Below are 144,179 nucleotides of genomic sequence, written 5' to 3'. Positions count from 1 at the left end.
TCAGGCTCGTCAGTTCTTGCAGGATGTCTCCGTTGGGCTGTTGCTGGGTGTCCTCTTCTGTCTGCACAGAGACTGAAGTCTTCAGCTGGGGTTCAGCTTCGGTCTGCACAGAGACCTCCATCATCCATCGGGGAGTGGGGGGTTCCTCTTCAGTCTGCACGGAGACTGAGGTCTTCATCTGGATCTCTTCGGTAGCCTGAACGCTGATTTTGATTGCAGTCTTGGTGCTTCTAGTCTTCCCTGCCATTTCTGATGGACAGGGGAAGAGGTGCTGATGGACGGCCGGGGGGGGGGGCAGAAAAAGGAAGGGAGGTATACTGCTGGACAGGGGAAGCAGGGATGGACAGGGGAAGAGGTGCTGATGGACAGGGGGGAAAAAAAGGAAGGGAGGCCTACTGCTGGACAGGGGGAGCAGAAAAGAGGTGATGATGGACAGGGGGGAGGTAAAACAAAGGGAGAAGGGCTGCTGCTGGATAAGGGGAGCAGTGAAGGGGTGGTGGTGGACACAGGCGGGGTAAAAGGAAGGGAGAATGGACAGGGGGAGCAGGCAAGGGGTGGTGGTATACAGCCAAGGAAAAAGAAAGACAGAAAGAAAGACAGAAATACAGAAAGCGGCTAAGGAGAGAGAGAGAGAAAGAAATAAAGACAGACACACACACATATATTCTAGCACCCGTTAATGTAACGGGCTATAAGACTAGTATTCTATAAAATCACTCTGATAGTTGTATTAAGACAGCACTTCAGGGTAAATATATCCAACTGATTACAATGAAGAGACACATTTCAAAACGGCCCATAGCGTGTTTTACTGTGCCATCATTCATTCTCTGATTCAGGCATGCAAATGGGTCATGAAAAGTAGCCCACTGATCAATGCTCCAACATCCTACAGAAAATAGTAATCGCTCCATTTTTTAAAATGGCACGATATCTGTCCCATTAACCCCCTACCCCACCCCACCGATGATGGCCCTCCCTGATGACCTCCCGATGAACCAGCACCGATATCCCCGTGCCAGCAAAAATCAGCTGGAGGGATGACCAATCCCTTCTGCCATGGCAACCTCCCTCCTCCTGCATGAGAGAAAATTGGCAGAAGGGATGCCTATTCCCTCCTGCCAATGGAGGCCCTCCACACAAATGAAAAATGGCAGGAGGAATGCCCTCTCCCTCCTACCAACAGAGGTGCCCCCTGAACCATCCCCTATCTTCCCCCCCTAAAAAGGCAGGAGGAATGCCCACTCCCTCCTGCCACCAGATGCCCCCCCCCCCCCGAATCTCCTCCTACCCCCCAAACCTCCCAGTACCTTTGTGAGAAGTTGATAGCAGGAGGCTGCTTAGTCCCTCCTGCTCCAAGGCCCGCCAGTCCAACATGGCAGACCTTCCCCTCCCTGGTGCATCATGTGACCAGACCCCACCCAATCTCTGCCCCAGACCCCACCCCCATAATAGTACTAATTGTAATACCATTTTTTCCATTCATTTTTCATATATACATACAATATGATCTTATTAACAACAGATAATGGTTAACCACAAAATCAAACTAAACAAAGCACACTGTATGTTTCTCAACATTCATTCCTACCAGAACACCTGGCCTTGGTCACACATGCAGAACACAGATAACCCCTATGCAAATACGGGATCACAAACTTAAAGTACTAATATATAAAAATGATACCCTAAGATGCAAGACTCTGCATACAATGCAACACCACAGAAACTGTGACACGTGTCCCCTTATACAATGCAAAATATGAATACAGTAGATGTAAATTTGAAAAAACTGATACATAACACTACTTTACAAATTAACAAATAGAAATAAAACAAATAAAGAGAAATAAGAAAATACCATTTCACTGGACTAATCCATTTTTCAATTAGCTTTCAGAGGCCAAATCTTTTTTCAGGAAAGTACAGTACCGTATTTTCACGTAGATAACGCACCCCTGGAGATAGGACAGCTGCCCTGTTTGCTTTCCCCCAACATCGGCCCTGGAGCCAAGACCAATTTTGGTGGAAGACCACCTGTGGCCTCCCGGTTTCGACGCCTATGGTACATTGTATTAAACATAAATTTCAGTCATTTGTGCAATAAAGATCTAAAGGTGCCCAGGTTTTGCGAAAATGAGACTACGAATTATTTTTAATGACTAAGATTTCTTCATATTTTCTAATTGTACATAAATGATTCCACCACGCTGAGAAATTAAGTTGTGATTTATCTTCCCAATAATAAACTATTAAGTGATAGCCAATGCTATCATTATATTAAAAAGTTTAGTAAGCTCATCAGAGATCAGAATAGTATTAAAAATAGTCCAAGGCTGCCGGAGGCAAAACAGGTGTCTTTAGGAGCAGAGTTTGGGTGGAGCATGCACAATTTATGCATGTGGAGCAACATTTTTAAGGCGCAGGGAACAGACACATTCAAGATAAGATTTATGGCTTTCTCACGCTATTTTACAAAAGGCTCTGCCAAATGTAGACCTTCATGTGAAAATGGAATACAGCTGAATGTACATGTATTGTGTGCCTGCTCCCTTCCCTACCCATATCTCCTCGAAATCCAGACATAGGAACCATCCCCACAAGTGAATAGCCCCTGTTCTGAAATAGTATTTAAATGTCTGGCTTCTCCAAATATTTACTTGCAGCCATTTACATTGTGGGATGCTTCTAAAATAAAGGCTATCGTGTGTACCTTACATAGGAATATTTATATCTGCTCCCTAACAGGTATAAATATATGTGGCTGCATTTTAGCCATTATTTCTAGGAAGGGCAGTTCAATAACAATGCTCACATTCACATACTACTGAAGGCATAAGTGTACAGAATACCGTGACTGTCATGGGCAAGAGTACACTTAAGCATGTAAGAGGCAGCAAATACCTAAGTGCTATAAGGGCATGCATACGGGAGATGGTCACATGGGTGATGAATGGAAGGAGCATAGGTGAAGGTGCTATTTACACACTCAGTTCTAAGTGGAGGAATGGCGTAGTGGGTAGAGCAGCTACCTCAGCATAAGAACATAAGAACATAAGAAGCGCCATCTCCGGATCAGACCTTCGGTCCATCTAGTCCGGTGATCCGCACACGCGGAGGCCCTGCCAGGTATACACCTGGCTTACCCTATAGCCAACCATATCTCTATATGCCTCTCTCAAGGAGATATGCATCTAGTTTGCTTTTGAAGCCTAGGACTGTCGATTCTGCAATAATCTCCCCTGGGAGAGTATTCCAGATGTCAACCACTCTCTGTGTGAAGCAGAACTTCCTGATATTAGTCCTGAACTTGCCCCCCCTTAGCTTCATTTTATGTCCTCTTGTCCGTGTCAAATTGGACAATGTAAATAATCTTCTCTGCTCTATTTTGTCGATTCCTTTCAGTATTTTGAAGGTCTCGATCATATCCCCACGCAGTCTCCTTTTCTCAAGGGAGAACAATCCCAGTGTTTTAAGTCGATCCTCATATTCCAGTTTCTCCATACCCTTCACTAGTTTAGTTGCTCGCCTCTGCACCCTCTCCAGCAGTTTTATATCCTTCTTTAGGTAGGGAGACCAATGTTGGACGCAGTATTCCAAGTGTGGTCTGACCATTGCCCTATAAAGCGGCATTATAACTTTCTCCGATCTACTCGAGATTCCTTTCTTTATCATGCCCAACATTCTATTTGCCTTCTTTGCCGCTGCCGCGCATTGTGCCGACGGCTTCAGGGTCCTATCTATCAGTACACCCAGATCCCTTTCTTGTTCACTTTTTCCCAGAGTTGCACTCTGAGGTTATGAATTCAATTCCCACTGCAACAACTTGAGAATCTGGGCAAGACGCTTAACATCATTGCCCCAGGTACAAAATAAAAAAATATCTGTCTAAAATATCTAAACTGCTTTGATTGTAACCACACAGAAAACGCAATATATCAAGTCCTATCCTCTTTACAAACTAGAGCTGGTTATGTGTGCTGTAGCCACATTTGAGTGCCCACAATTGCACCAGGTATATGGTTTATATAACTGCAGGTACCTTAATTTAAGCCACACCAATACCAGGTTATGCAAGTATTCTAGAACAGAATTGGGATGCCCAGGTGCCATTATAGAATAGGGTCTCGCTGCATGGTAACAGGGCACCTAAAGGAAGGCCCTCATTGGTGCCTGTCTGCAGACAGTCTAAAGAAGGTGAAATAAATGCACCACCTGGTCTGAACTAGAAAAGTAATTCTATGATTTGACCTTGATAGATCAATGTGATGCTCTTTCCATGGAAAGAAAATCCCACACTTATTGCTCCTATCACCATAAAAAATGTTCCATTACAGATAGTTAACAATACAAAAATTTTAGGGGTAATTTTTGATTCCAAACTGAACTTCCACGATCACATTAGTAATATTGTCAAAACTACTTTCTACAGATTACGTAGGATTAGGTCTATTTCAAAATTTTTATGCCCAAAGTCATTAAATATTCTCATTCATTCTTTAGTGATATCCAAACTAGATTACTGCAATGCTCTTTTTAAAGGTATATCATTAGCTGAACTCAAACGTTTACAAATTATCCAAAATGTTTCCATAAAGCTCATTACCAAATCCAGAAAATTCGACCATGTTACCCCTCTCCTAAAAAACGCATATTGGCTTCCTATTATCCATCGGATATCATACAAACTTTGTTTGCTTACTTTCAAGTCTCTACTGTATAAGACTCCTGCATTCATTTATAAATTACTAATACCATATCACCCAACCAGAACTTTAAGATCCATTGATCAGAATTTACTGACTGTTCCCTCACTGAAATTTATAAACACCAGACGGCAGTTTATATTTTCAGTAACAGCACCACAGACCTGGAATGCTCTCCCAATTTTTTTACGTAATGAGCAAGACTTGGTAAAATTTAAAAGTAATTTAAAAACATTTCTTTTTAATGATGCTTTTAATACTTAAGTTAAAATTAGTAATTTAATAGTTTATACCTTAATACTTAAATGTTTTCCCTATTGTGCTTTTCCTTTGTTCTGCTTTTTATTTAACAAATGTATTTCAAATACCCCTCTTACCTTATGTAATGTAATATGTATTACCCAATGTAAGTATTTATAGTTTGTACTGTTTGTTTTTTATTAATTATCTTTTAATATGTACATCGCTTTGAATTTGATTAAGCGATTAATCAAGAAAAATAATAAACTTGAAGACCTATTTTATGTAGACGCTGAGATCAGAATTAAGATGCCAGGTCAGGATTTGCCCAGTTCTGGTGATATTTTACTAAAGGCTCTGCTAAACACGGATTCTTTTGCAAATATTGCTACAGTTGTGGACATGAAAACAGCAGGGCATCCTCGCATTGTCTGGTCTATTTAAAACATTGTCGCAATGAGTGAAAGTGTTGCCTAGAGTCCAGGAACCTTGATTCGCCATCGTTCATAGCAACTGGGCATTTTAAGAAGCACCATGCAGCAAATTCTCATGAAAGTTCTTTAGCGATGAAGTGAACTTTCACTTCAAAGGGTACATGAACAAGCAAAACCACCGGATTTAGGCCAAAAAGAAACCTCAAGTAATTCTTGAAAAGCAAACGCATGCACCAAGAGTCACTGTTTGTTGCGGATTTTGGGCTGCATGTACTTCGAAAATGTGGCTGGTGATGCACTGACAGTGAATGGCGTACATTATCACAACATGTCTCCTGACGGTTCCCTCTTTTATACAAGTTTTCCTGGATGTTCACAGAAATTCGTGTTTTTCAGTCATTGCTCCTACTCTCTCTACCTCAGGACTGAACAATCCTTCACAGAGTTCAAATGCCAACTAACAACTTAGTATTTCTTTTTGGCTTTCGCCTTGGTCCCCTTGCTGAACTCCATTCCATTTTCTTTTTCTGGATCAGAATTTCTCTACTTAATCTTCTTTGGCACCTCCCTTTTGTAATTTTCCTTCGCTCATTGCCCTTAATACATACAGTAACCTTCCCTGCTCTGTCTTTCTTCTTTTCACTATAAGTTCCGTGATGTTTTTTTTACTTGCTATGAATGTGTCCCTTCCCTTTATTTTTACTCTACAAACCACTTGGATTTAACATTGTTTTATATTTGCAGTATATCAAATAAACTGATGTGTGGTATTGCATCAATATGGGTAGACTAGATGAGCCTTGCTATTCTTTTTTTGTGATTCTGTAAGAGTGCAAAATGTAGTAAATCTTAGATATACTTTGAGCACTGATATGTATTGATGGTCTCCAGATATCATTGTACAAGCTGCATTGGTCCTATCTGCTACTGCCATAGTAAAGTGGATTGAGGATTGCGTTCTTTCACTTATTGCTTTCTGTTATATTTTAGAAAGTATATTAGGCAAATTGGTTCTTTGTGTTGGTGGTAATATGGATACTCACATAGAAACAGAGAAAAAAATGAAGGCAAATAAAAATCACGTGGCCTATCCAATCTGTCCATCTATAACATCTACTATTCCTTCCTTTCCCTTAGAGACCCTATGCACTTGTCCCACTCTCTTTTTCGATATAGACTTTGTCTCCATCACCTCCACTGAGAGGCCATTTCATGCATTCACAACCCTTTCCATGAAGAAGTATTTCTTTAGGTTACTTCTGAGTCTATCTCCTTTAACGGTCATTCTATTCTCTCTCATTCCAGAGCTTCCTTTCAATTGTAAGAGACCTGTCTCTTGTGCACTTATACCGTGGTATTTAAACATCTCATATCTCCCCTCTCCCCCAAAGTGTACATATTGAGATCTTTCTGTCCCAATATGCTTTATGAGAAAGACTAATGACCATTTTAGTACCCACCTTCTGGACCAACTCCAGCCTGTTTATATCTTTTTGAAGGTGAGGTCTCCAGAATTGTACACAGTACTGTAAATGAAGTCTCACCACACTTAGAGGCATTATTATCTCCTTTTTCGTGCTGGTTTTTAGAATTTGAGTTATCCAATATTTAACTAACTGAAGAACCCCCCAAGCTTAGGCTTTAGGTTAATTTCTAAGAATGATTAGAGGTGATGGCAGGGACCAGGTGGGAATCCAAGTCTGTATTATCTAAGGATAAGATCACATCGCTTCTGGCAGGGAACAGATTGTTTGACCCAAATGAGGATAATAGCCAGGCATGTGTGGACTGGATTAGTCTGGAGAGATTAAATAAATATTTGATTTGTGCGCAACTTCATTCAGCTGCTCTGGTTGAATACAGTCATCTTCAAAGGGTACCCAGAGGGCTTCGTATTAATAAGGAGCCAAGGTTTTTGGATGATAGCGAGTACGTACGCAGATGGAATGAAGTGTTAACCCAATGCTCGCTGGATCTTATGCTGCTGACCATTGATGTTTTGAATAAGAAGCTGAGCGAGGCACAGAAAGAGTTACAAGTAAAAATTGCAGTAATGCAACAGACTTTAACTGATGAACGATTTGATCAATTATTTTTGAATCATACTCAAACAATGGATAAATATAAAGTAGAGATTAAGCAGCAAAAAATCAATAAATTCAAAAGGGACGAATTTGATTATACAAAAGGGTATATATATACCTGGATTAATAAATCTTAAAGATCTCGTAGAACTTATCAGAGTCAAAAGAAAGTTGCATATATTAACTCTTCAAGAGTGTCATTAGTAGAAGATCTAGCGACAGCAAGTGCCAGTGGTAGTTCTGAGGAGAGTGATAATCCAACATTGCCAGGGGATTTTTTTACGGCTTCCACCCAAAGCTAGTATAAAAACAGTTCAAATACAAACCAAGCAAGTAAAGACTCGGAGACAAGCAAAGAATGTATAAACATGTTTAATTTATCACATAGGCATCTGACTGATATTGAATTATCAATATTACAGCATGGATTATCATTTGTCCCCTTTTCAAAATATGATTCTTTTCAAACACGTTCTTATCTGTATCACTTTTTTCGTCAACTAAGATTACGGGTACATTTCTCTAATGAAGTGGGTGAGGAAGAGCAGACTGGTCAACGTTGTTTCTTTGATGTTTATAAGACTCGCTCTCACTGGCTTCCCCCTGGCCCGAATGACCGTATTATAGAAACTTTTCAGAGATTGCTTATGGAGCAACTAGATCAGATTGAAAATGCTTCAAGTACATTTTTATGTAATTTATCCAAAAAACAAAATAAGGCTTTACAGAATCTGAAGGGTGATGTTTCAATAGTGGTCACATGAGCTGATTAAGGGGGGGGGGGCAGTGGTCATTTTGGATAGACTTGATTATGATTGTGAAGAGCAGAGACAACTAAAGGATCAGGAATATTATACTAGGATGGAGGGTGATCCTACTGGAGAATTTGGTCAAAAAGTGGTGCAGGTTTTGATTAGTGCCAAGCAAACTAGGGCTATAACTATGAAAGAGTATAGGTATTTGGTGGTTGAATATCCAAAAGTTTATTTTATCTATTTTATACCTAAAATTCATAAGACCCTTGTACGACCCCCTGGGAGACCTATTGTCTCCACTAAGGGTTCATTGGTGACATAGTTCACCAATGAAGCCTCTCAGACTAGATGATCATGGACTAATGAACTCATGAACTAATCAAGATCCAGTTTTGGATAAAAGTAATCACAATGACTGTAGTATGTGTGTGAAAGTTGGGAAGTGAGTGTGAGTGATGGGGATTGGGTTCACTGACTAAATTATTCTGATATTTATTAATAAATTAAGTATTGGTAAGTTGTAAAATGAACTGTGGGAGATAAGATTAAAATTGAATTGATTCAGATAATACTTGTTTGTATTAAATATTTAATAGCTGGTTTTAAGAATTTGAGTTAATGAATATGCATGAGATAGATTTGCATATAATGGGAGTAACAGACACGCAAATCTCTTTCATGCATATTCATTAGGGATATCTTGAAAACCCGACTGGCTGGGGGTCCCCCAGGACAGGGTTGGGAACCACTGATCTAACCCCCCCCCCCTTACATTTACCAAAGTGCCAGCCGTGGTGATAACAGATCTGATGTTCATAGGAATTCTATGAGCATCGGAGCTGTTACCATCATGGCCGGAGCTATAAATCATGCTATAGTTTTGTAAAAGGAGAGTAAGTTAGGTGTGATATTTTACAGCTATAATACTATAATTGCAATTCTAATATATTCATAATTCTCCCAAGCTATGCAGTTACTTTCCACCACAATCACAACTGTAGAATTATGGATGGCTGAATTCAAGTTAAAACTCAATACGGAAAAACCAAAATTCCCCTATTCCTTGCATGAAGAAAACAATTGAGACAAGAATAAATTTGAATGGAATTTTGTATCTGATTAATCCAACTATTAGAATTCTAGGGGTTATTGTAGATCAAAATCTCACAATTAATTCAAATACAGATACTTTAGTAAGGAAAGGTTTCTATGCGTTGTGGAAATTACGGTCTGTTGGACCATATTTTGATGCTTCTTCTTTCAAATTGTTGGTACAATCTTTAATTCTAAGCATTTTGGGTTACTGTAACATTGTTTATTTAGCAGGTTATCAGAAAAATCTTTTTAGATGCCACATTATACAAAACACGGCAGTCCAATTAATTTTTTAATTTGAAAAAATCAGATCATGTCACTCCTTATTACCAAAGACTACATTGGTTACCAGTCGAGGCCAGAGTCATATTTAATTTTGGTTGCATATGCCATAAATCCTACATGGTTTAGCACCTGATTATCTTGTGGATCATTTTTTATTCATTAATTCACCATGCCCAAGATGTAATTGTAATTTGTTTGCTTTTACGTCGGTAAAGGGTTGTTTATTTAAGAGCTATTTTCAATAACTTATCTTTTCAGGCAACTTCTTGTAATAAGAGTTTGTAGGTAACATACATAGTAACATAGTAGATGACGGCAGATAAAGACCCGAATGGTCCATCTAGTCTGCCTAAGCTGATTCAATCTAAAAATTTGTTGGGTTTTTTCTTCTTCTTCTTATCCATTTCTGGGCACGAATCCAAAGCTCTGCCTGGTATTGTTTTTAGGTTCCAATTACTGAAGTCTCTTTCAAAGCTCACTCCAGTCCATCTACACCCTCCCAGCCATTGAAGCCCTCCACAGCCCATCCTCCACCAAAAGACCATATAGACACAGAGCGTGCAAGTCTGCGCAGTACTGGCCTTATCTACTATAATAAAACGCTAAGCGCGCATGCGTACTCTTACCCCTTGTTCCCTGATCCCTGATCTGTCGGGCTGTTGCCGGCAAGAGTATGCATGCACGGCAACACACAACAGCCCGACACAACTTACTACGGCCCCACACGCTTACAACCTGTGCCACTTGCCGGCAGAGAAATTTTAAAACGCGGCCCTCCCTGCTCTCCAGCAATTTTGTCTAAGTAGTTTGCCGCCGTCGTCGCTCCCACACGACATATAAAGGGCAGCCAGGAAGCGACTGCACGGTAAACGTCCTGCACCTTATCCCCGGGTGTGCTGTGACCCCCTTCGCGTCCATGCTGTCCCGCTAGACGCACAAACCTCCTGGCTCCAGCAGTGGCCACATCACACTAAAGACACTGCTTTGCGGCCTTGCCATGCTCTAATTTCCTCTGCCGCATCTCTGATTACATCATCAGAGACGCCGGCAGAGGAAATCAGAGCATGGGAAGGCCACGAAGCAGCATCTTTAGAGTGATGCGGCCGCTGCTGGAGCCAGTAGGTTTGACGGTCGGCTGCATGGCAATGATAGTGGCGGGGAGGGGGAGAGGGTTCTACTGCACAGGGGGATGGCAGGCAGGCAGGCTGGCTTCGGAGGGTGGGGATGGGACAAAGTATGGAAGGCAGTGAGGGGGAGTAGGGAAGAGGTGCTGCTGGACAGGGGGAGCAGGGAAGAGGTGTTTCTGGACCGGGGAGCAAGGAAGAGGGACAGGGAGAGCAGGGAAGGGGTGCTGCTGGACTGGGGGAGCAGGGAAGAGGGACAGGGGGAGCACGGAAGAGGTGCTGCTGGATCGGGAGAGCACGGAAGAGGTGCTGCTGGACTGGAGGAGCAGGGAAGAGAGACGGGGGAGCAGGGAAGAGGTGTACTGGACCGGGGGAGCAGGGAAGAGGTGCTGCTGGACAAGGGGAGTAGGGAAGAGGTGCTGCTGCACAGGGAAATGGAAGGGGAGGGTATGCTTCTGCTGCTACTGCACAGGGAAGTGGAGTGGTGAGGGAAATGCTGTTGGTGAGAAAAGGGGGCTGGGGCTGAAAGAGAAAAGATGGGAAAAGGGGGCTTGGGGGGTGGGTAAAAATGGGTTTGGAGCTGGGGCTGAAAATAGGGGACATGTGAGGGAAGGAGGCTTTACTAGCACCCGTTAATGTAACGGGCTTAAACATTATTTTTCAATATTTAGTTAGCCCTGTCTCTTACTAGCAGTTTAGGAAATTATTGAAAACCTATTAAAGAAATTTGTATAATTTAAGTAATTTGTTTTTATTGTTATTAGTGGTGTAGTGAGGCTCAGAGGCGCCCGGGAAGGGGTCACCCCTCCCCCACCATCTTCTCTGTCCCCACCCCAACTGCTCCTTCCCCTCCTGCCACACGCGCACCCCCTTCCCTTCCCCATACCCTTTTAACAATCATGACACGAGCAGCAACCCCAACCTGCTGCTCGCCCTAGCTTTGGCTCTTCCACTGACATTACTTTCTAGGCGCGTGTCCAGGAGGTGACATCAGAAGAAGATCCGACGCTGACGTGAGCAGCAGATTGAGGTTGCTGCTCGCTCTGCAAACGTGAAAAGGGTACAGGGGAAGGGAGGCTGTACTATAGGGGCAGAAAAGAGGACAGGTGCTGGCGCCCCTACCAAGAGGGTGCCAGGGGCAGACCACCTCCCTCCCTCCATTCTATGCCACTGGTTATTGTTTTGTCTTTTGTAAACTGCATAGAACTCCCAAGGTACTGCGGTTTATAAATACATTTTTATGTTATATTATTTTATACCTTAGATGTGAAACGGCAATCCACAGTCAAGCATAGCAAATGCAGCATCTGTGGTCTTCTCTGCACATAATTTACTGCCATTTATGACAGCCAATAAAACTGTTGCCATCCTATGACCGAAGCAGAATGTACTCATATTTTTTTAGAATTAGCTCTATTCTTGAAAGATTTTTACATGCGTCAAATAAAAGTTTATAAACTACAAACTATATAGATTTGATTAAATTTGAAGTGTTTATTATCAGTGTTATGTAAAGAGAAATATACCTATTATAAATGCCTTTTTGGTTGATATGTTTATTTTTTCTTCTAAGACTTCTTTCTGCACACAGCAACTACTGACATAGAGAAGATGGGTGGGTAAATGTAAAAATGCTGTTTGGACAGAATTAAAGTTAAGATAGGTGAAAATTTTCCTAATTATGATTGATTGAAGAAAAGACATTAACTTTAAGGTTAGCACGACTCCACCCATCATTTTCATGTATGTGTTGAACAGCCCATGGGTAGCATGTCGAAAGAAATGGACCTATTCAAAAAGGTTAAACTATAAATTAATGATAATTAATCCAGGTAGGGTTGAGCTTAATTTGGTACCAAGAAAATAATTTGCTAATAGCACAGCTGGAGGTTGAGAAACACCCAGTTAATTTTGTATAGAGGGATCAAATTTATCAGCCTTTTCAGTCCTTCACTTCAGCTTCTTACTCTTCCTGCAAGGGCTGCTTTTCTACTTGCCACCATGGCATTCTCATCCAGACAGAGCAGTAGCTCAGTTAGAATTAGTGGAGGGGGTGCTGGAGCACAATTTGCTGCTAGCCAGAGTGGTGGATATGGGGTTCCTCAAAGCTGTTTCGGTGGTGGCCATGTTGGAGGTGGCCAGCTTGGTGCCTTTGGAGGTGGCTATGGGGGTGGCCAAGCTGTTACCTTTGGAGGTGGCTCTGTTGGTGGTTTTGAAGGAGGCCAGTTTGTTGAATTTGAAGGTGGTCAGTTTGGTGGTTTTGGAGGTGGCCAAGGTGGTAGTTTTGGAGGTGGCCAAGATGGTAGTTTTGGAGGTGGCCATGGTGGTGGCCATGGTGGTGGCTTTGGGGGTGGTCATGGTGGAGGTGAAGGTCTTTTGGAGGGAAATGAGAAAGAGGAAATGCAAACTCTCAATGACCGTCTGGCTGCATACATGGGAGGAGTAAAGCAAATGGAACTAGCTAATAAAGAGCTGGAACAAAAAATCAAGGAATTTTATGAGAAGAATCGTCCAGGAGGGAGCACTGGTGGTCCAGGTCGTGACTACAACAAATATTTTTTGATAATTCAAGAAAAGAGAGATCAGGTAAAAAAAATGGTTTCTGAAATGTCAGTTTTAGAATTATCGGTATTTTATTTTATGACTTACCACATCTTGATAAATTATTTAGGGTGATGTCTAAAGTATCACTTTACTCAGCAAATTACTGTCCTTTTAGCTTATCTAGTATCAGGTAAGGATAATACTTTCATGTATGAATCTAAATCATAATAATATGAATGCATTTAATAGGAACTGTAGAACTTTTTCTTGTCATTTTGCTTTGCAGACTACAAAAAAAAAAAAAATTATATCACCACATTACAAGATGTTTGTTTTTCAGAATTATATTGATGATTTGTACATATATTTCTCATGTAACACAACAAAATCCTGTATAACTTGAGTGGGATCCTTGTGTGTTACAGATTGTTAAAGCTCAGTTAGATAATGCCAAGTTAATCCTGAACATTGACAATGCCAGGCTGGCAGCTGATGACTTCAGGATGAAGTAAGTTTCATAATCTTCTAATAATGTGAAATAGTTACATGTTAAATATGAGCTAAACGATTGTTTCTATCAGGCTACAGTTCAGAAACAGATATTACAGATGTACCCTTCTTAATATTGTTTCCAACATCCATAGAAATGTTTTCCCCAGAAACTGCCCTCTGAAGTGAAAATAGCCCAAATAATATATTATGGTATTTTTTCACACACACTACACTTAGAACAGAAAAGCATGTTTGTGAATGTTAACTAAAAACAGACTGCCCTGGAATTATTAGGTATGAGACTGAACTGGCCATGTACCAAAGTGTTCAAGCTGACACCAATGGCCTGCGCAAAATCGTGGATGAGCTGACTCTGACCACATCTCATATCGAGACAGAACTAGAACATAGGACTGAAGAATATGCCATGCTCAAGAAGAACCATGAAGAGGTGAGAGGACTACTCCATGCATTGAGTTCCCTCCCATCATTTATATCTGGTTATACGGTAGCTCAAAAAACTCTCTGATCGTCAATGCATTTTTTTTCTAGTAAAAAAAAAAAAAAGGTGCCAGTACTCAAATACCTGGTCATTTTTCAGGAGTAGGGTAATCCCACCCCAAAGAAGCCAGGTCCTCTGCAACCAGTCTAAGAATCCATGAAAAGGCAGCATTGACTGTGCAGAACCTGAATGTTTTTTTAATTAATATTTGGGGACCATGGCTCATTTTGATCAAGCAATGGACAAGGTGCTGGTACTGAGTACCCCTGAGAACCCCCTGAAGAAAAGCTCTGCTAATTGTAATCGAAAATACTTGAAAATGACCCAGTAACCATGTAGTGAGTGTTTCATGCTCTGACGAAGAAATACAATGCTGCTAAGACATTCATGGACAGAAAAGTAAATCCATGCCTCAGAAATTCTGACAATAGTTCAGTCACCTTAAGTGGCTGAAAGTACATAATATGGCTCCACATCTTTATATTTCAAACCATTTCACTTTCCTTTCTAATGCATGGCAGCAATAGTGAGAAAAACTGGAAATTTACAAGAACAGGAAGAAGGATATATAAATATAACTGTACTTGTATTTTCCATTATTCAGGGAGTCCAAGATGAACAAGGAACAACTGTTGGCCAAGTGAATGTAGAAATGAATGCTGCTCCAGGCATTGACCTCACCAAGTTACTCGATGACATGAGAAGAAAGTATGAAAAAATGTCAGAAGACACTCGCAAATTAGCTGAAAGCCAATACCATGAAGCCGTAAGTGTATACATAACAGCTTAATGTAGAAGCAAAGATCGTTCTACGAACACTGAATTTTCCTCCTTTTCCATGTTCTGATATAGAGCAAAGACTTGAAGCAGGAGATCTCTAAAGGTTCTGAACAGATGCAATCCAATAAGAGCGAGATGACCGATCTGAAACGTGCTGTTCAGGACCTGGAGATGGAACTAAAGGGCTTACTTGCTACGGTATGCATGAAAAATAGTCACTACTTTGATTTTTGCTGTTTACAAATGCTTCAAATAAAATAAAAGTAAAACGTATCGGTGAGGTGAATTTTAACAGTCAGCTCCGGTGTGAATATCTGCAAACTTTAGAAAGAACTTTCCACATGCCTTAAAGGCAGTGTTCTAGATTCTTTTGCAGTAAATACTCTAATATAATGGCCTAAACACTATCCCATTTTATCAGAAGCTTAGATGGATATGATTTTGCTATGTAACCATAATTCAGAAAAGTATACACACAATTTATGTGGTGCATTATGTTGTTTTTAGACTGAACCATAGATTCGCATTACATCACAGAGAAAAGTATATTAACACTTTGAAAAGACACATTTGTACTTTCAGTCATGTGCTATTTTAATCACATTATGAAGGGGTGCTGAAAAGTTCTCAGCTCAACCAAGTAGAGAATGACGTGGATATGGCTTAATCAATGATCTGAAACAATGTCACAAAACATAGAATTTTGTTTCTGCAAACTGGCATTTAATGAAATAAGATAACACTCTTTCCAGCTTCAGTGTTATGTTATATGCAACCCCATATCCCTTCGAATCCTCATTAATTACAGTTCTAAGTGGGAGGTAACATATTGTTGCATAGAATTTTGTATAAGTTAAATATGTTACAAAGAATTATACATGCTACATAAAGTTATCAGATTGTTATCAAATTATACAAACAGTCTGAGATCATAAAAAGAAGCTGACCATTGGCATTGCTTTTCTTTTGGCTAACTTGGATTATTTGTTTGAGTCTCTTTGACCCCTGGTATGAATTTCTTAAAAAGCCATATTTTTAGATTTTTGTAAAACAGTGTGTATAATGTGGTTGTGTAAATTTCAATAGGAAACGAGTTCCACACTTTTGCTATTTGGTGGCAGAATGATTTGCATAATGCTCAGAATTTAGGAAGTTGGTTGGTTGGGCTGAGAACTTTTCAGCACCCCCTCGTATATATTTCTAGACATTTCATTTTTGTCAGTAAAATATTTGCTTGAAATCTATCTGCAGAAACAAGCTCTCGAACAAAACTTGGCAGAAAAAGACGGCCATTTTTGTATGCAGCTTGCAACAATGCAGGAATCAATTTCTGGTACAGAAGAACAGATAAGCATAATAAGAGAAGAGATGGAACACCAGAAAGCAGAGTATGGACAGCTCTTGGATGCCAAACTCAAACTGGAGAATGAGATTAATGATTATCGCAAACTGCTGGACGGAGAGGGAATGTAAGTAAATGATTTCAATATCAGATGCAGCCCCCCCCCCCCTGATATTCAGACCACAGGATTCTGCCTGCGATCTCCCGCAATTCACATCAAACCCAGAAATTTGATGCTGATGCTGTGTCCGGCAGCCAGCATTGAATTTGTGGCCTATTTTTGGCCAGTCAAGATAGAGCCAAGTAAGGCAATATTCAGTGACTAGCCAGCTAAGTCTTAACGGCCAAACACAGACCACCTTTTTAGGTGGTTCTGTCTGGCTATAGAACTTAGGTGGTGAGCCACTGAATATTGGTGTCATAGCTGGTCTCCGACCAATCCACTAAGCCCCCACTAAATATCAGCTAGTACCTTGGGTTTCTTTTTTTTAATCATATGAAGATAGAAATGAAAATATAATATGGAGGCAGGAGAAAACAGAAAAATATTTCCATCAGTGAGAAAGGGCATAATTTCTCTGTAAATGATGTATACCTCAGGTGCACTTTAGGTATGAAATTAAAACTGGGTGATTTTTATCACTAAGGATTTGTGTCATCAACCCAGAAAACAACTGAAAATAAAACAAACTTTTTCCTTATTATGTGAAAGATGGTAGTGTCAGATCTCTGTTTTCAAAAACAATTACATTTGTGGCTATGAGACTTTCAAGCAATTCATACCCTCATTCACTCACTTTTAATCTCTATTATTTTTGCATGTCTCCCCCAAAGTCAACTAATGTCTTCAGACTCTAGAGAATGCAGTCTGTCCACATAGCACCACGCCTCACTCAGCTCCGTTGGCCAGTTATTTCCTTTAGGATATGTTTTAAAATGTTACTTCTTACGCACAAGACTTATTACACTGATATACCATTGTATTTGGTTTCTCTCGCTTCCCCCTACACTCCAACAGACTTGTGCTTCCTTCTCTTAAATTGGCTCATTGGGAATCCACTCGCTATTCTGCTTTTTATTTCCTGGCACTTTTTCTGTGGAACTCCCTTCCCCCAGATATGTGCTCTGATTCATCATTGAAAATCTTCATAACGAAGCTTAAAATGCTCTTTTTCAAACTGGCCTCGAGTTCGGCATGATTGTCTCCTCCTGGTTCAGTTCAGACCCACAACTTCCCCCTTTAGCTTTCTGAAGTTGTCTTTCCTATTACTTATGAAGTTCTTTACCAATGTCTTTTATGTGTTTTTAGCTGATTTTGTAAACTGCTACTTCCTACAGAGCAGTATATCAAGTAATAATAAACATTAACTACCAAAAACCATATTTCAGCCTGGGACATGAAATTACAAAATGATAATACAAAATTGAGTTCAAAATGTTTGGCTGTCTCTGGCATGCATTCTTAATTGTAAATATTTTAATTCAAATGAGGTAACATAAAAAGTACCCATTTTCTCCTACAAAGAGCATAACAACATAAGAGTTGCCCTAAGGGTAAGACCAGATGATGAAATGTTAAAAGAAACTAGGGAAACTAGCAAATTTGGCAACACAATAATAATGGCTGATTTCAATTGCCATCAACAAAATCATCAAAGAGATGGAGCTGAAATAAACCATTAAAATCTATACAATATTTACATCTCAAAGGATTTTGTGTTGCCAGAGAAAATAATGAGTAAATGAAAAAATGTGAAGAAAAAAAAGACTTTGGTCAACAATGGCCATAGCTTCTGTCTATCACAAGTCAAAAAACTCCACAATGACATATTTATAATTTTAAAATAGGCCTCATACTTTTCAAATCAAGACCCTGGACCCAATATTCAGACCACAGGAGGCAGCCCAGCTACCTCCTGTGGTTAGCGGAAAACCTGGAAATTCAGTGCCAGGTCTGTAACCGAATTTCCAGGCTAAGTTCAGTCATGTTTGACATACCCAGGCAAGCCAATATTCACCAGCTGACTGAGTAAGTCATAGTGGCCAAAAATAGACATACTTTTTAGGCAGGTCTGTTTGGCCATTAGACTTAGCCACTCAGCCAATGAACATTAGCTAGGCCAGCCATGTCGCATGACATAATCATTGACTGGTCTAGCCGCTGACCAGACATGTGGAGAAGATGCGGTATACAAACCTAAGGATTAGATTAGATTAGATTCAATGGGAGATATCTGGCTGTCTCCTAGTGAATACTGGCTTATCATTATTTAGCCAGTCAGGAGACATTCCCAGTCAGCTACACTGCGCTAAATATTGGGCAGACTGAGATTACTTATTTAACCCCAAGTCTACTTTTTCCTAAGTTTGAATGCAAATGTCCAGAAGATAAAATATTCACCAGTGAATTTTTCATCCTTTCAGGGACTCTAAAGGTGGCTCTTCACACCAGCAGGGTGACTCTTCAGGCCAGCAAGGTGGCTCTTCATCTACTACTGGTGGTAAGAGTAATCAGCTTCTGTTCTTCATTGTGATGGGGGTAGGAGAGAGTTATTTTTTTCAGATACATACATATTTTGGTAATAGCCAGAAATCTTTGCAGCAATTCCTGATACGCAAACACAGTGGATGGCCTTTTTTTTAAATGCCAGCTGTGGAGATATTGGAGTTCATATTCACTGGGTTAACCAGATAAGAGTGGCTGATACTTGGTTAATTCACTGACCGGGTCCTAGACTTAAATCCCTTCTATTATTAGGTCCCTAGATGGAATCTTAGTTTTTCGGAAGTCTGTGAAAGCTTAACTTTTTAAAATTTTGTTAATAGATTTTAAGATTTTATTTTATTATTGATATTATACTGTGAATGTATTCTTTGTAACCCATTCTGGGCAGTTTGGGAGGATGGGCTAAAGACCTAAGAAAATACATAAATAAATTCAGTTGCACTTGACTATCTAATGCTACTAAATGTCTGTTTGGACTACCTTGGCACTATCCACTAGGTTCCTTGGCACTATCCACTAGGTTCCAGGGCACTATCCACTAGGTTCCAGGGCACTATCCACTAGGTTCCAGGGCACTATCCACTAGGTTCCAGGGCACTATCCACTAGGTTCCTTGGCACTATCCACTAGGTTCCAGGGCACTATCCACTAGGTTCCAGGGCACTATCCACTAGGTTCCTTGGCACTATCCACTAGGTTCCTTGGCACTATCCACTAGGTTCCAGGGCACTATCCACTAGGTTCCAGGGCACTATCCACTAGGTTCCTTGGCACTATCCACTAGGTTCCAGGGCACTATCCACTAGGTTCCTTGGCACTATCCACTAGGTTCCAGGGCACTATCCACTAGGTTCCAGGGCACTATCCACTAGGTTCCAGGGCACTATCCACTAGGTTCCAGGGCACTATCCACTAGGTTCCTTGGCACTATCCACTAGGTTCCTTGGCACTATCCAATAGGTTCCAGGGCACTATCCACTAGGTTCCTTGGCACTATCCACTAGGTTCCAGGGCACTATCCACTAGGTTCCTTGGCACTATCCACTAGGTTCCAGGGCAGTCTTGGAGAATATTCTGGAGGTTACCAGTTAGCAGTGATTTTCAGTCTGCTAGGTAACTACCCAGATAAATTTAGGGCAACAGAAAGGCTGTACTAACTTTATCCGGGTAGCTATCCCAGTGCCAGTCTGAAAGTCACCTATTCCCAGACATATGCCTGTGGCCACCCAATCTCTGAATATTCAGTAACACTACCCAGGGACAATCTTATGTTAAATTTTCACATATAAAATGCTTGCAGTGGCCAGCTTTAAAAAAAAAAAAAAAAAAAAAAAAGAGTTAATTTTGGTCAGCTGCATATCACCCAGATTGACTCTGAACAACTATTTATTTATTCACTTTTCAATAATGTTCTCCCAGGGGAGCTCAGAATGGTTTACAATGAATTTATTCAGCTACTCAAGCATTTTTCCCTGTCTGTCCTGGTGGCCTCACAATCTATCTAATGTTCCTGTGGCAATGGGGGGGGGGGGGGATTAAATGACGCGCCCAGGGTCACAAGGAAGAATGTGGGGCTAAACCCACAACATCAGGGTATTGAGGCTGTAGCTTTAACCACTGTGCCACACACTCCCCTTTATAGAACTAGTGAGAGACTTAGCTCATATTTATTCCCACCGCATTGCCCCAGATAAAGCATAAGTACCTGTATATAATGCATAAACCACTTTGATTGTAACCACTGAAAGACAGTAATATCCATTCCCATTCCTCCCATTTGTAGAAAAGTATTCACACACCCTGCTGGTGGTATTTTTGCAGGTCATCATACACTTATGTTAGTAAGAGACAGTATTTTAGATATTTACATGCACATGGGGTATATAAATATTCCCCTATAATGACCTGAAGATCACCATTCTCCAGATAATATCTTCCTCTGCCCTTGTTCCAACCATGTACCACTCTGGTATTATTCAAATAATTCTGAGGTACTCTGTAACGATTTTCTGCGGCACTTTTCCATTTAGTGCCACTGAACGTAAGTGTTCCCTCTAAGCTGAGCAAGTGTCCTACAGCTGCATTGCTACCACTAGGGGGTGGAATATTTTCAGTCGCTAAGGACAGGTATGTTCCCTGGAGTCCTGCAGAACTTGCCTGTCCCTCACAATTGAAAAATGTGACAATAAAACAGCACCCTCTATTGGTGAGACTGTGGGTGGAGGACTCCTGCTCAGCTTAGAGGGAACAGAGAATCATTTATCCCTATAATTGCAAAAAAATTTTTTTGAATATTAGGCCCACAGATTATACTTATTTACGCAGAAATTATAATAGTCTGCTTTTCATTTCATTTTAATTTCATGTATTCTAAAGCTTATATCCATATTTAATTTTCAAAGGAGAAAGATATAAAAAGATTTCGATATTGACTGAGGAGATGCAAGATGATAAAGTCATTAGTAAAAGCATAAAGGAAATTCAAGTGAAGGTGTAAACTGCACTAAAGATTTGTTTTCCAGCAAATGCCATCACCTGAAGTTGCCCCAGGATGAGCTTTTGAAATCTTCAACCATGAAGGCTAACAAGCACCTTTACTTTTCTTTTTCGGTGTTACCCAATAAACCTTCTTTCTGTGCAAAAAAAACCAAAACGTGTGTTGTATTTACTGCAGATTAAAATGATCAGCAGCTGCTATGAATTCTCATTACGCAAGAGAAATGTGCTTTTTAGTGATATTGAAAGCAAATTTGAAAAGCTATTTATTTGGGTAACTAAGATGTCTTGAAAGTTGCTCAGCCTGTAGCAATCAACAACATTCCTAAGTTTAGCCATGTACAATACAATTTTTATTTGTATACCGCAAGCACATCAAAAGAAGTTCAAAGCAGTTAACAAAGACAATAATAATAATAATAATAATAACAGTACCGTTAAGTTCTATGCGGTTTACAAAAGATTATTGGGGTACAAGTTGAGTTGACGTACAAGTTGAATTAACTTAAGGGATGTGGGGAACAATTGGGAGAAAGGGCAAGAGAGGGGAAAGAGGGAAGTGGGTCACTACAATAAAAACATTTTTAAAAATTGCAACTTTTTCAAAACATATTCCATAAACAAATGAGTTTTCAAGGCTTTTCTAAAGCTCTTATATTCATTCAAGCCTCCTTTTACAAAACCGTTGTATGGTTTTTAGCGCCGGTCATGGCAGGAACTGCTCTAATGCTCATAGAATTCCTTTGAGTGTTGGAGCTGCTACTGCTGTGGCTGGCGCAAAAAAACACACTATGGTTTTGTAAAAGGTGTGGGGGGGGGGGGGAGGCCGGGGTTCATTGAACTAATCAGATCTGGCAAAGTTCTCCAGAGCTTGGCAGCTTGATAGGCTAGAGTGGAAGTAAACATTTTGGTATATTTTAATTCTCATCTCCGGAAATCAAAAGGGCGAATATTGTCTCCGACCGTATAATGTAATATAATGTAGGCAGGCTCTTTGATCAAAAAAGGCAACAGTGTGCCTGTGTTTGCATTTTCAATATTCTGCACATTGGGCTCCTTTTACTAAGGTGCGTTAAAACAGGGGTGTCCAATGTCGGTCCTCGAGAGCCGCAGTCCAGTCGGGTTTTCAGGATTTCCCCAATGAATTTGCATGAGATCTATTAGCATACAATGAAAGCAGTGCATGCAAATAGACCTCATGTATATTCATTGGGGAAATCCTGAAAACCCGACTGGACTGCGACCCTCGAGGACCGACATTGGACACCCCTGCGTTAGAACATTAGCGTGTGGAGTAGCACGCGTTAATCTCATATTAGCGCGTGGCAATCCCCATGCTAATGTGTAACATGTATATGGGCAGAGATAGGGGCATTACGGAGGGGTGATGTAGGTATGTCCCAGAAACTATTTAGCACGTGACCTAGTGCGGCTCTAACGCGTGTTTAGCACGTTTGTGTTTAACGCTACGAAAATAGGTGTAGTTAACAGTTTATTTATGACGCGCACTGCTTTTGGTAACCAATGCACGGTACCACATGTATTGACATCACCTCAAAAATCAAATTACCAGTTTTCTTATCCCTTATTTGTAAATTAATATTTTTTTCTTTATTTCCCCCAATAAATATTTTTTAGTGTTAATAAGTGCTCAGTCTTGTATTTCCTGCATGGAGACCATAGCAAGAATGTTCCAGGACCATCATCGCGCTTATAAGTCCTGTGTCTTAAACATTGTTCTTGCTTATAACACAATCCTCTCATCCATTCCTGCATATATAGATTGTTTACTTTCTGTTTATAAAAAGAAAAATTATAAATGAAAAATTCCACTTATCTCAATCCATGTGGATGATGAGGAATGACTGCTATGGCTCCATGATTATATTTTCTTCATTATATCAATAAAAATGTGCAAATCGTGCATTAGTGCATATTGTGCATAAGTGCTAATGTGAGGAGTATAAGAAGTATAAGAAGAAGAAAAATTGGAAGTCCTCTTCATTACTAAACTATACCTTTTGGTGGAATTCTTTGAGCATGTATCATAAATTTGAATCATATGCTTATGAAAAGAAAAATATAATTCGACTTTCCAAAAGTTTGACACAATGTAAATCACCCTGGAAATTCCTAGACTCATATGTTCAATCTATTTCATAGACACTCCTCTCTTCTTCATCTTCTTTTTCTTTACCTTCATCTTTTTCCTCATTTTATTCTTTTTCTTTCTTCTTTCAATTTCTCTTTCCTCTTATCTTTTCTTTTATTATCTTTTCATGAACAGTCCTTGTACTTTAGATCTTTTAAAACGATTCAATTCTACATTGCACAATACAACTGAATATTTGTTATACTAAATGTTTTGTTTTATTTTTTGATACCCTGTACTTGAACTGTTTCTTATATTTTTTCAAAAAACTCAATAAAAAATATTGAACTGAAAAAAAAAAAAAAAAAAGAAGCACATTAGCACTTATGCACAATATGCACTATTGCACGATTCAATGAAGAGAGGGAAGCCTGTGAGGGTCCGTGCAGGCAGCGAAGATGAATCTCTGCAGCTGCTGGGATGCCTCTGAGATACACCAGGCAGATTCAGAGAGGTGGGGGGAGGGGGGAAGACAGAGGAAATGCTGAGCTAAAGGAGGGGGGGGGGGGGAGGAGTTGGAAGGGCCAAGCCAAGAAAACTCTGAACCCACCCAATATATTAGGTCTGGCTGCACCACTAGTTCTCCTGTGCTCATGCTCCCTTTTGCGTTTGCAGTATAAGATTTGCGCACAGATCTCTATTGAATAGTGCTTAGCAATGCAATAATTGATTTTTTTTTGGACTGCCTGTGAGCTCTTTGTCATAATTAACGATTTACAGGTGCCACAAGTCAAAATATACCAATGCTAGCTATAATTTCATATCTGAAATTTATAGCACAAATATGGCATGAAGCCACTGGTGGGGTAGTTTTGTGCAATAGGAAGAACAATTATGACACTGATAAATGAGGACACCAGAAAATACCAGTGTGAGAACTTCTGTTTTTCAGGGTGTGGAATGGCATAAGATAAAATCTATAAAAACTGCAAAGCATGCAGCAACTCCTACCCAACCCGATACCTGGAAAATAACATTTGGTAATTACATTAAAAAAAAAAAACAAAAAAAAACTACTGACAGATATTAAGGATTGATTCACTAAAGCAAGGGTGTCAAAGTCCCTCCTCGTGGGCCGCAATCCAGTTGGGTTTTCAGGATTTCCCCCATGAATATGCATGACATCTATTAGCATACAATGAAAGCAGTGCATGCAAATTGATCTCATGCATATTCATGGGGGAAATCCTGAAAACTCGACTGGATTATGGCCCTTGAGGAGGGACTTTGACACCTAGGCACTAAAGACTTTTCTCCAATGTTATGCCTATGCAGTGGCGTTGTAAGGGGGGAGGCAGCACCTCTTCTCCTCCCCCCCCCTGCTCCTTCCCCCTCCCTTCAATTCCACGACACCATGCCTCTAGCTCTTCGCTGGCATGCAGCAGCTCCAATTTGCTGCTCACACTAGCCTTGGCGCTCCCCTCTGATGTCACATCCAGGTTCCGCACTTAAAAAGTGATTTCAAAGGGAGAGCCGACGCTGGTACGGGCAGCAAGTTAGAGACGCTGCTTGTGGTGAGGAGCTAAACCGGTATGGAGGAAGGGAAGTACGCGCAGCAAGGGGGCGCAGAAAAGAGGGCAAGGTGGGGCACACAACCCAGGGTGGCTCCCACCCTCGCTACGCCACTGTGCCTATGGTAAAAATAATAATAATAACTTTATTCTTTTATACCGCCATAACCAAAAGTTTTAGGCGGTTTACAGTAAAAAGAGCTGGACAATCAGCGAAATACAATAATACAGTAAAAAAATACAAATATTTGTAACATAGAATTTCAATAATAAAACTCACTAAGTAATAAACTTTTCGAACAAAGTGGTCTTAATTAATTTCCAAAAACTGCAATAGGATAACATAGCTTGCTGAATTCATATACCTAACCAAGATTGTTGCCTACCAGCTTGAAATGCTCAGGTCCTATCTAAGAAGGTCATATTTACACCCATTAATTTTTGGATAAGCAAATAAGTAGAAGTTTCTAGTTTCTCTTGATGGTTTATGCAACACAAAATGAGGAAAAGGTAAGCTGGAGGGAATTCTGATATCAGCTTAAAGCAGATACAGGAAAATTTGAATAATACTCTTGCCTCCAAAGGCAGCCAATGAAGTAAACGATAATATGGACTAATATGTTCGTTCTTTTTTAAACCAAAAATCAATCAAACAGCTGTATTCTGAATTATCCTTAATTTCCTTAGAATTTTTTTGGGTGCTCCTAAATAGATGATGTTACAATAGTCTAAAATAGATAAAATTAATGCCTGCACCAATAGTCTGAATGATAAGGGATCAAAATATTTTTTTATGGTTCGTAATTTCCACAATGTAAAAAAGCATTTTTGTACCACTAAGTTTGTGTGCTCTGCTAGTGTTAAATGTCAGTCTAGTGTGCCTCCCAGAATTTTGATAGATTTAATAATCGGGTAGTCATGACCATTAAGATGAAGCCCTAAAGGCCTGATTCTATAAATGGAGCCTAAATCAGTAGTTGTCTAGAGAAATGGTGCAAACTGCATGTCAATCAAATTTAGGCACCTAAATTGAGTCAGCCACCAGTAGGCATCTACAACTTAGGTGCCAATATATTTATTTAGATTTATATCTCGTTTTCCCCAAAGAGCTCAGAGCGGGTTACAGTTTACATTCACAGTGTTACAATATAGAGTTTACATAAGAACATAAGAAATTGCCTCCGCTGAGGCAGACCAGAGGTCCATCTCGCCCAGCGGTCCGCTCCCGCGGCGGCCCATCAGGCCCATTGCCTGAGCAGTGGTCTCAGACTATCCCTTAACCTACCTCTACTCCTATCTGTACCCCTCAATTCCTTTATCCTCCAGGAACCTATCCAAACCTTCTTTGAAGCCTTGTAACGTGCTCCGGCCTATCACAGCCTCTGGAAGCGCATTCCATGTATCCACCACCCTCTGGGTGAAAAAGAACTTTCTGGCATTTATTCTAAACCTGTCCCCTTTTAATTTCTCCGAGTGCCCCCTTGTACTTGTGGTTCCCCATAATCTGAAAAATCTGTCCCTGTCTACCTTTTCTATACCCTTCAGGATCTTGAAGGTTTCTATCATGTCTCCACATACACATACAGTGTGTTGGAATATATCTTCATATAGGATTACTTACTGATGCTGGTGAAGGGTTGAGGGAGTGACTAGGCAAAAAGGTAGGTTTTTACAGCTTTTTTAAATTAAGAAGTCCTTTAAGGGCTCTGATATGAGGAGGTAGGCTGTTCCAGAGGTTTGGTAAGAAATGGGAATAGGATTGTTTCCAAGCTGTCTGGAGTTGGAGGGATGGTGTCCCGATGGTGTATGAAGGCATATTTCATCTTGTGAGCGTAGCGTTCTCTTTGGAATGTAGAGAGGAAGTTTGTCTGAGACGTATTGGGGTGTCATGTTGTAGAGGAATTTATATGCCAATGCTAGGCCTTTGAAAATGCAGCCTTACTGGGTCGGACCAATGGTCCTTCAAGCCCAGTAGCCCGTTCTCACGGTGACCAGTCCAGGTCCTTAGTACCTGTCCAAAACCAAAGGAGTAGCAACTTTCCATGCATTTGGTTATGGGCAGCCAGTGGGCCGATATCAGTGCTGGAGAGACTGAGTCACAGGCTTGTATGTTTTTCAGTAGTCTTCTTGCTGCATTTTCGTTGTAGTCGTTTCATGTTTTCTGCTGTAAGACCATTACAGTAATCCAGGTGTGTAAAGACAAAGGCATAGAGTAGTTTTGTGAATTCTTGTTCCGTGGAGTAGTTTCTTAGCTTTAGGAGCTTGCAGAGGTAGCAGAAGGATGATAGGTTTAAGTTGAGAGTAATTCCTAGTGTCACCACCTAGTCTCTGGCCGAGCGGATTTTGGTAGCTAGGCAGTGACGTATTCTGACACTCTGGCGTGAGCCCCTTTCAAGTAGGGCCACCTTTCAAGCAGGATCCACCCTGGAACAGCTGAAGTGTGCTTTAGTACAAACAGTCCAGTAGTCAGAATGGCTTCAATAATAAATCATAGCTTTTATTGGGCCACTGGCCTTGGCAACCTCAGGCAAGACTGGTTTCACCAGTAACATGAATTTTGTACACAGGAAAAAGTTCATTCAAAATCAAAAATATAATTCCCACTACTCTGGGCTTCCTAAATGCCTCATAGTACAAGCATTTTCCTTCACCAGAGTGCATTCATTAAAGGGGCTAACTGCCCTCAAAGTTCCAGGTTCTCTTATTCTAAGCAGTCTTGTAGAACCTGTTTATTTGGCAACAATTTTCCTGCGTTTGTACTGCAGGAGATAATGCAGGTCAAACAGAACAGTCCTTTTAGTTGGAGCTTTATCCAGTTCAAAAAGCACAAGGAGTTAAATTACCTCCCACAGTTTGCTAATGTAATTAGCTAAGAGCTGTGCATGCACGAGGTTTGGTATTATGATACACAGACATTTAGGCAGATTCCCTGCACAGCGCTTGCTTAAGTAAGCTATGCTTTACCCCATCCTATCAGCTCTAGTGCTTTACACAAATCCAGCATACAGGAACACAACTTGGCAGTTTACAACACTTTAACATCCTGTTAGGCTTTCCCCAGGTTCCAGCATGACAGCAGAGAAACAGTAGGCAGGAAAACGTTTTCCCTGCCCCCACCTTTCCTTAGGAGATTTCCATGGGCTCACTCTGGGTTTCTCCTCAGTTATAGCTTTCTCCTATCAACATAGGTTCAGGCATTCATGAATCCACAGGAGAGTGTCTAACCTGTACCTCTGGCATGTCCCAATCGGTCAGAGACAGGGGCACTGGGTGTTTCCAGGCTAGTTCAGCCTCAGGCTGGGATTCTGGCTCCGGCTCTGCTCTTCTCCTGGGGAATCTACAGGTTCCTTTCTGCCATGTTCCTCCTCTCCCCTCTAGTTCATTAGAGAGTCTCGTTTAAGCTGAGGGAAGAAACCACTCCCCTTTTGCTGCAGGGAAGAAAGTTTTCTTCCCTTGGCTTGAACTGTTCTCAAGGCACCCTGCTGTGCTGCCTTCTGCTTCACAGACTCTGCAAACCCATAAGGCCAATCTTTACTGTTTGACCTCAGGACATTATCAGAGGAGTTCCAGCTTTCTGAACCTGCTTCCCTTTCTCCCTCTGAGTCCACAGGATAGTCAGCTGACTTACTCTCCCGGGCTCTGACTTGGTTCGCCCTCCTGCATCTGGGCTTGTAATTCCTCCCAAATCTCTCTGTGACAAGCCTCAGGGTTGCAGGATTGTCACACTAGGCTCTGTACTTCATCTTTTCCTGGCCTAAAATACCAGTGCCTAATACTTCCCAGGCCCAAACTCCTCCCTTCCCCCCTTCTTCCCTGCCCCCCATGCATGCCCCCTTCCCTTTCCCATACCTTTTTAACTTCTCCAGCGTGAGCAGCATGCTCACGTCGGTGTCAGCTCACCCTTTGTCACTTCCTAGGTGTGGGTCCCAGAAGTCACATCAGAAAGAACACTGATGCCAACAACCTCGCACCGGGGAAGTAAAAAAGATATGGGAGAAGGCAAGGGGTGTTCGTGCAGCAAAGAGAGGAGCTGAGGGGGTGGAGAGGAGAATGGGTGCCACACCCTTAGGAAGATCGCACCCGGGATGGACCGCCCTCCCCCGCACCCACCTAACTATGAAACTGGCTGCATGAACAGTTTGCCATAGTCCAGGAAAACAGAAGAGCTGTAAAAGAATTGTGAGGGTAATACCAAAAGAAATAATAAACTTGGGAATATTTGAGATTGTGAATCAATTAGATTCCTAGAACAAGTATTACCTAAGACACTGAGGGCCGGATTCTATATAAGACGCCTGGTCTCAGCAACCACCTAAGCGGCTTTTGAGAATCGCACATGGGCATCCTATATAGAATTGCATCTGCCTGACAGACAGACACCTAACCACCCTGATTCTCTAACAACATCCATGTCACTGGCACCGGTTAGAGAATCACGTTGCCGCTTAGCTGATTGCAATAAGGGAATCTCCCTGCCGTGATAAGTTTAGCGGTCACAGCAGGGAACCCGTCTGTCCCCCTACAAAGATGACTGACTGGAGGGATGCCCACTCCCTCCTGCGTGAATACCTGAAACCACCCCCCCACCAAATGTCCACGGCATGAGGAGTGCTGAATTCCTCCTGCTGCCACCACCCTGATACATACCCCAGCAGGAGGGATGCCTACTCCCTCCTGCCAGAAACCCACTCACCCCCTGAAGATCACCAGCAGGAGGGATGCCCAGTCCCTCCTGCCGGAACCCCTTCTAAGATCATCAGCAGATGGGATGCCCAGTCTTTCCTGATGGAACCCCTCCCCTGAAGGCATGCCCTCACCCCACTGCCACTTCTTGAGATCTTGAACAAGTCACTTAATCCTTCATTGCCTCATCAGCAGTACAAAGAGACTGTAAGCCCTCCAAGGCAACAAAATATTTACTGTACCTGAATGTAACCCATATTAAACTACAACTGAAAACTGTAAAGAGCTAAATCTGCAGTCCTACTTCCAGTCTTTTATCTGAACAGAAATAATTGTTAAGCTTTATCGTTATCAGTTTCTACATATTTGCCTCCTTCACCCTTGACCCTCACAATGCCATTTTGACACTTCTTCCTATCACATACATACCTAAAAATCATTATGTCCCCCAATTTGATCGTATTAGCTATCTTTTCTTAGAATGTTTAGTTTTAAAAAATATTAAAATTTTAAAATGTTCAGTGTTATTTGGAAATATATCATATATAATAATAATAATAATTTTATTTCTTATATACCGCTGTACCGTGAAGTTCTAAGCAGTTTACAGTAGAATCAGAAGAGATGCAATAAGTAAGATTAATTAAGATGAAGAGAGAGTACTTAGAGTTCCCTGACTGTCCCAAAGGCTCACATTCTTGCTAAAGTACTTGAGAAAAATAAATTAGTTAGGTTATAAACATAGAGTAGAAGAAGGTAGGAAAAGAGTTCATAGGAAAATTAATTTTGAATACATTATACATTATATATTGTTCAAGGCGGAATACAAATTATAGGAGATTTGGACATTACCAAAAGAGTTGCGTAATAAAGATTATCTAGATAAATTACATAACAGTGATTCATGTACATTACATGGTGTGGTAGAGGATTCAATTATGAAAATTACATATCAGGGAATCAAGTGATAAGAGAATATAGTGGAGAATATCAGTATATACGGTTTACAGATTGGAAGTTACCTAATAATGACATAAGAAGTTTATTGGATAGTGTGGAAAATGTTTATGTAGGAATCAGAGTATGTATGATAGGAAAGGTTCTAAGAATTGATTAATGTGTTATTCTATAGAGGGAGAGCTTGTGCATAAAAATATATGAAATATTATTGCAAGAATCTCATACACATAAGTTATAGATGAAATAAATTTATTGTTTTCATTACCATAATTTCATTTTGTTCTTCTACAGGATGGTACAAAGGGGAAAAGAGAGCCATGAAGTCTTCTATCCCAAAAATTTGGTGGGAACCCACTGACCACTCAAGTAACTGCTACTTCTGCATGGTAGACCCTTCCAAATGTCAAACTAGCAAGCATGAATCTAAAATCACATATCAGGACTGTAAGGATGGACCCCCCTCCCCCCCCCCTCCAAAATGTAAGGTTTGGAGGGGTTATGTGAGGTAGCCTTACAATCCACCAGGTCCCGAGTTTAATACCTTCACAGAAGTTTCATTAGGGAGTAAAATCACTGACAAGCACAGCCAGAAGTGATTACATGAACAATATAATATAGAAATAGATTTAATATTATAGAAAAGCAAGGTTCATAAAGATTAAGCATCACAATTAAGCATTCCCATTAAGGAGAGAGCAAAGTTCCAGGGAGAGGCAGAGAGAGAGAAAGGGGGATGAGGGTGATGGTCTAAACTTCGGGTTCCAGAGATAGAGAGAAAGGGGTTTGATGTTGAGAGGGGGCTTTTTATAACAAATAGAATCTATTGAACTTCAATAGAATCTATTGAAGTTAAGTATCCCCATCCTTAGTAAATTGTCTGAAACAATAGTTAATTTCACTGACCAGGAAGGTGAGTGAGGTGTGCTAGACTGGAGAAGAATAGACTGGAATCAAATGTAATTTCCAGTATGCTTCTGACAATATCTGTGCACCTGGACCCATTGTATATCTTAAGCTGTCCATCTTACGCACCACACTAAAGATGGCACTATTTAAATCTGTGCATAATATATTGATTTTTATTAATTATATATAAATATATTTAGATTGCGTTGTTTTGATATCTAATTTACGTTTGATTTTAAATATATATTTTGATATTAAGGTTGATTTTAAATTTATATGATATCTATATGATAAATCTATTTGATATTAGTTATTATATTTTTGTATTTATATATCGGCTTATTAAAGTATAATGTTTTTGTATTGTTTAAAGAAACTTGTATATGCAAATTGCTGTTTTCTATTTTTAATATTTTTAACATTTTGAATGTGTTTTATTATATATTTTTTGCGATCATATATTTTACTATTAAGATTTATATATGTTTCTAGATGTGTTCATATGATTTTATACATTATCTATAGACTCCTGACGCAGGCCGTAGGGCCGAAACATGTACATGTCGGGTCGAGTATTTTTGGAAGAATAAAGGATTACCTGTTTGTCCAGATGAGTTGAAAGACATCTTTATTTATTGCACCTTTTATTATTGGACAATTCCACTTGTTTTTATTATACTATTTAAATCTGTTTCATTTATGGTTGGGACTCATATAATACAACTCTCCAATACTTTACCCAACCTCCAAAATATCCAGCGTTCCCCTCCGTAGAATTACACATTGTTAAACATACTCTCATATATTTCAAATATAACAAAATGTGGCCTCAGGTACACCTCCTCCACCCTTAGTAGTGTTCAATATCAGTGGGAATACCGGTGTTTTCATTCCTCATTGGCTCACATTCTTTTTTTTTGCAATTATTGAAGTAAACTTTTTTTAAACTTTTTAACTTTTTTATCCACCGTGCTCTTTTTAGAAGTTTCCTTGAGATTATATACTTAGCTTATCATGCTACTGGATTACATGATCTGAAATGTTTCACAACAATTTGCTTTATCAAGGATCCCCCAGAGCTATTGTGTCCACCATCCAACAGGCCATCCGCAAATCATTTATGACAAATTTGGTCAACCCACAAATTACTTTGGTTTTATTGACAAAAGGGTATAGGCTGGTAAAATCGTAGTAGTGTATTTTTTCCCCAGGTTTTGTTTTGTAGTATAGAGAAACAGCATTTGTTCTACCCCCAAAAAGGGCATCTCGTGTGACCAAGGGTTGTGGTAAAGCAGCGCTAGCCAAGAAGTCTGCACAGCCCCTATCATTTTCTTTGACCATCCACTTCCACTCATGCTCACAACCTTGAAGCCCAGGTTTTCCAGGTAGGCTCTCTTTAACTGCTTTTTGTAATAAAGAAAGCCATAGGTCGTGGCTGCTACAGGATTCTGGTCTTTATCATTATAACAGACCAGACAGCCGTGATAAAAGCAACTATTAAATTCAAAAGCTGTTTCTACCCATCAATGACAACGTAACTTTTCTTTCACCCCTGTTCAGAGCATGCATGATCTGTATATTTTGTGCAGCCTCTTGATACAGCAACCATTGAATAGAGGGGGATGAATATCTCTTTTTGTGTCTGTGATAGTTATCCGGGGGATGAGCGTCACTGTGTCGGGTTCTAAAAACATAAATCTGAACATGGCCATACATACAGAGACTAGGGTTATATATTGGAAAGGGTCTAAACAATTCATTAGAATTTCTGAAGTACCCTCTCATTCTACAACCACATCTTTCTGTGTCATTTTCATGATTTCAGCTCTGTAGAAAACAAATGCCTGTCGCAAAATAGTCACATCCTGTTGACAGTAATAAGCCAGCTCTTTTTGCAAATCAAACGTCTTGTGCTGGTTGTCCTTGTACCATTTTAAAAATTCCTCTTTTTCTTCAGGCATCATGTTTCCCACACCATAATGCTCCATATCCGGCATACGCCCCACATAGTTTTGATTTTCCTGAGTATTTAAAAAATACGGGAAATAACCCTTACAGCCTGGAAAACCTAAGGCCTTTGGAAGTTTGCTAAGTTTCATAGGTAGGAAATTTAGAGAATCTATAAAACAAATAGCTAAAGGTTCAACTGTGATTTGTAAAAGCTTGCCACCTTGAATCAACAGACATGTGTCCATCTTTTCCTTTAACAGTTGGCTAAGAACAAAATACCCGTCATAACCTTTGGCATTATGGGCTATGAAGGTATAGTCTTTAAATTTTTTGTCACAAAAATCTGTATAAAGGCAAAAATACACTCAAGACCCTTGAATTCCCATTTTCTTGTTTCGTACAAATCCTCTGCATATATGTAATTAGGAATGTGCCAGCCTGTTTCCTGCATACATTTGCAGTCGTAAATAATATGGGGTTCATAATCAAAACACAAAAACATCTAATAAACCATCTAAGTCAGAGTTTGGACGTTTTACCCGGCAAAACGTCCAAGCGACTATAATCAAAAGTCGGCCAGCTGCACGTCCTACGCTGCAAAACATCCAACCTAAGACGTACAACATGGGGGCGATCCGGGGGCATTCCGAGGGCGGGGTTAGGCCCCAAACCTACAAATATGATAACCAAAGCTAAATCAGTTTGCTCTGTGCGTTCAAAGTAGCATTTCAACTTAGACCTGTTTTTACGTCTAAGCTGTTCCTGAGTGTGTGCCGTCCTGTGTACAGGTAATGGAAGGGTGTGTAATTTCATGTGTGTGTACCCCCTCACTCTGATCATCTCTATCTCAACCTCCCGACCTATTCTCTCACTGCTGTGTGTCTCCTCACGTTTCATTCACCTCTGCAAAAACCCCTCTCTCATCCCACTTACCTCCTATCAGCATTACCAGCTCATTCTCTTACATCTATTTCAGCTTACTCATTCACTGTGGTCCCTAGCGTGTGGCATGAGCTGCACACGAGTGAGTGTTCTGGTTCACCACCTGGCTCAATCCCTGGGGGGAGGGGGGTGTTGGGTGACTGCTTGGCTGGGACCTGTTTAGACTGTAATGAGCTCTGCTTTCTTTGCCAGGTGCTTTCTTTGTGGCCGATGGAAGGGGTCAATGTTCTAGTTGCGGTAGAGATCCTTCTGCAGGAAGAGAAGTTGGAGAATGAGAGGCCCCATCACCGAGTCCACCACAGGGGGCTGTTTAGACCTTGCTCCTGCTTTCTTGAGCTTAGTGACCAGCAGTGCCTGGAGCGATACCACTTCGACAAGGCCAACATCGAGGATCTCTGACTCCACTACTAGGACTAAAATTTAAAAACCCCGTTTCCACCCCATCTCCACGAGTTCGGTCACCTCAGTAACTATAGAAAAATAGACAAATATAGTGCAAAATATAGACAGCAGATATAAATTCTCAAAACTGACACATTTTGATCACTAAATTGAAAATAAAATCATTTTTCCTACCTTTGCTGTCTGGTGATTTCATGAGTCTCTGGTTGCATTTCCTTCTGTCTGTGTATTCTTCTTTCTGCACTCAGGCCCAAGAATTTTCCCTTTCTATTCCCTCCCTCTTTCCTTCCCATGTCCTTAGTGCCCCCGGTGCCTCCTTCCCATGTCTTTAGTGCCCCCAGTGCCTCCTTCCCATGTCCCTCTCACTGCCTTCCACACTTTGTCCCACCCCCACCCTAGAAGCCAGCCTGCCTCCCTGTCTACCTCTCTTCCTCCCTCCCTCCCTGGCCAAGGCCAGTCTGCTTGCCTGCCTACCTCCTTCCCTCCCTGCTACGCAAAAAAAAGCCTCCCTCCTTCCTTTCCCCAGGTCGGCTGCTATCTTACCGTCCTGCTGCTGCTACTGCTAAAGCCAAAAGGAAGTCTTCTTTACGACGTCAATTCTGATGTCAGAGAGGACGTTCTGGGCCAGCCAGGCAGCCATTTCCTCTTATACTGCCCATAACTTGACCTTATTTTCCTGTAGTAAGTCTTTTACTGACTTAAACTCTGCCATCAGATGATCAAACTGCTCACCTGATTCCTTTGGCAATGGAACTTTGGATGGTGTGGGTAGATCAGGTTTTGATTCAAGGTTTCAAGGTTTATTAAATATTTGATGAATCGCTATATCTTTATACAAAGCGATGTACATAAAAATACAATTAGTTAAGATAAAAACATACAATAAATAAATAAACACTAGATAATAGACAAGACCAACAACAATTGGAAGGGAAGGAAGATTAAAGTTACATATCTTATAATAAGAAACACATTTAAGGGTAAAACATTAAGGAGGTAATAAAATTCTTGAAACAAAAAATTTTTAAAAGAGAAGAAAAAAAATTTTTATGTATTAAAAATCTTTTTAAAAAGAAATGTTTTCAGAGATTTCTTAAAAGAGGGAATGTCTTTTTCAATTTTTATGTATTGGGGCAATGAATTCCACCATTGGGGGCCCACGACCGAAAACATATCTAATCTACGAGTGCCTATAATTTTTAAAGATGGAACAACTAATAAGTTTTGGGAAGATGATCTGAGATGATCTTTTTGCATTCCCTGCTGCGAATGCCACATCCAATTTTGTCTGCCTTCCAGATGCCATTTAGTCAATAAAGAAAGAAATCTCAGTAAATTAAAGATTTTTGGGTTGGTAAATACTGATAAATACTTTAAAAAGGGCACTACATGGAGGAGCTCAGAGACTATCCGTCCATTGTGTCCTGCAGCCAAGCCTCTCCCCGGTATAAAACATTTCAAACGGGTAGAATGGTCTTTGGTTTTCCAAGCAGCAAGATTCTGACGGGATTATTATTATTTATTTTTTTTTTCAGAAATCATGTTCCTATTTGGCGTTCAGGAAACACCTTAAAACAATTACCAGTACTCTGAAAATTTGTATTATGAGATGATTTTATATTGAATGATTTTTTTAATTATTTTGCTGTACTACAACTGTTTTTGATTTCTGTTGTGTATTCCAGGTGTTCTTTTTTTAACTTTTAGTTTTCTAATATTTCAAATTTACAATCACTTCAAAATATCCATGATAATGGAATTACAGAAATAAGAAAAAAAGAATCAAAATATCAGGAAAATAAAATTATATTAATATAATCCACATATTATCAGAAATAAGATCCAAGATATCAAGAAATAATTAATAAAGAAGAGAAAAGAAAATCATTTCCTGGAGGCTTTCCCATGTCATTGTCTCTGTCCGATAACAGCAAGATTTTTCCCCCATCTCAATAGGAATATCATACAGACACCCTAATCTCCTCTTTCGCTATCAAAACATTTGCTAGCAGTTTAAGGTCAAAGAAAGTAAAGTTACACCCTCTAACAAAATAAGGCAAATACAAGGAAATGTTAATACAAAATTGGCTCCCCAAGCAATCACTCTCGGTTACTGTTCTTTTTGCTTTGTTAACTGCTTTGAACTAGCATTCTACAATATATTATGTTATGTTATGTAATGTTATGTTATTACACATCATGGACTCAAAAAATCTAATGTAGGCTAAGGGTGCCATCTATCTGTCTGCTAAGGTCTATGTTATTGTCGCTGCTGCAATCTCTACCTTTGAAATGGTTTGTGCAGTGGCAAAGTTGCAATTGAATGGGCCCTGGGCAAAACAATTAAGGTGGGCTCCTCCTCAACTTTAATAAAGCAATAAAAACATAACTCTTCACTTAACTCCCTCGCCCATGACCGAAGAATTATAAAGAAATGTATATTGGTGCCGGAACATGGTATATGTCACATTAGGAAAACTGTATTGAAAAATCCTGCACTGTAACTATAGCAAATTTAACCTGTGCACTGTCTTAGTGTGTCAAATTAGGATACAACTTGCTTTGGAAAACTTACACTGTAAGGATAACTACGGCAAATTGTAACCTGTAAACTGTATACAGTATTATGTTTATTAGACCCCTAGTATGTGTCAAGTTAGGATGAAAACTTGTATCGTAAACTTGTACTGTAATTATGGCAAATCCAGTGTACAGTGTTCCCCCAGTCATTCGTGGTCGGCGGTTCGCGGTCCTGGTCATTCACAGTATTTTCCGACCGCGAACCGCCGACCAGGAGAGGACAGCTGGAGAGGCAGGAAATAGCAGCCAGAGTGCCGGCGAGTGAAGGAAATCACTTGCTGTATGCTCCGACCACCTGTTCCTGCACTAAAGTCGGGCCTTACCAATCAGGAGTTGCTTTGACACACAGCTCCTGATTGGTAAGGCCTGACTTTAGTGCAGGAAGAGGCGGTTGGAGCTTACGGTGAGTGATTTCCTTCACTCGCCGGCGCTCCAGCTGCACTCTCCTGCGTCTCCCGCTGCCTTCTCCAATCTTCTCCACGAAAAACCATATTCGCGGTTTTTCAAGATTCACAGGGGTTCCTGGAACGGAACCACCGCAAATATCGGGGGAATTCTGTAAATCGTAATCTGTTAACTGTATACTATGTATGTTTAACCTGTCACCTGTTCTGAGCTCTTTGGGGACAATGGGATAGAAAATGAATTAAATAAATAAATAAAAACAAATAAAAAGAGGCACTGGAGATGTTAAGTCCAACCTGTGGGCATAAATCCTTTATTTACAGTTTGTATCAAAGTTTTATAACGAGTCTTTAAAAATGGCTAGAGCCAGCAAAGTTCCAAAACACAAAGTCCCGACAAGGATCCAAGTTTTGTCGATACCATCGCCTTCCTCAGGGGACAATTAGGAACTTGTAATATACTGCTAATGGTGCATGCAAACGCATTGGTGTCTCTTTGTCGGGACTTTGTGTTTTGGAACTTTGCTAGCTCTAGCCATTTTTAAAGACTCGTTATAAAACTTTGATACAAACTGTAAATAAGGATTTGTGTCCTCAGGTTGGACTTGACATCTCCAGTGCCTCTTTTTATTTGTTTTGCTTTGCTTCAAGGCTTGGTACCTTCTTTGCTTTTCCTTAAATAAATAAATAAAATAATCTCTCCCAAGTTAGTGGGAACTAGTGGAGAAGGGAGGAGAAAGGAGGGAATTCCCTTCAGAGCTCCAGTCAGGAAGCAACAAAGAGTAGGTAGGTCATGATTAAGGTGCCCATATGTCCCGTTTTCAACGGGACAGTCCCGTTATTGGACCGACCATCCTGTTGTCCCGAGCCACCACTTCGGGACACCGAAATGTCCCATTTTCAGGGACAGCGTCCCGAAGCTGTGTTCGGGGACAAGGGGACAGTCGGTCCAGTGCCAAACCCCCGCAGTGTTCTCTGCACCTGCTTGCCGCCGTGTTTTCCGCGCCCTAATCCTGCTGCTGCCGTCGATGTTCCTTCCTGGGCTGACTCCAGCATTCAAATTGAGCACACGCTCTGGGGCTCTAATGTGTGCATGCCGGCTTCCCTTCTTTTCCCTCCGAAACCAGAAGTTACGTCCCGGGGAAGGAGAAGAGAAGGGAAGCCGGCACGCACATGTTAGAGCCTCGGAGCAGGAGTTCACTATAGGCAGCAACGGAGGGAAGCTAAGGGAGACACGGAGGGAAGCTTACAACTTACTTCGGGCCTTCCTCGCTGCTGGGTCTGACTCCTGCCTATTTTCTGTTTCCGCGAAGGCAGGACCAGGCAACGAGGAAGGCCCGAAGCCAGGAAGAGCAGCAAGTTATAAGCTTCCCTCCGTCGCTGACCTATGGAAGATAGGTCAGCGATGGAGGGAAGCTTGCGACTCTGCCGATGGGAGGGATGGGAAGAGAAATGATGCTGCTGCACCCAAGGGGGGGAGGGGGAATAGAAAAGCTGCTGCTGCTGCACCCAAGGGGGGGGAGAGGGGAAGAAAAAAGCTGCTGCTGCACCCAAGGGGGAGAAGAAAAAAGCTGCTGCTGCTGCACCCAAGGGGGGGGGGGAGAGGGGAAGAAAAAAGCTGCTGCTGCACCCAAGGGGGAGAAGAAAAAAGCTGCTGCTGCTGCACCCAAGGGGGTATCCCTAAAGTAGATAAAATTTCAGGAGTAAAAGCATCTTTGAATGAATAAGTTATTAAAAGATTTTAAATGTTACAATGTAGTAAAAAGGGAAAAAACAGGAAGCAAGGTTTAGAGTTATCAAAGCACGGTTTAAAAGGGTATTCCTAAAGCAGATAAAAATTTCAAGAATTAAAAGCGTCTTTAAATAAGTAAGTTTTTAGAAGTTTTTTAAATGTTGTAATGTCATGTTCGATTCTAATTCTAGTTCCTATTCCAGCAGAAGAAAACTCCATCATATTCCACAGTGGAGATTCTGAGACAGAAGATGCAGCAAGGTCTGGGAGGCCTCAAATGGTGAAAGTTCCTGATATTGTTGACCATGTCCATGACCTGATTTTGGTAGATATTAGTTAAAACAATTACTGAGATATCCAGGGAATGTGTTGGGTGTATAATCCACAAGCAGCTGGGAATGCAGAAGCTGTCAACCAATGGGTGCCCAAATGTTTGAATACTGACCAGAAACAACGTTGATTAGACACTTCCAAGTTGATTTTGCAGCACTTTCAATGAGTTGGTGCCAACCTTTTGGAACAACTAGTTACTATTGATGAAACATGGTTACACTGCTACGATCCTGAGACAAAACAACAGTCCATTCAATGGCAATATTCAGGTTCTCCGAGGCCAAGGAAACTGAAGACCCAAAAGTCAGCTGGAAACATAGGCAGCAGAACACTTTTTGGTTTGGGGGGCAAAAGCTCCATCCTAGCCCCTGCAGGATCCTGTGGCATGACCTCTGTCTCCAGCTCCCCCGCCTACTTCGCTGTAATTTTTAATCTTTGGGCAGCTGCCACACAGCATCAACTAGCAGGCCTGCCCCGGAAGTCTTCTTTCTGTAGCGACTTCCTGTTCCTGCATAGGTAGGCCAGTCCAGAATGAAGGGTTCCAGGGCTGGCCGATGATAGCAGGCTTACTTTGTTGCCACTGCTGGCTGCCCGAAGATTTTAAATTACAGCAGCCAAGAGGATGGGCTACACCTAACCAGAAGAGGGAAGAATGTCCTGGGAATACGTCTAGCTCACCTGCTCTGGAAAGCTTTAAACTAGGTGAGCTGGGGGAGGGGACCCACTCTCACACTAATAGGGTAAGTAACTCCATCTTGGAGCCTGAGGTAAGTAGGGATATTGAAAGGGACACAGGCAACACTAAGAGCGGCAAAGGCATGATTGAGGAGGACAAACTATCTAAGACAGAAAACACTCCATGCAAACAGAAAGAATGGCCATGTAAGCTAATGCCCACAGCTTGGGCAATAAAATTCTGGAACTGGAAACAGAAATAAGAAACGCCGACCTTGATGTGGTGGCGATATCAGAAACATGGTTCTCGGAGTCCCATGGATGGGATATGGTTATACCAGGATATAACTTACTCCGTCACGACAGACAAGGAAAAAAAGGAGGAGGAGTAGCTCTTTACATTAGAGAGGCCATCAAAGTTACTAAAATCACAGACATCAAGTATACAGGAGAATCCCTCTGGGTGAACCTTGCCAGGCGCAACAACAAATGCCTGTATCTTGGTGTTGTGTATAGACCACCAAGACAAAAGGACGATGCAGACCAAGAACTAATTGAAGACATTGAGACCATCACACTGCGAGGTGAGACGGTGCTGTTGGGAGACTTCAGTATGCCTGATGTGGACTGGAACAAACTTTCCACCACAACCAGCGGCAGCAAAAGGCTACTAACCTCCATACGAGGAGCATACCTCAAACAGATGGTGTTTGAATTCAACAGGGATCAGGCGATCCTGGACCTGCTGCTCACCAACGGGAATAGTGTCATAGAGGTATCGGTGGGAGAAGCTTTGGCCTCCAGCGACCACAACACGGTGTGGTTCCACCTAAAGAAAGGAACCAGTAGGTCAAATACCTCGACTAAGGTCCTAAATTTTAAAGGAACTGACTTTCAGTGCATGGGGGACTATGTTCTGAAAGCGCTGCAAAACCAGAGCACGACGGACAGTGTGGAGGTACTATGGTTGGCTCTGAAATCCACCCTGCAAGAAGCAACCAACATTTACATAAAAACCGCAAGCAAAAGGCGCAGAAAAAATAGACCACAGTGGTTCTCTGCGGAGATCTCAGAACTAGTAAAGCAAAAGAAGAAAGCATTCGTAACCTACAAGCAATCGCAAAGCCCAGAAGCTAAAGAAACCTATCTGGCAAAATCTAGAAATGTTAAAACGGCAGTCAGGGAGACCAAACTCCGGATGGAGGAAAATATAGCAAGGCAGGTTAAAAAAGGGGATAAATACCTTTTTAAGTAGGTTAGCGACAGGAAGAAGAACTCAAGCGGTATTGTGCACCTAAAAAAAACCTGATGGTAACTTCGTGGACTCGGACGTAGACAAAGCAGAACTACTCAATAACTACTTCTGCTCAGTCTTCATCCACGAAGCGCCAGGATCCGGACCTCAGCTACAGACAAAGGGGTGCTCGGAGGACCCATTCCAGGACTTTGTATTTACCGCGGGCAATGTCTACCACAAGCTATCAAAGCTAAAAGTGAGCAGAGCTATGGGCCCAGAGTACTTTGGCCAATCAGACCTTAGACTTAGTGGGGATGGGCGGACCCGCTATGCCTAAGGCCTGATTGGTCCAGGCTTCTAGAGCCTGGCCCAATCAGGCCTTAGGCTTCGGCGGGATGGGCCAGGAAGGGGCGGGCCCGCCTCATTTCGACGAGGCGTGCCTTCCGGCTGGACGTGCAAGACCCATCTGGCTGTAAGAATAGGTTTGGTGGAGTGGAGGTTTGGGGGTTGTTAGCGCCGGGGGGGGTGCATCTTTGGGCAGGAGGGATTGGGCACCCTCCTGCCAGCGATCGATATTGTCGGGGGAGGGGGAGATCGGTAATGTCGGGGGAGGCGGTCAGTAGTGTCGGGGGGGCGGTCGGTAGTGTCGGTGGGGGGCATCTTCTGGCAGGAGGGTTTGGGCACCCTCCTGCCAGCGATCGGTCAAGGGGCCGCGGCCCGCTATACTTATAGCGGCAGAGAGATCCCTTGCCGCGATAAGTGTAGCGGGCCGTGTCTAATCTAACCCGATTCTCTAACCAGCGTCTGTAACATGGACGCCGGTTACAGAATCGGGGTTTAGTTTAGGCCTCCCGGGCGTCCTATACAGAACCAGGGCCTAGGTGTCTTGCGGGCCTCGCCTTCAATATTCTATATCAGCAGATCTTTTCCTAAAATATTAGCAAAACTTAGTAGTGACGTACCTAACATACAAGGGCTGTTCAAAAAGTATCAGACTTTAATTTTTCTTGTATAAACAAATAAAGCTAAGGGGTGTGGTTCGGTGCACATATGTAGGCAACCCTAATGCGCATGCTTGAATTTTTTCCCGCTTACAGAAGCTGTCAGTCGCTGCTATATCTCCTCTCTTATTTTGAATGGTACTGTTCAACTAGGCCTACTCGGTGTACTGGTTTATTTACTTTTCCTAATCCCAAAAATTACCATCATAAAAAATATTTTGATCGATCTTTGGCTTATCAAGCAGATAAAGTTCAAGTATAGTTAGACAACCTGACTCAACAATCTGCATCTTATTGCACCTTTAGAAAATTGGGTAAGACCTATTGTTCAAAAAATTTGTTACTTGATTGATGACTATGTCATAGTTTCTTATTGTATTTTTCACTATTGAAATATTGTACTGCTTTTCTTGTGCTTTGTATCATCACTGGAATGTCCAGTCCTCTTTATTCCGGGGACCATCTAGAACTTTTTGGGTGCTGGCGGTATAGAAAAAGAAAGTTATTATTATTAAGTGAGTGCCATACAATTTTCATTTTTGATAAAATGACAGAAAAAGTTGAACAATGCTACTGCATTAAATTTTGTGTAAAGCTTGGCGATTCCCAAGTGGAAATGATCTGCAAGATTCAACAGGCCTACAGGGCACCACACAGATAAAGAAGTGGTACAACCGCTTCAGAGATGGCCGCACATCATTGGAGAGTGAAGCACGTTCTGGTAGGCCCTCAACATCCAGAAATGAGATCGTCATTGACCAAGTAAGGACCCTGGTTATGCAGGATCGTCGAATCACGATCAGAGAACTTGCAGATGAGGCGAGCATGAGCGTTGGATCTGTTCATTCCATTTTGACTGAGGAGAATTTCAGCGAAGTTTGTGGCAAAGCTGACAACGATCGAGCAGAAGCAGTGCCATTTGGAGATCGCATAGGACATGCTGGAGACTGTGAACAGTGATCCCAACTTCCTCAGCACAGTGATCACTGGCGTTGAGTTCTGGGTTTATGGGTATGACCCAGAAACCAAGTTGATGTCATCACAATGGAAGCATTCAACATCCCCGAGGCCATAAAGAGTAAGGCAGGTCCACAGCAATGTCAAAATCATGCTGACCGTCTTCTTTGACTCCAGTGGCGTGATTCATCACGAGTACGCACCACACAGCACAACCATCACCAAGGGGTACTACCAAGAGGTTCTTCATCACCTTTGTAATGCTGTGGACGCAAACAGCCGAACCTGTGGGCAGCGGGCAATTGGCAGCATCATCACGATAACACACCTGCCCATTCTTCACATTTGATACAGAGTTTCCTGGCCAAACACAACACATTTGTAATTCCTCAGGTTCCCTACTATCCCGATATGGCTCCATGTGACATCTGGCTTTTCCCCAAGCTGAAAATGCCCCTGACCAGATTTCAGTCAAGAGAAGACATCATGCAGAATGTGATGGACCAGTTGTGAGCAATCTCAAAAGAGGCATTCCAGCGCTGCTTCCAACAGAACCATTGGAAGAAGTTTGTGACAGCCCAAGGGGACTACTTTGAAGGAGATTAGTATAAAATTGTTGTATCTGAATATGAGTATTTTTTTATGAATAAAGGTCTGATACTTTTTGAACAGCCCTCATATGTGACACCCAGGGCCCATCATTTTTAACATCCTCTCCTCTATATAACAAACATGATTTTTAGTAATAATCCATGTTGCACAAGAGTGTACCTAGAAAAAGACAGCATCTTACATACTGCAGTGAGCAGAAGAACATCAATACACCCATTGTAAAACTAAACAAGCCAGACTAGTACAGATCGATCCTGCACAGTCAATGCTATCAGAAAACCATATTTTTCATACACAGAAACACATAGAACACAGAAACACTCTCGCCCAGCATGGAATATGTAATCACAAACTAAAAATAGAAATATGTAGACAAAAGTTAAATTGAACCACAAGGAACCCAGACTTTGCATACAATGCAGCTCACAGAAACAATATTGTGCAAAATGTAAATTTAGCAGATGTAAATTTGAAAAACTGAGAAATAGCAATCATCACTTTACAAATAAAATAAAATAGGACAAAAATGAAAAATAAGATAATACCATTTAATTGGACTAATACATTTTTCATTGGCGATACTCGAGAGGGTCCAGAGAAGAGCGACAAAAATGATAAAGGGCATGGAAAACCTCTCGTATGCTGAGAGGCTGGAGAAGTTGGGGCTCTTTTCCCTAGAAAAGAGCAGACTTAGAGGGGATATGATAGAAACTTATAAGATCATGAAGGGTATAGTGAAGGTAGAGAGAGACAGATTTTTCAGATTGGCGGGGGCAACAAGAACTAGAGGACACTCAAAAAAATTGAAGGGAGATAGTTTTAGAACAAATGCTAGGAAGTTCTTCTTTACCCAGAGGGTGGTGGACACCTGGAATGCGCTTCCAGAGGGGGTGGTTGAGCAGAGTACGGTTTTGGGTTTCAAAAAGGGATTGGACGAATTCCTGAGGGGTAAGGGAATCCAGGGGTACAATTAGAGGGTTACTATACAAGACAAAATGCTCTTGAGTAATAGATCACTACAGGTCATTGACCTGGGGGGCCGCCGCGGGAGCGGACTGCTGGGCATGATGGACCTATGGTCTGACTCGGCAGAGGCCATGCTTATGTGCTTATGTGCTTATATGTGCTTTCAGAGGCCAAAAACTCTTTCCGCAGGTTAGTAAAGTATACTGCTGTTACGGTATCCTGTTCTGATCTGAGGAAGGGGGTTTTGGTCTCTGAATTAGTCAAAAATATATTAAAATTGGTCCAATAAAAGGATCACCTTATTTCCATTTTCTGTTTATAAATGCTTATTAACACAGCTACAATACTACTTTATCCTAACGCAAATAAATAAATAAATAAATAAAATAAATATAATTTTTTTTTCTGCTTTTTTCATCTCTGGTTTCTGCTTTCCTCATCTTCTCGTCACTCCCTTCCATCCACTGTCTGTCCTCTCTCTGCCACTTCCATATAATGTCTTCTGTCCTATGCTCCTTCCAGAACTGTCTGTCTCCCCCTTCCATTTCTCCCTCCACTCACATTGGTCTGGCATCAATTTTCTTCCCTTCACTCTCCCCTCCCCCATGGTCTGGTATTTCACTCTCTTCTCTCCCTTCCCTTTTCTTCCCTCATCTTCCTTCTCAATTTATTTTTTGCATGTCTAGATTAAATTCTTTCTTACTCTACCCCCCCCCCCCTTTCTTTTCCAAGCCAAGGCAGTGAGGATTCTAACATTTTTGACCCAGCCCCAAGCATCAACTAATATCTGAGCTTTTCAAAACAGGTCAAACTCTTCCCCCAGCCTTGCCCTTCACCTCCATTTTGCATTTTATAATACTCTGGTTACATTAATATCCGATTCTCAATTGCCCTCTTTTCACTGTGTCTACTTACAGCTTATCACCTCTTTCCCTCACCCCCTCCAGTATTTCACTAACTCTATCCTCTTCCCCCATCCAGCATGTGCCCTTTTTTATTTATCCCCTCCTTCCATCATGTGCCCTCTTTCTCTACCCCTTCAATCCATCTTCTCTCTCTGTCCTCTCCACTTCCATCCAGCATCTGCTCCCCTCTTTTTCTTTCTCCTCCCCACTTCCATCCAGTGTCTGCTCTACTCTCTCTCTCTCAAACATCCCCACTTCCTTCCAGTATGCTACTTTCTCTCTCCCTTCACCTCTCTGACCCTTCCCTCTCCCTTTACTCCACTTCCATCAGCATCTGTCCCCTCTTTCTCCCTCTAATTCAATTCCATCCAGTATCCTTCCACCTTGTCTCTCTCTCTCTCTCCCTGCACCCCACTTCCATCAGCATCTGTTCCTCTCTCTCCCTCCACCCCAATTCCCTCTCCCTCCACCACCCTTCCATACCAGTATTCTGCTCCCTTCTCTCTCCCTCCACCCCAATGCCATCCAGTATCCTGCCCCCTCACCTCTCCACTGCTGCTGTATACTTCTTGAACCAGCAGTAGTAGCTGTAAACTTAAATACAGCCATCACTGGACCTTTCTGCACCTCCTTGCAGCTGCTGGCTTTGCTCCAGAACAAGGAAGTGACATTGGATGGGGTGGACAGACAGCTATGGGGAGGCACAGGAAGGTCCTGTAATGGCTGAATTTATAGTGTAAAGTTGCTGAATTTAGAGACTATGTGATGCTTTGAGTGGAGCAGGACATGTCCGCCTGGCGCTGCCTAGAGGACCCCCTAGAATCCCCGATCATACTCCATCCTTTATGATTTTGGAGTTTTTCAACACCCTAGCAGTGTGTGTTTTGAACCTATGGACAGCTATATCATCAAATCTCTGGAATTGATGGCATCTAGAATCTCTAAAAAGGACAAGTCTGCGCATATAAAGGCAGCAGAAGATAAGATGGCATCTAACTCCCCTTAAAAACTGGACAGTACTTTGTCTATCTTAAAAGATGAAATTATTTATTTATTTGCTCATTTTTATAGCCCATCCTCCCCAGCAGCTCAGAACAGGTTACAAGGATACATACACAAAGTGTACCCCCCAAAAAACCCACAAATGATTTCTGCCTATACCAAAAGGCAGAAAAGCAAAATACATGAAATGATATTTATACACATGAAATTGGATAAACAAGGAGAGTAAAACAATATCAAGATTTCAAAAAAGAAAAGGTAGAGCAGTAATGAAAGGCAAAAAGTAAAAAAAAAAACCAATAGAGAATTAAAATAAGTTTAAAAAAAAATGAAGTCTAGGATCTGTCCGTTGATTCATTGATGCAGAAGTCAGATTAATGCTGAAGAGAGCAGATAGGCCATAAGAGGTCTCCCGATGTCCAACCGTCTCTGGTTCTGGTTCTGGACAAGAGAATGGCGCATAACAGCCTCAGGACTCCCGATGGCATGAGAAGGAATCATGCCGAAATCACTGCCGCCGATAGAGGAATAGCCGCCTGGCTCACAGTCAGCCACTCCCAACTGGCCCAACTCCCCGGTCTGCAGAGATGAAGCACAATGCTGACATCTAAAAAGGAGCCTCCATTCTCTCTCTGCAAGCAGGAACCTGCTGTGGACCCCATGCAGATCACACTGTCAGCAACACCTTACCAAGCCCCATTTTCTTGCATCCATCTCGCAGCGATCTCCCTGCAGTGAGAAGAGGGAGGAAATTGAAAGGTGAGGAAGGTGGTGGAAATGTCGTTAAACTGACTATAATGGCTGGGTGCAAGCAAGCAAAGAAAGATAAATAGAAATCAAGTAAATCCGCCAAATTAGTTACAATCAAGAATTAAAAAGAAACTAAAAAGAGCAAAAACAAATTAAATAAAGCAAGATGGAACAAATAAACCAATATAATCAATTTTATTGTAAACCATTTAGTTCTGTTTGATAGATGATATATCAAGAACCTAGAAAACTTGAAACTACCACTGCAGTTGTGGGCGCATTGGACTCCCACTTTCAATCGCTTATGGAACAACTCATCTCTCTCCATGGAGTGTGTTCTGATATTGCTAAGCACACTGGTGAGCTGGAGGTGCGGGTCTCCGACCTGGAGAACTTATCTCAAACTTCTCAGTCCGAGGTTGTCCAGCTACAGAAACAAGTGCAGGATGCCATGGAAAAAATTGACGATCTGGAAAATAGATAGAGGCAAGATAATCTTCGATTTGTGGATTTCCAGAGACTCTTCCTGATGCCCAGCTCCCATCGGTCTTGGAGGACTAGTTAACTGAGCAATCTCCTCCACCTGTGGATGGTAGACCGTATCGGATTGAATGTGCTCATCGCTTGGGATGGAGACATGAAGGGGGAGCTAGGCCTCAACCAGTTATAGCAAAATTTCACAGCTACAAGCAAAAAGCTGAGATTTTACATCGCTCTAAGATAAATGTGCGGATCTTCATTACGAAAATTTGTCCATTCGGATCTTCCTGGATTATTCTTAGGCCCTATCGAATCGTCGACAGGCCTACCATGAAGTTTGCACCAGTTTGGTGGAACGCAAGATGCTCTTCAGGCTTCTCTATCAAGCCCAACTGAAGGTGAACATTGAGGGCAGCTGGCAAATTTTTCATTCTGTGGAAGAGGTGTACACCTGGCTTGCTTCTTTGTCATAGCTTCTTTTATCTCGGCTGGATTCTGATACTTTCATTTCTGATTGGATTTCCTACTTGACTGTTGTTTTGGCTGCCTCGTTAATGCAGGGTTGATTTTCAGGTGCTTTGCACTTTCTAATTGCACTGTTTGTGCGTTTTAAGAATCTGTTTTGAGGCAGCCTCTTTGACTAGTGATCTTTGCTGCGTTGGATTTCCATTTGGGTTAATTTTGCATTATTGTTTTGCAGACACACTGCGGTGGGAGATCTGGGGGGGTCTCTCTTTGTCTACTCTCACGTGGTTTCTCCATTTTTTCCTCCTGTGCTTTAGAGCCATTGGAAAAGATGGGGGGGTTCGGTAGAGAGGGGACTGGAGGGTGGAGGGTGGGAGGGTTTTGAAGTGGGGTTCTTTTGTGGTTGGGGATGGGTGAGTAGGGCGGGAATGTGAGGGACGGTATGATTATGAATATATGGGGCTTTGCTTGGTCTCTGCGTTATACCTGCTGACTTTTGTATATGTGACTGCTTATTATTTTATTCTATTTAATTTTAAACTTATTTTACCTCAAGCTTGTTTTACTTACTTAATCCATATTTGCACTGAATTAATCACCTACTTCAGGCTCTTTCTCTCTTGCCAAGGCCCGCCGCCGCAAAGCGGCGGCACCGACGACTCCGCCCACTTTAACCCGCTGGTAACGTCCCCCATAAATTCTCCTGCTTTGCGGCGCACGCCAAAGGAGCGCACCTAAGGAGCAGATCCTGCTCCTTTATGCGCTCCTTCATGCAGCTCTTTCACTCTTCACCAATTTCATGTTCTAACACTCATTCCTTTACCCAATTGTCCACTTTCTTCTGCCAGCTTATACTTTCTTATTTTTTCCTTAATCTATATATCTTCCTTACTATTCATAACAAAGAATTTGCTTTTTCCACCTCAGATACCATGTCATCTATCCCAACCATTTGGGGCCGCCGTCATAACGAACCCTCATTTAGCAAAAGCCAACTCAATATTCACCCCAGACAATACATCTCCATCCCTCTGCTTCCTCCTTCCAAAACCCTGTCCAAACACCCCCATACATTTAATTCTGGTCTAATAAATGTTCGCTCTCTAAAAAATAAACACCATTTAATTCATGATATTATCATTCATCACAACCTTCAATTACTCTGTCTTACCGAAATTTGGCTAACCCAGGGAGATGACGCATATATCACTCAGGCTTGCCCACCTAACTACAAAGCATTTTTCCATCCACGTCCAAATAAAAAAGGCGGCGGACTGGCAATCATCCACCACACTTCAATCTCTCTTCAGGTAAATACTTCTAATCTTTTCTCTCACACCCCCACCGAATCTCTTCAATTTTCAATTAAACTTTCCACCTCTCTCAATTTTCTTCTTATCTATTTACCCCCGCCAATTACTAAATTATCTCTCTCTACTCTCATTGCTACTCTAACGGGCTACACCTAACCAGAAGAGGGAAGAATGTCCTTGGACACCGCCTAGCCCGCCTACTCCACAGGGCTTTAAACTAGGTAAGTCGGGGGAGGGTACAGGCACAAACAACATACCAGGCGAACTAAAATGCCAATACATTTATGAGGCTGAGGAAAGTAGACACCGAAATTCTGGGTCAGCGGTGAGTGCACACACTTTTGAGTCGGGAGTAGGGTCACATCATATTTATGGGTCACATTGTAATTCCGGGTCTAGGGGGAGTACACACTGTAGTTCTGGGTATATGGGGAGTACACATTGTGGTTTTGAGCCTCAGGAAAGCACAAATAACACAAACAATGCTAAAGGTGTTCAAATAGCTCAAACAGGAATATCCCCACTGAGACATAACAAAAATATAACATGGAGGGCTATGTACGTCAACGCACACAGTTTAGGAAACAAGATCCTGGAATTGGAAACAGAAATAAGGAATGCCGACCTGGATGTGGTGGCGATATCCGAAACCTGGCTCACAGACTCCCACGGGTGGGACATGGTCATACCGGGTTACAACTTGCTTCGCCGGGACAGAGAGGGTAGGAAGGGAGGGGGTGTAGCATTATATACTAAAGATGACATTAAGGTCACGAGAATCTCAGATGTCCAGTATACTGGGGAATCCCTTTGGGTTAATTTGGCCAGAGGAAAGGACAAATGCTTGTATCTTGGCGTAATTTACAGACCCCCAAGACAACAGGATGACCTGGATATGGAAATAATCGAAGATATAGAAAATATCACCTTGCGTGGGGACACAGTATTGCTAGGTGACTTCAACATGCCTGATGTGGATTGGGTTACACTTACCTCTGCTTCCGGCAGCAGCAGGAGGCTATTAAACTCTATGAAAGGAGCAAGCCTCAGGCAACTGGTGTTGGAACCGACAAGGGATCAGGCAATACTGGACCTGATACTTACCAATGGAGAAAGTGTCACAGAGGTCTCGGTGGGCGACACATTGGCCTCCAGTGACCACAACATGGTATGGTTCAATATCAGGAAAGGTTTCTCTAAATCTACTACACTAACCAAAGTCCTCAAATTCAAGGACACAAATTTCAAAGAAATGGGAGACTTCGTTCACCAGGCGCTACAAAGCCAAGAAGAAACCGATAACGTGGAATACATGTGGTCGACTTTGAAAGCAACCATACAAGAAGCAACAAACCGCTATGTAAAATCAGTAAGTAAACGGCGAAGGAACAATAAGCCACAGTGGTTTACTGCGGAGATCTCAGACCTGATCAAGGAGAAGAAAAAAGCATTCATCTCTTACAAACAATCAGGGAAGCAGGACTCTAGAGCAGACTACCTGGCCAAATCAAAAGCCGTCAAAACAGCAGTCAGGGAGGCTAAATTCCTCATGGAGGAGTCTCTAGCAAAGAACATCCAGAAGGGAGATAAATCCTTCTTCAGGTATATCAGTGATAGAAGAAAAAACTCAGGCGGGATTGTACGTCTTAGGAAACCAGACGGAGACTATGTGGAAAAGGATTCAGAAAAAGCCCAACTATTAAATGAATACTTCTGCTCAGTCTTCACCCGAGAAGCGCCAGGGCTCGGCCCTCAGCTACAGACAAGGGTTGGCTCAGTTGACCCGTTTAGTAACTTTGAGTTTACGCCCAGCAGTGTCTACGGTGAGCTGTCAAAGCTCAAGGTTAACAAAGCAATGGGGCCGGACAACCTGCACCCCAGGGTGCTTAGGGAGCTGAGTGATGTCTTGGCGGAGCCACTGTCCACGCTCTTCAACCTCTCCCTTAGTACAGGCAGCGTCCCGTTGGACTGGAGGACGGCTAACGTCATTCCACTCCACAAGAAAGGCTCAAAGATGGAGGCAGCAAACTACAGACCAGTGAGTCTAACATCGATAGTGAGCAAACTAATGGAAACTCTAATCAAACGCCAATTAGATAAGATCCTGGATGAGGAGAATCTACGGGATCCCCGACAACATGGATTTACTAAGGGGAGATCCTGCCAATCCAACCTGATCAGCTTCTTTGACTGGGTAACGGGGAAGCTGGATATTGGGGAGTCCTTGGACATCGTGTACCTGGACTTTAGCAAAGCATTCGATAGCGTACCACACCGCAGGTTACTGAGCAAGATGAGTTCTATAGGATTAGGTGACACATTGACGAAATGGGTTGGGAGCTGGCTTGGAGGTAGGCTCCAAAGGGTGGTGGTGAACGGCACCCCCTCCGAAATGACGGAGGTGATTAGTGGAGTACCACAGGGCTCAGTCTTGGGCCCAATCCTATTCAACATCTTTATAAGAGACTTGGCAGAAGGGCTTCAAGGTAAAATAACATTATTCGCCGATGACGCCAAACTGAGTAATGTAGTGGGCAAATGCACAACAGACGAAGATTCAGTGCCCGACAACATGATGCACGACCTACTCCTACTGGAGCGATGGTCTAGGACATGGCAACTCAACTTCAATGCCAAAAAATGCAAAGTTATGCACCTGGGCAGCCAGAATCCATGCAAGTCTTATACCCTTAATGGCGAGATCCTAGCAAAAACGGTAGCAGAACGAGACTTGGGGGTAATCGTCAGTGAGGACATGAAGTCTGCCAATCAAGTGGAGCAGGCTTCGTCCAAGGCAAGACAAATCATGGGCTGCATACGAAGGGGTTTCGTCAGTTGTAAGGCGGAAGTCATTATGCCATTGTATAGATCCATGGTGAGGCCCCACCTGGAATACTGTGTGCAATTCTGGAGGCCGCATTATCGCAAGGATGTGCTGAGACTGGAGTCGGTGCAAAGAATGGCCACCCGGATGATCTCGGGACTCAAGGATCTACCATACGAAAAACGGCTTGACAAATTACAGCTATACTCGCTCGAGGAGCGCAGAGAGAGGGGGGACATGATCGAGATGTTCAAGTATCTTACTGGCCGCATCGAGGCGGAGGAAGATATCTTCTTTTTCAAGGGTCCCACGACAACAAGAGGGCATCCGTTGAAAATCAGGGGCGGGAAACTACGAGGTGACACCAGGAAATTCTTTTTCACTGAAAGAGTGGTTGATCGCTGGAATAGTCTTCCACTACAGGTGATTGAGGCCAGCAGCGTGCCTGATTTTAAGGCCAAATGGGATAGGCACGTGGGATCTATTCACAGAGCAAAGGTAGGGGAGGGACATTAAGGTGGGCAGACTAGATGGGCCGTGGGCCCTTATCTGCCGTCTATTTCTATGTTTCTATGTTTAACTGAATTCAATATCACCTATCCTGAATCAATAATTCTTGGAGACTTTAATATCCATTTTAATTCACCTACTCATTACCATACTTCTGAACTCCTGACTTTGATATCCGATCTATCATTATCCCCACTTATCCACATGCCCACTCATTCTGCAGGAAATACATTGGACATGATCTTATGCCCAAGTACTATGACTTCTCTTTTCCACAATATCGAATCCATTCCAGTTCCCTGGTCAGACCATTTTCTAATCATTTGGCAATCAAATTTTACAAGTTATTCACACTCTACCAAACAAATAAATAACTCCTCTTTTACTCGCAATCTAAGTAACATTTCTCTTCCAGCTATCCAATCCTCCTTTGAACTGAATCTTAAAGACTTTTCCTCTTTAACTATAACAGAACAGACAGTTAATTGGGAGACCGCCACGACCTCTCTCCTAGATTCACTAGCTCCTAACTCCAAAATACAAAATAAATCTACCATTAACCCTTCACCAAAAAAACATCAACCATGGTTTAACGATAAACTGATCCTTCTACGTCGACAGGTTCGCTCAGCCGAAAGTAAATGGCGCAAAACATATAAAAATACTCACCTACTCCTCTATAAAGAAAAAGCTTCCCATTACAAAAAGACCATTCAACAGACAAAACAAGAATATTATTCAAAACTTATCTCAAAAACCAGTAATTCATCTACCCTATTTAACATAGCTCAATCTCTTTCTAAATATTCAAAAAAGAAACTTCCTCCACCAACTGCTACATCCCCAACGGCAGATGAACTCTCCCAATTTTTCCACAAAAAAGTGATTGATATTAGAACTCATCTTGGACCATCTGTTCCCCCTTTTTCTCCGACCACTAACAATGATTTCTCCTTCTTGCCCCTCAGTTCTCTCTCTCAATTTAAAGTACCCACTTCTTCCCAATTATCCACTATTCTGCACTCAATAAATTCTCCTAACAATATAATCGAAACCTTTCCTCCACACTTACTTAAAAAATTTTTCTCTTTTTTCGGACCTTACATAAAGGAAATGATTTCCAAATCTTTTTCTGAATGTCAAGTTCCAACATCATGGAAAACTGCACTAGTTTTCCCTAAACTCAAACAATATAACGCTGATCCCTCTTTACCTAATAACTATCGTCCTATCGCAAATCTGTCTCTACTCTCTAAAGTTACTGAAAAAATTGTTCACACTCAACTATCCGATTATTTTGATCAAACACATGCCCGTCATCCATATCAGACAGGCTTTCGCTCTTCACATTCCACCGAGCTATCATTACTAGGTCTCATCTCAACAATACATTACTTTCACGACCACCTAAAATCGGTCATACTAATCTCTCTCGACTTATCCGCGGCATTCGATACCATCGACCATTCATTATTACTATCTAGACTGTCAGATTGTAACATCACAGGACACGCGCTTAACTGGTTCATATCCTATTTTCATCAGCGAAATTTCAAAGTTTATGCAAAAAACCAAATTTCTTCTTCAGTAATTCAAAATTTCGGAGTCCCTCAGGGCTCCATCTTGTCTCCACTACTGTTCAATATCTTTCTATCCCCTCTTCTTTCTCTCACACAATCACTAGGTTTCTCTATTTTCGCCTACGCTGACGATATTCAGTTGCTATACCCGATTAACACCTCAAATCTTTTAGATATTACCGATCTAAATGCCAAACTGGTTATCTTAAGTGATTGGCTTCTCTCTAATAAACTCTCACTCAATGTCGACAAATCTTGCGGTCTTCTTCTCCCCATTAAAAAATCTGAAATAATACCTGGAACAATTTACATCAAATCTACACCATTACGTATGGAAACTAAAATAAAATTATTAGGCGTTTTCCTAGATAGCGAACTTACATTTCACGATCACATTAGTTCTGTTATAAAAACTTGTTTCTTCAAACTACGTATCATTCGCTCCCTCAGATCTATTTTAACTTCCGACTCGATTACCATACTAATTCACTCACTAGTCATCTCTCACTTAGATTATAGTAATTCTCTTCTCAATGGACTCCCCCAAAAAGAACTTCGGCGGCTGCAACTTATTCAAAATACTGCTATTAAACTCATTTACAATGTTGGCAAATATGAACATGTCACTCCTCTTTTTAAAGAGGCTCATTGGCTCCCCGTCACTCATCGGATACTTTATAAAATCATACTACTTACTTTCAAAATCAAACAATCTCACCTGCCCCTGTTTCTAGATAAACTTCTAATCCCCCAAAGTTCTTCTCGTTCTTTAAGATCATCTGATCAAAAACTCCTTTTCATTCCTTCTCTAAAAGAATCTTTCTACACCAGGACTACTAACTTTGCCATAACTGCACCCACATTGTGGAACTCTCTCCCCCAATTTCTTCGAGACGAAATCCAATTACCAAAATTTAAGACTCTCCTTAAAACTTACCTATTTAAAGATGCCTATGCCAAATCTTAATCTTTTTTTTTTTTTTGTCCACTTGTTGATTTCTTCTTCAATCTAATTATCATTCTCTCAGCATATCTCTCACACCAGGCACCCCCGCACCCCATGTTTTATCCCTTCCCTCTATCTCATTTCTTCTAAGATTATGTAACTTTCTCCCAACCTTCCCAATTACCCTCACTGTCAGGTTAGTCCATATGTTCTAAATGTTTCTATTTTTTTTTTTCTTTCTCACTAATCTCTCCCAACACATCTAAATACTTCTTTCTTTTCTATCTAGATTTTATTGTTAACCGGTCAGATATTTGTTTTATGATCGGGTTATAAAAAACCAATAAACTTGAAACTTGAACTTGAAACTTTGTAATATGTAATACTGTACATGAGTAGAATAGCCTAGTGCAACTAGATCAATTCATGAAACGAAGGGAGAGACCTCAAACACCCGAACATGGGAACACATCCTGCATCATGAATATTATCACTGGTCCCCTCCCCCTTACTATTTTTAACATGAGTTTCTTTGTGTTTTAATTCTATAAAGTTCAAATAACACAAAATAATGGATAGAAAAAGATCCAATGAGAAAAGAAACATTTAGCTTAAAACTCCCGATGGAAAGACTTCCGTTTCACTTATGCTTCATCAGGGGTTTAGTGTTTCTCATGTCCGAATCATGGGTACTCTAAGACATTCTGCAGTATTTCTTAGTCTTGAAAAACTATCCAATATTACAGATGGTCTGCGCATGCATCGGGATCACAACAGAGTGATCCGGGCGGTCGGTTGTGGGCCTGATTCCGATCGCCCTCATTTGCATGAGGGTGATTCGTGAATCAGCCCCCGGACACGGATCGGATCGGATCCCTCATGGATTGGATCCGATCCATGCCCTTAGTGAATCTGGGCCTTAAAGTAATTTTTATAATAGGAATAGTGAATTTTGGGAGAGTTTTGGAGGGCTCACCACACATTATGAGGGGGTTATGGTGAGACGTGCACCTGATACCCTTTATGTGAAGTTCATAGCAATTCCCTCTATGATACACCATTGCACCTGCTGTCATGTCTGTGTGGCCCATGCAGTACAAATGGTGGTCTCTACTACATCTAAATAGCTTGGGTTTGGATGTTTGTGTGGTTGAAAATGGCCAGAAAAGTTAGGCATCCTATGGTTAGACATCCTGTTGGCCAAAGCATCTAAATAGGTGATTAAAAAAAAAAAAAAAAAGATGGACATCTAGCGGTTTTGAAAATGAATGGTTTCAGCATTCAAATTTTGGACTCACTTCTCAGGACATCCAAATCGAACTTAGACATACTATCAAAAATAGCTCTCAAAATGTGATTTTGGCTCTGCTATGTAAAGTGACAGATACCTATTATAAATTATTTTTTTGGCTAAATATTTATTTGTTTTTCCTGCTAAAGAATTCTTTCTGCACACAGCAACTACCCATATACAGAGAATGGGTGGGTAAATGTAGTAAAGCCATTTGGACAGCATGAAAGTTAAAAGATGGGTAAGAAAATATCTTAATTATCCTTAAATGATGAAATGAGATATCATTCATGTAAGCACCACTCCACCCAATATTGAATCTTATGATGTTTAACAGCCTAAAGGCACCATTTCAAAAGAAATGGACATATACAATGAAGGTTGACTATTAGTGATAATTAATCCAGGTAGAGTTAAAATAATCTGCCATCAAGAAAATAGTTTGCTAATAGTATAGATAGAGTTTGAGATACACCCACTTCATTTTCTATAAAAGGATCAAAATGTATCAGCCTTTTCAGTCCCTCGCTTCAGCTTCTTATTCTTCCTTCAAGGGCTGCTTTTCTACTTGTCACCATGGCATTCTCATCCAGACAGAGCAGTAGCTCAGTTAGAATTAGTGGAGGGGGTGCTGGAGCACAATTTGCTGCTAGCCAGAGTGGTAGATACGGGGTTCCTCAAAGCTGTTTTGGTGGTAGCCAAGGTGGCTTTGGAGGTGGCCAAGTTGGTGGCTTTGGAGATGGCCAAGTTGGTGGCTTTGGTGGTGGCCAAGTTGGTGGCTTTGGTGGTGGCCAAGTTGGTGGCTTTGGTGGTAGCTTTGGTGGTGGCTTTGGTGGGGACCAAGCTGGTGACTTTGGTGGTAGCCAGGCTGGGGGCTTTGGGGGTGGTCATGGTGGAGGTGAAAGTCTTCTTTCTGGAAATGAGAAAGAGACTATGCAAAACCTCAATGACCGTCTGGCTTCCTACCTGGACAAGGTACGTGCCTTGGAAGAGGGAAATGCTGAGCTGGAACGTAAAATCAAAGAATGGTATGACAAGTACCGTCCAGGAGGGACTGCTGGTGGACCAGCTCGTGACTATAGCAAATATTACAAGATAATTGAAGACCTATCAATTCAGGTAAAATAACTTTCTGAGTTATCAGCTTTAGAATAATGTATATTTTTTTTTCCTCAATTATCTTTATTCAGGTTTATAATTTGGGGTATAACAAAAGAATCATATGGCAACAAATCTTATCAATCACTTAGGGCCCCTTTTGCAAAACTCTTGTAGAGATTCCCATGTGGCAAATGCGATGAGATCCATTCAGTTCCTATGGGCTACATCACATTTGCCATACTGGGACTTGCTACCATGGCTTTGTGAAAGGGGCCCTTAGTGGACCATCTCATTAAATATAATGGTGTCATTTTTGTGATTTTTTATATCCCTTCCCCATTTCCTGCTGCTTGTCCACTACAGAATCTGAACTTATCTTTTCAAACCGGTTTAAACCCTTCCTGTATCCCAAAATGACCACATTGCTGTCCTCATTCTGGCTTTGGCCATTTGTATGGTTCCCACAACTTCTGAAATGCTGCCCTTTTGCCTGGTTCTTGCCCCCTAACTTGTACCCGCTGTATAAATTATCTAGGGTGATGTTTAAAGTATCTCTTGACTCATGTATGAAGCTAAACTAAAATAATATAAATGCATTTAATAGGAAATGCAGACCTTTTTCTTGACATCTTGCTTTCTATAGATAAAAAATTTATATCACATTATAAAATGTTAATTTTTCAGAATTATATTGATGATTTTTATACATATTTCTCATGCACCCAACAAAATCCAGCATAACTTGCAAGCTATTGTGTGTTACAGATCATTAATAATACCTTAGAGAATGCCAAGATCATTCTGCAGATTGACAATGCCAGGCTGGCAGCTGAGGACTTCAAGTTGAAGTAAGTTTCATGATCTACAGTACTAATAATGGGAAACAATTATGTGTGAAATACCTGCTAAACTGTTGTTTCTATCAGGGTACTATACAGAAAAGGATAACATGGATGTATCATTCTTACCTTGGTTTCCAAAATTCATACAAATGTTTTCCTCTGAAATTCCTCAACTGAAATAAAAGTAGCCCAGACATCATTTTGTGAAACTTTATTAACATCACGCTTAGAACAGAAAGTGAGTTTGTGAAAGTTAATTAACAATGGACTGCCCTGAATTATTAGGCATGAGAACGAACTGGCACTGCACCACAGTGTTGAGGCTGACCTCAATGGCCTGCGCAGAGTCCTGGATGAGCTGACGCTGTCCAATACTGACAAGGAGACACAACTGGAAAATCTAAATGAAGAACTGATTTCCCTCAAAAAGAACCATGAAGAGGTGGGTGGAGTGGCCCCTTGCTTTGGTCTCTCTATTATCACTTAGAACTTTTTATACTTCAAAACTCTCTGGGGGAATCCAAAAATGGCCTGATATTCATATAGAGCAGGGGTCTCAAAGTCCCTCCTTGAGGACCGCAATCCAGTCGGGTTTTCAGGATTTCCCCAATGAATATGCATGAGATCTATGTGCATGCATTACATTACATTACATTACACTACAGATTTCTATTCCGCCATTACCTTTCGGTTCAAAGCGGATTACAAAAAGAGTTATGGAAGAAGGGTTACAAAGTTAGATCAGGGATCGTTTCCAAGAGAGGGATAAGTAGGATCAGGGGTTAGGGAGGGGATGGTAAGAAGGGGGTATTCATGGTATTAAGCTTTATTAAGGGATTTCTTGAAGAGTATAGTTTTTATTTCCTTTCTGAACATTTTGTAGTCTGGGGTTGTTATCAATAGGTTATCTATTTACGCTGCTTGAGTGGCTAGTAGGGCGTCGTATAGTTTTTCCATTTTACTTCTTTGATTGGGGGGTAAGTGAATGGGGTGTATGTTTTTCTATGCCTGGTAGAGGTAGTTTGGATGAGGCGGTTGTTTAGGTAGATTGGGCTGTCTCCTTTTATACTTTTAAATAGTATACACTAGAATTTAAATTGTATTCTTTCCTGGATTGGAAGCCAATGTGAGTCGATGTATGCCTCAGTAATGTGGTTATGTTTCTTCAATGAGTAGACGCGTCTCAGCGCTGTATTTTGAATTGTTTGTAGTTGTTTAATCATTATTGAACTGAAAGGTAATGGCGGAATAGAAATCTGTAATGTAATGTAATGTAATTATTGCAGGGCAGGGGAGGTAGAGGATGTTGCAATAGTCTAGGATACTTAGGATTAGAGATTGTACTAGGAGCTGAAATTGTGTTTTTTTGAAGAATTTTCGGACTTGTCTAAGGTTTCTCATAACTGCGAAAGATTTCTGTATTGTATTGTTTTGTTTATTTGTAGTTGCATGGTGCAGCCTCTGTCAATAGTCATACCTAGTAGTTTTAGGGTGGTTTGCAAAGGGTAATTGATAGAGTTGATTTCTAAGTTGGTTATTCATATTCATTGGGGAAATCCTGAAAACCCGACTGGATTGCTGCCCTCAAGGAGGGACTTTGAGATACCTGATATAGAGGAAGATTTGTGTTGTGATAAAGAAGTGTTATGTTGTCAAGACATTTTCCTGAAACTAAGTTTAACAACGCCTGTGCTAGTACACTGATAGAAAACAAAATCTGTTGTCATGTTCTAGAAAGAGCTTGGCCTATCCTGTTTGAAATGTAACATCAGCACATGCTAAGATCTGAAATCAGTTTTACCTGTGATAATTGTTATTAAGCTGTTCTACATTAATATAAACAATGCTTCATATCTTTTATTCTCTGAATTATTTTATATATTCTTCCATGTCATGGCATTGTTCAGCAGTAGAGGACTGGGAATGCACAACAAGAGAAAACATATATTTTATAAATATATTTGTACTTCCCATATTCAGGAAGTCCAAGGTTTGGAAACAAGTGGTGCTGGCCATCTCATCGTTGAAATGAATGCTGCTCCGGGCATTGACCTGACCAAGCTGCTCAATGACATGAGAGGACAGTATGAAGACCTTGCAGAGAAGAATCGTAAAGAGGCTGAAGCCCAGTTCAATAAAGCCGTAAGTGCCTACTCTAACAGCTTAATGTTGAAGCAATGATTGGTTTTCAAGCACTGAATCTTCCCGACTAACCCAAGATCTTCTTTTCATTGTTCTGTCTTAGAGCAAAGCCTTGAAACAGGAGATCTCTGCGGGTGCTGAGCAGGTGCAAAGCAGCAAGACCGAAATCTCAGATCTGAGACGCACTCTTCAGGGCTTGGAGTTAGAGTTACAGGCTGCATTCGCCATGGTATATATGTAATACTTTAACTTTACCCCTTTAGAAATTATTCAGATTTTAAATACAGCAAAACATATCAGCAAGGTGAATTTCAACAACCAACTTCCAGTATAATTAGTCGCACACGTATCCCTTTCCACTGTAGCAAGGTAATGTTTAAACAAAGTGATGCCACATTGTTCTTGACACTTTTCATTTAATTTCATATCATTGAAGTGAAAAATGTCAAGAAAAGTTGGAATAACTTATAAGTTTCCTGACTCCACATCATTCTCTTTTTGGTTGGGCTGAGAACTTTGCGGCCCCTCGTATACCACGGTCCAGATGACAGGGCTGGTGACACCATAATTGCTCCTCAGAGTTGCTTGCAGTTTCAACCCAGTGGTAGTTTAATCACTTTACAAAACAACTTCCCAAACATCTCACTTTAAATATACCAATAATGAATGTACATAGCCATAAAAATTGGAAGTTACAAATATAGGTTACTATTATTTTACCACTAACTCATTCTATTTTAGCTGAGGTCCTATTTTATGTTACTAATAACTGAGGTTAACAATAAAGTAGCATGTCTCAAGGGTAGCCCACATTGATAAGTTCCCTTCATAGTTGTACATACTGGAATACACAGTTTAGACAAATCTCTCGAACACATATTTATTGTGGCTCACCTACAAGGAGACATGATAGAGACTTTCAAGATCATGAAGGGCATAGAGAGGGTGGAAAGGGACAGATTCTTCAGATTATTGGGAACCACAAGCACCAGGGGGCACTCAGAGAAGCTGAAAGGGGACAATTTTAGAACCAATGCTAGGAAGTTCTTCTTTACACAGAGGGTGGTGGACACCTGGAATACGCTTCCGGAGGTTGTGATAGGACAGAGTACACTACGGGGGTTCAAGGAAGGTTTGGATAAATTCCTGAACGATAGGGGGATTGAAGGATACAAATAGGGGTAAAGATAGGTTTTAGACAGAGTATAGATAGAAGGATAAAAGGGATCAGAGAAGGATCACATTACAGGTCATGGGCCTGATGGGCCGCCGCGGGTGCGGACTGCTGGGCACGATGGACCTCGTGTCTGACCCAGCGGAGGCAACTTCTTATGTTCTTATGTTCTTAAGTCAGATTGGATAAGTGTGTCTAGAGGTTTGTCGTGGGAAATATTAAGATAATATTTTTAATCTACTGCCAGAAAAAATCTCTTGATGAAAACTTAGCAGAAACAGAAGGTCGCTACTGTATGGAGCTTGCAAATATACAGGCCATGATTTCCAGTACAGAAGAGCAGCTGAGCGAGATGAGGTCAGACATGGAGCACCAGTCTGTAGAATATGAACTGCTATTGGACATGAAGACCCGACTGGAGAAGGAGATTGAGACATACAGCCGCCTGCTGGATGGAGAGGGAATGTAAGTAAATAATACTAATATCAGAAATATTTAGTTCATTTCAAAAAATTCTCTCAGATGGTGAAAAATAATGGTTATAAGTAGGAATGGGCATATGTTTGCAAAGATATGGGAACTGTCTTATTCCATATCATTATCAAATGAAAATGACCATTCAATAAAGATTCATGAGTATATTACCATTAAAAATAGAGAATCACATTTCTACCAGGACATGAACTCACAATTAATGCAAAATTGAGTTAAAATGTTTATCTTCCCTTACTAACTCTGATGTGCATTCTTGATTATGCATATTTTAAGTCAAATGATATATAAATATACACATTTTTCTCTACAGGGGTCAGAAATCCTTGCAAACTTCATCCTCTATCAGTCCTTCAGCAAAAGGTGAGTGGTTTATTGTGCATTTTAGTGGTGGGGGTGGGAGATGGAGTATTTTCTGCAGACGTGTGTGTATATCTCACTAATAGCTAGAAATCAGTGCCTCACAGGACAGATTTTATTACTGCAATGTCATCATTGACCTTTATTTCCCACTCCAGAGTGATTTTGTCTGCTTTAAAAGCCATGTTTATCATGTACTGTGCATTTTTAGTTTATGTGATATATTCTAATGACTATAAACATATTTCATTTTCAGAGGTAAAGAAAACTAGAAAGATTACGACATATATCGATGAGATAGAAGATGGTAATGTTGTCTCATCCAAAGTACAAGAATATGAAGAGAAGATGTAAGCTGCACCGAAGATTTGTCTTTCATCAGATGCTGTTGTCCCAAGGAAAAGAAGTTTAGGAGGAAAATCTTAACCCTCCACATGTCAAACATTTTCCAGTGCATCTGCTTTTCTTTCACTTTATTAAAAGCTTGCTGACAGAACATTTCTTTATTCATAAAGGCTAACACGCATCTTTTGATATTTTCCCTCTCTGTGACTAAATAAACTTTCTGATGCAAAAAAAAAAACCCCAAAACGTGTTTGATTGTACAAAATGTGTTGAGTTTACTGCAGATTAAAATGATCAGTAGCGCCTATGAATCCCCACTACACAAATGAATGTCACTGTATGGGAGGCTATTTTATATTTCTAAATATCAATCCCACCATCCTCAATTAGTGATCACAGAGTACAAGAGTGAGAATTGTTTTTCAAGGTGTGCAATAATATAGGATGAAGCCATTAAGACTTACAAAACATATAACAACTCCTACCTAACATGATGGTGAAATTTAATTATTTTAAAGCCCCTAAAAGAGATCTACTACTACTATTTATCACTTCTATAGCACTGAAAAACATACGCAGCGCTGTACATTTTGATATTTATAGATGGTCCCTGCTTGGAAGAGCTTACAATCTAACTTGGACAGACAGACATCTGGGTGCAGAGGCAGCGGCTCAACCAGTTAGCCACAGCCCTTCCTGATATTGATATTGCCTGTTAGCCACCCACATAACCAAACTGAGAGACATGCAAATGAGGCAAGATGGTAAAGTGCCCATGCTGTACCTAAGGATTTTATCATAAAAACTTAATTATACCTCCCCAAGATGTAGGTAGCGGTGTGTTTTTTTTCTCATAGTGTGACTGTGAAGCAGTTTGTGAATTTCCTCACTGCATTAATAGATAATGAGCTGTTTTGCATAGCTTTGCATCTCATTACCTCATTTGCATAGGTTTTTCCAGGAAAGTTTTTGCAAGCTACTCTAGTTAAGGACATAACATAAAATTTGCCGCTGCTGGGTCAGACCAGTGGTCCATCATGCCCAGCAGTCCACTCACGCGGCGGCCCTTAGGTCAAAGACCAGTGCCCTATTTGAGTCTAGACTTACCTGTGTATGTTCTGTTCCAGCAGGAACTTATCCAACATTTTCTTGAATCCCTGAAGGGTGCTTTCCCCTATGACAGCCTCTGGAAGAGCATTCCATATTTCTATCACTCTCTGGGTGAAGAACTTCCTTACGTTTGTACGGAATCTTTACCCTTCTAACTTTAGCGAATGTCCTCTCGTTCTCTTCACCTTGGAGAGGGTGAACAATCTCTCTTTCTCTACTAAGTCAATTCCCTTCAATATCTTGAATGTTTTGATCATGTCCCCTCTCAGTCTTCTCTTTTCGAGGGAGAAGAGGCCCAGTTTCTCTAGCCTGTCATTGTACGGCAACTCCCCCAGTCCCTTAACCATTTTTATTGCTCTTTGGACCCTTTCGAGTAGTACTATGTCCTTTTTCATGTACGGCGACTAGTGTTGGACGCAGTATTCCAGGTGGGGGTGTACCATGGCCCAGTATAACAGCATGATAACTTTTTCAGATCTGCTCGTGATCCCCTTCTTAATCATTCCTAGCATTCTGTTTGCCCTGTTTGTCTCTTTCCTGGGGGCTCTCTCCAAGTGTAGCACTGGACATCCTGTATTCGTGCATATGATTTTTGTTACCGACATGCATCACCTTGCACTTATCCACGTTGAACCTCATTTACCATTTCGCGACCCATTCCTCGAGTGTATTTATGTCTGTAGGTCTTTGCAATCCTTCTGTGTCCTCACTACTCTGAATAACTCCGCAAATTTAATCACCTCACTCGTCGTGCCAATTTCAAAGTCATTTATAAAAATGTTGAAGAGCACAGGCCCAAACACCGAACCGTGTGGCGCTCTACTCGTGATGCTTTTCCAGTCTGAGTATTGTCCATTCACCCCCACTCTCTGTTTCCTATCCACCAACCAGTTTTTAATCCACGTTAGTATATCACCCTCGATTCCATGGCTTGCAATTTTTCGAAGTAAACGTTCATGCAGACCTTGTCAAATGCCTTCTGAAAATCTAGATATACAATGTCGACCGGGTTACCCTTGTCTATCTGCCCATTTACTCCTTTGAAGAAGTGCAGTAAGTTTGTCAAGCAAGATCTTCTTTTGCTGAAGCCGTGCTGGCTGGTGCTCATCAATCAGTTTGTATCCGTCAAGGTGATCAATGGTGCGGTCTTCTAACATCTTTCCCGGTACCGAAGTCAGACCCACTGGTCTGTAGTTTTCCGGATCCCCCTTTGAAGCTTTCTTGAAGATCGGCGTAACATTCTCCACTTTCCAGTCTTCCGGAATCTTTCCTGATTTGATCGACAGATTGGCTATTAGTTTGCATAGTAACAGCACTGTTAATGTGCAAAACCTCAAATTGCACAGAAAGGCACTTTTAAAGAAAAGCATTGGTGAGCTCTACTATGAGCCCCTTAATGTCTAAATCTCATTACAGTCTCTACTGTAGCATTCAAAAATGAATATTGAATGGTTATATTTTACAGATAATAAATCTCTGGTTCCTGGCAAAAATAAATATTTTAGTGAACTTTCTAGAGACATAGTGGAGTAGTCTAATGGTTAGTGCAGCAGGCCAAAATCCCAGAGAACTGGGCTCAATTCCCACCGCAGCTCCTCCTGACCGTGGGCAAACCAACCAACTCTTCATTGACCCAGGTACAAAAAAAACCAAAAAAACAAATTTAGATTGTGAGCACATAAAGACAGAGAAAGTGCCTCCATATAAAGTATACAGCACTGCGTATGTCTAGCAGCACTATAGAAATGATTAGTAGTAGCAGACAAAATACTGGTATTAAAGGACCATCATACCACCCCAACCTGGCACCTCTTATGCTCTTAACCTTCTCTGGACAAAACATTTGCTACATTAAACTTTAAATATTACACCACAGTTTGATTGGACATTTCGAAAACATGTTTTGAGCGTTTTAATTTTTTGTGACATTTTATGACTGTGGAAGAGACTTGGGTTCATCATTATACAATGAACTACAAGATATGAACCAACTCTATAGAAAGTGAAAATGGCTCTGTCAGCTGGTAAGGTCAGTGGCATACCTAGCATATGTGACACCCGGGGCCCATCATTTTTTGGCACCGCCCCCCCCCCCCCCCATCTGTACGAAAAACATGATTTTTATAATAATAATAATAATAATAGTTTATTCTTATATACCACCATACCCAGCGAGTTCAAGGCGGTTTACATCGAATTAGATTAGGGTCTGCATAGACAGGCAGATTTACAATTATTTATCAGAATTACAGAATTACAGAATTATTTATCAGAATTACAGAATTACAAGTATTTATCAGAATTACAGCTTTAATCGAACTAGACTCAGAGGAGATATGATAGAGACCTTCAAGATCCTGAGGGGCATCGAAAAGGTTGACAAAGACAGATTTTTCAATTTGAAAGAAACCACAAGAACAAGGGGTCACTCGATGAAATTGAAGGGGGACAGGTTTAAAACAAACGCAAGGAAGTACTTTTTCACACAGAGGGTGGTGGACACATGGAACACCCTTCCGGAGGCCGTGATAAGAAATAGCACAGTACAGGGTTTCAAGGATGACCTGGATAGGTTCCTGGAAGACAAAGGGATTGAGGGGTACAGATAAGAGCAGTGGAAGGTTTAGAGATAAGTGTAGAGGTAGGCAATAAAATTAGTCAGGGACCGCTGACCAGGCAATATGCCTGATGGGCCGCCGCGTGAGCGGACCGCTGGGCTGGATGGACCTCTGGTCTGCCCCGGTGGAGGCGACTACTTATGTACTTATGTACTTATGTAGACAGAGGATGAGGAAAGTAGGGAAAAAGGGGAAGGCCTCATGAGGGAGGCGGAGTGGGGAGGGGGGAGTTATTGTCAGGGGGGGGACAATTCGGGTCTTGTTTGCTGAATAGGTAGGTTTTAAGTAATTTTCTAAAGCCGAGGTAAGTGGGGGCCTCTAGTATCATTTGTGCTAGCCATGGGTTCAGCTTAGCTGCTTGGAAGGCGAAAGTTTTGTCCAGGAATCTTTTGAAGTGACAAAGTTTGAGCGAAGGGAAGGCGAACAACTGAATACGACGGGATTTCTTGTTGGTGCGATAGAGGTTGAAGTGGGGGTTGATGTAACTTGGTGAGGAACCATTTACAGCCTTGTAGCAGAAGCATGTGAATTTGAAAAGGACTCTAGACTCGAAAGGCAGCCAGTGAAGTTGGTGGTAGAATGGGGTGACGTGTTCCCATTTCTTTAGGCCAAAGATGAGGCGCACGGCGGTATTTTGGATTATTTTTAGTCTCCTGGTTGTTTTCTTCGTGGCGTTAAGGTATATGATGTTGCAATAATCTAGAATGCTGAGGATGGAGGATTGTACAAGAAGGCGGAAGGAAGTGTCATTGAAATATTTTTTTATAGTGCGACGTTTCCAAAGTGCAGAGAAGCTTTTCCTGACGATGAGGTCGGTGTGATTTTCTAAGGAAAGATTTTTGTCCAGCGTGACTCCCAGGATTTTTAAGGTTGGTTCGAGGGGGAAAGTCATTCCTTTCAGTTGAATTGTAGCTTCTTTGATTTTGTCATTGGGGGTGGCTAGGAAGAATTTTGATTTGTTGGGGTTTAGTTTCAGTCTGAATGATAGCATCCAGAGTTCAATCTGGTTGAGAATGTTTGTAATGTGGTCGAGTATTTCTTGTGAGAAATTGGTTAGTGGGATGGATATTGTGATGTCGTCTGCATAAATGAAGAATTTGAGCTTGAGGTTATGAAGAAGGTTGCCTAGGGAGGCCAGGTAGATATTGAATAGGGTGGGGGATAGGGGGGAGCCCTGCGGGACCCCGCAGGTGTTGTCCCAGCTATAAGAGAAAGAGTTGTTCTTGCATACTTTGTAGGATCTATTTCTTAGGAACCCCTGAAACCAGTTAAGGACCTGGTCTGAGATGCCAATGTGAGCCAGGCATGAGTACCTAGGAAAAGGCAGCATCTTACATATGCAGTGAGCAATACATCAATACACCCATTGTAAAACTAAACAAGCCAGACTAGTACAGATCAATCCTACACCGTCAATCCTAACAGAAAACCATGTCTTTCGAACACACAGAACACAGAAAATACCTTTGCCTAGTATGGAATATGTCATCACAAACTAACCCCTCCCTCTTTTACAAAACTGTAGTGTGGATTTTAGCCATGATGGTAACAGCTCTGAGGCTCATAGAATTCTAAGCATCAGAGCTGCTACCACCACGGCTGGCGCTAAAAAAACGCTCCACAGTTTTGTAAAAGGGGGATAAAATAGAAATACATAGACAAAGGTTAAATTGAACCAGCAAGAAGCTGGACTCTGCATACAATGCAACACCACAGAAACAGTGACACATGTCTCCTAAAGCAACAAATAAATAGAAAATTTTTGTTCTACCTTTGTCTTCTCTGGTTTCTGCTTTCCTCATCTTCTTGTTACTCTCTTCCTTCCATCCACTGTCTGCCATCTCTCTGCCCCTATATGGCATCTTCTCTCCTATGCCCCTTCCAGAAACTGTATGCCTCCCCCTTCCATCACTCCTTTCACCCCCATTGGTCTGGCATCTCTCTCCTCTCCTTCCCTCTCCCACACCTCTCTTCTGCAATCCCTTTCTTCCCTCATTTTCCTTTTCAATTTATTTTCTGCATCCATCTAGATTACGTTCTTACTACTCTCTCATCAATTTCCTTTTTAATTGTCTACCTACAGCTCACCACCTCTTTCCCTCACCCCCTCCAGTGTTTCCCTATCTCAATCCTTTTCCCCCATCATGTGCCCTCCTTTTATTTATCCCCTTCTTCCATCCTCTGCCCTCTTCTCTCTCTCCCTTCTCTCCACTTCCATCATCTGCCCCTTCTTTCTTTCCCCCACTTCCATCATTTGCCCTCTTCTCTCTTCCCACTTCCATCATCTGCCCCTTCTTTCTTTCCCCCACTTCCATCATCTGCCCTCTTCTCTCTCCCCACTTCCATCATCTGCCCCTTCTCTCTCTTCCCCCCCACTTCCATCATCTGCCCTCTTCTCTCTCCCCCTTCTCTCCACTTCCATCATCTGCCCCTTCTCTCTCTTTCCCCCCTCCTTCCATCATCTGCCCTCTTCTCCCCACTTCCATCATCTTCCCTCTTCTGTCTCCCCCTTCTCTCCACTTCCATCATCTGCCCCTTCTCTCTCTTTCCCCCCACTTCCATTATCTGCCCCTTTTCTCACTTCCCCCCATTTCCATCATATGCCCTCTTCTCTCTCCCCCTTCTCTCCACTTTCATCATCTGCCCCTGCTCTCTCTTCCCCCCCAGTTCCATCATCTGTCTCCTTCTCCATCCACCACAGGCCCATCTTTCTCCCTCACCTTTCCGATTTTGGCATCAAGATCGGCAAAGCCCCCCCCCAATGACAGCACTGAGCGGCATCTGCACCCTCCCCCCCCCCGCAACGACACTGAGCGGCATCGGCACCCCTCCTCCGTGACGGCACTTAGAAGCATCGGTGCCCCCCCTGCCCCGTGACAGCACTCAAGTTCGGCCTCCTTATCCCGGCATCAGCAGAACTTCAGATCGGCAACAGATACTCAGTCAAAAGCTTCCCCTGACTGATCTGCCTGGGCGGAAACAGGAAGCTGAGTCAGGGGAAGCTTTTGACTGAGCACCTGTTGCCGATCTGAAGTTCTGCTGATGCCGGGAGAAGGAGGCCCAACTTTAGTGCTGTCGTGGGGCAGGGGGGGCGCCAATGCCGCTAAGTGCCGTCACGGAGGGGGGGGGGATTTGCCAATCTTGATGCCAAAATCGGAAAGATGAGGGAGAAAGATGGGCCTGTTGCCGATCTGAAGTTCTGCTGATGCTGGGAGGAGGCTGAACTTGAGTGCTGTCGCGGGGTAGGGGGGGCGCCGATGCCGCTGAGTGCCGTTTGCAGCCCAGGAATTTTCCAGACCTGTCCGGCTGTGCACCTCCCCTAAGGCTGCACCCGGGACGGACCTCCACCCCCTGCCTCACCCTTGGTACGCCACTGGGTAAGGTGATGGCGACCATCTTTTGGGATGTCCACAGCATAATTTTTATTGACTATCTAGAAAAGGGAAAACCATTAATGGGAAATACTATGTTAGCTTATTACAACATCTAAGTTCCAAAATCAAGACAAAACGTCCTTATTTGGCAAAAAAGAAATTCTCTTCCAACAGTACTGGCTCACATATCAACAATTGCAATGGTGAAATTGTATGAATTTCAGTTCAAATTAATTCCCCATCTACTGTACTCTCCGGACTTGGCCCCATGTGACTTCTTTCTGTTTCCGAACCTCATAAAATGGCTGTCTGGGAATAAATTTTCTTTGGGTTCTGTGGTTATAGATGCTGTAAATAGCTTTTTCCAGTTTAGACATTTAATATTTTACAGTAGGCATGAAAGGTCTGAAAAAATGTTGGAGCAAATGTATTTTCCCCCCAAAAATGTTGTTTTGTTGATAAGGCCAGAAACTTTTCAGTCGACCTTCATATGTGTACTAATTGAGAAACAGATTCAGACAAGACTTCAGTGTAATTAAAATGATGTAGTATAGACAAGATTAAAACATTAAAAGCATAATTTACATTGACCTCTCCATTATGGGAGTATCATAGTAGAAATAGTATTTGGTAGCATTCACAAATCTAACAATTGCTTTTAACCCCCAAATACATTCACAGAAACTGCAGAATAAATGGATTGTATGACCTTGGCTGAAAACTTCTGCAAAAATCCAAACCTGAAAAATAGGAAAGCAACTTCTTACAAGAACAATACTAAATAACAAGGCGAAAATGGCAGCAGAAAATACCAGTATAACAGGAAGCAACTATATAATAGAACATTGTCCTTACTGTTGTTTCACGGAACCTATTCATACATACGCAGTGTGCCAAGACAAAACTGCCTTACAAAACATTCCACCTGAATTTCATTCCAGATTCATATGCTCTAAAAATACATTTATAGGAACTGCTATAGGACTACTGCGTTGACTTGTCTAGTCCAATAGTGCAGAAGAAGTCAAACATATTCCTGACTGAAATATGAACTTTGTGCGTAATTAAGTTGAACAAACAGCAGCTTGAATGCAGGTGTACATTGTTCCTTGCATTTTTGTTTACCTTTTCCATCTGCGTACATTCGCTCAAGAACCAAAAGAAACATTTCCGTGTAGCACATATGCTCTCCTGAGTCACAGATGCAGGACAAAACTACATGGTGGCTAGACTCAGAATTTGATTAAAGGATGGATTTTGCAACTAAATCAGACTTTTCTCAGAATTCAGACCCTAAACAAATAATGAAAGAACTTAATAGGAGATTGTTTGATTTCTTAAACCATATTCACCGCTTAGAAGAATCCAACTTGGTGCTTGAAAGACAGATCCAGGAGCAAATAAAGGAAAATTCTTCAAACAACCATAACTGGAGTAAGAAGGAGGAACAATGTAATGCTCTAAGACACTCTGTAAGTACAGTAATATTCCATTTGATTCAGTTTTTCTTCAAATCCTGATTTAATCAACAGACCCCATTTTCAAAAATATTGTTTCCTACTTGCTAAATTGCTACATTGATTGCACTTTTAGTTGAAAAACTGAAACAGAGAAACATAGGATGAGATAGTAAATAGGGACTGTAAGGCTCATCTGGTCGGCCCAAATGGCTTCCTCTTGCAACTCACAAACAATAACAATTTTCAGTATTAATAACTGGAGGTTATTTCTGTAGTTCAGGGGTGCCCAAAAGGTCGATCGCGATCAACCAGTAGATCACAAAGGCAAAGCGAGTCGATCGCAGAACCCATCCCGGGCTCCGTGATAGACTCGCGTTCTACCTGCTTCCTGATGCCGTAAGGAGGACCCAGAAGCGCCAGGCTGAGCAGCCTTCCCCACCCGACGTCAATTATGATGTTAGAGAGGAAGTTCCAGGCCAGTCAATCGCTGTCTGACTGGCCTGGAACTTCCTCTCTGATGTTAGAATTGACGTCGGGTGGGGAATGCTGCTTGGCCCAGTGCTCCTGCGTCCTCTTTATGGCGTCGGGAAGCAGGGAGAGCTCAGAACTCAGCGGCGGTGGCTTGGGGGCCTGTTCCCTGATGGCAGCGGCGGTGGCTTGGGGGAGGGCAGGGACATAGAAAGAAAGGGGGCAGGCAGGGAGACACAAAGAAAGGGGGGCAGGGAGAAAGAAAGGGGGAACAGAAAGAAAGAAAGAAAAGGGGCATGGAGAGAGAAAGACAGACAGAAAGAAAGGGGAATGGAGAGAGAAAGACAGGCAGAAAGAAAGAAAGGGGGCATGGAGAGAGAAAGACAGGCAGAAAGAAAGAAGAGGGCAGGGAGAAAGAGAGGGGAGGGGCTGGGAGAGAGGAAGAAAAAGTTGGGGTAGGGAATGAGGTCTGGAGGAGAGGAAGCATACAGGAGGCTGAAAGAAGGGAAGAAATATGGATCCATAGTCAGAAGAAAAAAGTGCAACCAGAGATTCGTGAAATTACCAGACAATAAAGGTAGGAAAAATGATTTTATTTTCAATTTAATTATCAAAATGTGTCCGTTTTGAGAATTTATATCTGCTGTCTATATTTTGCACTATGGTCCCCTTTTACTAAACCGCAATAGAGGTTTTTAGCGCAGGGAGCCTATGAGCATCGAGAGCAGTGCAGGACATTCAGTGCAGCTCCCTGCACTAAAAACCGTTATCGCGATTTAGTAAAAAGGGAGGGGGTATATTTATCTGTTTTTGTATAGTTGTTACTGAGGTGACATTGCATAAAGTCATCTGCCTTGACCTCTTTGAAAAAACCCTGGAATATAAATGATAATTAACATTTTCTCTGCGTACAGTGTGCTTTGAGGTTTTCTAAAATTTTATTGTTGGTAGATCACTTTGACTTGGTCATTTTAAAAATAGCTCGCAAGCCCAAAAAATGTGGGCAACCCTGGTATAGTTTATAGTGTGTTCCTCTTGCAACTGCTATAGATTTCAAATGATCTCTAACTTTCCCTTCACTTCTGTGTGACCAAAGATCTTCTGTGCTTAACTCACCTTAACTTACTGTTCATGGTTGCCTTACCAGTACAGGCAGTCCCCGAGTTATAGACACCCAACTTAAGTATGACTCATACTTAAGAACACGGTCATGTCTTCATTTGATCCGCTGAGCAGTATTTCCAGTGGGACATAGACTCCTACACTTCTCCTGCAGCAGATTCAGGAATGATGAATGGCTGTATTAACAACAGTGTGTGGTTGTACATGCTGTACCTTAGAGGGAACACTGTTAGTGACCGTTGGCCCTTTTGGCAGCTGGGAGCAGAGGTAAGCAGCAAGAATCTATGAAGTTATGAATTATATACAAATCCTACTTAAGAACAGCTTTAAAAACGTAACTCGTACTTAACCTGGGGACTGCCTGTACTGGAAGACTTTCCTTGAATCCATCACCATTTTATGTTACTCCTGTATACTCTTTATCCTAGATTTTCCAGAGAAAAATATCTGCTTCTTGTGTATTATAAATGAACTAGTCTTTAAGCCTGTTACATTAACAGGTGCTAGAATAGATGTGTCTGTCTGTCTGTCTGTGTTTCTTTCTCTCTCTCTCCTTGGCCGCTGTCTGTGTCCTTCTGTATTCCCTCCCCCCCCTCCGAGCAAAGCTGTCTGCCCCCAGCACACCCCTCCCCCCAAAGCAGCCCCCTTTCCCTCTCCCTGACTGTCTCTCCATGGCCCCCCTTCTATATTGCCCCCAGAGCAAAGCTGTCTGCCCCCCAGCACACACCTACCCCCAAAGCAGCCCCCTTTCCCTCTCCCCAACTGTCTCTCCATGGCCCCTTCTGTCTTCCCCCCCAGAGCAAAGCTGTCTGTCCCCAGCACATCTCCCACTCTAAAGCAGCCCCCTTTCTTTCTCCCTAACTGTCTCTCCATGACCCCTTCCATCTTCCCCCCCAGAGCAAAGCTGTCAGTCCCCAGCACACCCCTCCCTCCAAAGCAGCCCCCTATCCCCCTGTATTGTTCCCATTCTTACCCTCCCTCCATCCCGGCATCTTCTGGTCTGCTCCTCTTCAAAGCAGCCTGCAATCGTGGCCGGCTTTAGTGAACCTTGCAGGCTGCTCTCCAACTCGGTAGTATGTTCCCTCTGACACGATCCCGTGCATCAGAGGGAACGTGCTACTGAAGTTGGAGAGCGGCCTGCACGGTTCACTAAAGCCGGCCATGATCACAGGCTGCTTTGAAGAGGAGGATCAGCGGCGGCGGCAGCGGTTAGTGAGTGAGGGCGGGAGGGGGGAATCTCCAGTGTGTTCCCTGTTGAGGACGCGGGTAGGGAGAGAGCTTGCCTGCGCTCCCTCCAGCGGTTGGTGAGTGAGGGCAGGAGGAAGGGAGTGGCCAGAGTGATCCCTGCCGCCGCGTTCTAAAATAGAATCCGGCCATGGATCAGAAAACACGGCCGCAGGGATCACGAAACTCTAAGTGCGCATGTGCGCTTGGGTTTTAGTATAGAGGGAGGTGTGGTGTAGCGAGGGTAGGTGGTGCTCCCCTCTTTCCCCATGCTACTTTCCTTCCCCCATACCTCTTTAACTTCACCAGTATGAGCAGCATCTCCAACCTGCTGCCCATGCCAGCCTCAACTCTCCCTCTGACATCGCTTCCTGGTCCCGCGATCAGGAAGTGTCTTCAGAGGGAGAGCCGAGGCCGGCGCGAGAAGCAGGTAGGAGGCAAGGGGGGAAGGGAAGGTGAGCATATAGCAGAAGAGGGGTGGGGAAGGAGGAGGCAGAGAGAAGGAGATGTGCCGGTGCACCCACCAAGACACCTCACCCCGCCCCTTACTACACCATTGGTAAGGTATATGAATGTCTCCAGAATGTCACCTCTCTTTCTCCTCTGAGGAAGGGGTGGGTTATGTTTTCAGTACAACACTAATGAATAGTCATGAGACAGAGTTCCACACCCTGAAGACAGTGCATTCAAATCTTTCAGATGTATTCATTAGTGATTTCCTGACAAATTTATAGCCCTCTGAGATGTCTACTCCTGCTCCAAGGTATATTTACAGTTTTGTTAATCTCGTTTTATAGGGCTTTTGGTACAGACTCTGTGGATGCTAGTGGTTGCTTGACCAATCCCAATAATGAGCAGTCCCCTTCACTGTTTCAAGGGAAGGGTAATTTGTACTGTTTGGCACCCCAATCATTTTGAAAAGCTTGTTCATGTGCTGCACCATTTGGTAGTGCAATTGGATAAATAATTTTAAGACAACCATGCAAAAATTAATTTGCCATGGGATTTTATTAGCACATATGGGTCTAACCTTGTTTGACCTTGCCAGATAAGCTATCAATGGTTTCTAATGCTAACCTCAAATATTGCTACTATGCTATCTGGCACTTTCTGAATTAAACACCGAAAGTCATGGCAGAATGCTGAGTGACTTGGAGAGGCAAATAAACTTAAGTATTCTTTATACTGAAGAGCAAAAATCTGAAATCTGTCATGAGACAATTTTATGGTTTTCCATTATAAATTATATTGATACATTAACTCCCCTGCCCCTTTTACAAAGCCGCACTGCCAAGCAGCATGAGCTAAATGTCGATTCGCCCATTCTATTCCTATGGCTAGCTTGGCATTTAATTTGCCCTGCCGAGCAGTGCAGCTTTATAAAAAGATGAGTTTATTAGGGAAAGCAGTACACATTTGAGGATAGCCAATTAAAATAATTATTCAATATTTCTTTTTTCAGATATCTAAGGTGGGTTTCAAGAATGCATTTCTTTCCTGGGAACTTGATAATAATCAGATGACCCTCCATCATTTAGAAGACAGGTTGTCTTTTAATCTTTATTTTCAAAATAGCACACCGAAAGTGTAATTATGTGGTTTAGAATAGAGAGTTGCACGGGGACAGAAATCAAACCCATCCCTGCTGGAAATTAAATCTTTTCTTTTTTTTTTTTTTTACACTATTTACAGTATTTATCTAATATAATAAAACGCTAGCCGCACATGCGCACTCCCATCTGCGTGTTCCGTTTTCCGTGCGCTGTAGGGCACCGCAGGTAGGAGTGCGCATGCGCGCAAAGCTCTCTCCCCTCCCCCCGAGGCAGATGTCGGCCACGGCGGCTGTCGGCGGCCCGAGGCGGATGTCGGCTACAGTGGCTGTCGGCGATTGCAGGCTGCAGCGGTTGCAGGCCGCCGCAGCCAAGCCCGGACGCCATTTAAAAATAAAACAGGCAAGTTTTTAAAGTCCGTATGCAGGCGGCATACTTCACGGCCGATGGCTTTTCAACCCCATCCCCCTGCACCGCCGCTGCTGTACCTTTTAAAACCCTCCACCCCCCATCCACAGCTTTGTGGTTAAGGCCTGGCTTCTTCGGGCAGCAGCAGCGTTTAAAATTCGCTGCTGTTGCCGGCTTCAGGCCTTCCTCTCTGGCGGGTCCTGCCTACTTCATGTTTTCATGAAGACAGGACCCGCCAGAGAGGAAGACCTGAAGCCGGCAACAGCAATTAATTATAAATGCTGCTGCTGCTTCTGCCCGATGAAGTTGAAGGAGGAAAGGGAGCAGAGGGGGGTAGGAAGGAAGGTAAGGAGGAAGGTATGGGGGGAAGGAAAATGCTGCACAGGGAAGTGGGGTGGGAGAGAAATGCTGCAGCACAGGGAAATGGAGGGGCAGGAAAAGGAAGGGAGGCTACTGCTGGGTAGGGGGAGCAGGAAAAAGGGGTTGATGGACAGAGGGGTGATGGACAGGGGGGGCAGAAAAATGAAGGGAGGCCTACTGCTGGACAGGGGGAGCAGGAAGGAGGTGTTGATGGACAGGGGGAGGTAAAACAAAGGGAGAAGGGCTGCTGCTGGATAAGGTGAGCAGTGATGGGGTGGTGGAGGACACAGGGGAGTTAAAAGGAAGGGAGAATGGACAGGGGGAGCAAGCAAGGGGTGGTGGTGGACAGCCAAGGAAAAAAAAAAAAAAAGAAAGACAGAAATACAGAAAGCGGCTAAGGAGAGAGAAAAAAAAAAGAAAGACAGACACACACGCATATATTCTAGCACCCGTTAATGTAACGGGCTATAAGACTAGTATATATATATATATATATATATCTCAAATGTAATCATTATTATTAATGACTGTTAGCTACAATTGCAGCATACATACATTCAACATAATTCTAATTAAAGTATTTAATTTTTTATTGAAATTCAAAGAGTAATAAAATTATATAAGCAATAAAACACAGAAAATTCAGCACCAACACCGCTCAATACAAAATCCACATTAACAATATATAAACATCCACAATAATAATAACAATAAATACACCCAAAAACTCAGCTCAAATCCCCCTTCTTCCCCTCCACTATCAAATACACAATAGGATCGAGATCTCTCCATAGTCCTATATATTCAATAATTTCAATTTCTTAATAATTACAGTCCAGGTTTGTAATGATTGTTGATAATATCCTCGACGCTTAGCTACATAAATTTCCATCTTCCCTAACATTGAGAGCTTCACCCTCCATTCATATTCATCTGGTACCAGGGACTGTTTCCAATAAGCAGCTATGAGACATTTAATCGCTGCTAGCCCCATGCGTAATAGGCATGTTTGCCATCTTGTCACACAAATAGTAGATAACCCCAGTAAGCAACATTGAGGGGTGTTGGGGACCGGAACCCCCAATAAGTGGGACAAAGAATTCACTACAATGGTCCAACAAGGTGTTAACACAGGACAATCCCACCATATATGAAGAAAACTACCTTCAGCATTGTGACAACGCCAACAACAAGCTGAGATCTGAGGGTACATCTTGTGAAGACATTCTGGGGTATAGTACCAGCGACACAACACTTTATAAGCATTTTCCTGGATTAATGCACAAACAGATACTCTACCCACCTCAGCACAAATAATATCCTACTCTTTAACAGTAAAAATGCAATGTAAATCCCTCTCCCAGTGTTGTCGGTAAATCAAATTAGGAATTTCTCTCCCCTGTAGGTATTTATATATAACAGAGATGGGCACGTTCTGCAACGTCACCCATAATTGTTCTAAATATTCAGTTTCAAAAAACGATGTTTTATCCCAACCCTGAGCCCCCAAGTATTGTTTCACTTGCAAGTATGCCAGATAATCCCCCGATTTTACCCCTGGAATGCGTAATAAGGCTTCAAACGAGATCAAAGTCCCTGTATGTAAAAAATCTCGAAAGATGGTCAAACCAATCTGTCCCCATCTTTCAAATTCTGGATTAGTTTTATCCACCAAAAATTGGGGTTCATCCCTCAATGAGGCCAAGATAGAAAAGGCCACCCCCATAGTTACATTCCTTCCTCAAATTACCCCACAATGTAAGTAAGTGCAATATATAGGGATTATCAGTTTCCAGTTTCCACTGTCGAATCATCTGCGAAGACCAAAGCCCAGTAGACAATCTATGTTGAGATATCAGGGACTGCTCTAACAACACTCCCCACTTGTGTGGATTCAATTCCCATTCCAATAACATCTGTAGTTGCGCTGCTTGATAATACCATCTAAGATTGGGAACCCCTTTACCGCCCCGAGCTCTATCTACCCACATCACCCTCTGAGAGATTCTAGGCATTTTATTTGCCCAGATAAACTTTCTAAACTCTGACTGTAAAATCTTAAACAGTCGAGTGGGCAAAGGAATAGGAAGAGTCTGAAATAAAAATAATAACCGGGGTAACACATTCATCTAGAGGACAGCAATACATCCCCCCCCCCCCATGAAAGCCACAGCCCATTCCAACGTTGTAAGTCCGCCCGAATTTTCTGAAGAATCGGCCCATAATTAGCCTCTTATAAAGTATCCGAGTCCATTGATAAATAGATACCCAAGTACTTAATACCCTTGGATGTCCATTTAAATAAAAATAGGTGCTGAAAATCAGCAACCTGTAATGGCCTTAAAGTAAGATTCATTATTTCAGTCTTATCTAAGTTAATCTTAAACCTGGATACTTCTCCATATTCCTCGAAGATTTGTAACAAGCGTCCCACAGAACAATTTGTGTCTCCCATGTACAAAAGAATATCGTCGGCAAATAAAGCTATAAGATGTTCAATGCCGTCTGCCTGAATCCCCTTCAGTCGAGGATGATTTCGAATAAATACCGCCAATGGTTCTATGGATAAAGCAAAAAGTAATGGGGAAAGCGGGCAGCCCTGTCGAGTACCCCGCGCAATGGAAAAAAATTCAGTATAAGTCTGATTGATCCGAAGACATGCCCGAGGCTCCCGATATAGCGCTTGAACCCAAGTATTAAAGAGTCCCCGCAGTCCCACCTTTTCCATAACAGCCCACAAAAATCCCAAGATACCCGATCAAAGGCTTTTTATTTATTTTATTTATAAGTATTTATATACCACTTTCTCAGTATCGATCGCCATCAACACCGCCTGTTCCTGGTTCCTCCTCACATGCCACATCAAATGTAAGGTACGTCGAATGTTGTCACCCACTTGCCTCTGTTGTATAAAACCAGATTGATCCATGTGAATCAAGCTGGGAAGAAGCTTACCCAGATGTACAGCTAAAACTTTTGCTATAATTTTAATATCTACATTCAACAGGAAAATAGATCTATACGAACTACAACTTAACGGATCCCTCCCAGGTTTCAGAAGGATCGCTATACTCGCTTCCCCCATGGAATCTGACAAGCGACCCCCTTCCGAGACCCCATTTATTATACGTACTAACAATGGGGCCACCCGTGGTCCAAATTTATTATAAAAGCGGCTCATATAGCCATCTAGTCTCGGGGATTTACCAGATTTTACACCCCGAATGACCCCCATTACTTCCCCCAACGTGACCGGTTCATTGAGCGACTTCCGGTCATCAGGAGACAGCTCCAGCAGATCTACCTTGTCTAGAAAACGATGTACCCTAACATTTTTCCTGCTCTCATCAAGACTATACAATTGTCGATAACATTCCAAAAAGGAATTACCTATATCTTTATCTGTGACCTGAACCTGCCCCCCACTGTCTCGAATCACTGTAATGTCTGTGCCTGTTTAATTTTAATATAACGAGCTAATTGGGCACTACATTTATTACTATGCTCATACTTATAAGACCGAAAGCGCGCTCACACATAATTAAACTCTTCCATTTGAAGTTGCAACAACTTTCTCCGTATCTGACGCAATTGCACCAGCGTATGGGAGTCTGATGTACTCTTGTGCAACATCTCCAAGGAAAGTAAGTGTCCCCGTAAGCATAGCTGGGCTCGAGTTCGTCGATGTTTAAGTCGAGCTCCCAACTTGATAAAAACACCCCGCAAAACGGACTTTAAGGAATCCCATAGAATCCCATCTGACACCTCCACCGTATCATTAAACTCCAGATAATTATCTATGCTACGGAGAATCTCCTCTTCCACCTCTGGGGTATAAATAGAGAATCATTAAGCCTCCAGTAGCGGGTTCCTCCCCCAGATATCACCCAGTACATCCCACCCAAACTGGAGTATGAATACTCCCAATTTTAGCCCCCCCTAACCTTTCCCCATTGATTCCTATGAGCCCAGAGCCCATCTATCTTAGTATAGGTTTGTTGCGCATGAGAATAATGAGTATAATTACGCTGGGTCCCATGCAGAAGGCACCAACAGTCTACCAATCCCAAGGAATGCATAAATGCCCGAAAAATCCAAGTATGCCCCGTAATTGAATCTCCACCCCCTTTAGAATGATCCAGTCACCCATTTGGAAACACATTAAAATCTCCCCCCAAAAGTATCACCCCCCTGAAGGAATAATAGCAGCTCACGCTGCAATGACCAATAAAACTCAGTTTGGGCAGTATTGGGGCCATAGATATTCACTATCGTCACTCTTTGCCCCTGTAAAGTCCCTCTCAACGCTAAGCATCTCCCCTGAGGGTCCCGATATACCTGCTCAATAACCAAACCCAAACCCTTTTTTACCAAAATTGCAATCCCTCCCTTTTTCCTAACAGAATCTTGCCCTTAATGTGTCCAAACATGTTCAAATGCTGGGTTCTCCAAAAAACCTGCATCCCTGGGCCTTAGATGGGTCACTTGAAGTAGACAAATATCCCATCCCATTCTCTTCAATTCCCGGAAAACAATACTCCTTTTCCCAGGACTATTCATCCCATTGATATTCCAAGATCAAATCCTAAGCATATCACTCTGGAATCCTATCCCCCTATTCCCCCTACCTCCTCCAATTTTCCCACAAATCCCACCTCCCCTCCTCCCCCCATACGTACCGATCCAGCCACCACCGGACCAGCCATCGAGAAAGAATGAAGTCTATCCCAAAAGGCTACTGTCCCCACATACCTCCTAATCATAACCACCCTTTAAAACAATAACAACATCTTCCCATCCTAGTCCCTTGTATTACATCAATTTCCTCTGTATCAACTACTCAAAATATCAACCACACATATAACCCACACTACTCATCCACACCCCCTCCCCAATAACACTCATGCATCTTTCTTCCAGCCGGGAGTCGCGTAACTAACCATAAAAACAACCCCCCCCCCAAAGCCAAAGTTGAAGGACCCTCAATTAGTCTAAAGGGCCCCCAACAAGTCCAGTCTCACTGCTGTTACTCAATTCTCCGAGGATGGCAGCTTCTTAGTCGACTGAGTAACCATGCACGAGGCCTCCACCGGTCTCCCCACTTTCTTCGAAGTCGCTCCAGTTGAAACACTAGGCAAGTTGTTACAACCCAAATCTTTCAGAGCAACCCATGCTTCTCCCACCATACCCACTCTGTGTGACTTTCCATTAACAGTCAACCACATTCCAAAAGGAAACAACTAATGATAACGATGGCCCTCTGAATGCAGTACCTGAGGCACCTCTCAAAAGGCCCTTCTCTTCTGTAAAGTCGTAAGAGCCAAATCTTGGAAAACTCCCACCACAATTCCATTCCATGAAAATTGTGGGCACTTACGGGCCGCTTGAAGAATTTTTTCTTTAAATAAATAGTCTCCAAAACACGTAATAATGTCTTTTGGGTTGCCTGGTCTGCTCGCCCCCAAGCTGTGGTGTGCTCTTAAAATAATAATGTTAGCTGCATCCACAATCTCTTCAGGCCCCAATAGCTGACTGCAAAAGTCGTTCACCACTTCCTTACAGTTCTTATGTTAGTCAGATTCAGGTACCCCTTTAAAATGCAGATTATTTCTCCTGATGAATTGGTATGTTAGGGCTTCAAATGTAACCTTTATAGAAGGATCTGTGTTATAGTGCAGCAACAGGGATGGTATGTATTAACCTCCCTTGAACACCTCCTATTTCAATAAAGTATATCAAGTGAATTCTCCAGGCCCTCAGAGGTGCAACCAGACAGTTCAATAAACTTTCACAACTGTTGGATTTATGCCAGGGACCCTATGACGATTGGGGGCATAAATCCAACAGTTGTGAAAGTTTATTGAACTGTCTGGTTGCACCTCTGAGGGCCTGGAGAATTCACTTGATATACTTTATTGAAATAGGAGGTGTTCAAGGGAGGTTAATACATACCGTCCCTGTTGCTGGATTATTTCTCCTGGACATATTTTCTAAGTCCTCAATTTGCACTTGTAGATCTGTGAGCTCCTTTACTTGCTGGGCCATCGCCATCTTGGTTTCCATTATCTCCCCTTCCAACTGCAACACATGATGTTCGGAGGCCTCAACCCGACCTCCCAAATCACTCACTTCTGCTCTGATTTCGGTGAGCGCTGTCTTAAGATCTTCTCTCACCCCTTTTATTTCCAACTTTATGTCCTGAAATCCAGCTTCCAAAATCATTTTCAGAGCTGCAGCATTATTTTCTGACCTGGCTACAGGCGGCGACAGCTGAAACTGCCCTGGAGACGCCATCTTGGAGTTTACCACTGGGGACCCCGACGCTTTCGCCATCCATTTACCGCTCGTTGTCCAGATTTTGGCGACTCGCCATGCACTCTGCCCACTTCTGCGCTAACGATCGGGGGTTCTATCTCACTTGGGAAGTAATTTAATCGCCGTTACTTTCAAGCCCCATCGGAGCATGAAAATCACTCTGCCATTCGGTAGAGTGACGTCACTCTCTGGAAATTAAATCTGTCCCCACTGGAATTGAATCCATCCGCACCCATCCCCACATGTAATATTGTCCCCACCTGTCCCCATAAACTTCAGAAGTAGTTATTTCATTTCATTATGCTACTGAATTAAAGGCTCTTGTAGAGACCCATTTACAAATAAACAAAGGCACTTTATTAATTTGGAAATATTAACTGGGAAGAATACTTTGTAGATGGGTCTCTGCTAGACCCTCTAATGTAAGTATAAAATATAAATACTCCAGCTGGATGAGGACTCTCAAGCTATGTCAGTTGAAGACTTCCTCTGAAGGTGCCCAAAAATCCCTTTTACCAAACTTGGCAGACAGAAGCAACATCCCTAAACCACAATTGCAGGCACCTCAGTGACTCAAGGATGCTGCTAGCGACCGCTATGCTTGGTAGAAGGGAGTTCTGGCCACCTCTGGAGGAGGTCCTTAGCTGCCGGTGCTTAGGGATCCCCACCAGCTATGGCAAGGATCAGCAAGTACTCAAGGATGCTGCCAGTGACCGCTATGCTTGGTAGAAGGGAGTTCTGAGCAACAAACCAAAACAAAGGAAAAAACCAAGGTCCAACTGTCTGTAGTGAAAGACAATCCAGAGCAAACAAACCAAAGAAAAACTGCAGACTTAGTACACGATGCAGGCAGACTTTATTATGACAAATGAATCTTTGATTAAAAACCTTTTACCAGGTAAAAGGTTTTTAATCAAAGATTCATTTGTCATAATAAAGTCTGCCTGCATCGTGTACTAAGTCTGCAGTTTTTCTTTGGTTTGTTTGCTCAGAAGGGAGTTCTGGCCACCTCTGGAGGAGGTCCGTAGCTGCCGGTGCTTGGGGATCCCCACCAGCTATGGCATGGATCAGCAAGTACTTCAACACTGGAGAAATAAAACCAGAAATGCATTTCCTTCTCTGTTGAACACAATACAAAGACATCTGCTATATACATTTCCCAAAGCTAACATATTTCAGTCAATAAATTCCTTTTTTACTTTTGTTGTCTGGAGATTTATTTTTCAATCAAGTTGGTTCCAGTTTCTCTTTTTTCTGCTTTCCTGTCTTCTGCGAATTCTTCTTCATGAGGTTGCTGTCCATTGGTTCCTCCTACCATGGTCTAACATTTCTCTCTTCCCTCCCTCCCATTGTAGAGCATCCTTACTCTCTTCTATCCTGGAACATTCTCCCTCTTTTTCTCTTCTCCACCCCTGCATGGCATATCTTCCTCTCTCCTCCACCCCCATGTGCAACATGTCTCCCTCTCTCTCTCTCTCATTCCTTCCCTTGCTGCAAAGAAAGTGGAGAGAAAGAGAGAGAAAGGAATTCAGGGAGCATCTCTCCCCCTCCCTCTACTACCACATTCAACATTTCTCCCTCTTTCTTCCCCCAGACCATGTGCAGCATCTTTCACACTTGCCCACTATCCACCATCCCCAATCCCAACATTTCTCCTTCTATCACCCCTCTCTAGCACCATGCCACCTCTCTCTGTCCATTCTCTCCACCACCATGTCCAACATTCTTCCCTCCTGCATTCTTTCAATCTATCCTACCATTCCCTCTCCACCACCATATCCAATATTTCTCCCTCTCCTCTTTCTCTTTCCCATGCATCTCTACCTCACTTTTCTCCCACCACCATGTCCAACAATTCTCGCCCTCCCTATTCCCAACAATTCTCCTATTTCTTCTTTTCCCCATGTTCACTATCTCTCTTATTCTCTCACTCACACATCCATGCCCAATTTTCCCTTTCTGTTCCCTCCACCACCTCAGAATCTCTTTACCTGCCTCCCTCCATCCTATGTCCCAAGTTCGTGCCCCCTTCCTCCCTCCCTTCTATGTCCCACGTTCATACTACCCTCCTTTCTTCCTTCTTTCCAGCCTTTGTTCCAAGTTCATGCCCCTCTCAAGTCCCAATACGCTCCCTCACCCTCCCTCCCTCCTTTGTCCCAAGTTCATGCCCCCCTCTCTCTCTTCCTTGTCCCAACTTTAAGCACGTTCGTTCACCCTATCTCTCCCTTCTGTGTCCCAAGTTTGTGCCCCCTCCTGCGAATGTGTACCAGAGCTTTCCAAGAAGGCCTCTTTCTTCCTGTCTTCCAGCTGCACTTGCTTCTTCACAAAGCCACAGGCGACAGTTTCTACATGCTGCACATGACTGACCCGGAAGCCTTCCCTCTGACATCAGCTCTGATGTCAAAGGGAAGGTTTCTGGGTCAGATGCAGGCAGCATACAGGAAACACTGCACACGGCTTTGTGAAAAAGAAAGTGTGGTTTGAAGGCAGGAAGAAGGAGGTGCTGCTTAGACAAGCAAGGTAACACTCCCACGGGAGTCCCTCAAGAGATGTCTCCATCCCCGCAGGATCTGGGTGGTCCCAGGGAGAATTCCCACAGATCCAGAGGGGAACCCCATGGGATCCCCATGGATTCCATGTGATTCCCTTAGGTCCTGTTCCTGTGCAGCTCTCTAGAATCATGTGCATTGCTGCAGCTTAATTTAACAATAAACAGCATGACACTGCCTATTAACCATATGATTTCTTCCATTTTACATCTCTACAATTAAGATTTCAGATTTTTTTTTTTAAACCCTAGTTTGTGAAGGGTCATGAAACCTTGCTGTGCATCATTTATATTAAATATGGAATGATCTTCCAACGGTGATTAGAACTATACTTATCTACTGCATATTTTGTAAATTATTAAAAACCTATCTCTTTGAGCAATGGACTTTTATTAAACCATGATGTTTAGCGATATTATTTATAATTTTCAGTATTTTTGTTCTTAATTACGTTTTATAAATTTTTGTAATCTTGTGTAACTTGCTTTGAATCCAGTAGGAGATATAATGGTATACAGACACCATTAGCATTAGCATATTTTTATATTATAGAGTTGGTTCTCCAAAGCGAGACAGATGAAGAAAGGCCCAATAGCAATTTCTAAATCATGTTGTACTATGGGTAGATATTGAAGGGGGTAGGGGCTTTAAAAGTAGTCAAAGATGGAAATTCTCCAGATAGTTATATTATTACATTACATTACATTAGTGATTTCTTTTCCACCGTTACCTTGCGGTTCAAGGCGGATTACAAAAAGGATCTATCTGGCCATTTCCAGAGGAATTATAGAATAGTTAGAGTAGTCAACTTGGTTCATAGAGATGAGGTGGTTCTTGTGGCGTTAGGTTGTTTTAGAGAGTAGGGAGGCGTTAGGTTGGTTTCGATTGTTGGGTATCAGGGATTTTTTTAATAGTATGGTTTTTATTTCTTTTCTAAATGTTCTGTAGTCAGGGGTCGTTATCAGCAAAGTAGAGAGTTGGCGGTCTAATCTCGCTGCTTGTGTGGCCAGGAGGCCATTGTACCGTTTTATCCGTTTGACTTCTCTGATTGGGGGGTATGTGAATGGAGCGTGGTTTCTCCTTTATCTGGTTGAGGTGGTTCGGATTAGACGGTTTTTAGATATATTGGGCTGTATCTGTTCATGGTTTTAAATAGAAGACAGTAGAACTTGAATTGTATTCTTGCTTGGATTGGTAGCCAGTGTGAGTGGAGGTACGTCTCGGTGATGTGGTCATGTTTTCTCAGAGAGTAGATGAGTCTTAGGGCTGTGTTCTGGATTGTTTGCAGTTGTTTAATCATGGTCGCGGGGCAGGGTAGATAGAAAATGTTACAATAGTCTAGTAGACAATATTATGATGAACAGTTGGATCATTTTTTAATACAAAAGTGGAAGTAACAGCAGGAGGTCCCAGTATTATTTTGGGAAGCTTCAAAGGCAATGTTAAGGGAGGAGAAGTGATTTCATATATGAAAAAGGATGTGGACGGCTCTGTTTAAAGACTAGAAAAACAATTGAGGGAGTGGAGGAGTGGCCTAGTGGTTAGGGCTGCAACTTCAGCACCCTGAGGTTGCAGGTTCAAGTCCAGTGATACTCCCTGTGACCCTGGGCAAGTCAGTTAATGCTCTATTACCTCAGGTATGTTAGTCAATTTGTGAGCCCACCAGGACAAATAGGGAGAAATATTTTAGTGCCTGAATGTAAACCAGTGTATAAATAAAAATAAGATTTTATAACACTGCCTTAGAAAAAAATAAGGATACATTTGAACAATACAAGTGGCTTTACATAAATGTAGTATTTCAAGAATGCTGAAGGAAATGTTTGAAATACTATAAGTATCAACTAGTAACAAGCCTGGAAAGCTTTTGGCACATTTGTGCAGTTCCCACAGTCTCCTTGTAAAGTCCCCACTCAAGTTCCAGATCCTGGCTTGTGAATTCCAATCCTTCTAATCCTACAATCATTCTAATCAGAACTTTTCTCTGGCTGTGGCTCCTTCTGCCTTCCGAATTTCAAGGTCTCTAGTCTAAACTGTCTCTGCCTTGTCATGGTACTATCCTTCTTCATTGGCTGTCTGCTGAGATGTTGCCTGTAAAAGATCCAAGTACAGACTGGCTTTTCCCTGGTCCTACATTTGTCCTACTGCTTCTGCCTATGTACTCGTACCATATACTTGAACAACACACACCTTTATACAGACCACAGACTACTGCTATCCCCTACTTTAATCCAATTCTCCCTTGGGGATCCCAGGGTACCCTTACTTGGTGTAGGTCAAGTGAGCACCTTCCATCAAGTTGGCCCCCAGTTGGACTACTGGTTTCTCTAGTCCTCTGGCTCACATCCTTGCCTCGCTGTGCACTGACCTGCCTTCTCTTTAATGCAGTTTCCCCTGTCATGGGCGACTCTGGAATCCAGCTCTTTCCAGCCATTGAAGTGACATGATGGTCACCGGATCAGAGTCTTCTCTTTAGGCATGCTGGTCACATGATCCCACTGCTGCCACAATTAGGTAATGAGGCCCTGTGGCCAACAGCAACCAAAGGGAGCTTCACCTCTAATAAAGGATCAGAGACAATCAATCTCTGCTGGTCCTTTGCACACATCTGGTCAGTTTGGGCATCTTCGTGGCACTTAGACCCTTCTAAAACAGGTCTAGTTTTAAACGTATAAGTTCCGTCCAGGATGTCTTGCAAAATGTTTGGTTATCGCTGCAAGATGTCCATGTCTAACTCGCCCTTGAGATCACCCAAAGCCCACTCATCTCCTTCTCTGGACGCACAGAAGCTGGAACACCTTGCTAGATGTACAGAAAAACGTTTTTGATTATTGGCATTTGGACGTCCTGATGATTAAGACGTCCAAATGCCAATTTAGAGTGTCTATGTTGTTTGATTATGAGGCTGATCATCAAGGTTTTGTAAAATACAATAGTTGTTGACACCTTTTGGTCATTTACTTGTGTAAAAGGCACTATTTACACATGAAAAAGCCAAGCAAGTCTTCCATAATGACCTATTTGTCTTCTCATTACTATAATTTGTACATCCCTCATACTGAGGTTCTGTAACTCTCTGTATTAAATTTTCAGGTGGAAGGTAGAACAGCACCAGTGCAAATTACTGCAAGAAAAACTGAAATCACTGTATGGTGTAAAAAAACAGTTCATTCAATCTATTCCTGGGCTAACAAGAGCAGTTCAAGAAACATGGGAAAATTACACCTGCTTAAAGAAAAATCATCTGGAGGTAATGTTTCTATAGGCTGCAGCGAGATAAGTAACAAAAGGGTCTTCTAGGGCTCCTTTTACAAAGGTGCGCTAGCGTTTTTAGCATATTCACCGGATTAGCGCGCGCTACCCGGAAAACCACCACCTGCTCAAGAGGCTAGCATGAGCGGCAATTTAGCGCATTCTATTCCGCGCGTTAAGGCCCTAACGCACCTTTGTAAAAGGAGCCCGTAATGTATGGGCATGAAATATGCAGTCTCTACAACTCCTTTACATAAGAACATAAGAACATAAGCAATGCCTCTGCTGGGTCAGACCAGAGGTCCATCGTGCCCAGCAGTCCGCACACGCGGTGGCCCAACAGGTCCAGGACCTGTGCAGAATCCTCTATCTATACCCTTCTATCCCCTTTTCCAGCAGGAAATTGTCCAATCCTTTCTTAAACCCCTGTACTGTACTCTGCCCTATTACGCCCTCTGGAAGCGCATTCCAGGTGTCCACCACTCGTTGGGTAAAGAAGAACTTCCTAGCATTCGTTTTAAATCTGTCCCCTTTCAACTTTTCCAAGTGTCCTCTTGTTCTTTTATTTTTCGAAAGTTTGAAGAATCTGTCCTTCTCTACTCTCTCTATGCCCTTCATGATCTTATAAGTCTCTATCATATCCCCTCTAAGTCTCCTCTTCTCCAGGGAAAAGAGACCCAGTTTCTCCAATCTCTCAGCGTATGAGAGGTTTTCCATCCCTTTTATCAAGCGTGTCGCTCTCCTCTGAACCCTCTCGAGTAACGCCATATCCTTCCTAAGGTACGGAGACCAATATTGGACGCAGTATTCCAGATGCGGGCGCACCATCGCCCGATACAATGGCAGGATAACTTCTTTTGTCCTTGTTGTAATACCCTTCTTGATTATGCCTAGCATTCTATTTGCTTTCTTAGCGGCTGTTGCGCACTGTGCCGTCGGCTTCATTGTCATGTCCACCATTACCCCCAAGTCCCTTTCTTGGTTACTCTCATTCAATAATATCCCTCCCATCGTATAGTTGTACCTCGGGTTTCTAGCAACCAAGTTTCCAAGGCTGCCATTCTCTATGGCCAAGGATACAACCTGGTTGCTGGCTACATGATTCCTTGGAAAAATTGCTACAATTAATATTTGAAAGGGCAAAAAAACCACTGAGCTGTTTTAGTTCTTGAATCACATTTAGGTGAGTTGACAGGGTTCTAACGTGTTTTACATACATGTGCTGCTTCAGAGAACCTGCTACAGCAATTTCTTAAAACTCTCTCTTGAAGTTAGGTGTCTATGAAAAATACAAAAATCATGTTAGAGCAATCTAAAAAATACAAAAATCATGTTCGATTGCTCCAACATGATTTTTGGTATTTTTCATAGCGACCGAACTTCGGGAGAGAGTTTTAAGAAATTGCCGTCATGGGTTCTCTGAAGCCAGCACATTTATGCGAAGCACGTTACAACCCTGTCAACTCACCTAAATGTGATTCAAGAACTAAAACAGCTAAGTGGTTTTTTTTGCACTTTCAAATATTAATTGTAGCAAAGTTTCCAATTGGTTTTTTGTGCAAAGTCAATACAGGCAGCAATGTTATGATTGAGAAAGAAGCCTCTCCATGGTGGATTTTATTTACTGGCGGTCTCAGTTGTTAGAAGTCTCTGAGCACTTTTTAACTTTCTGTATCAATTTGACCAAAGAGACATCTGGTGTCCAATATTTTTTTATGAGATATGCTATTGCATCTTTTGGCATCAGTTATATTTGTATTCCCCATTTTCTCAGACTTTAAGAATTTCGCATCTATTTTTCCTGCCGCAGAACAGAATGTTGTGGTCCAGGGGGCTGGTTTCTGGGCTAACCCCCCATTTGGTGGCATTACGATGCAGGATGCATGTCACAACCCTTCTGGGCCATGCTGCTATCAGAACTTGTAATCTCCTACCACCTGCTAATTTATTACTGATTAATTTATAAAATGACTTGAGACTTTTAATTTTTCATTGTGTGATATTAGCAATGCTGTAATTGGTAAGAATAAAACATTTTTCCTTTCAAAAAAAAAAAAAAGAATGGTCATATGATTTTAGACTGTTTTTTTTTTTTTGTTTTTTTTTTGAATGCTTCTGGTATTTCCCACCCATTTCACCCAGGGGGCCAGGCCTATACTCTCTGCCAGAAACCATGAATCCCAATGAAGGCAATGAAATTGGGGAGTGAAAGGTAGTTATAGGGGTGGGATAAGGTTTCAAGGTTTTTTTCAAGGTTTATTAAATATTTGATGAATCACTATATCTTTATACAAAGCGATGTACATAAAAATACAATTAGTTAAGATAAAAAACATACAATAAATATATAAACACTAGATATTAGACAAGACCAACAACAATTGGAAGGGAAGGGAGGTTAAAGTTACATATCTTATAATAAGAAACACATTTAAGGGTAAAACATTGAGGAGGAAGTAAAATTCTTGAAACGAAAAAATTTTTATTTAAAAAAAAAAATTTATGTATTAAAAATCTTTTTAAAAAGAAATGTTTTCAGAGATTTCTTAAAAGAGGGAATGTCTTTTTCAATTTTTATATATTGGGGCAATGAATTCCACCATTGGGGGCCCACGACCGAAAACATATCTAATCTACGAGTGCCTATAATTTTTAAAGGGTTCCTTCCTTTTCTTGCAACTTTGTACCTATTATGTAAACCAGGGGGTTCGTCCATTTTTACATATAAGTATTATGTCATTTCTTGTCACACTTCTTGTCTAAATCTGTGCTTTTAACTCATAATGACATGTGACTGAAGTGGCATACTCAAGGCTTAGCATTGCTGAGGTGAACAAGGCTAGAGGGTGACCAAAACCAGCTTCTTTGGTTCCAGCTGAAAACAAATCTGTGACCTAAATTCACCACAATCTAGCCACTGGGGTCTGGTCCAGCCTAGCCCCCACTTGATACCCTTCCCAGACCCACCCAAATCCCCCCCCCCCCCCAATGCCAAATATATATTCCATAAAAACATAAGAGTTGCCATACTGGGACAGACCAAAGGTCCATCAAGCCCAAAATCCTGTTTCCAACAATGGCCAGTCCAGGTCACTAGTACTTGTCAAGATCCCAAAAGAGTAAAACAGATTTTATGCTGCTTGTCTTAGAAATAAACAGTGGGTTTTCCCCATGTCAATCCTAATAATGCCTTATGGACCTTTCATTTAGGAAGTTATCCAAACCTTTTTTAAACCCCCACTGCTTTCATAAAATTCTCAAACAATGAATTCAATGTTGAAAGGGACGAAATCTCTAGGGCAGGGGTGTCAAAGTCCCTCCTCGAGGGCCGCAATCCAGTCGGGTTTTCAGGATTTCCTCAATGAATATGCACGAGATCTATTTGCTTGCACTGCTTTCATTGTATGCTAATAGATCTCATGCATATTCATTGGGGAAATCCTGAAAACCCGACTGGATTGCGGCCCTCGAGGAGGGACTTTGACACCCCTGCTCTAGGGTATACATATTCAGGGATTCCAGTCTCTCCTCATACGTCTTCTGGCGCAAGCCTCCTATCATTTTCGTCACCCTCCTCTGGACCACTTCAAGTCTTCTTACATACTTCGCCAGATACGGTCTCCAAAACTGAACACAATACTCCAAGTGGGGCCTTACCAATGTCCTGTACAGGGGTATCAACACCTTCTTCCTTCTACTGGCTACGCCTCTCTTTATACAGCCCAGCATCCTTCTGGCAGCAGCCACTGCCTTGTCACACTGTTTTTTCACTTTTAGATCTTCAGACACTATCACCCCAATGTTCCTCTCCCCGTCCGTGCATATGAGCCTCTCACCTCCCAGCATATTAATCCCCAAATGCATTAATCTGCATTTCATTGCATTGAATTTTAGTTGCCAGGCATTAGACCATTCCTCTAACTTTTGCAGATCCTTTTTCATATTTTCCTCTCCCTCTTTGGTGTCTACTCTATTACAAATCTTGGTATCATCTGCAAAAAGGCACACTTTTCCTTCTAACCATTCATCAATGTCACTCACAAACATATTGAACAGGATCGGCCCCAGCACCGAATTCTGAGGGACTCCACTACTCACCTTTCCTTCCTCCGAGTGACTTCCATTAACCACCACCCTCTGGCGTCTGTCCAACAGCCAGTTTCTAACCCAGTTCAACACTTTGGGTCCTAACTGCAGCCCTTCAAGTTTGTTCAACAGCATATGAGGAACCGTATCAAAGGCTTTGCTGAAATCTAAGTAAATTACATCTAGCATATGTCCTCGATCCAGCTCTCTGGTCACCCAATCAAAAAATTCAATCAGGTTCGTTTGGCACGATTTACCTTTTGTAAAGCCATGTTGCCTCGGATCTTGTAACCCATTAGATTCAAGGAAGTTCCCTATCCTTTCTTTCAGCAACACTTCCATTATTTTTCCAACAACAGAAGTGAGGCTCACCAACCTGTAGTTTCCTGCTTCATCCCTGTGACCACTTTTGTAAATAGGGACCACATCTACTCTCCTCCAATCCCCAGGAACCACTCCTGTCTCCAGAGATTTGTTGAATAAGTCTTTAATAGGACCCGCCAAAACCTCTCTGAGTTCCCTTAGTATCCTGGGATGGATCCCGTCTGGTCCCATCGCTTTGTCCACCTTCAGTTTTTCAAGTTGCTCATAAACACTTTCCTCCGTGAATGGCACAGAATCTACTCCATTTTCTCGTGTAACTTTGCCAGACAATCTCGGGCCTTCTCCAGGATTTTCTTCTGTGAACACAGAACAGAAGTATTTGTTTAGCACATTTGCTTTTTCCTCATCACTCTCCACATATCGGTTCGGTGTCAGGTCAAAAGCGCGCTGGGACAAAGGCACGCCCAGACAATTGAGCGCCGCTCTAAATTACTGTTTTTAGTGCTCTGACGGGGGGGCGTGGGGAGGGAACCCCCCACTTTACTTAATAGACATCGCGCCGCGTTGTGGGGGGTTGTAACCCCCCACATTTTACTGAAAACTTTACTTTTTCCCTGTTTTTAGGGAAAAAGTTCAGTTTATAGTAAAATGTGGAGGGTTACAACCCCCCAAAACCCCCATAACGCCGGCGCGATGTCTATTAAGTAAACTGGGGAGGTTCCCCAACAAAAACCCCCGTCGGAGCCCCTAAAAACTGTAATTTAGAGCGGCGCGGCGGCGCGTGCTGCGCTCAATTGTGGGTGCGCGCTTTTGTCTTTCGCGCCGTTGTCTATGAACCTATCGGTTCCCAGCATCTTTTAGTTTAGCAATTCCATTTTTCATCTTCCTCCTTTCACTAATATATCTGAAAAAATTTTTGTCTCCCTTTTTTACATTTTTAGCCATTTGTTCTTCCGCTTGTGCTTTCACCAGGCGTATCTCTCTCTTGGCTTCTTTCAGTTTCACCCTGTAGTCCTTTCTGCACTCCTCTTCTTGTTGCCAAATAATGTAGTACAAGCATAGTTTAGCAGGGTTTAAAAAAGGTTTGGATAACTTCCTAAAAGAGACGTCTATAAGCCATTATTAAAATGCATTTGGGAAAATCCTCTGTTTATTCCTACGAGAAGCAGCATAAAATATGTTTTATTTATTCAATTTTCTATACTGTTCTCCCAGGGGAGCTCAAAACAGTTTACATGAGTTTATTCAGGTACTGAAGCATTTTTCCCTGTGTGTCCTGGTGGGCTCACAATCTATGTAATGTACCTGGGGCAATGGGGGGATTAAGTGACTTGCCCAGGGTCACAAGGAGCAGTGTGGGTTTGAACCCACAACCTCAGGGCGCTGAAGATGTAGCTTTAACCGCTGTGCCACACTCGCCCCTTACTCTTTCAGGCCAGGTACTTGTGACCCGTATTGGCCACTGTTGAAAAGAAGATACTGGGCTTGATGGGCCTGTAGTATCTCTGTCCCAGTATGGCAATGTTTATGTTCTTAACCTATTTATTTCAAGGTCCAGGTTTTTTTCACAATAATTTCTGGATATATTTATCTTATCTCAGTAATGTACATAATGCATCACCTCTTTGAAAATAATGTGAAAAATGCTTTTTTAAAGTCAAGCTCTTGGAAGAAATCAGGAGAGCCTTCAGGTTGTTTTAATAGCCTCCTTTGTTGAAAAAAAAAAAAAATAAGTGCATGTATAAAAATCTGAATTTTTAAAGCTAAACTATGTGCACACAATACAGATTCTCTAGAGGTTTTTTCCTGTCATAAATGCGTTTTCAGACTGCAATACATTAAGGACCTAATTCACGAAGCATTTATTTCCTTTGTGGAGGGAAAAAGAGCAGTGAATAAAGTTCTAAACTATTTTTCACAAGAGATTTGCAAAACAGAAGAATTTCGAGAGGTTGTTAAAAAAAAATGGAGCTCTGCATCTTTAAACATTCTGCTACTTCCTCTCTTGCTGCAGGCAGTGCGGGCTCTGCAGCAGCTGGATCATCCTATCCATGAGGTTCAGTTAGCCAAGGTGGAGGATGGGAGTGAAATGGAATTGTCCCAGCTTCTCAATGAGATCAGAGCTCACTATGAAGCACTCATTGCCGGCAATGACATGGAGAACGTCTTTTCAATCAGGACTCAGGTACTGGTTTCATTAACACAGACAGGTCCCAGGATAAGATGATTAGTTATATCTTTCCCAGATTTGCCTCAGCTTTTCTGAGGTACAATATTTCATTTTCACTGTGGAACCACAGGGACTCTGTGTTTAATATGCTGTCTGAGCTGTGTGCTAGTTGAAAGTCAGTTGTAGTAATCTAATAAGCATCTTCCTATTATAATATGTTTGACTGCCTGTGTTTACAACAGCAACTAGTCTACTGTTAAAAAAATATGGTGACTTGCAAGGCTGTACTCTGGCCTAATTTCCATATATTTCTCTAGAGGAATAGTTTTCAGTACCATCAAATAGAAGCCATTTATATAAGGATTGTGTACCTTCATAGCACATAATAAATCAAAGTATATCAATAAAATCTGTAAGCTGCTCAAAAGTATACATGTTTACATTTTTACTCAGTACCATGGTAAAGAGGCCTAAGCATTAAAAAATGATGTTAAAATTTAACGTGCACACAAAAGTGCCAATTAGAAGCATAATTATCAATGTTAACCGCTAACATGCTATTGTAACACCTGTTCTAGTTTACAGCAATAGGACCTACTTCTACTTCTACTTCCCGGAGAGGTGATAAGACAGAGTACAATTCTGGGGTTCAAAAAGGGACTGGATGACTTCCTGGAAGCGAAGGGGATTACAGGGTACAGATAGAGTTACCTTACAGGACATTGAGCGAATAGGGTATGGATATTTTAGGTTAGGTAGGGAACACTTCCAGGTCATGGACCTGGGGGGCCGCCGCGGGAGCGGACTGCCGGGCACGATGGATCCCTGGTCTGACCCAGCAGAGGCAATGCTTATGTTCTTATGTTCTAAATCTAGGTTAGCAGTAAAATAATGTCTCAGTGGTAGCCCTTGCTGATAACTTCCCCCTAAGTGCAAAACCTGTTATCAGCATGGGCTGCAGTTAAGATTATTTTACTACAATTCATGCTATTTTAGCACAGGGTTTCATGGCATAAACTGGCTAAAATAGCACGATTTGTAGTAAAATAAACCTGTCTTAGCAAAAGCCCATGTTGATAGCTTCCTCCTTAAATTTTAGCAAGCAGGCGGTATTAGAATAAAATGGTCATGTGTACACTAATGACCCTCAAACTTTCATTTCTAATGAGCTAAATGGCATGAGACCACTGCAAATAAAAAAAAGCATGTATGATCTAAATTAAGCATGCACAATTCTCTTTTCCTCAAGATATTACTTTTTTAATGCAAAGCTAGATAATTAACCCTCCCCCCCCCCTCCCCTTTTACAAAAGTGCGGAAGAGGTTTTTAATGCCTGCATGCTGAATGCTCTACACTTCTCTGACAGTCATAAAGTTCCTATGAGCATCGGAGCAGCGCAGAGCATTCAGCTTGCGGCCAGCGCTAAAAACCTCTTCTGTGCTTTTGTAAAAGCTGGAACATAGGGCTAGTTGTCAGCACACTTGGGTCAGAGGCAGGTGAAGATCTGGACATCAGGAAATGAAGTGAAAGAAAGCCCCTTTCCTGATAGCTCTACTGTGCTCCTCGCCTCTGAAGCTCCCCTCTCTTGCAATGTCTACTCTTCTTGCAATTCAGTAATATCTGTCCTGAAGGCAAAAGACCAGATGTGGAAAGAATAAAATAAGGCATTTAAGCTTAGATGAGAAAAGCCACGCTATGAATATCCTTCATAACTAGTTTCCTCTATATGTCTTCCATTAGGAACCCATGGCTTAACTGCTGTAGCACTTCTCTTGAAGTCTGCTTGTACCATCTGGGAACATGCAAAAAATAGACCACACAAGAGTACAGCATTTCAATACAGTGAAGATATTTCATTGGAACTTGTGGGATTGGCCAACAACATTTTGCCTTGTGTACAGTGTTTAGGGAAGAAATAGTGAATAGCGAATTTAAAATACTAGCTGGTTGACCAGGAAGTGATGTCAAACGGCGAGCTGAAGCCGGTGTGGGCAGCAGGTGGGAGATGCAGCTCACACCGGCAAAAAGCCAAAGAGGGAAGGGAAGGAAAGGCGCACAAGAAGCAGAGGAAAGGAAAGGGGGGCAGAGATGAGGACAGGGTGTACCACAGCCCCGGGCATCTCCTACCCTCGCTACGCCATGCTTTATGATGAAGACCACTAACCATTTTAGTAGCGGTCCACTGGACTGATTCAATCCTGTTTATATTCTTTTGAAGGTGTAGTCTCCGGAATTGTACACAATATTCTAAACAAGGTGCACCAGAGAAATATAAGGTCATCGTTACCTTCTTTTTTCCTACTGGCCATTCCTCTCCTTATGCACCCAAGCATCCTTCTAGCTTTCACTGTTGCCTTTTCTACCTGTTCAGCCATCTTATGATCATCACATACAATCACACCCAAGTCCTGCTTTTTTTGTGTTCAAAAAGTAATACACCTCCTAAATGTACCATTCCCTTAGATTTTTGCAACTCAAATTCATGACCTTGCATTTCTTAGCATTAGATCTTAGCTGCCAAATTCCACCTCATTTTTCAAGCTTTGCTAGGTCCTTTTTCATGTTATCCATACCATCAGGGGTGTCCACCCTATTGCAGATTTTGATATCATCCGCAAAGAGACAAATCATACCAGACAGCCCTTCAGCAATATCGCTTATAAAAATGTTAAAAAGAACAGGCCCAAGAGATGAACCTTGCAGCACACCACTGGTAACATCCCTTTCCTCAGAATGAGCTTCATTTATCACTGCCCTCTGTTGCCTTCCACTGAACGAGTTCCTAACCCAGTCCAATACTTTGGGGCCCATACCGAGGGCACTCGGTTTATTTATTAGATATCTATGTGGAACTGTGCCAAAGGCTTTGCTAAAATCTAAATATGCCACATCTAGCGTTCTCCCTCTATTCAACGCTGTGGTCACCCAGTCAAATAAATTGATCAGACTTGTCTGACAAGACCAGCTTCTAGTAAAACATGTTGCCTTGGGGTCCTAGATTCCAGAAATTTCACTATTTTCTGTTTTAAAAGCATTTCCGTTAATTTACTATCCCCCCCTCCTTTACTAATGCATAGAGCAGGTTTTAGGACCGGCAGCAGCGGTAACTGCTCTGATGCTCACAGAATTCCTATGAGCGTCGGAGCGGTTACCACCGCTGCTGGTGCTAAAACCCACGCTACGCGTCATTGGAGAATGTGATGAAAGCAGTTAACTTAGTAGAGTTTTGTGACCTAGGTTTTCCACTGTTGGAAACAGGATACTGGGCTTGATGAATCTTCGGTCTCTCTCAGTACGGCAACTCTTTATGTTCTTACTTACCACAGAAATCACGACCTCTTCCTTACTTCCACGTTTGTGAGAGGGACCACATCTGCCCTTTTCCAGTCTTCTGGTACCACTCCCAACTCTGGAGAAGCATTGAAAAGGTCAGCCAACAGAGCCACCAGAACTTCCTCAAGTTTCTTCAGTCCCCTCAAATGCATGCCATCTAGCCCCATCGCTTTGTCCACCTTTAGTTTAGCTACTCCTCATGAACACAGTCCTCTGAAAATCATTCAGAGTCTACCACACCTCCATTCCTGTTTGTGTTTGGCTTCTGTGGTCTTGCTCCCAGTCCTTCAGTTGTGAACCCAGAGCAGAAATATTTGTTCAGCAATTCAGCTTTATTTTTATCAGATTCTACATATCACCCCCCCCCTCCCTTCATCTTTAAGTTTCACAATGCCACTTTTGCACTTCCTCCAATCACTAACATATCTAAAAACTCCCACTCCCCCTTATTTTGCCATATTGGCTATTTTTCCTATCATTTTTTATTTTTGTTTTCCTGACTGTTCTTCCAGCTTCTCTTAATATTTCCAGATATTTTTGCCCATCTTCCTGTTTCTGCGATCTGTTGTAGTTTTTGAAGGCATTTCTTTTTCTTTACTTTTTCTGCTACTACTTTTGAGAACTAGAGCGGCCTTCTTTTCCTCTAACTTTTACTTGCTTTTTGTACAGATTGATTTGTTGCCCTATAGCTCCTTTCAGGTTTGCCCACTGCTTTCCTATTTCTAACAGAAGTTCCCATCCAGACAACTCCTTGACATAATCTCCCTCTGAACAAAGTTAGGGGTTTTTTTGAAACCTAAAACATTTACTTTTGAATGAACCCTCTCCATACCTGTCTTAATGTAAAACCACACCATCGCTGGATGCCAGATGATCACCAATTATAACATCAGAAACACTCTCCCCATTCATAAGCTCTAAGTCCTGTATAGCCCATCCTATATGGATTCCATTACCAATTGCTGGAACAGTTCTCCTTGAAGAGAATACAGGGATTTTCCTACTTCTAAGATACCCTACAGTAGGGATATCCCAATCAACATCTGGCATATTAAAATCACCTATTAGTAAAACTTCCCTTTTACAGCTACAGTATATGTTGCATTTCTTTAATTAAATCTCTGTCCACTTCTGTCTGTGAAGGAGGCCTGTATATCACACCAGTGTAAATACATTTTCCATTCCTTCTTTTCATAATGACCCATAGTGCCTCTTCCTTACCCTGTAGATACTGCAATTATGTGACTTTAATATGATCTTTAACATATAATGTCACGTTCTCTCTGTTTCTTCCTCCCTTGTCTTTTCTGAATAGATATAACTATATCCCAATCATGGTTCTCTGTGAACCACATCTCCGTGATCACCACTAAATCCAAATCAGACTTTTCCATCACAGCCTCTAAATCCAAAACCTTATTTCCCATACTACAAGCATTAGCATATACTGCTTTCCAGACATTGCCCTTTTTCTCATTTGTGGAAAAGGATTTAATGATTCAATACCTTAGGGTTTATACTTACTTGGGGGCTTTGATCACCCAGCCCCAATGATTCTCATAATTTAAAGCGCTCTTCAGTAGGTTAGTCAGTCTGCTGCTGAAGACACTTCTTCCCTTTTTTGATAGATTCACACCATCTCTGCTCAACAGCCCCTGGAAGTCGTCCCATGGTCCAGGAAATAAAAACACTCTTGATGACACCATCTGCACAGCCACACATTCATCTCCAGGGTATGAGCTTCTCTGCCTTGGTCTTTACCATCAAAATGGAGGATCAAACTAGCCTTCCCCTCTCCACGCGGCATCCACTATTCAGGCAAACTGGGAAAATCCCTTCTCTTCAAAGTCACAGGTCTTTGGAACGACCTCACCACCCCGCTGCGGAACCTGAGCTCCCTTCAGTTATTCCGCAAACAACTGAAAACCTGGCTTTTCAGCAAATTGTAGCTCTATCCTTCCCCCCCTTTCTCTCCCCCCTTCTACACATAAGTTCATGTAATCCTTTTTCTTCTTCTCTACCCACTATTTTAAGTTCTTGTAAACCGTGTCGAGCTCCATTCTCATGGAGATGATGCGGTATATAAACTTAAGGTTTAGATTAGATTAGATTAGATCATTGAGAACACCACCTATGCATATCAACAGCGATCATAATATGATCAAGTTCAAGGTTGAGGCAAGAATACCGAAAGGAAAGAGAACCATAGTGACAACTTTTAACTTCAGGAAAGGAAACTACGAAGCAATGAGGGAAATGGTAAGGAAGAAACTTAGGAGCACTTCCAAAAAATGGCAAACGGTAGAACATGCCTGGTCTTTTTTCAAGGACACGGTGAACAAGGCGCAAAATCTGTATATCCCCAGATTCAGAAAGGGGTGCAAAAAGAGTCGAACAAAAGACCCGGCGTGGATAATTAAAATAGTGAAGGAAGAGATAGGCAATAAGAAAAATTCATTCAGGAAATGGAAAAAGGACAAAACTGAGGAGAACTGGAAAGAGCACAGGAAGTATCAAAAAGAATGTCACCGTGTGGTTCGAAAAGCCAAAAGAGAGTATGAAGAGAGGCTAGTCAGGGAAGCACGAAATTTCAAACTGTTCTTTAGATATGTTAAAGGGAAGCAGCCGGCAAGGGAGGAGGTGGGCCTGCTGGACGACGGAGACAGGAAGGGAATGGTGAAGGAGGAGAAAGAAGTCGAGGAAAGACTTAACATGTTCTTTTGGTCTGTATTTACAAACAAAGACACAACCAACATACCGGAACCTGAGCAATTCTTTAATGGAAATCAAGCAGAAAAATTAACATCCATGGAAGTGAGCCTTGAAGATGTGCGCAGGCAGATAGAAAAACTAAAAACTGACAATCCCCGGGTCCAGACGGAATCCATCCAAGGGTTCTGAAGGAATTAAAGGAGGAGATAGCGGGACTACTGCAGCAAATTTGCAACCTATCCCTGAAAACAGGCGTGATCCCGGAGGATTAGAAGATAGCCAACGTTACGCCCATCTTTAAAAAGGGATCAAGAGGTGACCCGGGAAACTACAAACTGGTGAGTCTGACCTCGGTTCTGGGGAAAATGGCGGAAGCACCGATAAAAGAAAACATCGATGAACATTTTGAAAGAAACGAACTTCTGATAACCAGACAATCTCGGGCCTTCACCAGGATTTTCTTCTGTGAACACAGAACAGAAGTATTTGTTTAGCACATTTGCTTTTTCCTCATCACTCTCCACATATCGGTTCCCAGCATCTTTTAGATTAGCAATTCCATTTTTCATCTTCCTCCTTTCACTAATATATCTGAAAAAACTTTTGTTTCCCTTTTTTACATTTTTAGCCATTTGTTCTTCCGCCTGTGCTTTCGCCAGACGTATCTCTCTCTTGGCTTCTTTCAGTTTCACCCTATAGTCCTTTCTGCATTCCTCTTCTTGGGTTTTTTTATATTTCACGAACGCCAACTCTTTTGCCTTTATTTTCTCCTCCACTTGTTTGGAGAACCATATCGGCTTCCTTTTTCTCTTGTTTTTATTTATTTTCTTCACATAAAGGTGCGTAGCCATTTTTATTGCTCCTTTCAGCTTAGACCACTGTCTTTCCATTTCTCTTATATCCTCACATCCTAACAGCTCTTTCTCAGGTACTCTCCCATTTCATTAAAGTCCGTACGTTTGAAATCTAGGACTTTAAGTATCGTGTGGCCGCTCTCCACTTTAGCCGTTATATCAAACTAAACTATTTGATGATCGCTACTTCCCAGGTGAGCACCCACTCAAACATTAGAGATACTCTCTCCATTTGTGAGGACCAGATCCAATATTGCTTTTTCCCTCGTGTGTTCCGTCACCATTTGTCTGAGCAGAGCCTCTTGAAAGGCATCCACTATCTCCCTACTTCGTTCAAATTCTGTTGACGCAACATTCCAGTCCGCAACCGGCAGGTTGAAATCTCCCAACAGCAGCACCTTCTCTTTCCTTCCAAACTTTTGGATATCCATAATCAGATCCTTATCAATTTGCTGCAATTGAGTCGGAGGTCTGTAGACCCACGTAGATAGAAGTTCCATCTTCTCTTTTCAGAGCAATCCATATTGCTTCTTCCTCTCCCCAGGTCCCTTGCATTTCGGTCGCTTGGATATTGATCTTTATATAGAGAGCTACTCCTCCACCTTTTTGACCATCTCTGTCCTTCCTAAAAAGATTATATTTCAGTATGTTTGCATCCCATCCATGTGATTCACTGAATCATGTCTCTGTGATAGCAACAATGTCTAGATCTGCTTCTAACATCAGGGCTTGCAGATCATGAACTTTGTTGCTTAGACTGCGAGCACTTGTTGTAATCGCTTTCCAGTTATTTTTCAGCAGCAATCTCCTTTTTCGTATAGATTTTTGTTTCATTTCACTTTCCTTTGCAATGCTAAGAAGTGAATTGCTGATATTGTTTACGTTGCAATCTTTACTACCATCATATCTTTTCTTTTGCCGGGGGTGGTCTCTATAATTGTCCTAATAAACACTTCTTCAAAGATATATGTAGGCTACTGCAGAATCAACATTCTCATTCAGTCAAAACTCCTTAAGAAATTTATAATGGATCTCAAGTGTTCACAGTTATACCGCCACTAGAACACGTCTCGGCGTATAACTAACTAGAGAACTATCATCGGTCCATGAATTTATTTTTGACTTTACTTTCTCTAACTTCATAATTAATATCTTTTATTTTTGCACTCAAATTGCTTAACTCAAATACTCTTCCTGTATTAGTATTGTGAAGGTACTTAACTCAGGTATAGGTAAACCCGGCCAGTCCTTCATACATTCACCACTCCCACCTTCTAATTTAAATTCCTAGAAACATATTGTCTAAATTTCTCCGCAAGGTTTCTTTTTCCTGCTGTAGTAATATGTAGCCCATCAGTGCAATATAGCTTCTTGTCCTTCCATGTATTTCCCCATCCTCTTATGTACCTGAAGCCTTCTTGATGACACCAGGCTTTGAGCCATCTATTAAAGTCCTCTGTGTTTTTCACTCTTTGCTCTCCCTTTCCATATGCAGGCAGTATTTCAGAAAAAGCTAAAGTCTTTACAAAAGGTTTCAAGCCCTCACCAAGCTCCCGAAAACATTAACAAACATTAATAAACAATTACATAAAATAAAATTTTGCGTAAAATAAAATCTTTAAAAAATGTTTTGTATAAAAGAATGATAATAAATGTCTTCTTACCAGACTAATCTCATATGAGCGTGTAAGAAAATACATAAAGAGCTCTTATAAAAGCCTGAAATAGACAAAATGATAAGGTATATGCTGGTAAAAAGTCATATAAATATAAAAAAATATTTAGCAGGATCAATAACATTAAATATATTCACAGATACATATTCATGTATATGCAATTCCAAAGCGAAAGAAAAAGCCTCAGTTTATAGGAGTGGTGTACCCACGCTCTTCCACCCTGACATCATCAGAAATAAGCTTTCGCAAGTGGTGCTTAAACAAAACAGTGTGTGTTTTAAATCAAAAGGAATAACCAAAGGGGAAAAATTGTGCTGCTGGAAACACTGTGTACCAAAGGACACACTATACTGCACACAATCGGGCCAACGATCGTTTTGTGGCAAAACACCACTGCTTCAGGGCTTACACAATTCCCAGTGTGTGAAGATCCGGTGACATGCAGAAGTTTGGATCTTTGCACACTGGGAATTGAATAGGCCCTGAAGCAGTGGCATTCTGCCACGAAATGATCGTTGGTACACAGTGTTTCCAGCAGCACAATTTTTCCCCTTTAGCTATTCCTTTTGATTTAAAACACTCACTGTTTTGTTTAAGTACCACTTGCAAAAGCTTTTTGCCAATGATGTCAGGGTGGAAGAGGGTGGGTACACCTCTCCTATAAACTGAGGCTTTTTCTTTCGCTTTGTAAGTGCACTCTATGAGGCTTTTTGTGGCTTTCACGTTAATGGAGTGATTTTTTTTCATATTATCTTGTCTATGCACAAATACATACGTACACATATTCCTATAATGAAAATGCAGCTCAGTCATGTTGGACCTACAGTCATAAAATGGAACTGTTAAATGAACTAATATATTGAAATTTAATTTAAAGAACCATCTAAAAAGCACTTAGTACGCATAGGTATGAAAAATATAAAACAAACTTAAAAGTTGTGAATCATAAAAACTTAAATTTAATATCAACATTCTCGAGATTAAAAACAAAGTATGCTCTGACTTTAAAGAATAAAGATATGATCACAATCGGCAACAAATTCAAAGTTTGATAAAACACCCTTAATATTATTATACAATTGATTTAATGCAATGACCAAATGTAAAGGGATTTACAGCTCTAATAGGTTTAAACAGTCTCATGCACATGTCCCGGCAGCTCTCACAAATCAATGTATGGGTTTGCCGGTTTTATACAAATATATATTTTTAAACACTCTTAGAGATGTAAATCCCTTTACATTTGATCATTGCATAAAATCAATTGTATAATAATCTTTTGGAAACAGACACTATTTACAAACGCTATTATTATTTTTATAAGCTCTTTTTTATTGATATTTGTTACATACATAACAAAAAATCTGGAAAAATTAACAAAGGTCATAAGAAAATACAAATGTAAAAAATGAAACAATTGCATCATTCAAGTCCACTTCATTGGAGCCGGATATTGCTGGAAATTAAACTAACGGCCTCTTTAACAAAGGCGCACTAGTGGCTGCGCTGTGCTAATGGCCCCCGAAGCCCATAGAGATTTCAAGGGCTTCGGGGCTTTTGCCATGCGGCAGCCGCTAGCGCAGCTTTGTAAAAGAGGCCGTAAGTTAATCACACAAAATTACTTACTGTATCTGTAGCAAGCAAATCAGGCCTTCTTTTTGTCACTAATTCTCTACAACCTGAACATTAGTATCTGAAATTTTTAACACAGGTTTATCTTTCAAAAAAGTCTCCAATTGTAATGGATCCACAAAAACAAATTTATCTTTTCCATACGTTATGAGACACTTACATGGAAATTTTAGGAAGAAACTTGCTCCCACTGCCAAAACTCTAGGTTTGATAGTAGGAACGGTTTCCTCCTAGCTTGTGTCTGTCTGGACACATCAGGAAAAATCTTCAATTGTCATCCAGAGAACAAAGCCTGTTTTTTCTCAAAGTATTATTTAAGGATACGTTGCTTTTTTCATTTCCGATTTAAATACCACCAGCAAGGTAGCCTATTTTGCTATTGAATCTTTGGAGGATTCCAAAAATTGAGAGAAGTTTAAACTGGAGAAACCAGTCTATCAATTTCTCCTTCTTCTCTAATCTCATTAGTGCTCCTTGAAATATAATACAAATTATCTGGTGTAAATTAATCCACCCGAGTATATTGTAAAATCTCTCTCGTATACATTTTCAGGAGTTCTAAAGGAGCTAAGTAATGTGAAATTGGAAAATTCAAGAATCTGAGATATTTTGCTCTCGGTGAATTCTCCATTTTCTCCATTTGCAGATGTAGCAACATATTACCCTCAATGTTCGAAATAGCAGACTGTTGTAAACTATTAAATAATTATCTGCTTTATCCAATCTGCTTCCTAACAGCATCATCTGATTTTGTTGTTCATTTAATAGCTACATCTGATGAAAACTAACACAGTTTTGAAACAGTGCCTTGTAGTGAGGATTGTATTCTATTAACTACCAGCCACATATCATTTAGGGTAATTACTTTATCCTTAGGGAGACAATCTTTACTTGGTTCTGTTATGATCTGAACAGGAGCCAAGGGTTGTACTCCCTTAGTCTCAGTGTCTCTTTGAGATGACTCCATATTCACTGTTGGCACTATAAACTGTATGGGAGATGATACTACCGCCCCCAACTTCGGAGGCAGGTTCCACCCTCCCAATTAAATCAAAGAAGGTTGAAGAGGAGATGACGGTTCACCCGAGGCAGAGATATTTTGAGATAGTAGAATTACCTTGTCTTCCATTGCAGGTGGAGTTAGGGGCTGAAGATGACGGTCCATAGGCCCCAAAGATGGCAAAGATGAAGCATCTTTGCTTTTCTCTTCCCCATAATTGGTAACAACGATAATTTCCTACCCTCTGCTCCTTGTGGCTCAAAATGGGTGTGTCCTGCCCCTATGGGCTTGCTACCGCAGGCCACGTTCCACGGCACAGTATTGTTTAAATAAAGTCTGTAAGGACCTCTCTAACCCGTGAAGGCAGGTAGCTGTGGGAGGTGCCTACTCCGGTGTCTCAGCTCCCATCTCTGAGTGGCTCTCTCCAGACCACGGCACAGTGTTATTTAAATAAAGTCCGGAGGACTTTCTAGCCTATGAAGGCAGGTAGCTGCGGGGAATGCCTGCTCCAGTGTCTCAGTTCCCAACTCTGAGCGGCTTTCTCCAAACCGCGGCACAGTGTTGTTTAAATAAAGTTCAGAAGGACTTCTCTAGCCTGTGAAGGCAGGTAGCTGCAGGGGGTGCCTGCTCCAGTGTTTCAGCTCCCAGCTCTGAGTGGCTCCTTGTTTTTATAAGCTCATTTGGTTTATGTTCTATGCATCCTTTATATGTGTATATTACTCACGCTTTTAAGCTGGTAAGACTTTTGACGCAAGTGTTAGTGGTTTATATATAGTTGGTCTTAGTATGTTTCTTAGTAGCATTATATTAAGGGTGTGTTATTAAATTTTGAATTTGTTACTTTTAAGTTTGTTTTAGATTTTTCACACACCTGTATTCTAAGTGCTTTTTAGATGGTTCTTTAAATTAAATTTAAATATATTAGTTCATTTAACAGCTCCATTTTATGACTGTAAGTCCAATATGACTGAGCTGAATTTTCATTACAGGGATACATGTATATATGTATTTGTGCGTATATATGAATATATTTAGATTGATCTACTCACTCAAAAAATATGATCACATAACAACTGCCTTCTTAGACTCTCACTGGCTACCCATACAAGCACGAATCCAATTCAAATTCTACTGCCTGATATTCAAAGCATTACACGGCTCTTCCCCCTCCTATCTAAACAACCGCTTAAACCAAATCTCCACCTCAAGACACAGAAGAACCTCGAACCCTTTCGCCTTCCCCCCACTCAAAGGCACACAGCGCAAGAAAATGTTTGACAACCTTCTGGCAACACAAGCAGCAAAAATCAACCATTCCATCTCCAATCTTATGACAATATCAGACAACTTCAAAACATTCAGAAAAGAAATCAAAACCCTGCTTTTCAAAAAATTCATCCAAATATCTTAACCCCTCCTCTTTTACCTCCAGAAGATTCACCTACCTTCAGATAACCTTCCCCCAAATGACCCACCTTAACATCTTCCAATTAAACAAATACCATAAATAGATTGTAACCTACCCTCTCTAACTGCATTCCATATGTATTTTTCATACAGTTCTTCACTGTCAGTTTAATTTCCATCCTATAAGTTCACATAGAATTTTTCTTTTTTCAACCATCTTTATTTTCTCTTCTTTATTAATTTCCAGGTACTTTAGTTAGATTGTGAGCCTTCGGGACAGTAAGGGAATTTTTTAAATACCTTCTTACTTCTCATTTATAATCTTAATGTATATTTTCTTCAAACCGCTTAGAACCTAACGGATGTAGCGGTATATAAGAAATAAATTACATTACATTACATTACATTTAATGTTATTGATTCTGCTAAAAATGTTTTTTTAATATATATTTATTATTATTATTATTATTATATGTCATTTTGCCAGCATATACCATATTATTTTCTCTATTTCATGGTTGTTTTTATAGGAGCTCTTTATGCATTTTCTTACATACTTGTATGAGATTAGTCTGGTGAAAAGCCATTATTACCTTTCTTTTAGACAAAACATTTTTTTAAAAGATTTTATTTTATGCAAAATTTTATTTTATGTAATCGTTTATTGTTTGTTAATATGTTTTATAAATCTGTATTCCTGATGAAGGCTTGTAAGTTGAAACATAGCTTGTGTTGAGTCCTTCATGAGAACTGTTTTTTAATCAATAAACAGCTTTTACAGAATCGATGACTTCGCTGTTCTCCATTGTGCCTTTTTTTTCCCCCACTTGTTTGGGCAGCCTGCTATAGCTGAACCAGATCTGCGAACCACATGTGACGCAGCCAGTTCAGTGCATGAGAATCATTACCCCTTGGTGAGTCACAATTCAAATAATCCTGCCTATCATTGACCATGGTGGAATACAGTATGGGCAGGGACGGAGATAGATCCCGCGAGGATGGGAACAAATTGTCACTGCTAGCTGTGCATACAGTGGTATTCTATAAGAAATGAGCATAAATACCTTAGCATGTACATACAAGAAGACATATACTTGGGCAGAGCATGAGCGGGGCCAAATTTTATGCAAATGACTTACAAAATACTGTAAGCTACATCATGACCTGACCCATGTAGTTGTGCCTACTTATGACTGCCACGGACCTGACGCAAGTGGGCATGGCTACATGTAAACACATTTCTGCTGACTTACAATAGTATTCTATAACAGCATCTTGGTGCACAGATGTCATTGTGGAACTGATGTTCAACATGTGGCATTGACAAGCCTAACTGGAGGTGCCCAGTTGCAGAATTGAACTCCTAAGTTTATATAGCACAGGCCTGAATAAGGCAGTTAATGGTGAGTACAAAGGTAGAATTGTATGATACCTTTTTTTTTTTTTTCAATTTTACCCTATGGATTTCTTCTCTTTTGAATGTTGATCAAATTAATTTCTAAAAATCCTTGATATATGAGCTGTAACAGTAAGCAAACCTAGAGAGTTGTGACCAGTTTTAATGTCCATATGCATCTTTGGTAATCCAGCTGGCAGAAGATACAGAGAGAAGAATGGAAAAAGATAAAGCTGCTTTAAAGGAAGCTAAGGCAGAGCTGAATGAATCAAGACGTCAGTGCCAACAGCTGCAGATGGAAATTGAATCTCTTCAATCTATGGTAAGGTTGAGAAATCGTTGCCAGCTTATACAATTCTGAAGGGGTAATTTTCAAACTCCCTGTACAGATGCAAAGTCACCCTCTACCTAATTTTCAGTGGAAAGGGGCATGCAGTGGTGTAGTAAAGGAGTGGGGACCACCTCGGGCGCCAAGTCAGTGGAGGCGCTAGTACCTCTCCGCCCTGCCACACCATGCCACACTCGCACCATCCCTTCCCCCTCACCCTGTACCTCCCTATTATCTTCGCTAGTGTGAGCAACTTTTGCCTGTTGCTCACACCAGCCTGGTTCCCCTCTGAATCACGCGAGGAGCATGTTTGCAGAAGCCACTCATGCTGGAGAAGATTAAGAGGTATGTGGGGGGGAAGGAGAGCACAAGTGTGGAATGGGGGGTGGGAAGGAGCGGGGCAGGACACAGAGAGGGAGATGCAGGGGGCTGGGGGGCACCACCACCCCGGGCGTCTCCTACCCTTACTAGGCCACTGGGGCATATATAACTTTTGGTAGAAAACTATTTGCAGATACCAGGTATGTGTAGACTTTGCTTCTGCTTTTTGTACAAATAAAACTTCAATAGAAAATAACACATGTAAATTTAAAAATCCAATCTACACAATTATTTTTCTCTCCTGACCTAACAAAACCTCTCAAAACATTTCCATGCAATCCAGTTAAGAGCATACATGTTATGGAAGACTACAAAGGTGGATTGTAGATAAGAACATAAGCAGTGCCTCTACTGGGTCAGACCCGAGGTCTATCGTGCCCAGCAGTCCGCTCACGCGGCGGCCCAACAGGTCCAGGACCTGTGCAGTAGCCCTCTATCTATACCCCTCTATCCCTTTTTCCAGCAGGAAATTGTCCAATCCTTTCTTGAACTCCAGTACCGTACTCTGTCCTATTACGTCTTCTGGAAGCACATTCCAGGTGTCCACCACACGCTGGGTAAAGAAAAACTTCCTAGCATTCGTTCTGAATCTGTCTCCTTCCAACTTTTCCGAATGCCCTCTTGTTCTTTTATGTTTTGAAAGTTTGAAAAATCTGTCCCTCTCTACTCTCTCTATGCCCTTCATGATCTTGTAGGTCTCTATCATGTCTCCTCTGAGTCTCCTCTTTTCCAGGGAGAAGAGCCCCAGTCTCTCCAATCTTTCAGCGTATGAAAGGTTTTCCATGCCCTTAATCATTCGTGTCGCTCTCCTCTGGACCCTCTCAAGTATTGCCATATCCTTCTTAAGGTACGGTGACCAATACTGAACACAGTACTCCAGATGCGGGCGCACCATTGCCCGATACAACGGCAGTATGACTTCTCTCGTTCTGGTCGTAATACCCTTCTTAATAATACCCAACATTCTGTTTGCCTTCTTCGCGGCTGCTGCACATTGTGCTGTTGACTTCGTTGTTGTGTCCACCAGTACACCCAAATCTCTTTCAAGGCTACTTCTCTCTAACACTAATCCCCCCATTTGGTAGCTGAACATCGGGTTTTTTCTCCCTAAATGCATGACCTTGCATTTCCCCACATTGAAGTCATGACGGATTGATTGATTTTTATTTATTATTTATTGAGGACTTTCTATACCACCTTTAACTACATTTGTAGAGCAAAGTGGTTTACAATCTATAAAAATTGGTAAAAGAAACGAACTACCAATGTTAAATAGAACAGAATCTGTCATACTCAACTACATTCAATTAGACAAACACATAGGGCAAAACGAAAAGAATGGATTTCAGGTCTGGTTACAATCAAATTCCTCCGAGTTTTCCTTTCAGTCTGAAAATGCTTAGCCAAATAGCCAGGGGTTTTGAATTTTTTTCAACAAAGTATCAGACACCCAAATACTTTCCTGTTATCAAAACTAGAAAAAAAATCCCCCACACATATATGCCAACTGTCTAAAATTATGGGCTGTATTTTAGACCCACTAATCCTAGTCTAAGACAAACATCCCTTAAATGTTGATGTATATAAGAGAGTTCTTTAATACAAAACCCACAGTTCTTACGTACAATATTGCTTATATATATATGTTGTGGAGTATGCTGAATTTTAGACCAACAAATTTGATTTTTACAGGGAAAATGTTTGAAAAGTTCGCTGCATGCCATGGAGCAGCAGTACCAGATGCAACTACAGAATTTAACAGCCATCATTGAAGGTTTAGAGAAAGAACTTAAGGAAGTGAAGAAAGGAATCAACAAACAGCTTCAAGAGCATAAGACATTGCTTAACACCAAGATGAGACTAGAAGAGGAGATAGCAACCTATCGCAATCTGCTGGAGAAGGAAGAAAACAGGTAATATGTATTAAGAAATGCTAAAGGGAAAAAATGTTTTATTCATACTATGATATGAATGTTAAGTATCTACTCTAGCCTGTGAAACTATAATACTGTAAATTCATTACAATACTGAATAGAAAATTTTACCACAGCACATTTGTAAAAGTTTCATGTGAGTTCTAAAATATTCTTTGGATTAATTGAAAATGTTTTTAAAGATATTAGAACAATGGTGTATACAATAGAAACTGCAAAGTCCTATCTAGTCCAGTGTTTCCCAGCCTTTTCAAGCCAAGGCACTCCTGCATTCAGTGGGCCCCCGCCCCCCCTCCCCCCCGTGCCTTCCCGCTACTTCCGCACCCTCCCTACCCCCACCCCCGCTGCTTACGCCCTCCCTCCTCCCACCATACCTCTTTAAATCTTCACCAGCGCAAGCAGCTTTTCCGGCCTATTATTCCCACCATCATTGCCTTTCCCTCTGATGTCATTTCCTGGCCTTGCAACCCAGCAGTGATTTCAGAGAGGAGCAAGCAGCATACCAGCGAGGTTGCTCATGCTCATGAAGATTTAAAGTGGTACATGGGGGAGGGGAGAGAGCATGAGCCTGGTCTGGGGGGGGCAGAGAGATACCAGCATCTCCACCAAGATGGTGTCTGGGGTGGCACCCCACCCCCCTTTCTACATCACTGCCTGCATTAACAAATAAGTTGCATGGTACATCAAGCTGTATGGAGCAAGTAGTGCAGGCAATAAGAGTTGTCTGGTTTTAAAGTTTCAAATAGTTTAATCTTTGGTGATTTAGGGGTCCTTTTACTACAGCTTAGCATGCACTAATAGAATTAGCATGTGCTAAATGCTAAGAAACCGATAGATATCACATGGGCTTCCATTAACCCATGCTAAAATAAGTGCACTGTATTAAGAAATATTTGCCTAGGTGATCTTTGTGCTCAGCTGAACAGGACTTAATGATTTGAATTTAGACTTAATGATTTGAATTAGATTTAATGATTTGAATTTAGCTTCAACTAGGGTTACCATACTTCTGAGAAAACCCAGACATGTCCTCTTTTTAGAGGAATGTCCAGGTGGAAAGTTTTTTTGGGAGGGAGTTTATCTGGTTTATCCGGCTCTCCTGAATCCCCCACCTACCTCCTCCTCGGCCACTGTAATTCAATGTTCAGGCAGCCGGCAGCAGAAACGAGGTGAGCCTGCTGCTACTGGCCTGCTCCGGAAGCCACCTCTCTGCATGTCCCACCTACATGGAAAAAGGAAGTCACTGAAGAAAGGTGGCTTCTGGAGCAGGCCACCAACAGTAGGCTCACCTTGTTGCTGCTGTTGGCTGTCCGAAGATTAAATTACAGTGGCCGGGAAGGTGGTAAATGGGGGAGTCAGGAGCTAGATAAATAGGTTGTGAGGGGAAGCTGCATTAGAAGACAGAGGAGGGAGGGCTGAAGAATCAATTTCAGGAGAGGTCTATCAGCAATTCCAGTCCTTCAGACAGGACCAACTGACAACCCTAAACTAGGACTTGGCCCTTATCACTCAGATGGAGTCCAACCACCAGTGTTGAATGTGCCCATTGACATCATCTTTGGTATGCTGTACTGGTGTCATACTGTGTACTTTCATCCACTGATTGTTCATCCTGGTTTGTATCAGGTTTGTCTGTTGATCATTGCTCCTGGTTTGCTTCTCTATTTGACCACAAATATCCTGGGGGTAAGCAGCATAAAAAGAGATTAGGTTCTTACCTTGCTAATATCTTTTCTAGTAGATAGGTATGTCATACTGGACAGTAGGATACTTTCCCCATGCTTGTGAACTATGCAGAAGGAATCCATTCCAGGTTTTCAATTCCTCCTCCTACTTCTCCAGAGGGTTCTGCTGCCCTCTTCAGTTTGTACCAAAGCAGATGATAACACTATATAGGAACACATAAGATCTTTTCTGCTTTGTTCTGTTTTGCGCCATTTTCAATCCGGACTTTCTACTCTTCGGCTGGTTACTTGGGAGCTCATTTTGATTATATAGCTGGTTCCTGAGGAAGGGAGATTTTCCCTCGAAACAGAGCCCCATTGGATGGGTTTATTCCATGCTGGCTATTTTCATTTCTGACTTCCACGGAGAAGCTAAGTACTTTACAACTTTTGACTTGCTCGTGATTGTGCCAGGCCAGCTGAATTTGGATGTTCTGTACCCTCGGACGGAGGGCAGAGACAGCTGAACTAATTCTTTTTATTCTTGTTATTATTTATTGATAACTATTTTACTTGTTCACTATTAGCACCTGTTGTGCACTAGTTCAATCACATGGGCAGCCCAGGGTTGTTTCACAGATAATACTCTTCTGGGTGTATGACTGTGACAGTTGGAGCATTAGGGACGTGTTCCCACTGCTAGCTGTGAGACTGAGGGCTTCCCATTCACAATTAATAATTTGTGGTAGGTTGTTTTGGTTCGACTGCCTCTGCCCTCCATCCCATTTTTTGGGTCAGGGGAGATGATCTGAAAGATCTGGAGAACTTTGAAAAAAAAAAAAAATTAGGAAATCCAAAATTGCTGCAGCAGCTGCATTTTGGCACCAAAAAACAACTCAAATATGCCTTAACTAAAAGTAACAAAAACTCTGAAAACAAGATTTAAATATGGGGACCCTAAAGGATGTAGCAAGAACCTTCAAAATTAGGTTTTACAGATACCATCCCCCCCACCCCCGATGGGCAGACTAGATGGGCCATTTGGCCTTTATCTGCCATCATTTTTCTATGTTTCTAGCCTTATTCACTATGACATGCTCTGAAGTTGCTGCAGCCTGCTAGATCTGGGAGAAGAATCCCTGCCTCAATCAGCCAGTCCTCCAACGCTGAGATCTTCAAGCTGCTAGTTGGACCAAAATCAGACTGATGCTCAACCCCTGCGGAATCACACATGCGAAGGGGAAAGATAAAATTGCAGCTGGCACTTGAAGAGCCCTGCTGAGCCCCCTGTGGATTCCTAACAGCTTCCACTCAAGCCCCTGTGATTCAGTAGGCGAGCTATGCTATTAGGGAAATGAACCCCGAGTTCCACAAAGTTTTCTGCAGGCTGGCCAGACAGGGATTTACCTTCCAGTTGCAGACCTATCTGCTTCTTCTCCACACAGGAATAGCTTTCCCCTGCACCGAGGGGCACCAATAATCACAAAAAAACGCAAAAGAAATACCAAAAAGAAATATACAGAGCAAATCAGACACCTACTGGCTCATGTTCAGAAGAAAAAACTGAAGGGTGCACCAGAGCTCTCTGGAAAAGGAGGAAGAGTAGAAAACCTGCAATGGATTCCTTCTGCATGGCTCGCGAGCATGGGGAGAATACCCTGCTGTCTTGAATGACACACCTATTGCACTAGAAAATTGTATTACTTCTGAGACACCAACAGGTGCTTTAAACCTGGATTGGCCACAGAATACTGGGCTTGATGGACTTTTTGTCTGACCTAGTATGGCAGTTCTTATTTTCTGAAGTAGAATTTCATAACCAACTGAAATTACACTTTTGCTTTCCTTTTAAATAACATTTGGCTGACTTATCCTTTAAGTATTAAGGTTTAAAAATGTCAAATGAGAATTTACTAGCCAAATAAATTAGTTTTTATTTGCTACTAGCTCTTCCTTTCTTAATTAGTGCAGTCACCTGCAAGTTTCATCTTATATCTGAAGATGAATTCCCTGCAGGCAGATGCCGTTAAATGCTTTGCTGAAATATCTACTATAAGGTTCCATTCAAAGAGAGAACAAAGGGTGGAGTTAGTGTATAGAAAAGTCTGTTCTCATGATCTTAGCAATCTAATTGCTGCCGGAGTTCTTAAGTTACTGATAGAAACTATCCATGTCGTATGCTTTTGCAGCCTTCACCTCAGGGTGAATCTCAGGATGTAACATCTACCATCCTTACTCCATGGCTACAAATGTGCTGACATATCAGTTACTACTACAAACTTTGTTCTTCCCAAAAGGTGTATCTGCAAAATAACAAAACTACTATCCACCTTCAAAATACATTTAGCCATATCAAAATTTAAATGAAATACATTCAACTGATGTACTCCGAAAGTATAAGTCCACCTATCATTCTCTCTGCAAGAAACTCCCTAACACTATATGTCCTGTCTGTCTGTCCAAATTAGATTGTAAGCTCTACTGAGAAGGGACCGCCTATTGCTTGTTAACTGTACAGTGCTGCGTATGCCTTTCAGTGCTACAGAAATAATAAATAGTGATAGTAGTAGTAGTAAGTGGTACCACAGAAAAATGTAGCTTGTGCTGGTTGTTTAATTAAAGGACAGTTTTCAAAGGGATTTCAAGGTTAATATGGATTTACCCATGGAAATTACACCTTGAATGGAGAAACTTTAACTTGTACTTCGGCGGAACGAGACCTAGGAGTAATCATCAGTGCAGACATGAAAACTGCCAATCAAGTGGAGAAGGCTTCATCTAAAGCAAGGCAGATGATGGGATGTATCAGTAGAAGCTTTGTCAGCAAGAAGCCTGAAGTCATAATGCCATTGTACAGAACCATGGTGAGACCTCATCTGGAATACTGTGTACAATTCTGGAGGCCACATTACCATAAAGATGTGCTTAGAATCGAATCGTTTCAACGGATGGCCACCAGGAGGATCTCGTGGCTAAAGGGTCTCTCGTACGAGGAGAGACTAAACAAACTACAGCTCTACACTCTAGAAGAACGTAGGGAGAGGGGAGACATGATTGAGACATTTAAATACATCACGGGATGTATCGAGGTGGAAGATGATATCTTCTTTCTCAGGGGACCCTCTGCCACTAGAGGGCATCCGCTCAAACTCAGAGGCGGGAAATTTCATAGCGACATCAGGAAGTATTTCTTCACAGAAAGAGTGGTTGACCGTTGGAATGAGCTTTCAGCGTTGGTGATCGAGGCCAGCAGCGTGCTGGACTTTAAGAATAAATGGGATACCTACGAGGGTCGAACTGGAATATCGGTCGCAAGGTATAGACTTAAGAGGATGGGTCAGTAGGGTGGGCAGACTTGATGGGCTATAGCCCTTTTCTGCCGTCATCTTCTATGTTTCTATGTTTAATGTTTGCCCCATGATATTGTTGTCATGAAAAAATAGGCTTGGTTAGGAGTAGAGGAGGGTCTGAGGCATGCACTGGTGATATATGCAAGAGCACTCTTCTAGCATCCATCCAGTGCAATACTGGCATGAATTAGAGATAAAAAAGAGACTGAGGACTCCATCCCTGCCATTTTTGAGGCAAAATGAGGTGATCTGAAAGATCTGGAGAACTTTGAAAAAAAAAAAATTGGGAAATCCAAGATTGCTGCAGCAGCAGCTGCATTTTGGCACTGTGAAATCCTGATGCCTGCTTCCTCATTTCCTCCACATACTTTGCGCTTGCAAAGTAAGCAAAGAAGAGTCTCCCTGAAGCACTGGTCTAATGACAACCCCCCTCTTTTACAAAACCACACTAGAGGCTTTTATCACTGGTGGGCATGATGAATGCTCTGTGCTACTCCAACAGTCATAGAGTTCCTATGAGCAGCGTAGAGCATTCAGCATACTGGCCAGTGCCAAAAACCTCTTGTGCAGTTTTATAAAAGGGGGGGGGTGAGTGGATTTTGAAAGCAAAAGTCTATGGGGAATTACATTGCATTACATTACATTACTGATTTCTATTCCGCCTCATCCTTGCAGTTCTGGGCGGATTACAAAAGAGACATCTGGACATTTCCAGGATGATTACAAAGAGACTTCTGGACTTTTCCAGAAGAGTTACAAGAAGAAGAACATTTCCAGAGGAGTTACAAGAAGAATGGTGTAGTATAGTTTAGGGAATGGGATATGGCAAGGAGGAATGGGCTATTCCAGTGGATATACAATTTGGGATGCTGTACAGATAGGATATAGTGCAGTTTCAGTATATATGCAGTTAGGGAAGCAGTTGACAAGCTTGGGCTTTGAGGGGAAGGGTAACTGGTGAAGAAGGGAGGATGGGGGAGTCACACTGAGGGGAATCCAGGTTGGAGTTATGACATCTGTATAAATTTTTTGAATAGATAGGCTTTGATTTCTTTGCGAAAAGATTTGAAATCGCTTGTTGTCATCAGCAGGTTGGAGATGGCATGGTCCAATTTTGCTGCTTGCGTTGCTAGCAGACTGTCAAACATCTTCTTACGCTGGGTACCTTTGAGTGGGGGGAAGGTAAATGGAGTCTTAGATCTTCTTTGTCTAGCGGCGAGATTTTGGTTCAGGCAGTTGTTTAGGTAATTGGGGGCTGAGCCATTTTTATTGCTTTGAATAATAGACAGTATAATTTGAATTCCTTTTCAAACTCCACTGCAGGCTCATGGTGTCCTCTTAATCAACTGGCACTGAAAAAACTTCAATATCTGGACATAGCAAAGACTGAAATAGCACAAATTTCAAATTTATGAGCAATAGCACAATAGTAAAATTTGGTGACTGTAGCAGGTAGTCACAGGTGAGCCTCTCCTGCCTGCTTAAGTTGCTTTGTATATTGGCTAGAGTGTGTTTACTGATGGCAGCCTACATCCTATTGGGTTCAAAATAAACAAAAAGCTGAGTGAGCCAGAGAGGAGGACCCAGGCCCATAAGCCACCATAATCACTACATTCATGGTGGAAAATGTGAGCCCACCATAAAACCCCAAACCCCTACTGTACTGCCATTTAGATAGCCTCTGCAGCTATAAGGGCTATTGGGGTTGTAGACAGGTGGGTATAGTGGGTTTTGGGGGGGGGGGGGATTACCATATCCTATAAGGGAGCTCTAGTGAGATGTTTATGCGGGACCCTTTTTGTGAAGTTCACAGCAGTGCCCTGTAAGGTGCCCCACTGCTCTGTTACCCTGTCTGGGTGGCCAATCCATCACAATGATGGCCCCTCCCACATCCAAATGGTCTTGTTCTGGGCGTTTGGGACTTGGACAAATTTTTGGTTGAAAATGTGGTATAAACGTACTGGCAGTCTGGACGATCAATGACCTGAACGACAAGATAGATGATTTTTGAAAAAAAATATTCTAAATGTATTTTTGGAGAATAGACATTTTTTCACTGCTGACTTTGGGCATATAGCGTCATACATCCAAATCAGACTTAGAGGTGTCTTTTGATTATGCCCTTCCACGTATATTGGTATTAGATCCCTAGTATGTATCGAGTTAGTATAAAAATTTGCATGAATTACCACCAAATTCTCCAACAAAAAAGATACACCTATCACTAGGAAAGCTATGTTATCTCCATGTTATACCTACACTGTAAACGCTGCAATTTAATCCACCCTGTGCCTACTAAGGGCTCCTTTTACAAAGCCACGCTAGCAGTTTAACAACGCGTAACAGTGCACGCTAAACCGCCAGCCGCTACCGCCTCTTCTTGAGCAGGCGGTAGTTTTTCGGCCAGCACGGGGGTTAGCGCATGATGAACAGTCGTGCGCGTTAAACCCACTAGCGCGGCTTTGTAAAAGGAGCCCTAAGTCTGTATGTTATGTCTTTACTGTAAATGTTGTAACCTAAACCCCCTTGTCTATACTGTAAATGCTGTAAAGTCTGTATTTCTCACAAAAGATTGTCCTACCCGTATTATGAATGTACTCCTGTAACCCGTTCTGGGCTCCTTTGGGAGGACGGGCTAAATAAATAAATGAATAAATAAATAAATTTTTAAAAAGTACTTGTACTGTAACTATGACAAATTGTAACCTGTTAACTGTGTATTATGTGTGTTAATCTGTAACTCATTCTGAGTTCTTTGGGAAGAATGGGGATAGAAAACGAATGAAATAAATAAATCTGTAGTTGATATAAGATGGTCCAAATAATATTTCCTCCTTGAAATTTGAATTTCTGATTTTTAATGTTTTATATGTAATCTGCGTGTGTTCAGTTTTTCATTGCTGTTACTGGGTTGCTTGTCACTTAGCTATTGAAACAAAATCTTCTCCTTTCTAGATTTTATGGTGCTAAGCCTGAAAATTACCCTACAAAAGATATCAGACCTACCACAAGTAAAACATTTTCTGTCTTACCTACAGGTGAGTGCCCTAATGTTCAGACTATAATAAGAAAGTCATATTTCAATTGCATAAGCATATCTCCAAAAAGAGTATATTTCTATAAATAGGACAGAAAAGAATGATCTAGAAAGTGATTTTTGTGTTAAAAATAAAACTGTTTTACTTAGAAACAGTGGGCCCAAGATTGAGACCAGGAGGCAGACCAGCTACTTCTTGTGATCTGCGGTGATCCCAGATATTCAGTGCCTGAGCTCTATCCAGCCATTGGCACTGAATATCCAGGTCAAGGTTTGCCACCACGGTCTTAGCTAGCCAAGCCAATATTCAGCAGATGATCTGCTAAGGCCTAGCAGTCAAAGATAGACCTGTCTTTCAGGCGGGTCTATCTATCTGCTAGCCTTAGCCAACCTGCCGCTGAATATTGGTGGTAACCAGCTATTATCACGTGATATAGCTGGTCACTGGCCAATCTGATGACCGGGATATTCAGCAGAAGATAGCTGTCTATCTCCTGCTGAATATCAGTGGCTAGCTGGCTATATGCTGTTTGGCCAGCCAGGAGCCATTCCTAGCCGGCCAAATAGCACTGAATATTGGCTGAAATATATGTAGAGAAAAAGAGAATACACCTTCCTACACAACTTTAGCATTGGGAGACAGGATTGATGTCCATTTGTTCCTCCCTCTGCACTACCATCTTGGAAAATGGTGGAGCCTGATTCAATGTGGTGCATACTGAAGAAGAGGAAGTTTTATTGAAGAGTGTGTGTATAAGACTTCCTTTTTTCTGTCTATGTGCTCAATAGTTATCTTACTTGGCTGACTGATTCCATTCAGTGTGTTCCAGGCTTCATCACATGGGATCAGGCATCACCATTTTCTACATTGGAAGTGTGGAGGCAGAGGCAAGAGGGTATCAGTCCTGTCTCCCATTATTTAAGTGCATGGGGAAGGACCAGGTATGTTTGTGGAAAGATTGTATTTCATTGTTGGCCGCTTTGGTTGAAAGTGGCATATAAATATTGTAAGTAAATGTCACTCTTGCCCAGTGGAGTACCAAGGAGGGGGCGGGGGGGATCCGCCCCGGGTGCAAGCCGCCCCGGGTGCAAGCCCTGAGGGGGTGCTCCTGGCCTTGAAGCCGTTGGCATCCGTTTCCCCCCCCGGCCCCCTGCACCGTTTGCGGTGGAGAAGCAGCTTGCAGCGGGATCGCGATGCCAGAGGAGGGGCAGGACTGCGGCGGAGGAAGCAGCGCCGAAGCAGCACAGGGATTGCTGGCATCGCGATCTCGCTGCAGGCTGCTTCTCTACCGTAGGTGGTGCGGGGAGGCCATGGGGATGAGCAGTCCTTCAGGGTTGGGGGGCGAGCGGTCCTTCGGGGTGGGTTGGGTCATCAGGCCTTCAGGGTGGGGCGGGCAGGCAGGCCTTCAAGGAGGGGGGATAGGCCTTCAAGTGGGGGGACAGGCAGGCAGGCCTTCAAGGGGGGGATATGCCTTCAAAGGGGGGGACAGGCAGGCAGGCTTTCAAGGGGGGGACAGGCCTTCAAGGGGGACAGACAGGCAGGCCTTCAAGGGGGGGATAGGCTTTCAAGGGGATCAGGCTGGCAGGCCTTCAAGGGGGACAGGCAGACAGGCCTTCAAGGGGGGGACAGGCCTTTGGGGGGTGCAGGCCTTCAAGGGGGGGACAGGCTTTCATAGGTGGGATGCAGACCTTTAAGGGGAGGACAGGCCTTCAGGGGAGGGAGGCTCTGGTGTAGAAGTACACGGAGGGAAGGGGGGGTTCAATGAGACGCGCATATGTCGGACTTTGGGTGGGAAGAAATAATGGGTCTGAAAATAGAGGAGAGGGAGAGAGATGATGGACCATGGTTTTTAGGGAGGGAAGGAACAGAAAGGGAGAGAAGTTGAACACAAGGGATGGTGTGGAGGGGGGGAATAGAGATACTGAATAGGAGGGTAGTTGGGAAAAGAAAGGGAGAGATGGTGGACCCTGGGGTGTGGGGAAGGAGGGAGAGATGCTGGATGAAAGGGTAGTTAAGAAAAGATGGATCTGTGGAGGGAGACAAAAAAAGGAAAGATGCCAGACCTCCTGGGGAGGGAAGGGAAACAGGGAGGATAGAGATGGCAGATGGATGGCTCTTGAACAAACTTGAAGGGATGAAGTTAGGATCCAAGGTGAACTGGATTAGAAACTGGTTGACGGACAGATGCCAGAGGGTGGTGGTTAATGGAAGTTGCTTGGAGGAAGGAAAAGTGAGTAGTGGAGTCCCTCAGGGTTCAGTGCTGGGGCCGATCCGGTTCAATATGTTTGTGAGTGACACTGCTGAAGGGTTAGATGGAAAGGTTTGCCTTTTTGCTGATGATACCAAGATTTGTAACAGAGTAGACACTAAGGAGGGATTGGAAAACATGAAAAAGGATCTACAAAAGTTAGAGGAATGGTCTAATATCTGGCAACTAATAATAATAATAACTTTATTCTTGTATACCGCAATACCATGGAAGTTCTATGCGGTTAACAGATGAAGAGACTGTATATTTACAGCGATGCTACATTTACAGCAAAGTTATTTTTACAGCAAAGTTATTGTTACAGCAAAGTTACATTTACAGTGAAGTTACATTTACTGCAAGTTACATACAGCGGTGTTACATACAGCGGTGTTACATACAGCGATGTTCGATATGGCAGAGCAGAGGCATTTAGTGTGAGGTGTAACGAAGACAGGATAATTAGTTAGATTGAGTGATCCGTTTTGTTAAGCCATATAGTGGCTAACAAGATTGGAGGAGTCGAAGAGTCTGGAGGTATGTCGAAATCAGAGAAGGAGGCAAGGAAGAAGGGGGGAGAAGTTAGAGGAATTTGTCACAAAGGTAGGTTTTGATTGACTTCCTGAACATTTGATAGGGGGGGGGGAATTGGAGATGAGGGCGGTAAGGCATTTGTTCCATTTGCCCGCTTGGAATGCTAGGGATCTATCGAGGAATTTCTTGTAGAGGCAGCCCTTCAGGGAAGGAAAAGAAAACAGGTAAGTGTTTCGTGTACGAGAGGGGCCTGCAATTTCAAGGTGCTCAGATAGGTAGATTGGTGAAGAGCCTGCTAAGGTTTTGAAGCAGAGGCAGGCGAATTTAAAGATGATCCTTGCCTCCACCGGCAGCCAGTGGAGTTTAGTGTAATAGGGGCTTACGTGATCATATTTTTTGAGGTCGAAGATGAGGCGAACGGCCGCATTTTGGACTATTCTTAAACGTTTGATGGTATTTTTGTAGAATCCCAGGTATATGATGTTACAATAGTTCAGTATGCTTAAGATTAGTGATTGGACCAGTAGACGAAAGGAGAGGTGGTCGAAGTGGCGTTTAATGGTGCGAAGTTTCCAGAGGGAGCAGAAGCATTTTTTGACCTGGGCACTGTTATGATCTTCGAAGGTCAAGCATCTGTCTAGGAGGACTCCAAGGATTTTTATGGTGGGGATGATTGGGTAGTCTAGGCCGTTCAATTTCAGGGAAGTGTTTGTTAATTTATGGGTAGGACTTGCCAGGAAAATTTTGGTTTTTTCAGTGTTCAATTTTAATTTGAATTATGAGGTCCATAGTTCTAACTTGGTGAGGACAGAAGAGGTGAGTTGTTCTGTCTCTTGTGTGAATGAAGTTAGGGGAATGATAATGGTGATGTCATCTGCGTATATGAATGATTTTAGGTTTAAGTCAGCTAGTATCCGTGCCAGTGGGACCAAGTAAATGTTGAATAGGGAGGGGGATAGGGGGGAGCCTTGTGGGACTCCACAGGGATTGCGCCAGTGATGGGAGAAGGTTCCGTTGCTGTGGACCTGGTAAGTACGGTTAGTTAGGAAGCTTGAAAATCAGTTTAGTACTTGGCCGGTCATGCCGATGGAGTCAAGGCAGCTGAGCAAAATATCATGGTCGACCAGGTTGAAGGCACTGCTCAGGTCGAATTGGAGTACTAGGGCGCTTTTGCCCAGGGAGAACAGGTGGAGAAGGTAATTGGTCAGAGCAGCCAAGACAGTTTCTGTGCTGTGGTTTGAGCGGAAGCCGGATTGGGAATCATGAAGAATGTTGAACTTTTCTAGGTAATTCATGAGGTCATGGTTAACTAGGCCTTCCATGAGTTTTTGGAAGAGTGGTATGTTGGCGATGGGTCTGTAGTTGGCGGTGGAGGAGATGGGTTCCTTGGTGTTTTTAAGGAAAGGGGATACAAGAATGTGGCCAAGTAAAGTCGGGAAGTGACCAGTGGACAGGCATAGTGAGACCCAATTGAAGAGTTCGGCTTTGAATGAGGGGGGAGGGGCGGATTTCATGATGGTGGGTGGGCAATTGTCTAATAGGCAGTTGGAGTTAGCATATTTTGAGTAGAGTTTGAGAAAAAGGGCTTTTGAAGGAACTCCAGATCATGTTGGTTAGTGAACCTACTGTGTCTGCTGCAGGAAGGTTGAATATTGGCTGAGCTCGGAATTACAAGAGACGATTTTAAGGTGTGAATTTTGTTGGCAAAATAGTCGGCTAGGATTGTAGTGGAGGGCGGGAGGTCTGAGCTGGAGAGTTTGTGTGAATCTGTGTCTAGCAGGGAGTTGACTATTCTAAAAAGTGCTTTACTATTTAGAGAAGGGGAGTTGATTAGTTGGGAGTAATGTTTACTGCATTTTTCGTTGATCAATCTTTTGTATTCATTGACTTTTAGTCGCCAGTTGAGTCTATCGTTGTCAGTCCCTGATTTACGCCATGTTCTTTCTAATTTCCATACTTCGCATTTTATGACTAAGAGATCCGCATCAAACCAGCTGTTTGAGGGCCGAGGTGTTTTCTTGCGAAGTCTTAGAGGGGTGATGGTGTTTAGGACTTGGTCGCTGAAGTTTTTCCGGTCTAGGTGGAAGTTGGGGTCAGAGTTCGAGATGAGGGTGTAATGTGACCAGAAATCTGCTGGATTAATTTTTTTTCTTGTGTGGTTGGGCATGGGCTAAAATTCAATGCAAACAAATGCAGAGTAATGCATTTGGGGATTAATATTTGGAAGGAGCCGTATGTGCAGGGAGGTGAGAGGCTGATATGCATGGATGGGGAGAGGGACCTTGGATTGATAGTGTCCGAAGATAGATAGGCGAAAAAAAGCAGTGCGACAAGGCGGTGGCTGCTGCTGGAAGGATGCTGGGCTGTATAAAGAGAGGCGTAACCAGTAGAAGAACGAAGGTGTTGATGCCCCTGTACAGGTCGTTGGTGAGACCCCCACATAGAGTATTGTTTTCAGTTTTGGGACCGTATCTAGCGAAGGACACAAAAAGGCTTGAAGCGGTCCAAGGGAGGGCGACGAAAACGATAGGAGGTTTGCGCCAAAAAACGTACGAGGAGAGACTGGAAGGGACAGGGGAGGAACAGGGGAGATATGATTCAGACGTTCAAATACTTGAAAGATATTAACATAGAACAAAATCTTTTCCATAGAAAGGAAAATGGTAAAACCAGAGGACATAATTTGAGGTTGACGGGTGGTAGACTCAAGAGCAATGTAAGGAGATTCTTCTTTACAGAAAGGGTGGTGAATGCCTGGAATGCGCTCCTGAGAGAGCTGGTGGAGATGAAAACGATGACAGAGTTAAAAAAAGCGTGGGATGAATACAAAGGATCTAGAATCAGAAAATAATAGTAAATATTGAAGAACTAAGGCCAGTATTGGGCAGACTTGCACAGTTTGTGTCTGTACGTATATGGCTGTTTGGTGGAGGATAACTTTATTTGTGATGTAGTAACTGGATGCATCTTAACCACCATAATGTGCCCTTTTGTTTTGGCAGCTCACACATTTTAACATAGTGGTTAATATGCATGCCATTAATGTATTGCATTGAGAGTAAACATATTTTTTAGTGCATGCATTAGAACACCGAGTGCTAGAGATTAGCGCAGAATTCTTAAAAAAGAAAAAGGCTTTCTGCATCTAGGCCTTTGTCTTTGTTAATACTTTACAAATGGATTGTAAAGTATTAACAAAGACAAAGGCCTAGATGCATTATGGCCTAGATTCATTATGGGACAAAATGGTATCATCTTCTCATAATCCAGCACAATCAAATCAACTGCCCTGACGCCACTAGCAAAATGGAACAGTAATAAATTGCATTAGCAGCAAAACAATCGGATGTTTGAATTTCAAAAAATGTTTTTTTTGCTTTAATTTTTCCTACATTTTGTAGAAATCAAAATGCATAATACAGCTGAAGTAAGATGACTGAACATTTTAGTGAGTTTATTTAATTTTCCTTAAAGAGATGGGAAGTTTATTGTTTATTGCAAGCTTCCATACCGCTGCCAATGACTGGGGAGTCAATTCAGAGCCGTTTGCATGAGCTTCTGTAAAAGGTGTTACAATATAGAGTTACAAAGAGCTTCATCGAGGTGTTACAATACATGGGCTCTATACAGAGTTACATGGGCTTCTGTAGTGGTGTTACAATACAGAGTTATTAAGACCAGCATAATTATGGCATAATCAATCATCCTACTTATGTTACCAGCACATCGATTGTCCTTCAGTTTTCTTCAGCTCTAGGTTTATCTATATCCTTTTGTGTTCTTCCTATCAAATTCCTCATTGGAGGGGGAAGGCGGACTAGCCAACTGTCTGTCTCCTCTATGTTGTTTTATTGGCTAAAATAGTCTATGAAGAGGATGGTCTTTATCCCTTTCTTGAGCTTTCCAGTATCTTTTTCTAGTTTTAGTTCCTTTGGAAGGGCATTCCACCACCTTGGAGCCATCACCGAAAACATTCTTTTCCTGACACTTTTGTATTTGTTGTCTCTGAAGGAGGGAATATCCAGCAGGTGATTTTGGCTTGAGCGTAGTATGCATGTTGTGTGCCGATGTAGTCTAGCCCCCTAGATAGTGTGGTTCAGAGAAATGAATGATTTTGTGTGTCAGCAGTAGGATCTTGAATTTTACCCTGCTTTCAATCAGGAGCCAGTGTAGCTCTTTCAGTAGCGATTTTCCCAGCAGAAATCTTGCTGCTGCATTTTGTACCATTTGAATCTGTTTAATCGTGTATTTTGGGACACCCAGTAGTTACAAAGTTACATCCCTGAGCTTTTTCCTTATAGCAAAAATGATCATCATTTTGAGCAAAATGAGTATTACTGTACAGAGACAGAGGAAAAACTTTAGTTTTAACAGTAAGACACAACAGCACATGTATTACAGTGGAATCATCTCTTTGCACTCAGGACAGCCCTGTGTCACCTTCGCTACCTGCTAGGTTATCAGGTTGTATGTGATATTATGCAACACGTATAGAAACCATCTGCATCATCACAGGAGTTTTCTGATGCCTTACTATCATGCTAAGGTAGTGCAGAGCTAGGTTCATAGCATCACAATGCATAGTCATGACGTCATTACTCTGATATGACAATTTGGTAATAAAATGACATTTTTCAAAAGAAAATGGACAATGAAGAGCAATTTGTGGTGACTGAGAATGAAACTACCGACAAAGAATCCATGGAATCTGAGTGCCAGCCCAGTGATGACACAGAGTGTAAGAAAGACAAAGGGTTGGGGAAGGAAGAAAGGAAGGGTGAATAATAGCTTGCAAAGCAAAGGGTTCTTTTTAGTGTGCATCTATATGAAAAAAATAGTCAGTAAACTGGCATGAGGGACTTTGTTAAAAGTGTTTACTTTTTTCTGAGACTGTGATAAGAGCGCAGAAGTCTAAAGCATTTTAAAAAATATTTAGAAGTTCAAAGTAAATTTCAAATATAATCAATTACTTGCAATGTGGTTTCTTGCATTTTCCCCCTCTTTTACTAACGCGTAGCGCAGGTTTTAGTGCTGGCAGCGGCGGTAACTGCTCTGACGCTCCATAGAATTCCTAAGAGTGTCAGAGCAGTTACCGTAGCTGCCGGCACTACAACCCAAGCTACGTGTTAGTAAAAGAGGGGGTTTATTAGCCTCTAACTTTTTGTCCTGCATCCTATACCCTCCTTAAATTACCCTTTATGTTTTATCCTCTTTCAGACTCCCATCATTACTTGTTCCTATTCAGTAATTATCAGTCTGATATCCTTTTTTCATAAGCCTGCGTAAAAGTAATCAAGCTTCTATTAGGAAAGTAGCGATTTAGAATATCACTTGATATTTAAAATTGTAAGCTTCTTTTACTAATTCAAACTGCTAGGTCTGCCTAGTAAGTTGTAGTTGTGATTTAAAGGGCTAATTTTATGGCAGGGAACTTCTCTGAGAAGTCCACAAAGGTGTCCATTTGGAAGGTAATTTTATAAACTTTTTCCATGAGTAAAAGGCCACTTATAAAATTAGGTCACATATATGAGTAATACAAGTGGGTATGAGCAGATGGTGGGTGGAATCACAATTTGAATGTGCATTTTATGAGATACATCCATAGGCACGCACTTAAATACTAACATTTACGTAAACAAGTATAAATGTCAGCATCCTTAATACTAGCTTTATTTTTGTAGAATTTGTGCTAGTATTATATAAACATCAGATTTGGCTAAAACACAAGAGAAAATATCCAACTGGATATACAGGAGTAATACTTAAGGATCTCAAGCGCTCACAGCTAAAGGCCCGATGTATGTCACAAGCCAATAACCAAAAAGTGAGCTATCATTGGTCCTGTATATTCTCCTATTTTCTCAATTTTATCAAAAACTGCTTTATTTATTTATTTTTCCTTAATTATTATTTTCTTCTTTTTCAAACTGTATTTAATTTTAAACTTAATTCTATATTATGCCCATCTTATTCGCTTATTTGCATATTTATTTCTAAATGTTATTGATGTGCTGATTTTTTCATCAATCACAGAGTTCTTTCTCATTCAAAATATATGAATTACTAGCTGATGCCCCGGCGTTGCACGGGTATTTAATTATAGCAATAACACTGTAAATGGATTCAAATAAAGATACTTTATAGTGGTGAATGAAATTATTTTTTTACAGCTTTATAAAAAGTACAATATTCAAATTATTATGTGAAATATTTGACAAAATGAATACAATACAACTAACACAAAACTTGATTATAAACAACATTTTTAGTGTCAACTCCAGGAGCAAGAACATATAAATTCTTGGGTGAACCCACCCTTGAGCAAGCAACATAGAGTTGACCATGGGAAAAACAGGGGGATCTTAAATCCACGCCACAGTATGTAATAGTCTGTCCCTGTGATTTGTTGATTGTGATAGAGAATGCAAGTCTCACTGGAATTTGCAAGCTCTTAAACTGAAAAGGAAGATGTGTTGCAAGTTTCGTTCAAATCGGGCAAGCCGTTTTTGCGTTGGCAGCTTTTTACAATTTTTCCATAGATATGAATGGGTGAAATCAGATTTTCTGTTTGTAGCTCCGCCCACGTGTGCAGGGGGGCCGCGAGACCCCCAGAACATATCACCCCAGGTAGTGAGGGATCTGCATACCAAGTTTCGTTCAAATCGGGCAAGCCGTTTTTTTGTTGGCAGCCTTGTTCCATTTTTGCCATTGACATGAATGGGTGAAATCTGATTTTCAGTTTGTAGCTCCGCCCACATGTGCAGGTGGGCAGTGAGACCCCCAGAACATATCACCCCAGGTAGTGAGGGATCTGCATACCAAGTTTCGTTTAAATCGGGCAAGCCATTTTTGCGTTGGCAGCTTTTTACATTTTTGCCATTGACATGAATGGGTGAAATCTGATTTTCTGTTTGTAGCTCCGCCCACGTGAGCAGGAGGCCGCGAGACCCCCAGAACATATCACCCCAGGTAGTGAGGGATCAGCATACCAAGTTTCGTTCAAATCGGGCAAGCCGTTTTTGCGTTGGCAGCTTTTTACATTTTTGCCAGTGACATGAATGGGTGAAATCTGATTTTCTGTTTGTAGCTCCACCCACGTGTGCAGGTGGGCCGCGAGAACCCCAGAACATATCAACCCAGGTAGTGAGGGATCTGCATACCAAGTTTCGTTCAAATCGGTCAAGCCGATTTTGCGTGATCGCGGCACATACACACACACATACCTCCGATTTTATATATATAGATAGATGAAATACTTAGCTTCATGACATGACATGACGACGGAAGATCTCCGTTTCGCTCATAGTAAAAGAGCTTCGTCAGGAACGGCACCAGTATTCAAACTACAAATAAAACAAAATATGACTTAAATTCAAATTTTACAATATGTAAATAGCATGAGAGCTTACATTCATACTTGCGTTAATGAAAGCATAGTGACGAAGCTAACGGTGACACGCATTAAATATCCAGTATTTCCTAAAAGGCTTCTAAAAGAGGTTATCAAATGCAATATATATCCAGTTGGATATTTTCTCTTGTGTTTTAGCCAAATCTGATGATTATCTAGTATTATATAAAGACACATAGGGGTCCTTTAATCAAGCTGCGGTAGGGGGTTTAACGTGCGGAATACCGCGCATTAAACCGCCTGCTGCGCTAGCCGCTAACGCCTGCATTGAGCAGGCATTAGTTTTTTAGCGCGGCTTGATAAAAGGACCCCATAGACCCTGATTCTATAAAGTCTGCCTAAAGGTGCCTAATTTAATTGAGCAATAGGCTTAATCGATGCCTAAATTGGCAAACACCTCACAATCAGCTTTAGTTGGGTTTAATTGAAAGTTAGGTGCATAGATAGAAAAACTTGATTCTATAAAAGTGGGCCTTGTTAGGGGCAGATCATGGGTATGTTTTTGAGTTAGGTGCCTCCTTGTGATTCAGGTGTCGTTGGGCTCTGATATCGATGCCTAAATTTAGGAATAGAAAACCCTAGCATAAATTGGGGACTCCTATATGTTAGATGCTGAGCGTGATCCTATAATAATAATAATAATAACTTTATTCTTATATATATAATGGGCGCCTAAGTTTTATAGTGATAGTGCTGATATCAGCACTTAACTTTAGGCGGACTTTATAGAATCAGGGCCATAAGTGCCTATGAGTATTAATAAAATAGGCTGCAAGTCTTTTTTAAAATTATTTTTGTCCTTCACATATCTTTTTTTTATAAAGGTAATGGGGCTCATAATCGAAAGAGAAATATGTCCAAAAACCGACCTAAGTCGGCACTTGGACGAACATTTCTCAAATACGCCCGAGTGCCGATACTAAAAACGGGTTTTGGATGTATTTCTAAACGAGGGAGGAGTATCGAGGACGGGAGTTGGGCGGGACGTGGGCCTGCTTAGACTTAGTCGTACAAAAAATACTGAAGGGGTAACAAAATCAAATGATGTTACTGTTGAGTGACTAAATAAAGTTAGTTGTATACAAAAAAGTCACTGCATGAAAAATATGCATAAATAATATTTTCAAAAATTATTTCACAAATATTCAGTCTTAACTAGTTGAACTCTGCTCAGAGACATGAAGGCTGTATTTTGCCTCACCAAACAACCAACAGTGTTGGTGAGGCAAAATACAATCTTCATGTCTCTGAGCAGAGTTCAACTAGTTAAGACTGAATATTTGTGAAATAATTTTTGAAAATATTATTTATGCATATTTTTCATGCAGTGACTTTTTTGTATAGACTTAGTCGTACAGCATGTATAACCGAAAGTTATACATGTAAAACATGGTCTAAGTCACAAAAACCCACCTAAAGTCACCAGATAAGCACTGCAAACACATAAAACAAACCCCCACACACTACCCCAGTGATCACCGACCCCCCCCCCCCGCACCCCCATAAAAATATTAATCCCACCTTTAAAATTCAGCCTCCAGACCATCATCACCTGGCATAGGAAAGCTTAGTTGTCCAGCACAGAGGCAGCTTAAGTCGTCTTGGGGGGTGGGTTAGGGACTCATGGAGAGGAGAACCCATGCCCTTAAGCCCCTGTAATCACTGCATTGATACTCAAACATGTGCAGTCCCCTATACACCCCCAAAACCCTTTTTTTACTGGCATATAAGTGGCTTCTGCAGCCAAAAGGGCTATTGGGGTGGTATATAGGTGGGTCTAGGCCCTAGGGGATTTTAGAGGTGGTTTGGGGGGCTCACCATTATCTATAAGGGAGCTGTAGTGAGATGAAGACATGGTACCCTTTTTGTGAAGTTCAAAGTGCCCTGTAAGGTACCCCACTATTTAGGTGGCATGTCTGGGTGTTCAGTCCATTACTTTGCAGACCCCTCCCACATCCAACAGGGCTTATTCTAGGCGTTTTGGACTTGGACGAAAAGTTGGATGGAAATGTGGTATAAAGATGGACAATTTAGCGACTTGGACGATCAAATCGGCAGAACATATAATTAGACTTTCGAAAGTAAAAAAGTTTGGACGTATTTTTCGAAAATGTGCCCTAGGCTGTTTTTTACTTTGGACGACTTGCGAGTTGGACGTAAATGGACTTAGACGTCCCTTTCGATTATGCCCCTCAATATGCCTACTTTATAAAGGCAATGTTTTCCAACAATCATCTCAAAATAATATCATCTCTTCAAAAAATATTCTATGTTCTTATTTTATATAACCTTAAATTTAAATATCTCAATGTGATTATTCACACCTAACATTTTCAAACCAGTTTCCAATGTTGTAAAAAAAGGTTTTTACACATTGAGCAGTTAGATTTTTTAATAGCAATATCTTGCATACCTTGATTCACACATTTTTCATGTCAAGACTTAATTATTACTAAACTAAACTAAACTAAACCTTAGGTTTGTATACCGCGCCATCTCTGCAAGCGCAGAGCTCGGCACAGTTTACAGAGTTAAGAGGAAAGGAACTACAATAAGGGATAAAGGAGAGGGACTGAGAGGAAAGAGAGGGACAGAATACTGGAGAATGGGAGGAGATTAGATTTTTGCAAAGAGCCAAGTTTTCAAGTGTTTGCGGAAGGATTGGAAGGAGCTTGTTTCTGAGTGGGGATGAGAGGTTGTTCCAGAGTTCTGTGGTTCTAAAGGGGAGAGATGTTCCAAGTTTTCCTGTGCAGGATATACCTTTTATAGAGGGGAATGATAGTTTCAATTTTTGGGAGGGTCTGGTAGTGTGTGGTTTTGAGGAATTCCAAAAGAGTGGGATAACGGGAGGAAGGACGCCATGTAGGATCTTGAAGGCTAAGCAGGCACATTTAAAGAGGACTCTGGAGTATACTGGGAGCCAGTGAAGCTTGGAGAGGAGTGGGAAGACATGATCGAACTTGCCTTTTGTGAAAATAAGCTTAGCCGCGGCGTTCTGAATTAGCTGAAGTCTATGGAGGTTTTTCTTAGTTAGGCTTATATAGATGGAATTGCAGTAATCCAGTCTAGAGAGGATAGTAGATTGAACGAGGACGGTAAAGTGGGAATGATGAAAGCAGGATCTCACCTTCCTCAACATATGAAGGCAGAAGAAGCATTTTTTTATCAAAGAGTTGAGGTGATCATTGAAGGAGAGAGAGGAGTCAATGACGATGCCTAGGACTTTGCTTGAAAACTCAAGCTGAAGAGGGGGTCCAGAAGGTAATGGGATGGAGGTGGGTAAATGATCTAATGTTGGGCCGAGCCAGAGTAGTTTTGTTTTGGACTCATTCAGTTTCATTTGTACAGATTGGGCCCAGGATTGGAGATTCATAATACAAGTGGATATGTTCTCAGCGAGGTTAGAGAGGTTCGAGTCAGTCTCGAGGAGGATGAGGATGTCATTGGCGTAGGTGTAGAGAGTTTCTAGGGGGGATAGATGAAGGAGTTTCATCTATCCCCCCTAGAAACAATATTGTTTATGCCAGCCTTTCAAAATTTAATATTGGGCAACGTCAAACTCTACATAATACTGCTATTAAGTTACTAGGGCACAAGAGCAAGTGTGATCCTGTAACTCCTCTTTTTTGCATTATCATTGGTTGCCGGTTAATTTTAGAATTAAATTTAAAATTTTAGTTTTAACTCACAAAGCATTTCATATCCTGGAACCTAGTTATTTGAATTCATTAACCATTCCTTATACCCCAGGGCGAACATTAAGATCTTTACAAGATAATAGACTTGTTTTGTCAGTAGTTCGTAGAACTAGATGGGAATTTACACAGCCTAAAGCTTTTTTTACTTGGCACCAGGCCTTTGGAATCAACTTCTGAATTACATTCGATCTGAAGCAAACTTTAAGGCTTTTAAGACATTAAAAATTTTTTTTTTTTTCATTTAGCTTTTGAACTGATTCATTCCCAATTAACCATATTCATTCATTGAGAGGTTACCTGGCACTATCAACACATCATTATATTATCATTTTTATGCATTTTACTTGCAAGTTATTTTTAGATATGGTTGTGAATTTTAGGTCTTTCCTATTTTTATGGAGTTCTTGCCTGGCTTTTATTGGTATTTTACTGTTATGTAAAACCACTGAGAACTGTTGTAAGCTTCGGCATTATATCAAATTTTAATAAATATAAGCATATAGGACCATCATATTAGAGGTTAATGAAACATCTAATCATGTTTTCCATGCAGCCTCATTTAAAATATAATCATCAGTCCTCTATCAATTCAAAAACCAGTCAAATGTACAAATCAATAAACCTTTCTTTAAAAACATTTTTAAAATATTTATGGCCCTTTTACTAAAGCTTGGCATATTCTTACAGAAGTATCACATGCTGAATGCTAAGAAGCCCATAGGTATAAAATGGGCTTTTTAACGTATGGTACAATCTACATGCTAAGAAGCCCATTTTATACTTATAGGCTTCTTATCATCTAGTGTGCATTACTTCCATTAGCACATAACAAGCTTTAGTAAAAGTGCTCCATAAAGGGGAATGCAGTTGTTAAGTGACACGGCTTTAAAATTATTCAAGAACATCTACTTTCAGAATATTCAATAACACCTACATGATCACATTTTGAGCTGCAACTCAGCATCAGAGTGTTGCACTCCTCTCTGTGTCAAAACTTCTCTAAAATGAAAAACAAAGTGAATTAATAATAAAAACTTTAAAAACTAACAATTTTTCACTGCCTAATCCCATGGCTGATTAACCCCTTTATTTATTCAAATTTATTTTCCTCTTGTAGCTTTCATCTTTCATTAACTCATTGATGCCAATAAAAAAGCAAAAAATAGAGCCCATGTATTGTACATTCACAGAAAGCTCCCAATCAGTCACATGATGTAAAACGCTATTCAAATGCGAGTCTGCCATTCTACTAACTCATTCAGACTTCTCAGTTAAATAGCTTGTAACTTGTGAATTTGATTTCCTGGGGTTGTCTTCCACCAAGTATGCCACCAACATCCAATGTGAAACTAATGAAGCCATCTCATTCCTGGTAAGAATCTCGCCCATGTTCATTAAGACAAAGTCATAATGATCTTTGGGTCCTCCCCACATATGGTATAAATTAGTAAAAGGTGATAACCATTTCTGTTCTTCAATAATAGAACTATACCAGTTGCAATGATTACAAACCCAGAGGCCCACATCCAATCCCCTTTTCCCTGAAACAACTTTCTGAGCCAGAGACTTGCCAAGATTTTTGCCATGTTGATAAACAATTACAGGAAATGAATGATCCCTAGCAGTAGTACCATGAGATTTACAGACAGGTGACATTTTTTATAGCAGCGCTAAACTGGGCAGCAGTGGAAAGTGACTGCTTTTGTCCAGGGCTATACTAACCATGAGGATGTGGCAGGGGGGAGGGTCAGACACTCAGGAGGGCATGATTTCAGTTGAGGGCAGAGTCAATATGTTCAGGGGAAGTAATACTGGGCGGAGGGGGTGCTATTTTCCAGTCAGGGGTGGATTAGGAGGGAGGATGGACATCAGGGAGGGATTGGATATTGGGGAGGGGGAATCTGATCATGAAGGGTAAAATGTGTTTGGGGACATGTTCCACTGTGGTACGTGATCTATGTTTGTAAATGTGCTATTTGATAGCCAGTAGCGCCTCCTTTTGAGGTGATGCTATGTGCGGTAACATTATTGGCAGTAATGACAGCTAATGATGGTACAGACCAACACTTTAGCTTCACTGACAACCTCTTCTCTTCCCAAGTCATACTTACTCTCCATCCCTATCTGTGTTAAACTCATGTTCTCAGTATAAAGATGCCTAGGAAATATAAAGAAAACAGAATATTAATGGATACATGGAAAACGTTGCGTTATGTCAATAATTTAACAGCTAATCCATTACATAAATCTACAAATCAATCTTTATGGGTAAACTCCAAGATTCAAATTAGCGGATTTTAAATCGTTTGGAAGCATTGGATTACTGCAGGTATATGGACTTTAGATGATGATATTTCAAATGGTAAACTGCTTGATTTTTCACAGTTGCAACATATATTTGGTCTTAATAAATCACAAAGCTTTAAATGGTTGCAACTGAAGCAGGCTATTCAGGAGGGGTTCCCTGAATGGAAAATTCTTAATAATTTGTATAGTCTGGAATTCTTATGCTTTCAGGTGGATTTTTTGGGACACCAAGCCGCACAGTGGTATAAATTGATATCTGGATATATGAATAAAAAACCAAGAACTGGTCTTAGAGACATTTGAGCATTGAGATTAAGCATCAAATTTCTGCATCTCAATGGCCATGAATTTGGTCTTGGAACATGAGATGTACAGTGTCTGCATCTATGAGACAAACTTGGTTCTTTTTGTTGCATAGAGCTTTTTGGACCCCTGTTAGATTACAAAAATTAGATAGCTCTAGGTCTAATAGATGCTGGCATTGTAATCTGGAAGCAGGGACTTTGGATCATTTAATATTTTATTGTCCCTGTATCATGGTTTTTTGGAAATCAATTTGGTCTTAAATTAATTGTTTACTAGAAAACCATGTTGCTTTAGCATATGATACAATTCTGTTTGGGATGTCAATGAGAGCAAAAAGTCAAATTTCATCAAATAATAACAAGCTTTTATTAATTATGACAGGAGTCGCCATATAACATATTACCAATAATTGGAAAAATTACAATAGGCTTAGCTACACATTTTGGTGGAATTCATTATGTCATATTTATAAAATGGAAAGATCAATTACCATACATAAAGGGAATTATAATAATTTTAAAAAGATTTGGGGGCCATTAGCAAATTATTACAATGAATAGACATCATTTTCCTAATGAAAGTACATTTACATGTAGGGGGAGGGGGGAGGGTAAATAGTTCTTTTAAAGGTCTGATTAATAGATTGAAATATAATATACTGTATAAAGGATATTTTGAATTAAATTACTTGTGGGAAGTGTGGTTGGGGGGAATACATTTTTTGTATGTCAAATCATAATTGTATGATTATCAAGTGAAATGTAAAAGTTAATATGACGTAGTATTGTGCACTTGTTGTAAGATGGAAAAATGAATAAAGAATTTAAAAAAAAACCAAAAACCTGCACAGGATGTTTACTAAGTGGAGAGTAACAGATATGATATTGGGACAATCCCAGATGTATCATATTTTAACATGCAGTGGCCATAAGCATGAGTTTGCACGGTCTATCGTATGGTAAAACCTACACTATCTGCTTAATGCAGCTTAGTAAAAGACTTCCCAGGTGAGTTTATAAAATAGTATTTATATAAGTACATACTTGGCCTCTTAATCCAAACACCTGTTAGAATATTACCCTCCATAAATTCAGAATTGTTCACACTTCCGGGAAAGGAAGGAATTTTGGCCATCATGAAGTGATTAGGCTGATGTCACTGCAAATTTGTACCAGTTTCTAGATGGAACTGCGGAATGACTGGTCTAAATGAGAGTGATTATAGGTTGGGGGAGGGATGGGTAGCTGGGAATTAAGTTTAAAGGTGCAAAAGGAAGCTTCTAATAGCCCCCCCCCCAAAAAAAAGGCTTTAGACTACCAAAACAGAAATCATAGGAAAAGGAATATATGATTTTATACTATATCAGATTAATTCCTATTCATGCAAAATGCCTATTATGACAATTTCTTGCAAACTAAAATGAAATATAATTTTTTATAGCTGGTGCTGTAATGAAATACCTGGATAAAAATACAGAAGTGACAAAGCAAATAGTTCTGAATGGAAATATTGTCAGAGAAAGTACTGAAGACTGTGGCACCTTACAGTAAGACTATGACTTTATAAATTGTAAATGAGCTGTATTTACCTTGAATAATTGTCTTACATGTATTGCTCGGTGTTTCTGAATATCAGGCTGATATCCAGCTAGAGAAGAGACTGAATTTATTTACTAGGGTTTATTTACCGCATTTTGAAGAAATTTACCTGGTGTACAGTAAAAATAGTGCTATCCAAAATGGGGTTTTTTGCTGCTTCTATACAAAAGCAAAACTTTTGAAGCAGGTGTTTTTGTATCCTCATTTTTCGGGGGGGGGGGGGGGGGGATGAGGTTTCTTACAAATCTTTTAGCATGTGGCCATGAAAGGTACAAAATAAGCAAAAACAATGCCTTGCTACAGTAGATTCATATAACATGTTTCAATCTTATTTTAGACTGATCATATTCAAGGGTTAACAGTATAGGGGCTCATAATAAAAAAAACAAATGTCTAAAAAGTGGCCTAAATGGGTACCTGGACGATCAAAAAGCCTAATCGTCCAAGTACCCATAATCAAAGTTGGTTTTAGATGTATCTAAAACCAGTTTAGGCCTTTCCACTGCCTCTAAACGCATAGAGCGAAAAGAGGCGTTTTTAGAGGAGGGGAAAGGGCGGGCGGTGGGCAGGAGGTGGGCCAACCTAGCCATAGGCGTGCAACAGATATAACCAAAACTTTAGGTAGGTTGCCTAGTCAGCACGTATACGTTTTGACTTAGACCAAGTCAAAACAGGTATAAGTGCTGAAAAGGGGCCGCTGAGCTGATCGCTGCAGCTCAGCAGCCCCAGCAACCTGCCTACCCCCTACTGCAACGTTCACTTAAGGAGAGATGGCTCATCTCTCCTGCTGCGATGGTGATCGCTCACCCTCCCCTCCGAACCGCGGCACTTTGGGGTGAGCATTGCAGCAGGGCATCTCCCCTGCCGGCGATCCTCACTCCGAAGTGCCGCGGTTCGGAGGGGGGGTGGGCGATCACCATCGCCGGCAGGAGAGACGAGCCATCTCTCCTGCAGCGATCAGCCTTCCCCCAGCGATTATGATCGGGCAGGCAGGAGCCCAAGCCCTCCTTCCCAGCGACACCGCGAACCCCCGACAGCATCGGGGTAAGAGAGAGCCCTTATTGAGCAGATTGGATGGATTGTGAGGGGCTTTTGTTTGCCATCATTTGCTGTGTTAGTGTGAATGTTTAATTTTAAACTGCATTGGTAGAAAGATTCTGCTGAATCTGCCACCTATTTATCAGAATTCCATTTTTCAACTGAATTGTAAAACTTCCTCCAGAGAAAAGTATTCTGATGTGGTCAGTGTGTTCTGTTTAACCCTTGGTTATTATTGTATGTTCAGCTTTTTACATAGCTGCAGCAAAGATGCTCTACTGTTTTACCAGTGAACTCATTGCTTGAGGATGTGATAGCAGCGGTTAGCATGTCTATGTTTAAAAAATGGTTTGGATAAGTTCCTGGAGAAAAGGTCCATAGTCTGCTATAAAGACAGACATGGGGAAAGCCACTGTTTGCCCTGGGATCAGTAGCATGGAATGTTGCTACCATTTGGGGTTCTGCCAAGTTCTTTGACTTGGATTGATCACCGTTAGAAACAGGATACTGGGCTAGATGGACCATTGGTCTGACCCAGTATGGCTATTCTTATGTTCCCTGGCTCTTTGTTCTTCCTTATCTATTGATAGATGCTACTGCCATGGCATTGTTTGAGTGGGGAGACATCACTTTCCCCTGCACAACAGGGTAACATAGTAAATGATGGCAGATAAAGACCTGAACGGTCCATCCAGTCTGCCCATAAGTTATACTCATTAAAAATATATGATTGGGTGAAACACTACTTGCGCGGTCAGTGAGAATTCATTTCTTGAAAAAATCCTCTTTCTACATCCAGTCACCCATATCTATCAGGCGGACACCAGGTCCATCACCTCCTAGGCACAGAAAGCCTTCCAAAGCTACAGGATTTCATCTTTCAGCACCAGCCATGGCTTCCTGGGCCCTGAAGGACCCTCCTGACCACATCTGTGGGCGGGGAGGCTGCAGGCTTTACACATTAACAGAATAAGCCTGTCGGCACTAAACTTTATGTGACCCTTTGTGCTCACTCTGCAGCTTGCAGATCGCCAGCCCAGCTCAGCTGTGGAAGGCCTGCTTCCACTTACACAGGCTCTAAAATGGCAATATTTCCTGCCAAAAGTGGTCCCCCCATAGCTTTAGATACCTAAATGGTGATGCCACTAGTTAGTTGGTTCTCAGTAAGATAAACCCACATGTCTGAACTGATCTTGAGGGATATTAAGGAATGTCTTCTTTTTTTTTTTTTAATAACAAAGAAGGAGCCAACAAAAAAGTGTTGAAAACTATTTAGAAAAATTTTAGAGAACTTTTTTTTTTGCATTCATTTGGTAATGACGGCAGATAAAATGACCTGAACAGTCCACTCAGTCTGCCCATCAGTTATTCTCATTAAATTAACTTGCCTCTTCTTTGTTATTTCTGGGCCATAGAATAAAGTCCACCTGGTGTTGTCCTAGGTTCCAACCGCTGAAGTTGCCATCTAAGCTCACTCCAGCCTATGCAACCATCCCATTGTTTGCAGGTTATCTACGGTAAAGTCTGGCCAGTAACATCCTCATGTTCCAAGTTAGTGGAGTTCCCATTGATGCCCTCCCCAGCCCATCCTACACCGATTCATGAACCGTCAGATTTTGCAGTAAGTTCTGAGCTGTGGGAGAGCAGTTTCATCCCAGTGCCATTGGATGACATCACCCACTTGTATGCCTGACTCAGTCCTGCTTGTCGACGAAAAACATTCAATGCCAGTGAAAAATTGTTTATAAAAATTTCCCCAAAATCACTTAAGGCATCTGTTTATATTGACTGCAGAAGACCTTTCCAATTTAACACCTTGGATACAAAAAAAGGCCTTCAAGTTACTTTTAAATTTATCAAGGGATGTAATTTCTCTTATATAATTTGGTGCTGAATTCCCGATGGTGGGGGCCGTGACAGAAAAGTGTTAATGTATCTTAAAGAAGGGATGAACGCAACGTACGATGGGGGGATGGGGGATAAATAGCCTGTTAATAAAATGAGGTTGGCCGGAAGTTATGGTCTTGTATGTCAGTAACATTATTTTATAGGAAATTCGATGATCTATAGGCAGCCAGTGGGCATTGATCAAAAGAGGGTTCTTTGAGTGGGCAGACTTGTTGGGCCGATGGCCCTTTTCTGCCGTTATACTCTATGTTTCTATGTTTCTATCCATATTTCTGCAGTACTATTACTTTCCTGCTAGACTAGTAGTACTTTTCAAAATATACAAAAATACTTCTAACAATACCCATTTAGGTTATATGTAATAATTTGAAAATAAACAGTTTAAACACAGATAAATTCAGCATTAATTCTGTGTAATATCTATTACTAACGCTAAAGTTTCATATGCAAATCATATACTTATATAGCTGGTTTATTTTCCAGGCCAGAAAAAGTGGACAAAGTTATCAAAGAATGGGAAGGTTCATTCTTTAAGGATAACCCTCACTTGAGGAAAAAATCTGCCTCTCTGCGCTTTGATCTTCACTTGGCAGCAACTAATGAAGGGGATTCAGAAGAGACTAAACAAAATAACCCACCAGATATTGAAGTGAGGCTAACAATGAGGCGTTCCTGTAGCATTCCAACTATCACACCATAACCTGTGGCAAACTGCAGTCCTAACAGCAGGTTCAGTTTTGAAATGCAATTAAAATGGCAAAAAACAGCAGTCACTTTGAAAATGAGGATAATGCATCATTTTTTTATGAATGGAGGAAACAAAACGGGTATAAATGTTAAACTGGCCTAAAACCTTATTCTTATTAATCTTTGCTTCTGACTGTCCCTCATTAAATGTTCAGTATTTCAGCTCCTTATGATTTCATGACATTGCAAAGGATGTTGTTTCAACATTATTTCCACTAAATTCACAAATTAGATTTTGATTGGTTTTTCATCCAAGTTAACAGTTTCCATATTTGTTCTCTGAAAGGGTAATTTTATAAGGCTTTTCCATGCATAAAGCTGGTTTTATACAAAAAAAAAAAAAAGTACAGTCATATAGCAAAGATACTTACCTGTAGCACAGGGGTTCTTAGAGGGTCTATGGATGGGTTTCGGGGGGTCTGTGAGGATCAGATAAAAATTAACATTTATATTCACTGTACAGCCCAGGACTGCTGATTTTTCTTGTGTGAAGGTTTAGAGGGTTTTTTTTTAGATTGTTTATTTTAAAGTTTAATAATACTTTGTGTATGTCATATATATATATATATATATGAGACAATCAAATCTTGATAAATAAAGTACATTATATTCATTGCATGCAAAGTTGTGTTTATGTGAATATTTCTGGGGAAGGGGTCCTTAGCTTTCATCAGATTCTTAAAGGGATTTGTGACTCAAAAAAGGTTTAGAATCGCTACTGTAGCAGGTATTCTCCAAAGATAGCAAGCCATTTTGGCCTTTATCTGCCGTCATGTTTCTATATATTCTCATATGGAACCCAGTATGGACACTGCAAAGTGCACTTTCACTTTAAATCTCTAAGCTAGTGTCTCGCAAACTTTGTGAAGCCACAGCACACTAGCCCCCTCTTCTACGAAACTGCACTAGCGGTTGTTAGCGTAGAGAGCTGCACTGAATAGCCTGCGCTGCTTCCGACACTCATTGAGTTCCTATGAGCGTCGGGAGCAGCGAGGGCCATTCAGCGTGGCTTCCCGCACTAGAAACTGCTAGCGCGGTTTCGTAGAAGAGGGGGTAAATGTGGTGGCTGCGGCTCAACAGCATCCAGAAGTGCACGGATGTCGACATGATGTCACGCACATGCGTGATGTCATCATATTGACGTCCATGCATGTGCAAAAGACCTTCAGATGGGGCCCTGAGCCACCAGTGGGTGGTGCTGGAAGGGAAGAGGCATAAAGAGAAGGTGAGGCACTGGCGCCGGTTGACTGCCTAAAGGATGTGCCTCTAACTGCGAGAGGCATGTCCTGTAGGCAGTCAGCCAACACCGGCACTTCTCCTCCTCCCCAGCATCTCGCAGCACACTTAGAATCTCGGGCGATTCTGTCATGGCACACAG

General features: G+C 41.7%; 3 protein-coding genes across 4 annotated transcripts; all 3 read left to right on the top strand.

Annotated features, from left to right (window-relative positions):
* Nucleotides 1-12,649: 12,649 nt before the first annotated feature.
* LOC117347844 (keratin, type I cytoskeletal 10-like) lies at nucleotides 12,650-21,542 on the top strand. The gene is made up of 8 exons (XM_033919284.1): nucleotides 12,650-13,309; nucleotides 13,693-13,775; nucleotides 14,054-14,210; nucleotides 14,866-15,027; nucleotides 15,114-15,239; nucleotides 16,293-16,510; nucleotides 18,808-18,884; nucleotides 21,292-21,542. Exons 1-8 carry the CDS (start codon nucleotides 12,725-12,727, stop codon nucleotides 21,384-21,386), a joined length of 1,503 nt encoding a protein of 500 aa, XP_033775175.1. The 5' UTR covers nucleotides 12,650-12,724; the 3' UTR covers nucleotides 21,387-21,542.
* A 36,321-nt stretch (nucleotides 21,543-57,863) lies between these two features.
* LOC117347129 (keratin, type I cytoskeletal 47 kDa-like) lies at nucleotides 57,864-63,919 on the top strand. The gene is made up of 7 exons (XM_033917558.1): nucleotides 57,864-58,573; nucleotides 59,321-59,403; nucleotides 59,683-59,839; nucleotides 61,378-61,539; nucleotides 61,643-61,768; nucleotides 62,961-63,174; nucleotides 63,801-63,919. The coding sequence occupies exons 1-7, from the start codon at nucleotides 58,031-58,033 to the stop codon at nucleotides 63,917-63,919; spliced, it is 1,404 nt and encodes a 467-aa protein (XP_033773449.1). The 5' UTR covers nucleotides 57,864-58,030.
* Nucleotides 63,920-72,213: 8,294 nt separating this feature from the next.
* KRT222 (keratin 222) lies at nucleotides 72,214-143,192 on the top strand. Of its 2 annotated transcripts, XM_033918745.1 has the most exons (10): nucleotides 72,214-72,484; nucleotides 76,749-76,831; nucleotides 89,562-89,718; nucleotides 96,145-96,315; nucleotides 109,755-109,829; nucleotides 110,505-110,633; nucleotides 112,713-112,933; nucleotides 120,924-121,006; nucleotides 138,951-139,056; nucleotides 142,538-143,192. In XM_033918745.1, the coding sequence occupies exons 1-10, from the start codon at nucleotides 72,263-72,265 to the stop codon at nucleotides 142,752-142,754; spliced, it is 1,464 nt and encodes a 487-aa protein (XP_033774636.1). In that variant the 5' UTR covers nucleotides 72,214-72,262; the 3' UTR covers nucleotides 142,755-143,192. The 2 variants fall into 2 exon arrangements, with proteins under 2 accessions (XP_033774636.1, XP_033774637.1); XM_033918746.1 differs by lacking the exon at nucleotides 109,755-109,829.
* Nucleotides 143,193-144,179: the final 987 nt, after the last annotated feature.

The sequence above is a fragment of the Geotrypetes seraphini genome, chromosome 13 (genome assembly GCF_902459505.1).
Source record: "Geotrypetes seraphini chromosome 13, aGeoSer1.1, whole genome shotgun sequence".
Classification (NCBI taxonomy): Eukaryota; Metazoa; Chordata; class Amphibia; order Gymnophiona; family Dermophiidae; genus Geotrypetes; species Geotrypetes seraphini.
Note: the sequence above shows the minus strand (reverse complement) of the source record. Positions and strands in the feature narration are given on the sequence as shown.

Bases quoted from the DNA above. Each gene is read 5' to 3' on its own strand.
- LOC117347844 (XM_033919284.1), top strand. From the start codon at position 12,725: ATGGCATTCTCATCCAGACAGAGCAGTAGCTCAGTTAGAATTAGTGGA. The intron at 13,776-14,053 runs GTAAGTTTCATA...TGGAATTATTAG, and splicing joins GCTGATGACTTCAGGATGAA to GTATGAGACTGAACTGGCCA. The intron at 18,885-21,291 runs GTAAGAGTAATC...TAATTTTCAAAG, and splicing joins CTCTTCATCTACTACTGGTG to GAGAAAGATATAAAAAGATT.
- LOC117347129 (XM_033917558.1), top strand. From the start codon at position 58,031: ATGGCATTCTCATCCAGACAGAGCAGTAGCTCAGTTAGAATTAGTGGA. The intron at 61,540-61,642 runs GTAAGTGCCTAC...GTTCTGTCTTAG, and splicing joins AAGCCCAGTTCAATAAAGCC to AGCAAAGCCTTGAAACAGGA. The intron at 61,769-62,960 runs GTATATATGTAA...ATCTACTGCCAG, and splicing joins TACAGGCTGCATTCGCCATG to AAAAAATCTCTTGATGAAAA.
- KRT222 (XM_033918745.1), top strand. From the start codon at position 72,263: ATGGATTTTGCAACTAAATCAGACTTTTCTCAGAATTCAGACCCTAAA. The intron at 76,832-89,561 runs GTTGTCTTTTAA...TTAAATTTTCAG, and splicing joins CTCCATCATTTAGAAGACAG to GTGGAAGGTAGAACAGCACC. The intron at 112,934-120,923 runs GTAATATGTATT...TCTCCTTTCTAG, and splicing joins CTGGAGAAGGAAGAAAACAG to ATTTTATGGTGCTAAGCCTG.